Source organism: Salvelinus fontinalis, chromosome 27 (genome assembly GCF_029448725.1).
Source record: "Salvelinus fontinalis isolate EN_2023a chromosome 27, ASM2944872v1, whole genome shotgun sequence".
Classification (NCBI taxonomy): domain Eukaryota; kingdom Metazoa; phylum Chordata; class Actinopteri; order Salmoniformes; family Salmonidae; genus Salvelinus; species Salvelinus fontinalis.
The window spans coordinates 9,520,077-9,664,255 of NC_074691.1; the positions used below are offsets into that span (position 1 = coordinate 9,520,077).

At 42.5% G+C, this 144,179-nt stretch overlaps 1 protein-coding gene across 12 annotated transcripts; it reads right to left on the reverse strand.

Moving 5' to 3' along the window:
• Positions 1–19,820: 19,820 nt before the first annotated feature.
• Positions 19,821–95,345, reverse strand: LOC129824989 (ephrin type-A receptor 7). 12 transcript variants are annotated; one of them, XM_055884613.1, is made up of 17 exons: positions 95,156–95,345; positions 93,390–93,454; positions 89,531–90,200; positions 74,111–74,266; positions 68,109–68,444; positions 39,834–39,958; positions 35,956–36,124; positions 35,130–35,238; positions 34,086–34,141; positions 32,010–32,123; positions 31,383–31,568; positions 29,589–29,650; positions 29,027–29,236; positions 28,556–28,705; positions 26,798–26,991; positions 25,909–26,064; positions 19,821–25,670 (listed from the first exon to the last, which is right to left on the reverse strand). In XM_055884613.1, exons 1-17 carry the CDS (start codon positions 95,247–95,249, stop codon positions 25,556–25,558), a joined length of 2,967 nt encoding a protein of 988 aa, XP_055740588.1. In that variant the 5' UTR covers positions 95,250–95,345; the 3' UTR covers positions 19,821–25,555. The 12 variants fall into 12 exon arrangements, with proteins under 12 accessions (XP_055740588.1, XP_055740586.1, XP_055740581.1 ...); XM_055884611.1 differs by having other exon boundaries at positions 32,010–32,135; XM_055884606.1 differs by having other exon boundaries at positions 28,556–28,771; positions 32,010–32,135.
• Positions 95,346–144,179: the final 48,834 nt, after the last annotated feature.

The window sequence follows — 144,179 nt, forward strand, 5'->3', positions numbered from 1 at the left end:
TGCTTGGCAGAGCGTAACTTAGGAAGGAGAATGAAATGGGCGGCTTTGGAAAACCTATCCACCACTGTGAGGATAACGGTGTTGCCATCTGACAGAGGGAGACCAGTGATGAAGTCCAGGGATATGTGGGACCAGGGGCGGTGAGGAACATGGAGTGGTTGAAGGAGGCCAGCCAGAGCTTTCCGTGGAGTCTTATTCTGTGTGCAGTTCAGGCGGCAACGAATGCGGAGATGTGAGGAACCATGGTGGGCCACCAAAAACGATGTCGGGTGAAAGCCAGGGTCCGACGGGAGCCAGGATGGCAGGTCAGTCTAGAGGAATGTGTCCATTCCAGTACCGCGGAATGGGCAGAGTCCTGGACAAACATACAGTTAGCTGGGCCCCCCACCCCCCCACCCATGGGCTCTATATACCCCAGATGACTGCATCCGATAGACAGGAGATAGGGAGGATGGTCTCAGGGTCAGATAGTGTAGCAACGGGGCTATACAGGCATGAGAGCGTGTCAGACTTCACATTCTTGAACCCAGGGCGGTAGGATATAGTAAATTTGACCGAGTGAATAATAGGTCCCATCGAGCCTGCCTTGAGTTGAGGCGCTTAGTGGTGCAGAGATATTATGGTCAGTCCACACTAAGAACGTGCTCTTGAGATGAACGGGAAAAAACAAGTATGTCGCCAAGGTAGACAAACACAAACTGGTTCAACATGTCACAGAGCACATCGTTGACCAGGGCCTGGAACACTGCGGGAGCAGTCCGAATGGCAGAACAAGGTACTCGTGGTGCCCGCTATCCGTGTTAAAGGCTGTCTTCCAATCGTCTCCTTACCGTATCCAGGAACAGATGGTAGGTGTTCTGAAGGTCCAACTTTGAGAAGATCGTCGCCCCCTGGAGAGGTTTGAAAGCCGAGGAGATGAGTGGTAGAGGGTAACAGTTTTTAACCGTGATGTCATTAAGGCCCAGGTAGTTGATACACGGGTGCAGGGTTTTGTACTTCTTCTCCACAGAGATGAACCCTGCGCCAGCGGGGGAGCAATGGAGAGGGAGAGATGTAGCGAGGCCTTGTTGAAAACCTCCCAGAGTTTCTGGTACTCCGTGGGAATGGTGGAGAGATCTGAGGCTTCTCCCAAGCTGGCAGGAAGACGTCCCGCTCAGGTTGTGCCGACTTCACCCATGGCAGAACGGGCTCCAACCCATGATAGAACCAGTAGCCCAGTCGATCAGGGGATTGTGCCTCTGGAGCCATGAAAACCCCAAAACCACGGGTACATGAGGAGATTCAATGAGCAGGAACTGAATAGACTCACTGTGATTACCTGACACTTGCAGGTTAATAGGAACCATATTGTGGGTGACTCTGCCAATAGAGCACCCATCCAGCGCTCTGACGTCCATGGGAATGGAGAGGGGTTGTGTGGAGATTCCCAGCTCCGACACCAGGGTAGCGTCCATAATGCTCTTGTCGGCCCCAGAGCCAATAAGCACCTGGAGAGATTTGGACTGGTCACCCCACAACAGGAATGGACAGGTAGATAGATATGTAATGTCCTGTTGTTCCACAATACAGACAGCTCTTGGTGCTCAGTCTGTATAAGTGTTCAGTAGGAGACAATCCAACCCTGCCCAGTTGCATGGGCTACGGAGGAGGTGTCGACAGCCCTCAGTGATTCCCGATGGAACTCAGGTGACATCGGATTCTCCCAATGTTGTAGATGCTGGAGACTTCCGTGATTCCTCGGAGGCGAGGTGGGAGCCGTGGACGAGTGAGTGTGACTGAGAACATAACTCCTCTCCCTCCTACATTCCCGTAACCGCCCATCGATGTGTATGGTCAAGGCTATGAGAGAGTTGAGGTCCATGGGAAGCTCCCGGGCTGCGAGCTCAACTTTAACCACCGCCGATAAGGAATGTGTCGAATAGAGATTCCGGTTGCGTGGTTCTCGGGAAGCCAGGGCAGGCTGGAGAGAAGTGTCACTGGTAGCGGGATTACTGAGAGTCTGGGGGGTTTCTATTAAGGCTTGCTGCCTAGTAGATAATCTGTGGAATTGCTCCAGCGATGCAGTGAAAGCGTAGTCATGGTGTCCCGCCAAGGTCTGGAGTCTATCTATAAGGGTTTAAAGTAACTCCTTGTGTCTTCCAATGGCGGCTCCTTTGAAGGAGACAGCGTTGCGGAGCTGGTCCAAGTCTGCTGGGTCAGTCGTGGCCAGTTCGTACTATCTGGACTCAGGATATGACCCAGATGCAGACACAGGAGGAGGATAGTACGATTCTCTGATTATTTATTCGAACAAAGGGGGCAGGCAGTGGTTCGTAAACCAGGTCAGAGTCAGGCAGGTACAGAACGGAAGGAAGGCAGACTCAGGGTCTGGACAGGCAGAAAGGTCAGAAGCAGGAAGATTAGAAAACAAAAACTTGATAACAGGAAAAGCGGGAAACACGATGGTACGACCGGACAAGACAAGACGAACTGGCAATAGAAAATGCAGGTATAAATACACAGGGGATAATGGGGAAAATGAGGGACACCTTGTGGAGGATGGAGACAAGCACAAAACAGGTGAACCAGATCAGGGTGTGACACAGATGTATCAAGTTTTGAGGGAGTGAGCAATTGGCATGCTGACTGCAGGAAAGTCCGTCAGAGATGCTGCCAGAGAATTGAATGTTAATTTCTCAACCATAAGCCTCCTCCAATGTCGTTTTAGAGAACTTGGCAGTACGTCCAACTGACCTAAAAACCGCAGACCACGTTTAACCACGCCAGCCCAGGACCTCAACATCCCACTTCTTCACCTGCAGGATCGGCTGAGACCAGCCACAAAGACAGTGGATGAAACTGTGGGTTTGCACAACTGAAGAATTTCTGCACAAACCGTCAGAAACCATCTCAGGGAAGCTAATCTGTGTGCTCGTTGTCCTCACCAAGGTCTTGACCTGACTGCAGTTTGGCGTCGTAACCGACCCCAGTGGGCAAATGCTCACCATCAATGGCCACTGACATGCTGGAGAAGTGTGCTCTTCATCGGTGAATCCCGGTTTCAACTGAACATGGCAGATGGCAGACAGCGTGTATGACGCCATGTGTGCAAGTAGTTTGCTGATGTCAACATTGTAAACAGAGTGCCCCATGGTGGCGTTGGGGTTATGGTATGGGCAGGCATAAGCTACGGACAACGAACACAACTGCATTTTATTGACGGAGATTTGAGTCCACAGAGATGAGATCCTGAGGTCCATTGTTGTGCCTTAAATCCGACGCCATCACTTCATGTTTCAGCATTATAATGCACAGTCCCATGACACAAGGATCTGTACACAATTCCTGGAAGCTGAAAATGTCCCAGTTCTTCCATGGCCTACATACTCACCAGAAATGTCACCCATTGAGCATGTTTGGGATGCTCTGGATCGACGTGTACGACAGCATGTTCCAGTTCCCGCCACTATCCAGCAACTTCACACAGCCATTGAAGAGGAGTGGGACAACATTCCACATACCACAACCAACAGCCTGATCAACTCTATGCAAAGGAGATGTGTCAGGCTGCATGAGACAAATGGTGGTCACACCAGATACTGACTGGTTTTCTGATTCACGCCCCTACCTTTTTTTAAAGGTATCTGTGACCGAACGATGCATATCTGTATTCCCAGTCATGTGAAATCCATAGATTAGGGCCTAATAAATGTATATAAATTGACTGGTTTCCTTATATGAACTGTAACTCATATATAGAAATCAACTGCCTACAAACTGGTTGAGGAAGACGAGGAAGTAGACGAGAAACACGACTCCACAACCGACATCTTTGAGCACAGCCCAAAATCTATACGGAAACATTCTCAGTGCTAGGGAGAAAATAACTTCCTGTAGAAATTCTCCATATAGGTCAGGGTGAATTGCCATAAGTTGATTTAGATCATTTTCCAGACAGTTCCCTAACTGAAGTATGATTTACACTCATCTAAGTCATATCAGAAATATCAGTGGCACCCCTCATCTCTCCCATTAACCCTGGAGGGCTGATCAAGCTGGAATCAGGCCATGATGGATGTTGGTAGGATTTCAACTTCCCATGACCCTTTGCACCACATACCAAACTTCACTGGCAAAGGTGACTGGGAGCTAACCTAGTTTACATTGTAATAACACCCCACCAAGGTTATTAGGGGACATGTACTCCATACATCATCGAGGCTACAGCTGTAAGCAGATTTTCAAACGGGGGCTATACACCATAGAGAGCAGTTTACCTCATGTATCATAAGTTCCTTCAACATAAATTCTCAATATTCGTAAAAGTCCGACAAGAGTTCTGTTGCAAGGTGCCATTTTAAATACTCTCTACATTGTTGGTTAATCAACCGGGAATCGATCTGTGAGATGGAAAATACAATGTGTCTGGGGCACAGCAACTACTCGGTACACTTTCCAGGGACAAAATAGAACCATGTGGCCCTGTCTTTCTTTCCCCCCAATTCTAAGTTCAGCACAGTCTTTCCCATTAACCCATGGTGAGAGTACTGCGCCTCGATCAATAGTGGCCCCATTAGGGACACCCGTGGAGGGTGGACTCATGGCATTGACTGGTCTTTAGCCATCATAATAAGAGTCCGGTAGAAGCAGTTGCGATGCTTGTGTAGCGCGTGTGTGTGTGTGTGTGTGTGTGTGTGTGTGTGTGTGTGTGTGTGTGTGTGTGTGTGTGCGTGCGTGCGTGCGTGCGTGCGTGCGTGCGTGCGTGCGTGCGTGCGTGCGTGTGTGTGTGTGTGTGAGAGAGTTAGTACATGTGTGCTAAGGTGTAGAGAATAAGAGTAGTTGGTCAGTCCAGTTCAAGTGTTCAGCAGTCTGATGGCTTTGTAGATACTGTAGAAACAGTCGCTGAGCCTGTTGGTATCAGACCTCATGCCCCGATACTGTCTACCCGACGGTAAGGGAGAGAACAACTCGTGGTTGCCTTGTGTGGGGTCCTTGATGAGGCTGCGGGCCTTCCTCAGGCACTGTTCAAGTAGATGTCCTTGATTGGGGGGAGCACGTTCCCAGTGATGTGCTGGGCCATCTTCACCACCTGCTGGAAGGCCTTGAGGTCGTGGACAGAGCAATTCCCGTTCCAGGCCGTGATGCAACTGGTCAGGAAGCTCTATTTTGAGAGGAACAGGGCGGCATGCCGAATTTCTTCAGCCGCCTTAGGAAGTAGAGATGCTGTTTTGCCCTCTTGACAAGAGTGGTGGTGTTGGTCCATGACAAGTCCTCAGTGATGTGAACGTTGAGGAACGGGGCATGTTCCCTCCTCGGCTTCCTGATGTCAACAATCAATTCCTTTGTTTTGCTGATATTGAGGGAGAGTTTGTTGTTCTGGCAACACAATGCCAGTTCACTTACCTCTTCCCTATAGCCTGACACGTCATTGTTGGTTATCAGGCCTACAACTGTGGTGTCGTGAGCAAACTTGATGATGGAGTTGGTGTCGTGCAAAGCCACGCAGTCAGGGAGGCCCTCTGTTAAGAGTCAGTGTGAAGCAGGTGTTGTTGCCAATCAGGAAGTCCAGAAAAAAATGATGAAACAATAAAACATTTTCCTTTTTAGATAAAACTATACTAAATATGTTCACGTCACCAAATACCTGATTAAAACACACTGTTTTGCTATGAAGGTCTACGGTAGTCTCAACAGCACACTCTAGTCTAGCACCATTGTGTAGCTGGAGGACAACTATTCCCCCTCTTCCTCTGGCTACATTGACTTCAATACAAAACCTAGGAGGCTCATATGCCTTACCCCCTTTCATAGATCTACAAGGCAATTATGACCACTTCCCGGAGGACGTCCTCCAACCAATCAAAGCTTTTGTAATATGAACTAACATGTCCATCCAATCATAGGATTAGGAACAGAGAACTAACTTAGCGTGGTGTATTGTGGTTGTGCCACAGAGCATTATGGAGGTTCTATGTGTTGAGAAGCTTGGTGAGTTGGTGACATATTGGATTGAGAGTGAAGAATGATAGTTGAGCATTTTTGGGATATTATTCAATTCAAACTAGTTTCTTCAAACTACAGGAGACGGAGGAGGGCGATTCTATAATGTTTTCTTGGTTTTAGGACTTTATTTTTAGTGCAATTAGTGCAATTAACTTTAGTAGCAAGTGCTAATGTTAGCTAGCTACCAGAGTGCAGTTTTCTCCTCCAGAATGGCTAGCTAATGCAAACAACAATGAGGTGGATTTTTTGTTGAAGAATCCCTTACATTGCCCACATCAGATTCAAGCTTCTTGGAAAAAGCCTCATCGAATGGACGAACGTCTGCATATTCAAATAGCATCTGCTATTTGTATTTACACCTAAGTCCCATCCTGTTCCCTTATTAGAGGTCATGACCTCTCCACTCCACTACCATTGCATGACCTGCAGCCATGTCTCATGTGCCCGCTCATCCACTAGCACATTGAATGTTTCCTCTCCAAGCACTGTGAGTAGACCTGTCAATTTTCTCTCATTACTGTATGTTGAGTCAATCTCATACACAAACACAATCACATAATCAAACATCAATGATTTACTCCTTGCTTGGACAACACTGTGTAAGTAGCCCTCTCATTCCCAATCCCCCTAATATTGTACTATAAATGTCTTTATTAAATGCTTTAGGTTAAAATAATTCATGTTTGATAATTTTTTAAACACGCTTTGTCGTGTCCGCGCCTATACCGTAGGTTTCCCATCCTCCTCAATTTTTCAATTCACCAGTCTCCTCTGAACTGTACTCATCCATCAGGCCCTAGTTCATCTCTCCAGCCACAGCCACCACAGCTCCCTCTCCCAGGTACACAGCACTAATGGCAGCCTCTCATCTATTCTAGTGGGTTTCAGTGTTATTATGAGCTGTGATTATTGGCTACTTAGGCAGCGCATTTATCAGCTGTGTTTATCCAAATCAAGCATCCTGCGAGAGGACAGCCAAACAGCTGTTGACCACTTTTGCTGCTGGACTACTATGCATTCACAGTGTATTATTTCAGGTCTCAATGAATTGTTGCTCATTTTATTTTAGTCCTTTGGAGATTTTCTCGTGTTTTTTTTCACATTCATAAGGGCTCATGTACAATACGACTACAAAGGGATAGAGAGGGGAATTGCCGTTAATTTACATATCAGAAAAAAAATATGAGTGTAATCGTTTTTATAGGGATGGGGTATCATGCATGTATCGGTTCATAAACAATCACAAAGCAAGATTTCTTCTATATCACAAACCCGGGTCTATCACATTTACCCAGTTACCCCTCTGCTGCCTGAGCCCTTGGCATCTCCTATAGTATCTATTCATTTTACCATGAATAATGTGGCACATCTTGTGTGAGATGGAAAGATAATGGTGTCACAAAGCTGGCACACATCTCTCTATTGACAATGGGCTACTCTGTGATTTCACTGCCTCTATATTCCTCGCAATGCTGGCCAATGAGAGGGCTATTTGCAGAGAAGATGCATGATTGACCCTTCGGCTGACCCTCAGTAGGGTAGCACCCACGCAGCTCACAATACTTGACCTCTTGGTGCAGTGGATGGTAAAGATCAGGTCTGATTTCACTGATTTCTTCCCCACTTGCCCCCCCCCCCCCCCCCATGATTCCCTTGAGGCGTAAAAACAGAATTGCTTTGTTATTTTCCCAGGTTTGATTTATTTCTATCCTCCCTCCTTAGAACCCAGCTGAGCAAGTGGTACCCATGCTCCAAGTCTTGAACCAATAGAACCCTGAACAGCTTTTACCCTCAAGCCATAAGACTACAAAATAGTTAACCAAATAGCTACCCGGTCGATCTGCATTGACCCACTTTGTAGTAACTCTTTTGACTCATCACATACGCTGCTGCTACTGTTTATTATCTATCCTGTTGCCTAGTCACTTTATCCCTACCTATATGTACATACTGTATCTACCTCAAATACCTCGTACCCCTGCACATCGACTCGGTACTGGTACCCATGTAAGTAGCAAAGTTATCGTTACTCATTGTGTATTTATTCCTAGTGTTATAAAAAAAAATCTATATTTTTTGTCTGCATTGTTAGGTTGTTGATTTAATCAATGATCTTTGTTCTTTGGCTGACTGACCCTTCCATAATGTTATGGAATAGTCATCATCATGCTCTCATTACACTGCAGTGAACAGCAAAATGCAAGGAGACAGATAGGGAATATCTATGATGGTGAGTAAACACCATTGACCTCTCTGAACCCAAGAATTCTGATTCTTTAGGTTTCATAAGAAGGGCAGCTGGACATAAATGGCATTTCAAATCCTCCCTCAGCCCAAAAATGTTATCATGAATATATTCCACCATACTATGTGCAGCTACATGGCTTTGTGAGGCTCGTCTTCACAGTCGGCCATTACTGGGCCAGAAATAGAGCCTTGACTAGCTCATGCCATATGAGCTGTCTTCGCTACTGACCAGCTAATGGCAGCGATGCCGTAAATCATTTCTCTCCACTGTGTCTTTGAAGAAGCCATCAGATCTGCCAAATCCATCAGCCTTCTCCTCAGAGGCATTTGCCAGCCTGTGAAATTGATCATCTTCCCAGGGGAAGGCAGTCCATAGAGGGGGGGCCATATCTTACTAGCCCCTAAATACTTAATGCTGCAAGGTGCCATGGGCCAGGCCGTAAAAAGGAAGCCGTGTGAATCCATGGTGTCCAGGCTATACCCAATCAAATAGCCCGCGGTAGACTGATATGGTAAAAGCTTCTGAAAGGCTTTTCATACTCAAGTCATGCAGCAATCTTCATTTAAAAAAAGAAGAGATATTTTGAAAGATATTAAAATAAAAAGGATTATGATTTAGTATTCTTTGGGGTAAGACGAATGTCAACTTTGCATCAAAAACGCAAGTGACAATTATCCATTTATCTGCCTTGAGCAAACCAGGCTTCAATCAACTTAGCGTGAGTTTGCGGAGTTTATGTGTTTATTTCACCCTAATAAGGACTGGTGATTCTTATCTTTAAGCGTTTGAATGTCAAGCAAAGAAACGACTCTGCTGTCATTATCTTAGGTGAGCAGACAGAGACTGTGGTTATTATCCGGAAACCTTTCCCTGCACTTTGTTAATTATTTCTCTGCGTTTCCAGGAAATATTATATAAGCAGAGAAATTATAACGTTTCTGTTTGTCTTCTGAAGGGAAGTCGTGTCTGAGGTAGATCAGTTAAATTGATGGCAGATTGTCTCTTCAATTCATACAATCGTTATGTGAATTACATTTTCTCATTAATTCACCTCGTATTTCTTAAAGCCAAATGTGTGTTTTAAAAAGTCCTTGTATTGGATGTTCATGCTTTTAATTTGCATACAATCCTGTTCACTTGTCTTTATATGTCAAATAAATCGAGCTCCAGAGGACACATTTCTTCCTTCGAATATAAATATACTTCCTGATGTAATGATCAAACCCGACTGATGATTAAGCCTAAATGGAGACGTTTGAGTTTTGGCTCATTCTTCTTACCTGACAGAGTTGGTGCAACATCACGTCCAACTGTAGTTTCAATGACATACCTTACAAAACAGAATAGTCTTCAATTACAAAGTCTTCAATCACACATATTCACATGTTTTGTGGAATGACTAAAGACAGACTCTCAAACAATGCTATTAACAATCTCAAACAATGGTATTAAACATCTGCAGGTTTTGCTTAACAGATATCCTCAAATTATAGTGTGTTTTTGAATGTTTAATCAGATCCTTAATTGCTTTTTAAAAAATGTATATTTTAAGAAAATATGATCAGTCTTTACCTGGCTAAAAGAATGTATATAATATATTTTGTTTACAGGAACTCATTCTACATCGTTAGAGGAAGTTCTATGTAAAAAAGGATGGGGGGCTAAGAAACTCAAAAGGTGTGATGATAATTAACAATCATTTTGATCTGAATGTGCAAACAGATCTGCAAGGAAGGTGGATCCTTTTAGATATGCTATTGGGCCATAAACATACAGTTGAAGTCGGAAGTTTATATACACTTAGGTTGGAGTCATTAAAACTCGTTTTTCAACCACTCCACAAATGTCTTGTTAACAAACTATAGATTTGGGAAGTCGGTTTGGAAATCTACTTTGTGCGTGACACATACTTTTTCCAACAATTGTTTACAGACAGATTATTTCACTTATAATTTACTGTATCACAATTCCAGTGGGTCAGAAGTTTAAATACACTAAGGTTAACGTGCCTTTAACCAACTTGGAAAATTCCAGAAAATTATGTTATGGCTTTAGGAGCTTCTGATAGGCTAATTGACATCATTTGAGTCATTTGGAGGTGTACCTGTGGATGTATTTCAAGGCCTACCTTCAAACTCAGTGCCTCTTTGCTTGACATCATGGGAAAATCAAAAGAAATCCGCCAAGACCTCCACAAGTCTGGTTCATCCTTGGGAGTAATTTCCAAATGCCTGAAGGTACCACGTTCATCTGTACAAACAATAGTACGCAAGTATAAACACCATGGGACCACGCAGCCATCATACCGCTCAGGAAGGAGATGCGTTCTGTCTCCTAGAGATGAACGTACTTTGGTGCGAAAAGTGCAAATCAATCCCAGAACAACAGCAAAGGAACTTGTGAAGTTGGAGGAAACAGGTACAAAAGTATCTATATCCACAGTAAAACGAGTCCTATATCGACATTACCTGAAAGGCCGCTCAGCAAGGAAGAAGCCGCTGATCCAAATCCACCATTAAAAAAGCCAGACTACGGTTTGCAACTGCACATGTAGACAAAGATCGCACTTTTTGGAGAAATGTCCTCTAGTCTTATGAAACAAAAATAGAACTGTTTGGCCATAATGTCCATCGATATGTTTGGAGGAAAAAGGGGGAGGCTTGCAAGCCAAAGAACACCATCCCAACCGTGAAGCACGGGGGTGGCAGCATCATGTTGTGGGAGTGCTTTGCTGCAGGAGGGAACATTTGGTGGATATATTGAAGCAACATCTCAAGACATCAGTCAGGAAGTTAAAGCTTGGTCGCAAATGGGTCTTCCAAGTGGACAATGACCCAAGCATACTTCTAAAGTTGTGGCAAAATGGCTTTAGGACAACAAAGTCAAGGTATTGGAGTGGCCATTACAAAGCCCTGACCTTCATCCTATAGAACATTTGTGGGCAGAACTGAAAAAGCGTGTGTGAGCAAGGATGCCTACAAACCTGATTCAGTTACACCAGCTCTGTCAGGAGGAATGGGCCAAAATTCACCCAACTTATTGTGGGAAGCTTGTGGAAGGCTACCTGAAACATTTGACCCAAGTTCAACAATTTTAAAGGCAATGCTACCGAATACTAATTGAGTATATGTAAAGTTAAAGACCCACTGTGAATGTGATGAAAGAAATAAAAGCTGAAATAAATCATTCTCTCTACTATTATTCTGCCATTTCACATTCTTAAAATAAAGTGGTGATCCTAACTGACCTAAGACAGGGAATTTTTACTAGGATTAAATGTCAGGAATTGTGAAAAACTGAGTTTAAATGTATTTGGCTAAGGTGTATGTGAACTTCCGACTTCAACTGTAAATTATTTGGCTCATTAATCTATATGGTCCTAATAATGAAGATCCACACTTCTTCGAAAATATATATCATAATTTATTATGTTTACAGGCAATACATGAGGCAATTACTATGGTGGGAGATTATAATACGGTTTTAGGTACCTCAATGGACCGTAAAGGAAATCACACTACAAACTATCACCCTCATGCACTTAAGGATATTAAGAATATTATGGATATTGGAACTAGTGGATATATGGAGGCTTAAATATCCTGACCTAGTGAGATATACAGTACATGGCAGAGGCTCAGTCAAGCTGGTTGTCTTGACTACTTTCTTATGTCATTTTCGCTGGCTCCAAAAGTTAAAAGATAGGAGACAGAATGTGGTCGGACCATCAAATTATTTGTATACACGTTACTCTTACAGAATTTCCGCGAGGTCGAGGATATAGGAAATTTAATCAAAGCCTACTGGAAGACAACTTGTTTTTACCCAAGACAGAAGAATTTAAAACAGACTTTTCCCCTACATAACATGGGTACAGCATATCCCCTTATTTGTTCATAACTGATTTGCCTAGTTAAATAAAGGTTAAATTAAAATAAAAAATAAAATATTTGTATGGGACACTTTTAAATGTGCCTTTAGAGGCTGTGCAATTCAATACTCACCTTTAAAACTATTTAGGTTATAATAGTTTCATCTTAACAAAGGAAATAGAGGAACAAACAGTACAGATAGCAATAAAAGCTGTAACATAGAGACATAAAACAAGTTAGAGGAAAAACAAAAAGAAATAGAAAAAAGAAATGGAAGAACTTATTCAAGAAAGATCATATTATAAAAAATAAAGCCAATTTGATGGAATATGGGGGGAAATGAACCAAATATTTTTTTTATGTTCAACATAGAAATGCTACCAAAAATAATTTACAGAAACTTGTTACAAATGACAGAGTCATCCATGATTCACTAAACAATATTTAAAAAGAGGAAGCAAAGTACTTTAAGCATATGTTTTCATTTCAGTCTCCTCCATCTCTACTAACTGAAGTTAATTGTAAGGATTTTTTTCTAATAATAGTGTAAAATTAACAGCTATACAGAAAGAGTCATGTGAAGACCTAATTACAGAGGAGGAACTTCTAGATGCAATTAAAGCCTTCATAGGGCCTCGCACAATTGGCCCTGCGTCGTCTGGGTTAAGGTTTGGCCGGGGTAGGCCGTCATTGTAAATAAGAATTTGTTTTTAACTGCCTAGTTAAATAACGGCTCAATAAAACATTTAAAAATGAAAAAAAAAAGAAAGTCAGGGAAAACTCCAGGGCTGGATGGCATACCAGTTGAGGTATATGAAATATTTTTCAATGTACTCAAAGGTCCGTTAACATGTTTTAACCGCTCCTATAGAAATGGTAGACTGTCAAACTCAGCAAGAAGATGATATTTCACTATTACTGAAACAGGACCCAGGTGGTAAAGATCCAGTCCACCTAAAACACTGGAGACCCCTTACACTTCAGTGTTGTGATGCCAAAATCCTAACAAAATGCATAGAGTATAGAATTCAAAAGGTATTGTGAGATGTTAGTCATTCTAATCAGACAGGTTTTTTACATGGACCATACATAGGAGATAATATAACTATTGGAAACAATAGAATATTATGATATCTGGGAAGCCACGCCTGGTATTCATAACTGACTTTAAAAGTACGACTGGAATTTATATATAAATGCCTGGACTATTTTTTATTTTGGAGAATCTCTTATAAAATGGGTTAATGTTATGTATACTCACCCCAGGTGTAAAATAGTGAATAATGGCTACTTCTCAGAAAGTATTATATTGTCAAGAGGAGTAAAAGAAGTTTGTCCACTATTGGCATATCTATTTATTATGGCCATCGAAATGTTAGCTATTAAAATCAGATCCAACAATAATATCAAGGGGCTAGACATCCAGGGCTTAAAAACTGGTTTCATTGTACACTGACGATTCATATTTTCTTTTAAATCCGCAATTTAAACATTTTTACTTTTACATTACAGTGTAGTTTACTAATAAAATGGTTTGACAGTGAAGTGGACATACACTGTATGTAAATCCTGAAATAAATGATCTCACTGCACTGTCGATTTGTGGAACAATCCTTTAGTCTTATCCCAATTTACCTATTTACTTATGGGCCTGGCTACACCTAACGATTTGTTTTTTAATTATATGAGCCAAAAAATATTGCACTTTACTTGAAATGACATGCAAGACAAAACTAAACGGGTCTATTTATATAATGAGTATGAATTCAAAGGGCAGAAATGATAAATATTAAAGCATTGGACCTCTCACTAAATGCTTCAGTCATACAAAAACTATACTTAAATCCGAACGGGTTTTCTAGCAGACTAGTAAGAATGGCTCACACCGTGTTCAAGAACGGCCCTTTCCCCTTTATTCAGGTTACAACCTCTCCCTTTCGGTTATTTTAAAAAGAAATCATCTCCAAAATATTGCTATTTTTAAAACAAGAAAGCTGGTTGCAATTTATGTTTAATCCACCAGAAAAGACAGAACAAATATTACAAAACATATTATGTTTAAACTCAAATATACTAATTGGTTAAAAAAAATATATATACTGGATATTAAAAAAAAGTTTAAAAACAGTATAATCTTTTAAAATCATAAATAAGACTGGTGGAGTTATGTCACACATGCAGCAAAACAAAATACATGCATATGTCTGCTCTATCCAAAATTACAACCAACTGATTGCAGCATTACAACAAAAATGGAGGAGGTAAGTGGAAAGGGGAGGAGGTAAGGAACTTGCCTGTTGGCCCTGCAATAAAGACCAATCTTGGCTAAGGAAAATTGTGATGAATACAAAAGTTTACCAGTTTCATTTAAAACTTGACAGCTGCGCCATACAGGTTGCTAAATAGCACAGTAGAAAAATATATGGCAGCTATAAATCAACTGGACGGTCTTCAGAGATAGATGGGAGGGGTTGAGGGAAGCTGAAGGCAAAAAAGAAGAGAAAAAGATAACTAATGTAAAATATAATGTGTCCGTAAGCTATAATTAGAAGCATAAGTGTTGTTGTCCATTATTTTACTCAAATTAGGTGAGGGGCGGTAGGGTTGGGAGAAAATAATGAAGGAAAATATATTTTTAAAATATATATTAAAAATAATATATACATGTTTACAAAAATATATATATTGGGATTGGAAATGATGTAGACAACTAAGTTGATAGAAGACACAATCTATCAGCAATATTACATCTGATCTACTCCCTAATTTGTATTTATTTATAAATAAATCCATTTACATTTTGGCTGCATTAAAACCCCCACAAACAAATACATTTGCATGCTCAACGTCATCATTATTTAGTATTAACACACTCATCAATGTCGTCACCTTGGGATCAGACATTATAAATAGTCCCGTGCTCAGTCAATTACATGCCCAGATTACCTTTGATGTCGTGTCCCCCAGCAACATGTACCTTTTCTTTGTTTGGTGCAAATCACATGTGTGCAAATCACATATCTGCCCTTGTCTTTTTCCTTCTTACAAGTCCACTAGCTCCAGTATTCATATTTCAACCAGAAGTGGGTTATATGAGGCGTTAAGCAGCAAGGAAGGCACGTTTTCTAGTTAGGCACCTACTACACACCTGACTTACATCGTATACTACATAGAAGAAAACATCAGAATATTGGATGGTGAGCACTTCCGTTATAGACTTTATTGTATCAGAATGGAGTGTAGTTTTAGACTTTATTGTATCAGGATGGAGTGTAATTTTAGACTTGATCGTACTAGGATGTGGTGTAGTTTTAGACTTTATTGTACTAGGATGGGGTGTAGTTTTAGACTTTATTGTACTAGGATGGAGTGTAGTTTTAGACTTTATTGTACCAGGATGAAGTGTAGTTTTAGACTTTATTGTACTATGATGGAGTGTAGTTTTAGACTTGATCGTACTAGGATGGAGTGTAGTTTTAGACTTTATTGTATCAGGATGGAGTGTAATTTTAGGATGGAGTGTAGTTTGTTTCTTGAGTGTACAAGGATGGAGTTGTATGCATTCAGTCTGGAATATCAGAGCAAGGAGGGCTGCAGTAAATGAATGATGAGCAGGTGAATGTGTATTTGCATTGTGTCCGAGAGCCCAGGATGACCATACCCTGTCATCTCTGTCCTCTCTACAGTTGATGGGAACAAGAAGTCGGTGACCCACACTGCAGGTGCCAGCCCACACAGGCCTGTGGCCCAGCCAGAGGAGACTGAGGACCACTCCATGGCCCAGGGTCAACCCAAGAAGACCATGGAGGAGGCCAGACTACCTCCACCACAAGCTTCTCAAGCTCTTCAAGCTCTGCAAGCCCCACAAGATCCTTATACTCCACAAGCTCCACAGAGCCCACAGTCTCGTGACAGGAGCAAGGCAGTGCCCCCAGTCCTGCCACAGCCACAGTGAACAGGAGAGCCCTGTCAGTCATTGTGTAAATATTACTTAGCTGTGTACATCCTAGCTGTAACTCTGGGCTCCCGAGTGGGGCAGCGGTCTAAGACACTGCATCTCAGTGCAAGAGGCATCACTGCAGTCCCTGGTTTGAAACCAGGCTGTATCACATACAGCCGTGATTGGGAGCCCATAGGGCGGCGCACAATTGGCCAAGCGTCGTCCGGGTTTGGCCGGGGTAGGGGAGGGTTTGGCCGTGGTAGGGGAGGGTTTGGCCGTGGTAGGGGAAGGTTTGGCCGGGGTAGAGGGTTTGGCCAGGGTAGGGGAGGGTTTGGCCGGGGTAGGGGAGGGTTTGGCCGGGGTAGGGGAGGGTTTGGCCGGGGTAGGGGAGGGTTTGGCCGGGGCAGGGGAGGGTTTGGCCGTGGCAGGGGAGGGTTTGGCCGGGGCAGGGGAGGGTTTGGCCGGGGCAGGGGAGGGTTTGGCCGGGGCAGGGGAGGGTTTGGCCGGGGTAGGCCGTCATTGTAAATAAGAATTTGCTCTTAACTGACTTACCTAGTTTTAAAAAATGAACCTTTATTTAACTAGGCAAGTCAGTTAAGAACAAATTCTTATTTACAATGATGGCCTAGGAACAGTGGGTTAACTGCCTTGTTCAGGGGTAGAACAACAGATTTTTACCTTGTCAGCTCAGGAATTCGATCCACCAACCTTTCAGTTACTGGCTCAACGCTCTAACCACTAGGCTATCTGCTGCCAGGTAGCCTAAATGAAGGATATATATATGTAGATAATTTAAACCCAGTAGGCAATTTCATGCACAGGAATCATAGCACCATATTAACAGCTTTGGACAAAAACCTAAAAGAGTTCAACTCCCTGTTCACCCATGACTGCGTGGCCATGCACGCCTCCAACTCAATCATCAAGTTTGCAGATGACACAACAGTAGTAGGCTTGATTACCAACAACCACGAGACAGCCTACAGGGAGGAGGTGCGGGCACTCAGAGTGTGGTGTCTGGAAAATAACTTCTCACTCAACGTCAGCAAAACAAAAGAGATGACCGTGGACTTCAGGAAACAGCAAAGGGAGCACCCCCCCATCCACATTGATGGGACAGCAGTGGAGAAGGCGGAAAGTTTTTTAAGTTCCTCGGCGTACACATCACGGACAAACTGAAATGGTCCACCCACAAAGACAGTGTGGTGAATAAGGTGCAACAGCGCCTCTTCAACCTAAGGAGGCTGAAGAAATGTAGCTTGTCACCTAAAACCCTCACAAACTTTTACTGATGCACAATTGAGAGTATCCTGTTGGACTGTATCACCGCCTGGTACGGCAACTGCACCGCCCACAACCACAAGGCTCTCCAGAGGGTGGTGCGGTCTGCACAATGCATCACCGGGGGCAAACTACCTGCCCTCCAGGACACCTACAGCACCCGATGTCACAGGAAGGCCAAAAAGATCATCAAGGACAACAACCATCCGAGCCACTGCCTGTTCACACCGCTACCATCCAGAAGGCGAGGCCAGTACAGGTGCATCAAAGCTGGGACCGAGAGGCTTCTATCTAAAGGCCATCAGACTGTTAAACAGCCATCACTAACAGAGAGATGCTGCTGCCTACATACAGACTCAAATCATTGGTCACTTTAATAAATGGATCACTAGTCACTTTAAATAATGCCACTTTAATAATGTTTACATATCTGACATTACTCATCTCATATGTATATACTGTATATTATACCATCTATTGCATCTTGCCTATGCCGCTCTGTCATTGCTCATCCATATATTTATATATATATATTCTTATTCCATTCCTTTAATTAGATTTGTGTGTATTAAGTAGTTGTTGTGGAATTGTTCGATTACATGTTAGATATTGCTGCACTAGATATTGAAGCACAAGCATTTCGCTACACTCGGAATAACATCTGCTAACCATGTGTATGTGACCAATACAATTTGATTTGATTTGATTATAGATTAAAGGTTTTGGTCAGCTGTGAAGAAATGTAATCCATTTGATATGACTGCATATTATTCTGGTGGCCAGGATTTTGTCTGTGCTAGCAGAGAGCAGAAAGCCTTTGTGTGTTAGCTAGTCAGCGCAGAGAGAGACAGATTGAGCCACAGAGGAGTCTGATTATCTCATCAACGGCATATACCTGTAGCAGCATAGCAGGCACATGCACAGATCGGGCTCTACCTGTGCAGAGCCCAGTTATCTAAAAGGGTCATGATCTTTTAACCTGTGACGGCATACTAGTATTTATCTAAGCCAAGTATATTCCAATACATTTGAAAGGCCTCTTAAACATTCATCTCAATATCAATGTTGACCTCAGTATTTGATGTGAATTGTATGAATAGTAGGGAACTAGTGCTTCAGATTATTCAAGAAATAAAGACATTTCTCCCCTTTAATCCTCTACTGGCACTCTTTCAGTTTTCCTCCCTCCTTGTCTGACAGTTGGGTTTAGTGCAGGATATCTGGGAGATATAAGCTTTTCCTATTCAGACATGGAGAGAAGGCTTTCATCAAGAAGGTCACTATTGTAACACCTCAAGCAACTGACTGGAAATAAAACCTCCCCTTTTCCAGCGAGTTTGCACTTTGCAGAGCTCCTTTTCTTTACTTGTTCTGTTGGAGTTTGCATGTTCTCAGCATTAATACTATGTCCAATCAGCCTGCAACCACTCAAAGTGTCCCCATAGTCGTGAGAAAAAAACACCCTCTACCAAAATACCTTTAACATAAATCTGACAAACTAGGAGCCATGAGGCTGGAAGAACACTCTGTGTTCCTATTAAATCAGTCCAACTTTACTGTGTATATCAAAATACCTAAACATTTCCCTGTCCCTGTTAGATGGCAAGGTGATAAGCAGGCTGCAGTGTACTGTAGGGATTAGTGGTGACAGAGGAGTAACCATGGATCCTCTCTTCCTCTCCCAAAAATGCATGGATGAGGTCCAAACTCCCCTGGAAACATATATTATGGATGTGTCTTAAATGGCCCCCTATTTGCTATATAGTGCACTAGTGTGACCAGAGACCTATGGGCACTGGTGAAAAGTAGTGCACTATGAAGGGAATAAGGTGCCATTTGGAACGGATATTATATGTTTTATGATTGAATTCCATCAGCCTCTGGGACGAGATGTTAAGATTCCACCAACTTAATAAAATAAATATTACAATAATGGGAGATATAATCTTTATAAATCCTTTAAGGTTCCTTTGTTTAGCCTAAGTCCCTCAGGATGGAGCTTAATTAGATTTTTTTGTGCAAGGTTGGAGGGCTGGTAATGTCTTTTTAATGACACCATCCCTTGCTGTCTTTCTTCATATATACTTTACCCACCCATGTCATTCACACACACACACACACATCACGCAAACACACACGCAAACACACACACACAATCACACACACACACACCATCACACACACACACACCATCACACACACACACACACACACACACACACACACACACACACACACACACACACACACACACACACACACACACACACACACACACACACACACACACACACACACCATCACGCAAACACGAAAAAGTCATGCATTCCATTTGTTTACATTCAATCAAAACAAGTTTGATCATATTCTTACTTTAACATTCAAAGAACACTGATTAATGATTTACAAAATGGTGCATGCTGATGGATATATAAAACGAGATCCTATGTAAAGACATGACACTAATTACGATGGAAAAGACTCCAATGAGAGAGGATTTCTATAGAGATTGTATTATATTTCCAAAAATATATGTACAGTCTATTACAAAGGTTACGAAGCAAAAAAGAAACGTCTATTTAACAAGAAATCGTCTAAGTAATGATTTTACACTTCTGCTGTTTGGGGAAAATACTCTTGACCAATGAATACTCTCAATACTCTCATCACAGAAAAATAAATAATAAATTGACAATTCGTATTACTGTACATTAAACTAAAAGGCAAAAATAAAAACAAAATACAATTCTAAATGGAAAACCTATCAGCTGTCTTTGGTCCTAAATGAGAAAGTATGTACAACTAAAATATTCTGCGTGACAGTAATCATCTGCAAGTGAGATAGAAAAATATAGTGCATTTTCAATGTATTCAGAGCTCACTACAGAGTAATGTGTGTAAAAAAACAACAACAATATAAATAAAATGTACAAGTTTTACAGTTAGAACATATACAAAGTCTCCTCGGATCTCTGATCTTTCTGACACCATCAACAGTGCTGAACTCTTTGGAATTATCCACCATCTATGCAAAGGCGCATTCACAATTTCCAACAGTTTGTCCAAAGGGTTTGCAAAATATTAACCAGTCTACTTCATATTTTAAATGACTTCTCATTCTTGAATCCAATAAACCCGCCACACAAACTGCCTTAAACTTAATTGAAACACAATAACACCCCCATATATTGAGTTAAACATCCTCAACTACAAAATGGGTAAGAAACAATGTAAAAGCGAACAGTAAAAGGTGACATTGCCTGTGAAGGTTACAGATGATTTATATGGCGGATCGATTGTATCCACGTCTTAATCTCAATTTGGCTCAAATTGCTGTCTCTACAGGACCCCTGACTCACAGGGAGAGAGGGAAGCGGGAGCGGGGGCCTCCAGCACCGAGGTGTGAAGGCCCCCAGGGGCCCGCTGCTTGAGATCAGAGCAGGGGAGAGTAGACAGAGAGAGAACGGGAGAGGGGGAGAGAACGAGGACTTGACTGCTGCCTGCCTGTGAACTGGGGAGTTTTGTGCTGACTGAAAGCCTTTGCGCCGCTGGTATTCAATTCAAAGGGCTGGCATAGACCCAATTGCTGAGCTTTGCTGTATGGATAAAGAGTGGCTCTGTCTGTCTGTGACACAGGGCCCAGAGTAGGCTGGGCAAGGTCTGATTCCCAGGTATCCCCCTACCACAGGGGTGAGTCCCTTTGGACTGAGCACAATGGAAATGTATCTAGGAAAGAATAGACAAAATCGCTAATGGCTTTACAAATGCTAAGCTTGCAGCCAAAGTCCATGATGGTGTTTCAGGGTTGGCTTTCCGAAGACCCTTTCATTCTCTACAGGCAAATGGAAGGGCATCTTAAATAATCACTGGAAAAACTGCAGCTTTAAAAATATGTATCTATGATGAGTCCACAGGAACAAAGACAGCATCAGCTACAGCCAAATACTCTAAAATTGGGTAAATATACAGTACCAGTCAAAAGTTTGGACACACCTACTCATTCCAGGGTTTTTCTTTATTTTTCACTATTTTCTACACTAGGTAATAATAGTGAAGACATCAAAACTATGAAATAACATACATGGAATCATGTAGTAACCAAAAAAGTTAAACAATCAAAATATATTTGAGATTCTTCAAAGTAGCCACCCTTTGCCTTGATGACAGCTTTGCACATTCTTGGCATTCTCACAATCAGCTTCATGAAGTAGTCACCTGGAATGCATTTCAATTAACAGGTGTGCCTTGTTAAAGTTCATTTGTGGAATTTATTTCCTTTGTAATTTGTTTGAGCCAATCAGTTGTGTTGTGACAAGGTAGGGGTGGTGTACAGAAGATAGCCTCATTTGGTAAAAGACCAAGTCCTTATTATGGCAAGAACAGCTCAAATAAGCAAAGAGAAACGACAATCCATCATTACTTTAAGACATGAAGGTCAGTCAATACGGGACATTTCAAGAACTTTGAAAGTTTCTTCAAGTGCAGTTGCAAAAACCATCAATCGCTTTGATGAAACTGGCTCTCATGAGGACCACCACAGGAAAGGAAGACCCAGAGTTACCTCTGCTGCAGAGGATATGTTCATTAGAGTTACCAGCCTCAGAAATTGCAGCCCAAATAAATGCTGCTCAAGTAACAGACACATCTCAACATCAACTTTTCAGAGAAGACTGCGTTAATCAGGCCTTCATGGTTGAATTGCTGCAAAGAAACCACTACTAAAGGACACCAATAAGAAGAAAATACTTGTTTGGGCCAATAAACACGAGCAATGGACATTCAACCAGAGGACATGTGTTCTTTGGTCTGATGAGTCCACATTTGCGATTTTTGGTTCCAATCGCTGTGTCTTTGTGAGACGCAGAGTAGGTGAATGGATGATCTCCGCATGTGTGGTATCCACCGTGAAGCATGGAGGGGGAGGTGTGATGGTGTGGGGGTGCTTTGCTGGGGACACTGTGTGTGATTTATTTTGAATTCAAGGCACACTTAACCAGCATGGCTACCACAGCCTTCTGCAGCGATACGCCATCCCATCTGGTTTGGGCTTAGTGGGACTATCATTTGTTTTTCAACAGGACAATGACCCAACACAAATCCAGGCTGTGTAACGTCTATTTGACCAAGAAAGAGAGTGATGGAGTGCTGCATCAGATGACCTGGCCTCCACAATCACTCGACCTCAACCCAATTGAGATGGTTTGGGATGAGTTGGACCGCAGAGGGAAGGAAAAGCAGCCAAGTGCTCAGCATATGTGGGAAATCCTTCAAGACTGTTAGAAAAGCATTCCAGGTGAAGCTGGTTGAGAGAATGCCTAGAGTCTGCAAAGCTGTCATCAAGGCAAAGGGTGGCTACTTTGAAGAATCTAACATCTAAAATGTTGTTTAACACTTCTTCGGTTACTACATGATTCCATATGTGTTTTTCCATAGTTTTGATGTCTTCACTATTATTCTACAATGTAGAAAATAGTAAAAATAAAGAAAAACCCTTGAATGACTAGGTGTGTCCAAACTTTTGACTGGTACTGTATGTTTATCCACCTCTTCTGAAAATACTGTGAAACCCCCCCCCCCCCCCCTATTTTTTACACAACTGCAGTTGGAAATACCTATATTTTCCCTACTTTTAATGAGAAAGAAATGAGTGAACCAAGCATTCGTCAGAGAATAATACAATGCTAAAGACATATATGATAACATTCATTTTGTTGTAAAAGGTGAAGACTGATGGCACCATTAGGTTGGCTTTTTAGCACATCTTTGCAGAGCCCATTCCTAATCTCTGTGCCCTGATTAGCATACAAAGGGAAGGGAAGTAAAAAAAAAAGGATGGATGGATGGATGGAAACACTTTTATGCATGTTACATCACCCATACTGTTTGCCTGGCTCTCCTGAATGGCTAGGGCTGGGACGGTAAGTGATTTTCACAGTATGATCATCGTAATAAGGAGTATCAGGATTTTCTATATATCATGATATTGGGTTATTAGATACTGTAAGTACCTCATACCAAACTGAAGGCCTTCAAATTAAGTGTGGTGCAATGGAAAGGATGATGTCATGACTAATGCGTGTGCCTCTCTGCTGCTTGAATGTCATTTCACCCCACTGTTACAGCCATATATTCCAAATATAGTCATACACTGTGACTTCGTTATTAAGTCATTAGCATATTCCGGGATACCATTTCGTAAGTGGCATTACTATTTAATGATTTGATAACTTAGTATACCGGTATATTATCCCAGCACAACAGACATTTCTGTAAAACCTAGCACCTTCACATCTCAGAGGAGGACCATTTCTACCTGGACTAATTATTGCTCTGTTTGGTCAATCTTCTACCCTACACTGACTGTGTCAATCATCAATCGTGAAATTCAGCATACGCAGGTGTGCATGATTTTCAAGTTCAGGATTAATGGAGCAGGTTGGCATTTACTTTCATGAGTCTTGCCCTGGAGGCAGCTCTGCAGGGTGGTCACTAGCTGGCACAGCCACAAAGTCATCAAATCTGATTTTAAACCTAACTCTAACCTTAACCCTAACCTTGAGGGGTTGGGTTAAATGCAGAAGACACATTCCAGTTGAAGGCATTCAGTTGTACAACTGACTAGGTATCCCCCTTTCCCTTTGCTTTAACCACACTGCTAACCCTAATGTCTAACCCGTACCTTAAATTAAGACCAAAAAGCGAATGTTTGTTTTCATGAATTTTTACATAGCCAATTTGGATTTTGCAGCTGGCCCATCTAGCGGAAACTGCTCAGTTCTGCCTCCAGGGAAAGATTCGTAACAATAAACGTCAACCTGCATGAAAGGATACCACAAAGAAAATGGGGAACCTTTCCATTCAACCCTACACAAGACCTGCCTCACTGAACTGCAAAAAACATTGCCATTGAATAGCCTAAAAATAATGTCAATACATTAGTCCAACACGTTTTAAGGCATTATTACTTCTAGAAAGAATGTACACAGCATTTCCTAGATTCACCCTCAACTACTGTATTCACTAAAATACGAAACAAATACCGTTTGCTGCAACATTTTGGGGTGGGGGGGGGGGCATTTCAATGGCAACACCATTTGCGGTGGATCAAGTCATCTCATTAAGTTTCAATACAATCTTTCTGTAGAGCTATCTGTGGAAACGTTCATTAATGATTTAAACAACGGAAATCAAAGTTCAGATTGAAAGCATATTGGACAATATGATCAAATGATTAATGTGGTAAACATGAACATGTAAAGAATGTTGCCACTTTGATGCTGGATATTAGATATAAAAGTTGTGATCCATCTTAAATCAATTTGAATGATTGGTGTCATACTGTTTCAAAACGTCTACATACAAATTTGAAATATGATTTTCCATCATAAATTGGGAGCATCTGTGTTCAGAAAAATGCATACAGCAAAGCACTCCTGTAAGCTTCAAACGACCAAGAGAATACTACTATCTCTGAAGTCACTTATCTGAGGTGCAGGATACCATTTTTCACTTCAAAAACATCAGGAAGAAAAAACACAAGTCACTGCAAACAGTTAAAACAGCCAGTAGTGTCTCAAGACAAACTGGTCAAAGTACCTCTAAATCATTTTCACCAAAATGTTCAGACACCATATTCATCCTTTTGGATGGGAACGTTTACCCTGTTGTCAAGTCCAAAATAGAAAAAAGGAAGAAAACAATTGTAAGGGGAAAATAAAAATGAAAGATTACTGTACGTACCACACCATATCACTGTGGCTCCTGACACTAACAAAATGAACAAACTAGTAAAGAAAATACTGAAAAACCACCGCAAGGGGAATAAACAAATTGTTTGAAATCTTTTTTCTTTTTCCTTTTTTTAAGTGAAATCCATTTTCATGGTGCACAAATAAAATCATTCACGAGGTTAAAAGAACAAGGTAATACGTATCAAACTCATTCTCCAAAGCTCCATCTCTATTTGATATGTTGTTGAGAGTTCCTCAGAGCGGTTTAAGTTCGGTATCATGTTCAGGTAGTATTCTGTCATTCTCTCCTTAATACCCGTTCTAAAGAGGGGTTAAATCCTTCGCCAAGGATCACAGGAATTATTTCATTCCGAAACATCCGGAAAACAATAGTCAGATAGGAGACGACATCACGTCACATGATTTTCAATGATTATCCTGGGAGGTTTTGCCTTAGTGCTGCTCTAGATAGCCCGTCCACAGGGGGCACTGTAGTCTGTCATCACACCTGGATTCCTGTGCCATGGAGATGCAGCATCTGGGCTCTCATAGTCTGTATGCTGCTCATGATCTTCTTCTGATGGCCCACTAAACTGATCCCCAAGCTCATCACATCCCTGCAAGATAAGACGGCCAATCATAAATCACAGCAGTGGACAACAGAGAGGCTCAAAACATCCCACGACGTATAGCAGCACCAGGTATTTAATTAATGGAGAAATAGATCTGAAAACAGGACAGGCAGTACTGCCATGTCCAATGATATTGAATGAGAAAATAATTATATGACAACTCTCCAGAACTGGCTATATTGGATTTGACCTCCACAATTGTTGTAAAGTTCAGGCTCCTTACTCAATTGACATCCTGGCCACAGAGTCCAGTGAGCTGTAGCCAGCAGCGGTGAAGTTGTCTCTGTATCTCTCCATCTTGATGGCCTCCAGCCACTCCCCAACCGAGCGGAAAGTAGTGAAGTCTGGTGTGCTCTGATCTAACAGGGGACTAATAGGTCTGTTGGATGAGCAAGAGGAAGCCATTAACGTCTCATGCGAAAACTGAAACATTCCCATAACAAACACAAATTGAGCCGGGAGCAAAACACAAAGACATCCCGGGGTAACAATAAATTGCATGTGAAAAAGAAATGAACACATTTTGAAAATTTCAATCGATGTCAAATTCAAAAGTGCCGATGCCATCTGATCCTCTTTTTCAAAAAAAAGCGTGTGCTAAGTAACTATCAAAAACCCTCAACATCATATGGATGGTAATTCTACTTCAAACCTCCACAAAATGGCCTTCAAAAATGCACTTTCTAACAGTTATTTTTTGAGGGGTTATGCTGTCAATCTCACCCAGATTGTGTTCTGAATGTAAATAGAATTAATTTGACAAATGTCCCAGAGGGGTCCAGAGTTCCCACAGCACTTAAAAACCCCAGGAACTCATTACAGGGATTGATTTAAAAGCCCTGCTATTGACCATAAAGCCATGGAAGCTGTTTTGGCTTATTGATTCTCCGGGATTTATCTTTCATCTGTGAACTCCTGTGGATAAATCAACCCCTGGATGCTTTGGATTGTCCACTAATGTAGCTCCATAGGAAAGAAATATGAAGAAGCAATACATACTTCCATAGTCTTACAGCTACTTTGGTCAAATCTTATAACTGAATCTGCTAATTTATTCCATTGGAGGTTTGTAGTGCTCAGTTACAGGGTTTAATGAGACAGGCTTTCCTTACCTCGTGCAGGTTCCCACCGGGGTTTTCAAGGTATTGGGATTGCGAATCATCTTATCAAGGATGCCAACTATTTGATCAAATTTGGGTCGATCGGCCCTGTCTTTCTGCCAGCAGTCCAGCATTAGCTGGTGCAGGCCTGGAGGGCAGTCCATGGGAGCAGGGAGGCGGTACCCCTCTTCTATGGCCTTTATCACCTGGGAAAACCAAAACACAGGCAAGTCTTTAACGGCTATTACCACTACCATTACCACCACATTAACACAAGTCACCATGTACTACAGTTAATTTCCATTTCATTCTCTAATCAAGATGTTTGTAAACAGGAAGTGTCAGTACAAGTCTTGTGTGGTTCCCTATTTACAGAAGTGGCGCTTTGAGGAGAAACAGGCCTAACCAGATGTGATCACTCAATCTCAGCTTGTTAAGATGATGGTGAGACCCAAGGACCCAGAGTAGCAGGACCCAAATTAGGAGATATTGAGAGTAGCATCTAGTGTCCCTGTATGGTACAGAGGTGGGTCTCTAGAACACCTGCCCATGCCTGTCATACTATACAAATAGACCTGATTGTAATTAATTAAGCAAACAGTGGCTCTGTTTTCCCTTAGATGCATCCGTCATATTGTTTGTACTCTTTGTCTCATCAATAGACTGCATTTACACAGATCTAATGAATAATGAAAATACGCAAAGTTGCATATCTTCCAGCTACATCTATTCTCACTCTGTCAATAGTTAAAAACAAAGTCCATTGAAAGTCAACGGCGTGAGAACTTTAAACATTAGGGGCAATGGGCACCTTTGACTTGAGACTCAACCGTCTCTTCCTCTATTTCGGGGAATGTGAGTTTGTTTATTTTCTGCACATATTCATCTGTTATTCCTGTCAGGGCTATTCAAACAAGACTGAGCTACGGAAGAAAAAGTGTCAAAGGAGCTGTTTGCCAACATCTTGACAGAGGAACCGTAATCTCTGACATTGACGCCTGTCAAGCACGCTACTTCCATCACCAATCATGTTTAGCATTTCTAACAGCTGATTGTTCAATCAGCAGGCTTCTCATTAGGAGGAGCTGAGAGTAATATAATCCTATTTAGTCGTTCTGCTGAGGAGAAGACTGTTTGTCCTACTGGATTATGGCATCTTTAACTTCGCCACGGGAGAAAACTAGCACTGGAGCATCTTTCAGACAAGTACTTGCAAACGGCGGCAAATTAAAACATTTTACCGTTTAAGTATCATCGTTACTGACTTTCAAATCGGCGACCAAACCCCTCTAAAGCCCCTGTTGCGATCAGCACGGTGAACAGATTTGCAATGTTCATCTGTTCCAATTTTCAGTTTCAGCAACGACCGTAGCTGAAACTGAAAGTTCTATATGACTAACTAGATAGCTACGGCATTATTGAACTCTGACAAATAAGGTTAAATTATCATAACTCATTATAAAGGTTAAAAGCAGTTTTGAAGTCCAAAAAGTATTTTGTATGCCAAGTATCCAGTCTCGTTCTTTATATTATCATATAAAAGCATTTTATGAATATCAATCTCTGATTAAAACAGAATGAATTAATACCTAACAATCCTCCTCATTCACCTCTAAATAGTAATTGTGGCCCACGTTTAAATCAGTCCTAAGAATTCAGCTCATTCTGTTATTCTGTTCATTCTGTAATATGATAGCCAGTCTCTGAGTAACATGTGAAACCTGACATGTATTTGGTGAATGATTGACTTCCTGTAAGAGAGCAACTCACATCTTGATTGGACATGTCCCAGTAAGGCCGTTCCCCATAGGACATGACCTCCCACATGACAATGCCATAACTCCACACATCACTAGCGGAAGTGAATTTACGGTACTGGATGGCTTCCATTGCTGTCCATCGAACAGGTATTTTTCCACCCTGTTCAGTAAAATGCAGGTCAGTGGCTGGAGTAAAGATCAAATTCATTATATCCTGCATCTTCCCCTAAAACATCAATTAGAATAGAGTTACAACTTTGCACACAGGGTCAGCAAAACTTCCAAACGTTCAAAGCTAAAACTTCACCAAAGAGACTGCAGGCCTTGCATATTGAATAACTAGGCCCAGACATGCATGGGCATGCATGCGTAGTTTATACTCCATTCCCATGCATTGGCTGTTGGCTTGATTTGAGTGTTCAGAGAGAGCTCAGGGAGTCTAGGCAGGGAAAGCAATACGGGGCTGGTTTAATTGACTCACCGTTGTTGTGTAGACAGCCTCGGGATCGTCATCGATCACTCTTGACAGGCCGAAGTCAGACACTTTACATACGAGATTGCTGTTGACAAGTACATTTCGTGCAGCCAGATCTCGATGGACATACCCCATGTCGGAGAGATATCTCATCCCTGCTGCTATGCCCCGCAGCATTCCCACTAACTGGATCACTGTGAACTGACCATCATGTTTCTGTACACAACAGAGGAAAACAGTCAGCTAAGCAAAATCCACTCAGTTCACAAAGATATTGCAGTGGTATTATTTATAGAATAAGGAACTCTTAATGCGAACATACTGTATTACACATGTATAACTGGTAAGGGAGTTGCGGTTTACATTTAAAAAAATATTTAACCTTTATTTAACTAGGCAAGTCAGTGAAGAACAATGACAGGCTACGACGCTGGGACTCCCAATCACGGCCGGATGTGATACAGCCTGGATTCAAACCAGGGACAATAGTGACGCCTCTTGCACTGAGACGCAGTGCCTTAGACCGCTGCTCCACTCGGGAGCATTGAACGCGTTGAAAGGTACTCACCCTGAGAAAAGCATCTAACGAGCCGTTTTCCATATATTCAATCACAATCATCACCGGTTTGCCTGAAATCAAGGGTGACACATCCATTATTTGCCAACAACAAAAAAATGTCTTGCAATTGTTTATTAACGGCTGGCTAAAATACATTTCCGCCTTCAGTGTTATATTGAACCTGTTGTTTCATTGGTTTGTAATTAAGTGTTAACATCTGTTCCTTATATTAGGCTGTCTAAATGAGACAATATAAAACTGGGAGCAAGGCTAATTTGATCAGAAACACTATATGTACAAACGTTTGCGGACACCCCTTCAAATGTGTGAATTTGGCTGTTTCAGCCACACCCGTTGCCGACAGCTGTAGAAAACTGAGCACACCGCCATGCAATCTCCATAGACAAACATTGGCAGCAGAATGGGCTTACTGAAGAGCTCGGGACTTTCAACGTGGCACCGTCATAGGATGCCACCTTTCCAACAAGTCAGTTCGTCTAGCAGGGCAGATTTCTGAGCTGCACACAAGCTCACAGAACGGAACCGCCGAGTGCTGAATCACGTAGCGCGTAAAATTCTTCCTTTGGAAGCAACGTCAGCACAATAACTTTTTGTTGGGAGCTTCATGAAATGGGTTTCCATGGCCGAGCACCCGCACACAAGCCTAAGTTCACCATGCGCAATGCCTAGAGTCTGCTGGCGGGGTGTAAAGGTCGCCGCTATTGGACTCTGGAGCAGTGGAAACATCTGAAGTGATGTATCAAGCTTCACCATCTGGCAGTCCAACGGACAAATCTAGGTTTGGTGGATGCCAGGAGAACACTACCTTCCTCTATGCGTAGTGCCAACTGTAAAGTATGGTGGAGGAGGAATAATGGTCTGGGGTTGTTTTTCATGTTTTGGGCTAAGTCCCTTAGCTCAGGTGAAGGGACTTTTTAATGCTACAGAATACAATGACATTCTAGACGATTCTGTGCTTCCAACTTTGTGGCAACAGTTTGGCAAAGGCCCTTTCCTGTTTCAGCATGACAATGCCCCCATGCACAAAGCGAGGTCCATACAGAAATGGTTTATCGGCATTGGTGTGGAAGAACTTGACTGGCATGCACAGAGCCCTGACCTCAACCTCATCGAACACCTTTAGGATGAATTGAAACGCAGACCGTGAGCCGGGCCTAATCGGCCAACATCAGTGCCCGACCTCACTAATGCGCTTATGGATGAATGTAAGCAAGTCCATTACTAATACTTTTGGTCAAGAACAAAAAAAGTATGTGCACACCTGCTCATTGAACATCTCATTCCAAGATCATGGGCATTAATATGGAGTAGGTCCCCCTTTGCTGCTATAACAGCCTCCAGTCTTCTGGGAAGGCTTTCCACTAGATATTGGAACATTGCTGCGGGGACTTGCTTCCATTCAGCCACAAGAGCATTAGCATTAGTGACGTTGGGCACTGATGTTGGGCATTTAGGCCTCGCTCAAATTGACAAACTGACTTGTTGGAAAGGTGGCATCCTATGATGGGTGCCACGTTGAAAGTCACTGAGCTCTTCAATAAGGCCATTCTACTGCCAATATTTGTCTATGGAGATTGCATGGCCGTGTGGTCAATTTTATACACCTGTCAGCAATGGATGTGGCTGAAATAGCCCAATCCACTAATTTGAAGGGGAGTCCACATACTTTTGTATATATAGTGTATGTACATATTAAGAATGGTCTTCGAGTGCACTTGCATTACTTTCTTGTTGTAGTTGTAGGCGTGTGTGTGTGTGTTTGAGAGAGAATGCAGTCCTTACCTCTGGTCACCACTCCCTCCAGATGGACAACATTGGGATGGTCAAACTGGCCCATAATGCTGGACTCACACAGGAAGTCCCTCCTCTGTTTCTCTGAGTAGCCCACCTTCAGGGTTTTAATGGCCACTGACATGTCCCGTTTCCCTGGGAGTTTCATCCGTCCACTACACACCTCCCCAAACTCTCCTGTGAGACAGACAAAGAGACAAAACCACTCATGAGTCATGAACCTTCAGAAAAACTAGCAATCCTGTTTTTTTACAAAGTGCTTAGTGTATGTTCAGAGAAAACAGCCGTGCTGCAGGAGATAATAAATTGGAGTAGGACATCTTGTTATGCTCAAGCTGTGGATATATAGATACTCTCATTGACTGCATCTCTAAAACTGATGTGGCAGCAATTCATCAGCCGTGAAGCATCTTTGCTATTGTCGTACCTTTAAAAAAGATGCAGGCCCACACATTAACTGCAATGAACTTTACCCCCCCTTTTTGCAATTGCCCTATCAATATACAGCGAGGATAAACCGTGTCCCCATTCAAAGTGTAAATATGTTGCTGTCATTGTGATGTATGAGTGTATGGTATGACTAAACAGAGAGAGCTGGGAGACACCAGCCAGACTCACCTGCTCCAATAACTCGCTCAATCTTAATGCAGGACGCGTCCAGCTCCTTGGCAAATTGATGGACAGCCCTGTTCGGGTCCTCGTAGGTTTCAGGGTCAATGTATGTTTTGGTGCCTGGAAATTTAACTGTAGAAAGGTAAGGGGATTACTGTTACGATTAAATATGCATACAGCATGCCGGGCCGACCGGGCGCTTGTCAGACACACCATTACCAACGGCAACCATTCAGAAGGAATTGCTAAACAGCCAGCTGATGGAAAGCACCTGTGTCAAAAGCTCTTTCTACAAACACCCTTATACCAGACATTTATTCTTTTTTCCTTTTTTATTTTTCCTCCAATAGAAATGAAAACGTTATTATATTTTCTTCTTAACCTCCTCACAAAAGGACGAACAAAGATTTGAGCAGCCTATGAGATTTACTGCCAAGGTTGTCTGCTATACTGAGCAGGTTTTGGAGCTAGCTCAGTCTATCAAGCTCTGCCAGTGAATGAAAAGTCTGTTAGACAGACCCTGATATACAGTAATGCTAGTCATAAATGCAAGTTATTTTCTTATGGTCGTTTCTGTGGCTTGCTAACCTCCTGAATCACGCTGCCCAGGTAATGGTGACTGCAGTTATATCACAGTTAGACCAGTACAATGAGTGCATGTTTTGAATCATGTATCACCATAAAATATGAAGTAACACAATGATACTGGAATGACTCATACATATTCATGCACACATAGGGGAAATGCGTAGTACAAAGAAAAAGAAGCATTTAGCTGACCGTGGTTTGAGAAAAAAAATTATATAACGCCACACTAATAAATTACACTGTTATGGTACATGAGTGTGTTCCGCTGACCTAATTTGTTCATATCAAATTCCCCCTAATTACAACATAACCTGCCAACTTCCATACCACAAGCTATTTAATGAGATGCATATAGTTGAAGACAATAACATACAAGAAAAACAGACACACCAAAACACCATAATTAAATTACTAATCAGCTCCAGGCTCAATAACGACAAGCAGAAGAAAAAAAATTCTGCAATATCCTCTGTTTGCGTCCTGGAAAGCCATATTGGCCTATCCACTAACAAACACTATGCATTGTTTTCCAGCTAGGAGCTCCAGCGATGGCAGCTGATATTTCCCTCCACTCGCTCCTATAATTGCTTCGTCCATCCAAGCTGTCACTGGATCTGATAGGGAGACGTCTTATCACGACTTCTCGCGCTACACAGCGGACAAATTAAGCCTACATGTTGAATTCACGCACTATCTGGCTTCTGTCGCCCTGGCAGCGTTTCCTCATTTAATATTGTAGAGCAAGTCCCTCTATTAGGCCCAACAACAGCAGAGAGCTCATGTTTGTGTTTTCATCACCCAGTGTTTTTAGCAAGAGGACCTGTGCCTTCCTACAGCTTGATCTGTCAGATACTTAGCAGCCGAGGACCGTGGAACGCCAACACAGCCCTCTTTCTACCGCTGTGGCCGACACCCTCAACCTTTGTTTCCAAATCGTCAGTTTGCCTCCAGCAACAGATCATTACGGCTTCGCTTGGGAAGATGTCTGCGGCTGCATCTCCAGGGGCATCGTTAGGACAGGGTGGTGTGGTGTGTGTGTGTGTTGGTTAAAGGAGCGTGGAAGGAGAACCTTAGGATAGAGTGAATGTATCTCTATCTCTACTCCGAGGAACACCAGGAGACGAACAGTATACGCCGAGCATACCAAAGAGCCTGAAAAGTTAGGGTTTTTCATTTTTAATGAAGACTTATCACTTTGAGCTCAGCTCAGCCCTGGCTCACGGCTCTCTCGCAAATCTCATACGCACGTATTTGCAGATTGGAACTAGGCCTAATGTCCTCATCTCAACAGATTTGTCCATTAAATCCCAAACAGATGCTAGTGTGAGGGTTCCTGTCTTTCGTTAGAATAAAAACCTATCAAATGAAAGGGATCAAACATTACGGCGTGGGGGCCTTGTTGTTGGACCCATTTCCCGTGTCACGGCGAGGCCGGGCTGTAATTGAGGTGTTTCAATGTGTGCGTGTGAGCTGACGGGGAAAGAAGGGACTCACATTGGAAATACAGCTCCTCGTCTCCTTCCTGGTCCGCCTTGCTGTAGCCACAGTGTCTGACAGGGAGAGAGGTAGAGGGACACACAATCAACTGATTGGGCAGAGGCAGAAGGTAGAATGGTCTGTTTTGCTAGAATCTTAATGCAGCGAAGCCATAATGCTGCCTATACATATACAGTACCAGCGGAGAGGTATGGGAACAATGTCTGGCTGCTGATGTTGAACTAAAGTACCCTCGTGTGGTACTACTACATGCTGCTCTCTGTAAAAGACTGATCAGCATTCCTTGTAATATTAATTTGCAACACTGATGTATTGAATGCACCCTCAAGCAGGTAATTAATTGCACTAGACAATAGTGTTTGCTGGCAAACTGAAAAATGGATGGATGGGAAACATCAAGTAACACATGGTTGACATGCAGGTTAATATGTCAAATGTATATAGAAATTCCATGTGTACAAGGCTCTACCCCCATGTAAGGCATGCTGTGATGAAATGCTATCCATATAGTAACGAAGCATCATTGGAGCGGCGCACCAGGAAATGGCGGTAATGGTGACTGACACACAGGAGGGTTGCTCTGGTAGGAGATGGCTAGAAGCACTGCCAGACAGTACTTCATCCTACCTGAGTGTATTACTGTATAACGCCACAGATGTAACACACGCACACACGTATGTACACAAACACACAGCTAACGGACACGCGCACGGACACACACTCACCAGCACCCTCTCACTCGCACGCACACAGAAATATGAGCAAAAAGCTCTCATTTTAGAGTACACTTGTCTCTATAATGGATCCATTACAACAACAACAAAAAGACATGCAAAAAAATACGGTCCGTTTTCCTTCACAGCGTGAGGACTGGAAAATGATGCTTCACAAACCATTAGCACAGCATGCCACAGATGATGGGTGCGTGTGGTGTGTGGTGGCCTGACTCCACGGCTATGGAGGCCAGTGAGTGACAGAAAGGCTAATTGACAAGCAGAGACTCACAGCAGCGGAGAGTCAATGGGGCCCGCGAGAGCGTACCTTCTCCCAATGATGAAGCCGAACACCATGAAGACCAGGATGATGGTCCCCGCCACGGCCACCACCGCGATGATGATGACGGGATTCTGCTCGCTGGAGACAATGGTGGCTGCTTGGAGAGGGACACACACACGCAAGCAGACACACACACACACACACACAAACACACACACACAAAGGGCACACAGTGTGAACTTTCAGCACATCAGACGTTGGAATCTACAGGGCATAATAGAACCAATGAGGAGTGAGCGGGGAGACTGATAACCCCCTTCTCGCCCTTTACCACAGAGACAAGGGTGTCTAGTTCTATTTCTAGCCTCCGCATGCACGGCTCCACTGTTTCAGAAAGTGGGCTTAATAGTCCCAGATGGTAATGCTGGTGCCCTTCTCCTGAAACAACGACACATTCAGGTTGGATTGTCTCCCATTCAGAGACACATTACACCGCTATACTATTTGCATTGACAAACCACCAATTGCTCAAAAGAATGGGTGCAGTGGCACTTTCTGCTGTCAGTGCAAACGGTGCATTACTGGGAGAATTCGAGCATTTTAAATCAAGTGAGTTCAGTTGCTATATAAACACCAGCGACAGAGGACAGCAATGATTTCTGAGCCCTGCCACTTTAGTTGAGACCTACTGCTCCTTGTGGACGATCCTCAAGCATATTTCTAAAAGGGAAAATTGGAGCTATGAGATCAGCAGTAACTCGACGAAGGCCTGAACACACTAATCATCTCTATAGAGTGTGTGTGTGTGCTCATGCGTGTGTCCGTGCGTGCCTTTCGTGTGTGCACGCCCGTGCATGTGTTCTGCTGGTACCTGAGGCCTCCTCCTTGGTGGTGACCTCCAGCCGGGGTCCGTAGGTGCCGTAGCCGGCCGCGGTGAAGGCTCGGATCTGGAACACGTAGGCAGTGCTGGGTTTCAGGTTGTTCACTGTGGCTGACGTGGACCTGGACTTCACTGTGGAGTAGATGCGATCCTTCTGGTCCTTTAGAGAGGAACAGACATTGGCTTTGTGTTATGTTAAATTAGTCCTGTCAATCATAGACACCAAGATACAGCCATTTTTTTTAACATAAATGTTTGGACAATGATAATTGAATCGCGACCCAACATTTATTGTGTGTGTGTGTTTGTGTGTGTGGCCTATCAGTGGGAAAGCTGGAATGTTTCTTCAGTTTGATACGTTTCTTGAAACTGGGGTGATGGGGTGAGGGTTGACAGGTCAACTCGGAGGACATGCTGGCTGTCCAGTCTGTTTCTGCTTTTAGTTTTCAGCACGGCCCTAGCAGAGAAGCCACTTTCACACAGATAGGTAGTGCTGAACGGTAGCATGATTCTGATTGCATGACAGGCGAAAGCAGGATACTCATTTCCCGGGAAGCGCATGCTCAGTCCGCAAACAAATGACAGCTCCACCAGCTGCTCCTCTGCGTTGCCTGGCAACGTGACGCTTCCCATCTCCACTCGAAAGGGCTCCCGTATCCAGTCGTCTCGTCTCCTGTTCTCCTCCGGGAATCAGTAGCAAAACTTTCCCTTCAGCTTGAGAAGATGATGTTCAATGTTTTTTTTTTCAGTGTGTCGCCGTGCGCTTTGTTGACCAGATTCGGAATCTCTACATCAGCATTTTGGAAACGTGTCAATCCTTCCGTTAGAAACACGACCAAACGCTGAGCTTCATCTTGAAGGCATCTACTTTGTCCCTCTGTTCACATCGATTGTGCCCCCTCCCTAGCATTGACACATTGAGCGAATTCAGATGATCAAAAATATCTGGCAGGTAGGCTACCTGCACTAGCCATTCCTCACAATCGAAATGTTCTGCCAGAGGTGACTGGTTTTCCGAAAGAAACTCAGTAATCTCCGCCCGAAGCTCATAAAAATGACCCAACACTTTTAGCCCTGGAAAGCCAGTGGACCTCTGCATGATAAAGCACCTGCTGGTGCTGCCCCATCAGTGGTCACACCGACGCACCAATCCCAGGCCAGTCCCACGGAGCCCAGGAGCATATCCATTGTGTTAAAGATATCCTCTGCAGTGGTGGTGGTGGTGGGCAAATCAGCACTAAAAAGGAACTGCTCCTCGAAGTTATTATCCCACACGTGTCTGACATAGACCATTAGAATTGCATGGTTGGCCACATCTGTGGATTCATCAAGCTGCAGTGGATAATGACTATTTGCACTGGTGCGCTGTGATGTCTGGTGCATTATGTCCTCAGACATGTCCTGGATTCTCTCCCTCATGGTGTCATTGGATAGGGGTGTGGTTTTAAGTTTGTTGGCGGCTGACTCTCCCACGATTTCAGTGCACATATCAACCACAGCAGGGAGTATGAGATCCTCTGTGCTGGCGTGGGCTTTTTTGCACTCAGCAATGCGCTGGGCCACAAGGTATGATGCGTGAAGTGCTTTTTCTTGTACCTTCCATACGTTCTTCAATGAATCTTGTGAGGCCTCCAGATACTGACATTTTCCTTTTTTTTTTTTAAAGGCAGCTGTCTTATCTTTGTGGCTTGGATGCTTGGTGTCCAGATGCTTTTTCATTTTGGAGGGTTTCATGCTATCATTAGCTAACAGCTCATTGCATAGGACGCACTGCGGTCTACATTCACCCTGTCTGTCTTCTATACACAGCACCAGTCAAAAGCTGTCATCAAGGCAAAGGGTGGCTACTTTGAAGAATCTCAAATATAAAATATATTTTGATTTGTTTAACACTTTTTTTGGTTACTACATGATTCCATATTATTCTACAAAATATTATTCTAGAAAATAGTAAAACTAAAGAAAAACCATGGAATGAGTAGGTGTGTCCAAACTTTTGACTGGTACTGTATGTAAAACCATATATGATGAAGTCGGGGTTGTATTTTCTCTTCTTGACAGGGACCGGGTTGTCTGCCTTGTTGTTGACATTAGAAGCAGCAGTAGATGAAGTGGGAGCTGCATGTTTTAAAAACGTGTCCATGATTTTACTCTGACAGCTAGCCTACATAAGTTAAATGACAGCTAACTATCCACATGTGCAATGACTGCAGAACACATCTGCATAGTTCGCTGTCAATCAAGCTAGCTGTCAGAAGAAAATCTGTATTATCTGATTGGACGTGTCACATTTACAACAAAACAATGTTGCAGAATGACATTTTTATTGGATCAGTGTGTGTGTGTGTGTGTGTGTGTGTGTGTGTGTGTGTGTGTGTGTGTGTGTGTGTGTGTGTGTGTCTGTGTGTCTGTGTGTCTGTGTGTCTGTGTGTGTGTGTGTGTGTGTGTGTGTGTGTGTGTGTGTGTGTGTGTGTGTGTGTGTGTGTGTGTGTGTGTGTGTGTGTGTGTGTGTGTGTGTGTGTGTGTGTGTGTATGTGTGTGTGTGTCGGGAAATCTGTCATTTCATTGGATCAGTGTGTGTGTGTTGAGCGAGGACGTTATTGTATTGGTCAGTGAGTGTGTGCACCGCGAAACCCTGCGAGTCAGAGGGTAGCTAGCCTTTTCACCACTTCGGACGCGCTGCACGTGTACAGTCTGCACCAATAAGCGGTGCGGCGGTATCCTTTCAAAATAAATGTTTTGGTGCGGTGTTTACCTTGCAAAGTAATGTTATTTTGTGTTTTATTATTCTATCTTTTATATATATATGTATATATATATTCTTGCCCAAGTCCCGCAACCCCTTAAAACCCTCCTGTGACCACCAGTTGAGAGTCACTGCTGTAAACGCTTTCTATTAAAGCCAATAGTCAGAAAAGAAGCTCTGCGATGCCAGGCTCGGAATCCGTTTGGATTCTACAGACTGCGTGTACTGTGTATTTTGTTGTTGATCTGTACATTTTTTTGTAGGCAAAAACACCAAATGGAATGCCAAAGACTATTAGGAGAGAAGTCATGCTTGTTTCCAATTTTACAGCTGGGCAGACTACAGCCACAGTACGTGACCCAGGAGACTGATTCCTGGCAGCCTGAGAGGTCGTGCTCAAAAGGGCCTGGAACCTCAGGAGCCATGGAATCTAGCCCTTTGATTTGTTGTGTTAAACCCACTCTCCTCAACCTCATCAACCTCCTCACTACCTTGCTCATCTGTTCAGAGTTAAGGCACACGGGAGCTCTATTATATATGAGGGGGCGAGGGAAGATACAGTAAGAGATTGTTAATGCTGGCAAGGTAGTGCAATGAAGTGTGTGCTGCCTGGCATGCGTGTGTGGGTGGCTGTGAAGGACCAGGGACTGATTAAAATCTTATGAGTGTCTCATTCAATTTTGAGACAAAGGACGCACTCGCAGAATCCTACTGATTCCACTCGCAGTGTCTTGCAGATATAATGCAAAATGAAGAGTAGGCTAAATGAAACTAAGATGAACAGGAGAGATAGAGGGAGAGGGTTGAGGAGAGCCAGAGTTGTCTGTGTTCAAAGCTGCCACACACAATCACAGACAGACAGACAATCACAGACAGACAGACAATCACAGACAGACAGACAATCACAGACAGACAGAGACAGACAGACAGACAGACAGACAGACAGACAGACAGACAGACAGACATTCAGACAGACATACAGACAGACAGACAGTCTCGCTCTCTATCTCTCTCTCTCTCTCTGTCTCTCTCTCTCTCTGTCTCTCTCTCTCTGTCTCTCTCTGTCTCTCTCTGTCTCTCTGTCTCAAACATTAATGGATTCAGCGGGGCATCACACACTCACTTTTTCGTAGTACTTGATCTCATATTCGGTGATGACTCCGTTGGGCTGCTCAGGCTCCTGCCAGGAGAGCTGGATGCTGCGCTGCTGCACTCTCTCCTTGATGACTTCACTGACTTGGGAGGGAGCTGTTGGAAAAAGACGTGTGTCAATACGTGATGGGCAAACATACTCACAACTCACATCGTGGCACCTGTGTGCTGGAGTCTTTCTCTACTAAGTATACTTCTTTTACTTTCTCAAACTCACATCGTCTCAAACACACACACACACACCACACTCACGCACGCACACACACGCGCGCGCACACACGCGCGTGCACACACACACACACGCGCACACGCACACACACACACACACACACACACACACACACACACACACACACACACACACACACACACACACACACACACACACACACACACACACAAACACACACAGTCTTGCAAACTAACCTTGTGGGGGGACACAATTCAGTCCCATTCAAAATCCTATTTTCCCTAACCCCTAAACCTAAATCTAAACTTTACCCTAACCTTAACCCTAAACCTAGAAATAGCATTTGCCCTTGTGGGGACTAACAAAATGTCCCCATTTGGTCAAATTTTTGTTTGTTTACTATTCTTGTGGGGACTTCTGGCCCCCATAAGTACAGTGAAACATGTCCACACACACACACACATACACACTCCTCCACTAGCTGCTAAACAACAGTCTTTCTGTGGCCGCCGTGGCTTTGCTACCACTCTGATGAATATTCACATGGCCACTCTTAAATGTTTACACCTCATAATGGAAATTTCAATTACAGTAGAAACAGTGGAAGATAGCGTTATCTCAACCAGTGTAAAACTGCAACGTGGGTTATGAATGACAATTAAGTTCAATTAATTCCAGTGAGACCCCGGGTGGAACAGGCAGCACTTATTCTCCCCCATGGCAGAGGCATTCAAAAAGCATTTTAGAGAAATGTACCTGTTACCTTGTGACACCTATTTTACAGCTGAGTAATTATCTGTTGCACTGGGCATGAACTCTGACAGTTTGTCTATTTTTATCTACTTCTACTGCACAGATAGTGTATTGTTGCTGCACCTGGTGTGACGAGCAGTGAAGTTACGATTGTAATTGTACATTGTAGCAGTTCTGAATATTGAAATTCTCACACACTTTTTAAATGTCCACAGGTAAGCAAGAGGAAGTAAACACAGAGACGCGTTTCTTAAGCAAAGATAATAAACTCAAGACATTGAATTCCAATATTGGTGCAGATGGGGAATGCATTGCTCATTGCTGGTGTGAGCTTGAAGACGGACAGGTTGATGACTGATACCCTTACTTCCATCTACAGTATCAACCACACAGTCATGCCTCAAGGCTAGTTGGCTTCTGAATGAAATGTCACTTTTATTTTCACAGAACCACAAATTATGACCGATACAGTTCAACTCCAAAACTTCAACAGAAAATGGAAAATAGTCCTCGTTGAACTTCAAGTTATTGATATTTGTAAGAATACGTTGAAAATACACAACGCAGAGAGAGAGGAAAAGAGGTCAAGAAGATGAGAAGTCGATCGAATTAACAATCAATGGAAATAGTGTTTTTTCTGTAATGGGGAGTTATTTATCAATGGGTCAGAGTCATGGGAGGAATTTGTCTATACAGTGAGCCTGAAACAGGATACTTGTTATTTGGCCATTGGCCCAGTTGTACTGCAAGGACTTCTAATTGGTCAACCACAGGCTAGGGCTGGGTAATAAAACAAAATCCTGTCCCTTTGTTCTGGGGAGATAATCACAGGAGAGAATCACAGGAGAGAATCACTGGAGAGAACCACAGGAGAGAATCACTGGAGAGAACCACTGGAGAGAATCACTGAGAGCATCACTAAGGACAGGGGAGCATGACCATCTACTTCCAAGCATGATTTGTCCTTTTGAATTAAACTATTTTCCTCCCCCTGATTTGCTTTGGGGTCTGTGTTGTTAAAGAATAACATAAATTGCTAACAATATTGAGCAGCCATGCTCAACTGGCGGACCGCAGTTCGAATTCGGACCAGAACGGGTTCAATATGAACCGAGGGTCCCGACAACACAAAAATCAAATTTTTAGGAACTCAGTTGGGCTTTAAACTTTCTGAACAAGGTTCAAATTCGAAAAGAATTTGCAGTTATCGTCTGGTTATGTTATTCACTGACATACCAAAGAGCTATTTTTAACCTGTCACAAATGTCCAGATGATTAACTACTGGCCATGTTAGCGAGATGGGTAAGTTAGGCTAACCAGCTACAGTTGAAGTCGGAAGTTTACATACACCTTAGTCAAATACATTTAAACTCAGTATTTCACAATTCCTGACATTTAATCCTAGTAAAAATTCCCTGTCTTAGATCAGTTAGGATAACCACTTTATTTGAAGAATGTGAAATGGCAGAATAATAGGAGACAATTTTTTATTTCAGCTTTTATTTCTTTCATCACATTCCCAGTGGGTCAAAAGTTTACATGCACTCAATTAGTATTTGGTAGCATTGCCTTTAAATTGTTTATCTTGGATCAACGTTTTGGGTAGCCTTCCACAAGCTTCCCACAATAAGTTGGGTGAATTTTGGCCCATTCCTCCTGACAGAGCTGGTGTAACTGAGGCAGGTTTGTAGGCCTCCTTGCTCGCACACGTTTTTTTCAGTTCTGCCCATACATTTTCTATGGGATTGAGGTCAAGGCTTTGTGATGGCCACTCTAATTCCTTGACTTTGTTGTCCTTAAGCCATTTTGCCACAACTTTGGAAGTATGTTTGGGGTCACTGTCCATTTGGAAGACCCATTTGCAACCAAGCTGTAACTTCCTGACTGATGTCTTGAGATGTTGCTTCAATATATCCACCAAATGTTCCTTCCTCATGACGCCATCTATTTTGTGAAGTGCACCAGTCCCTCCTGCGCAAAGCACCCCAAAACATGATGATGCCACTCCCGTGCTTCACGGTTGGGATGGTGTTCTTCGGCTTGCAAGCCTCCCCCTTTTTCCTCCAAACATAATGATGGTCATTATGGCCAAACAGTTCTATTTTTGTTTCATCAGACCAGAGAACATTTCTACAAAAAGTGCAATCTTTGTCCCCATGTGCAGTTGCAAACCGTAGTCTGGCTTTTTTATGGCGGTTTTGGAGCAGTGGCTTCTTCCTTGCTGAGCGGCCTTTCAGGTAATGTCCATATAGGACTCGTTTTACTCTGGATATAAATAATTTTGCACCTGTTTCCTCCAGAATCTTCACAAGGTCCTTTGCTGTTGTTCTGGGATTGATTTGCACTTTTTGCACCAAAGTACGTTCATCTCTAGGAGACAGAACGCGTCTCCTTCCTGAGCGGTATGACGGCTGCGTGGTCCCATGGTGTTTATACTTGCGTACTACTGTTTGTACAGATGAACGTGGTATCTTCAGGCATTTGGGAATTGCTTCCAAGGATGAACCAGACTTGTGGAGGTCTACAATTCTTTTTCTGAGTTCTTGGCTGATTTCTTTTGATTTTCCCATGATGTCAAGCAACGAGCCACTGAGTTTGAAAGTAGGCCTTGAAATACATCCACAGGTACACCTCCAATTGACTCAAATGATGTCAATTAGCCTATCAGAAGCTTCTAAAGCCATGACATCATTTTTGGGAATTTTCCAAGCTGTTTAAAGGCACAGTCATTTAGTGTATGTAAACTTCTGACCCACTGGAATGGTGATACAGTGAATTATAAGTGAAATAATCTGTCTGTAAACAATTTTTGGTAAAATTAATTGTGTCATGCACAAAGTAGATATCCTGACCGACTTGCCAAAACTATAGTTTGTTCACAAGAAATTAGTGGAGTGGTTGAAAAACGAGTTTTAATGACTCCAACCTAAGTGTACGTAAACTTCACAGCCAGATTATTTACCCAGTGACCTCGACCCCCGGGGGTCGCCATTGATTTCGTTGAGTCACTCAGGAATCAAAACACACAAGACATGGCAAAATGTGTAGAACAGACAAAAATTGGCTTTAAAACTACAAAATGTTCTATCTGCCCCATGGCATGGTGTTGAATTGCCGGGAATGAGCTTAAAAAATGCAAAATCTTCTCCATGCCAACAAGAGGGGTGGGAACAGTTTGGGGTCACATGGGTCACGAGGTTGGGGTTTATATCAATCCGAACCTTTGACATCTAAGAAAAATGTGTGAACGGACCTTCTCAAATAGTAGTTGAGTACCCCTGATATAAAGTATATCCTATATCCTATAAGATGAGATGGCAAAGGAATTCCCCATAGGGAGGAGGGGAGTAAAGAGCCCTGATTGTGTGGGAAGGAAGGTTGGTGTTGTAGCTAAAATCGGATAAAGTGCTGAGGTTTCTGTGTCATGCTGCTCAGTGACCCGGTGGGAGAGGAGCTCTCGGCGCTCTCTTGCCCTAACACGGCCTGACCCCAGATTTGTTTTAAGATGCCCTCCCTGCTAATGACTGCTGCTGGATTAAAACCTTGTTAGGGCTCATCTGCATTCCTGACAATAATGCACACAGTGGACAGTGGACACCAAAGACCATGTCACTACCCCCTGTTTTGACATGTCACGTATAATCCCATCAATCCAACCAAAATACGTGAACGATATATCCTTCTCACGATGGCCGGGCAGTTACAGGGACAATTAAGTTTTCCTTTCCGGAGTCACAACATGCGGTTAGGTCAGCTTAACTTGGACCAGCTTTGATGCTTGTTCTCTGCACCCTGTCATGTGACTAGCCCTTTAATTAGTGCAGACAGCCTCCCTTCTCCTGATTGATGTAAGTCCTGGTTTGAGTTTAGAACTGCCTCCAGACACCTCTAGTGTGTGTTCCTCTCTGAGGTTCTGCTCTGGCATTTTGTTTTCATATAAACGTGTCAATTACCCTGGGAGGATTTCAGCAGCCATTGATGTGGGTAGATAGATAGATAGATGCAAGCTAAAGTGACATTTGTACAGCTGAAAGCACTTGTAGCTCAGTAATTGGATCTTTTTACACTTTACTGTCGGTTACTTGGCTCCATCGACTATTTGTTTGGAGGTTGAACGAAGACGCTGGCTATTGTGTGAGTCTCTCTCGCTCGCTCTCTCTCTCTTTTCAGCTAAACTAGGACAGCAGCAGCAGCTTGCGTGAGCCACCGCTCCTCAAAGAAAACATGACAAAGCCAATAAAATAGATTGAGACGTTCAGTCTCTTGCCTGAGATCTGTAATTATACTGATGTGTTTCTATGATGAGTTGTAACACTGTGACACACACAACCAGACCTCATCATCAGCTCCACCTCATTTAGCCCCCTCTGGCCTTAGGCATTCTGCTGCTATGATTCAGTCAATCACCCAGCAGCCCAAAAAATGTAACTCCTCCATCTCACCGCTCCCTCCCCTCCCTCCCTCCCTCCCTCCCTCCCTCCCTCCCTCCCTCCCTCCCTCCCTCCCTCCCTCACTCAGCCATGGGTGACATAGAGACAAACAATTTGCAGATCAGTTCCACAGGAGAGAAAACCCTAATTCCAGGATAGTAATTCCAAAAAGTAAAGGGTAGCATTGGCCTTTAAGAACCTGCTTCTCCCCTGTGGATTACTACTCAGGCAGCACCCTGTGACAGCCATTAACGACATACTTCAAATTATGGAGGCCAGAACCCAGTCAGCCACTCTGAGACTTTTAACATACCTGAGGGGCTTAGTGTACCAGAAAATGGTATAATTGTTATGCCTGTCTCAAAGTGACTGTTTGGGGGAAAGCATTTGTGCAGTCGCTCACTCTGCAATATTAGAGATCTTATTAGTGACCCAGCAACACCTCCCCCTGTAAAGCTAACTGATCCAGAAACCCACTCTCTCTCTCTCTCCCACGTGCCGCACTTGAAAACCTTCATGAATACATTATGCAGGAACATTTTAATATCCGCTTCTTTCACTCAGCCGGTTGGCTCTGAGTAAGTCTACAGTGGCGGAAGCAGTGTCAGAGGCAGAAGAAAATGGCAGCTCGTTCTAGAAGCTTCTTTCTTTCTGCTCCTCTGCTTGGCTTGTGAACCAAACCAAAGGCTATAAACTACTCGTCTTTTAATTACCAAACTACTAAAGTCACGCTTGAGTATCTTACGCCCATACTATTGATTGAGTATACAAGATGACTTACCGTATACCATCTTAAAAGCCACAGCTACTTGACAGCATTTAAATCCAATACAAGGGGCCCGATTGCTGCGTCTATTCTTCAACAGGCTCTGCACAACAGACAGGAAATCTTCCGACAACAGGGCCATTTTGAAATCAAATGTTTTTGGTTCACGTGCTGAATACAACCGGTGTAGACTCCGCGGTGAAATGCTTACTTACGAGCCCCTTCCCAGCAGTGCAGAGTTAAAAAGTAAGCCACATATATGATGAATAAAAAAAAAGAAAGAGCAACACAACAAATACAAGAAATAACGAGGCCATATACAAGGAGTGTCAGTACCGAGTCAATGTGCAGGGGTATGAGGTCGTTGAGGTCACTGAGGTAATAAAATATGTACAAGTTGGCAGGGGTGAAAGTGACTAGGCAACATCAGGACATAATAAACTGAGTAGCAGCAGCTTATGTAAAGTGTGTCTATGTGTGAGTGTGGCGTCAACATGCATGTGTTTGTGTGTGTGAGCGTATGTAGTGTGTGCGTGTGTTAGAGCGTCAGTGTAGTATGCGTGAGTGTGCGGGTTGAGTCTAGTGAGAGTGCATAGAGCCAGCGCAAGAGAGTCAGTGCAAAACAATTAAGATAAATAAAGAAGTAATACAGTGGTCAATGTAAATAGTCTGAGTAGCCATTTGATTAACTGTTCAGCAGTCTTATGGCTCGGGGGTAGAAGTTGTTCAGGAGCCTTTTGGTCACAGACTTGGCGCTCCGGTACTGCTTGCCGTGCCGTAGCAGAGATAACAGTCTATGACTTGGGTGGCTGGAGTTTTTGACCCTTTTTAGGGCCTTCCTTTGACACCGCCTGGTATAAAGCTCGTGGATGGCAGGGAGTTCTGCACAAGTGACGTACTGGCCGCATACACTACCCTCCGTAGCCCCTTGCGGTCGGCTGCCGATCATCTGCCATACCAAGTCAAGTTGCTATCAAGGGTGCAGCTGTAGAACTTTTTGAGGATCTGAGAGCCCGTGCTAAACTGTTCAGCCTCCTGAAGGGGAAAAGGCATTGTTGTGCGCTGTTCACGACTGTGTTGGTGTGTTCGGACCATGATAGGTTCTTGATGTGGACACCGAGGAACTTGAAGGTCTCGACCCACAATACTACAGCACCGTTGATGTGAACGGGGGTATATTTTGCCCTCCTTTTCTTGTAGTCCATGATCATCTCCTTTGTCTTGCTCACATTGAGGTTGTTGTACTGGCACCACACTGCCAGGTCTCTGACCTCCTCCCTATAGGCCAATTCTATGACCTCCACCCTATAAACCAGGTTTTTGACCTGTCTCCTCGTCATCGTGTCTTCGGCAAACTTAACGATGGTGTTGGAGTCGTGTGCGGCCATGCAGTCGTGGGTGAACAGGGAGTACAGGAGGGGACTGAGCACAAAACCTTTAGGGGCCCCAATGTTGAGGGTCAGCATGGCGGATGTGTTGATGCCTACCCTCACCAGGACTCCTCGGCTGTCAGGAAGTCCAGGATCCGGTTGCAGAGGGAGGTGTTCAGTCCCAGGGTCCTTAGCTTAGTGATGAGCTTGGAGGGCACTATGGTGTTGAACGCTGAGCTGTTGTCAGTGAGCAGCATTCTTACGTAGGTGTTCCTTTTGTCCAGGAGGGAAAGGGCAGTGTGGAGTGCAATAGAGATTGCATCATCTATGGATCTGTTGGGGCGATATGCTAATTGGAGTGGGTCCAGGGTTTCTGGGATGATGGTGTAGATGTGAGCCATGCCAGCCTTTCAAAGCATTTCATGGCTACAGATGTGAGTGCTACGGTGTGTTAGTCATTTAGACAGGTTACCTTGGTGTTCTTGGTTACAGGGACAATGCCACTTAATATAATGTTTACATACCCTACATTACTCATCTCATATGTATATACTGTACTCTATACCATCTACTGCATCTTGCCTATGCCGTTCTGTACCGTCACTAATTCATATATTTTTATGTACATATTCTTCATCCCGTTACACTTGTGTGTATAAGGTAGTTGTTGTGAAATTGTTAGGTTAGATTACTTGTTGGTTATTACTCCATTGTCGGAACTAGAAGCACAAGCATTTCGCTACACTCGCATTAACATCTGCTAACCATGTGTATGTGACAAATACAATTTGATTTGATTTCCTTGAAATCTGGCCTCCACAATCACCGGACCTCAACCCAATTGAGATGGTTCGGGATGAGTTGGACTTCAGAGTGAAGGAAAAGCAGCCAACAAGTGCTCAGCATATGTGGGAACTCCTTCAAGACTGTTGGAAAAGCATTCCAGGTGAAGCTGGCTGACAGAATGCCAAGAGTGTGCAAAGCTGTCATCAAGGCAAAGGGTGGCTACTTTGAAGAATCTCAAATATATTTTGATTTGTTTAACACTTTTTTGGTACCTACATGATTTCATATGTGTTATTTCATAGTTTTGATGTCTTCACTATTATTCTACAATGTAGAATTTAAAAAATAAAGAAAAACCCTTGAATGAGTAGGTGTGTCCAAACTTTTGACTGGTACTGTACGTACGGTCACTGTGGGGACAACGTCTTCGATTCACTTTATAATGAATTCGGTTTACTGTTTCGCTAGTTTAGCATCCGCTTCATTGTACCACTTCCATATTGAGTGCGTCACTGGTTCTTCCTGTTTGAGTTTTTGCTTGTAAGCAGGAATCAGGAGGATAGAATTATGGTCCGATTTGTCAAATGGAGAGCTTTGTATGTGTCTCTGTGTGTGGAGTAAAGGTGATCTATAGTTTTTATCCCTTTAGTTGCACAGGTGGTAGAAATGTGGTTAAACCGATTTCAGTTTTCCTGCATTAAAGTCACCGGCCACTAGGAGCGCCACCTCTGGATGAGCATTTTCTTGTTTGCTTATGGCCATATACAGCTCGTGGAGTGCGGTCTTACTGCCAGCATCGGTTTGTGGTGGTAAATAGACAGCAACGAAACATACAGATGAAAACTCTCTTGGTAAATAGTATGGTCTACAGCTTATCATGAGGTATTCATACTCAGGTGAGCAAAACCTTGAGACTTTCCTAATATTAGAGATCTGTTGTTAATAAAGAGACAAACACCACCACCCTTGGTCTTTCCAGACTCTGCGGTTCTGTCCAGCTGATGCATAAAACCAACTTGATTTATATTATCCATGTCCTTGTTCAGCCATTACTCCGAGAAGCATAGCATTTTACAGTTCTTAATGTCCCGCTGATAGGATAGACTCGAACGGAGCTCAACCAGTTTATTCTCCAGCGATTGCACATTCGCCAATAGAACATTTGGTAGAGGCGATGTATTCATGAATACATCGCCTCTGTAGTCTCACCGCGCCAGCCTCTATAGGGCCTTGTCCGGGTTAATCAATATGTCATTCGCCTCATCCTCCTCCTAATCGAGGTTAGTGATAGCTGTTCTGATGTACAATAGCTATTTTCAGTCATAGGAGAACGATGGCGGAAACCGGTGGAGGATGCTGAGGGGAGGACGGCTCATAATAATGGCTGGAACGGAGCGAATGGAATGACATCAACCCATGTGTTTGATATATTTGATACCATTCCACCTACTCCGCTCCAGCCGTTTCCACGAGCCCGTCCTCCCCAATTAAGTTGCCACCAACCTCCTGTGGCGGAATCATTATGCACCAAAAACGTTAAGCTCAGCATCAAAAAATACACAAAGTAGCAATTGGTCAGGAGCCCGTAAAACGGCCGCCATTCCCTCCCTCGCCATTCTTTTTCCAACACCATAACCACCTACAAACAAAATAGACCTACATTGGCTTATGATATAAATATTAGACTACGGAAACGGGTGTGATATCACACAGACAGGAACCACCTCGGATCCTGTATTACACAGAGCAAGTTGTTTTTCGTCTGTCCAGCGTCCTCTAGATTTCATCCTGTAGAGACCATCATTTTGATATTTATGACCCACTTTGTTAAGGCACTCAACTTTAATAGACTGGGAGCTTTTTTTAGACCTCTTTTCCAGAAGTCTATGAAAACATCAAGATCGGCGACAGAATGGTCCCAGGGTTGACGCTAACGAGCTATGACATAATTCTGATGACTTCCCATTTGACATTGTGACTCCCATAAGAGAGAAAAACTCCCTGGTATTAATTGTTGGCGGCGCCCAGGAGAGAGAGGGACGTTGAAGCAGTGGGCCAGGGGAAGTAGAACTGGTGTGTGTGTGTGTGTATGTGTGCGTGCGTGCGTGTGTTTGTGTGTGTATGTGTGTAGGTAGTGGTTGAACTCCCTCATTGTTACACCTAGGTTCCCAAAGCTATATAGCTTGATTGGCTGTGAGGCAGTGTAGTGCTGCCTGGGCTGAAACCAGCCGGGGCCTAGTAGCCTAGTAGTGAAAGGTATTCAAATCACTCAGTAGGCTGCACACTGGGAGCAGACATGAAAATGAATAGCGAGGGAAAATTCCCTTTTTGTGTTCAGCGCAGTCAGTAAAGGCTCAGTGAGTTCGAAAATAAAAACCTCAGACAATGATAGCCTCGGCCTTTGATGAATGTGAGTGGAACTATCGGAATTGGCGTGACAAGGTTCTGGCTAGTGGGCCTCCACCCGTGAGTGTCCTCCGCCCGCCCTCTCTCCTGCCTGCCCGCCAAGACGAGCCACACACGGAAATGTGCTTCCCCATCTGCCGCTCACAGCTTTGTCGCCTCCATTTAGAGCCGGGGAGGGAGACAGAGAGAGCGACCACTGCCGATGTAAATCGTTCAGCCAGTTAAGTAACGCTTTCATTTTTTTGAGGGCTTCAGCTTTCATGTGGATGACATCGCTGAGTGGAGTTCTTTGTAACTGAGAAATGCCCAAGCTCTGCTCTGCACCTTCAGCTAAACGAGGCCTGTCTCCTATCACTGCCATCCCTTGGCAATCTCATTCTCTTTTCAAACCAGACATTACGAACAGATAATAAGGATCTATAAATTGTAGCTAAAGCTATAATGTCATATTATTCATCGGTAGGTTACACTTCATTGATCATCTCTATAGTTTATCTGATTCTAATTCAGTGTGAGTGCTATGTATAAATGAGGATGTGTGAAAATACCCATGTATAAGTACACTTGATGGGGTGTGCTTCAAAATAGAGTTAGAAACAGCTCGAGGACAGACCACTATCTGCATAATGACAATGCTGGAATATAGGACACCTTTGCAAGGGAGGTCATGGGGGCATCTGTTTCAAAGCAATTAGCAAATACTGATTTGGGGAGGCTGGCTCTTTCATGTTCCATTGGAGAACTGACAGTTCCACAACTGAGGGGCCAATGATGAATACATATCTAACACTTCAGTACTGACAGCTAGACGGGGCCTTCAAAATGACATTTCCACATCATTATTTTCCCGCTCAAAGACCTTTTTAGGAAACCTAGTCTCCCTATTGTATATTAATTTGTATTCTCCTGGATCAGTGAGATTTCAAATCCAATTGTCTTGGCTTCAGAACTTTTCTGAAAGTGTCACCGTCTATCATGTACTGTATGTTACTACTGTTTTTAAATACCATGTGACAATGATATACTATATCTTTTTAAAAAATCGAAGAAAAGCTTTCGGACCGGAATTTGAATCACCAATGAATAATTTCACGATCGCCCAATTTTATGTCTGCAAAGAAATGAGATTGAATGCGTTTCAGTAGGTCTCCTGTGTGTCACCCTCCATAACAACATGAGTAGACCCGTGTGCCGAGCTGTGAAGCTGTGTGTGTGACTCGTAGCAGAGGGTCAGCGGGGAAAAAATTGCTCCAGACCCCTTTAATGTTCATGCTACACTGACGTGCACACATTATGCGCCATGCGCATCATTCCCCCTCCATCGCGTGCTGACAGGGAGTCCGTTCGTTCGTTCGACCCTGCCCCTCGATGGCCGGCCCATGCTGTGTGAACACTGTCCTAATCTCTAAATAGCATTCGGTTGTGTAACAGACGCATAAATCACTGGTTAACTTTGTTACATAATTGTTTAGCCAGCAGGGACCCCACTTATTGAAAATCCACTCCGCTGCTCTGTGTCAGTGGCCAAATTAGGGAACAGGGCTAACCGGGCTGGCAGCCTATCATCAGCCTCTCTGAGACACACCCCGATTCCTCCAAGAGAACAGGAAAGTTGAGGTTTTGTTTTCAAGGCCGGGGGCCAAAAGAATTCTGTCTTCATTAGGACATTTCCCTGCCTATAATAGTCAACTGGGCTAATGTACTATAATGATGGCACAGACAATAATACATGTCTGAACCCAGAAAAAGAGGGTAAACAAAGGGTAAACAAAGGTTTGTGTACTACAGTACAAACCTCAACACTACACCGAGACCATGCATTCACCCCTGAAGTCAAATTTGGCCTCTTTACATGCAATAACTTCATCATAAAATGTCCACTTCAACTACGCATTTCTGTCAAATCCTCTGCTGCTCACATTGAGGAGTATACGAGAGCTCAATTTAATGCAATACATTTTACTAGCTGCCAAACGAGGGCTTTTGTTGACTTCCGTTGGCAATCAAAATTTCACTGACTATAAACAGAAGGCCTGGATGTGAGAGGAGAAGAATGTAAACGGCGCTAAACGCAAACGTGTTTCACGGCGGTCGTCAGAAATGAATGACACGGTCAAAAACAGAGTGAGAGCTCTGCAGCTTTGTAAATAAATCTTGGTTTTGTTTGAGTCCATCTGAACTCACTTAATTAGATTAAATCCCAGTTGGAGAACAGAACAGAGCAGCCTTCCTGGAAGATGTACAGTGCCACATCCCGGATCCCGGCTCCTAATTGCAGCATTTCCCCGAGATCAACGGAATTCACCGCCCAATAATGAAGTCATAAAAATATGTCATGCCCATGCTCCTCCAAATCCTTTTTTTCTTGGGAGTCGTATTCTAATGATGATATCTAAGTCCTGCTCAGCACACTGAATGTCACAGGGAATCGTCTGTGAAACAACAGATGCGGCCCAGATGAGAAATGAAAGTAGCGGGACAGGCGGTAATGTACTAACGTAGACGCGTGGTTCTGCTTATCGCCCGCCTCAATGACCTTTCTACTGCAGGCAGCTGCCGGGCATGTCTTTTCAAATATACTAACAGACCTAAGCAGAGATATGCGTTCGCATACACAGTGGCTTCATTATTTATCTTAATAAAACAAAGGCTCTGGCGTGAAAAGGCGCAGAGGCAGATTACAGCAGTGGCGCACACGGACAAACGTTCCTAAGAGTAGTGACTGTGGATATTTACAGGATCCGCTGCTAACCAGCCACAAGGCCCTCCACCTCCTCCTCGCTTCTATCAAAGGTCAAAGCACAGCCCCAGGCCCCCGGCGCATGCATCTAAATCCTTGATTGGATATCCAAGCCATACAGGGATTGAAACGCAAGATAATTCATAAAATGCAGTGTGCTGGTGACTGATGGGGCCCTGCTTGGGTCAGAATCCAGGCAGGGCTATTATATAGGGGTTTGGAGTATTATGGCTACTTATCTATGCCTTCCCACAGAGGCAGCTCTGCCTGCCTTAAACTGCCTTAACCCCGCATGCTCATTTCCTTATCAGCTGCGAATAAATCTTGTGTTTGGCAATGCCAAATATGAACATTTCAAATTAGACCTCCACACAACCATTTCGCAGGAATGGGGGGAAAATGTGATCACCGAGGGTTGGCATCATAAACATTCATTCTAGAAATACCTCTGTCATCACCTAGATGATCATATTAATCAGAGTTCTTATGCCCTTAATCACAGTCTTGGACAGCATCCATCGCAGGGAAATCATATCCAGAGCCCCTCCAGCCAAGTCTGTAATTTTGCACTGAGCACTGGTTGGACGTATTGTGTTGATTGCCAACAGATCCAGGCCAAGCCGACAGGCCTCTCCCTGTCTGCCTCTACCTATTTGAAAACACTGAGTCAGGCCCATACCTGTGGATTCCAGGCCAAAGGCAGACTATCTCTTCCCCCAGTGTGGAAAATAACCCTGCCTACTTGAAACAATTTGGACAGATGCGGGGGTGCAGTATGTTGGGAAAGAAAGACATCATCATCACCCCTGGTACTGCTGTGGCCAGCGTGCCAGAGTCTGTCAAAAGATAAAGCAGGGGCAGCACAATCATCAAGGCTGTGTTTTCAAACACCACGTATTTGCGGTAAAAGTGTATTTTGTTCTGTTTGGCAAGCAGACAGGAAATGATCAGTGGAAAGAGGGACACATCTGTGTGAGTGGGGACAGGGTACCAAAATTGGCATCACGGAATCACAGCAGTGAGATGAGAGGCGAGCTGTGTTCTATTCAACAAACACTTGAATGGCGACTAAACAAAAGAAACAGAAAAACAGCTCAGATTATTATCCCCCCCCCCCCCCCAAAAAAAACGACAACAACTACAAATATTTTAGCCAACCCCAGTAGTTTTCACCACAGCTCTGACACCCTCCGATTACTTTCAGCTCTTGATTCAGGTGAACTGGGTTTCCAAAGCCACAGGTCACGCTCTCAGAGGGGAGGTATGCTGCCTCACAGCTCTCTCATGTCGGCCCGTAAATCCCCCCCCGCAAATCCAATAAATGCCTCAGCCACAACCCCGCCTAGCAACACCTCATTCTACCTCCTATTTCACCACGCGATCAATGAAACCTCCGTCGCTACTGCCGCAAACCACAACCCGGCTTGCGCTGAGGTGATAATGACCGTACATGGAAGTCGGAGGAATAGACCAAGTGGGTGTAGGACGGAGCATAACTCATTCCGCCCGTGACAGGCGAGCGTGCCTGTCCATGTAAAAAACAACATCAGCTTCAGCTGTGCCCCATCCGGGAAACGAAGAGAGAAGAGAAGTGCATTTCTGGAGTTAGTGTGCCTAGCGATGAGGGACAGAGCTGGCACGCCCACCCAACTCCAAGCAGCCAGTAATGACGGGGAAGGCCCACATACTAGCAGCAGCGGCCGAGATGACTAAACCCTGCCTCAGACACCCAGACAAACCTAGCCCTCAGCCCGCCCTCCACTGAGCCATATAGACAGCTCAGACATAGATTGCGCAAAACAGTCTGCTTAGTCACGGTATAGTTTTGGGGGTCGGCTTTTTCAGTCTGTCATCGACGGTGAGCTGCACTATCATTCATCTGTCTGATGTGAAGCAAGCTTGATGTCTTCTTTATGTTCAGACAAAAACAAAATGACAGGGCATGACGAAAAACAGACATAGGCACACACACATACATTGACAGGGTGTGGCCCCCTTAGCTCACTTTACACTTCAACATCATGCTACAGACATAGTTCTTTCAGAGAATACAGTAGAAATACACTGTATTGACGGTTCATCCATCTACAGTATGTAGATGCGTTGATGATTTGAAATGTGCCGGTCCAACCAGCCATATCTAGCTATTACTTCTGTCATATTAGCTAAACGGAAACACAAACTGATTGTGATTCATGTGTGCTTAAAATACACAGAGAAACCCAATGACTGTGTCTATGGGGCTTTCCCATATAACACCGCAAAACATTACAACTCCTGCCTTTTGACAGTCAGTTTGCCACATCTCCCCAACTTGTAACAATCTGTTTTGATCACAACTGTATCCATGATTAATAATACAGTGTCAGGTAAAAGCTGTTTTTTGACATGCTAAAACGTACGTTGTTTCCACCCCAAAGTTGGGAATTAGTTGAACAGCATCAGAAAGGGCCGGCCTTCCCTCCCCCTGGGATTTCAAATGGCTGTGATGTGCTACCTGCTAAAACAATAACCTCACTCAGGTTGCTTAGCCGAACCCAGAGCTGACTAGAGAGGATCTCTCTCTCTCTCTCTCTCTCTGCCCTACAAAGACCAGTCAGACAGTGTCCTTTGTCCCTCCTCCGCCCTACACAGCCAGCTTCCAGGGCATGTGATTGGCCACAATTCGCTAGGCACAAATCGGCTTCAGTTTGCCGTGAGAAGCGCAACACCACAGTAACACCCAGCAGATAACCAGGTTAGCTCCATTTCCCTAGAAAGCAGCCCCTTAATCCTCTTCAACACCGGGCTGTGTGGGATCAGAATAACAATCAAAACGAGAGTTTTGAAGGTAGCCGTCCCACATCTCAGCTGGTGGGATATTGGCTAAGCTGTACTGTCCACAACAGCATGACCCTTAACCCAGGAAATAGAGCCACAGGAGGTTCTGTCTGCTGATGTAGAAGGATGTGGTCTGTTTGCTGTTGTTTTGTATTCAGTACCTGAACTGCCTGTGGTTAAACTAATTCCCCCAGACCGCAGCTCTCAGGAAAATAACGGATCTCTCAACACAATAGCTGAAATGATTCTACTGCTACACAAGCCAGGGAAATAATTAATGGGGTATTATAAATGTAGTATTTTTTGGTATTCTAACAATACTAGTAAGTGCATGTGTGAGTGTGTGAATCTGTTCTCATATTTTGACATAGTGCCAGAGCCCAGGGTCCCTATCATAATGAGTTACATTGGCATCATTATTTCATGGTAATTATCCCTCAGAACGTTATTCAGTCACCTGATGAGAGGATATATTTGGTTACTAACTCTTGGACTTTGTAATGACTCTTTCTTCTCCCCTCAATCTCTGACATAAAGCAATATATCGACACTATCCGTGTGGTAGCCTATGGCACTTTGAATAGAATACAAGGAAGTCTCTAGTATTGAATGACAAACGCTATAAAAGCTACAATTCAACGTTTTACTCAAGGTTGAGAAACGTTTTTGTAGCGGACAGACCAGCTATATTTATGGAGTCGGATTTTAAAGTAAGCACAGAAAAGCAGGACAACTTTTTTGTAAATGTTCCATTAGCTGCATAGTGTTTTCTGATTTGGGGACCAAAGCGAGACATTTTAATGGCTTTATGATGAAGTTATTGATAGTTGCTTCAAATGACACACCCAAGGAATGGTCCAATAAAACTCAGCAGATGAATCCGTTTCTCTGGTTGTATGAAAGGAGGAACAGGGCCAGAGGAAAGTATTGAAATGTAAGAGGGGAATAGAAAGGCTGGCAAAGGTCTTTGAAGTCTGATTAAAGTTTGGAGCTTGGCTAGATACAAAAAAAAAAACAATCTTACTCCAAATTTTCTCTCGGGAATTGTATTTTATTTCTCTCAAAGAGAAGGCAGGTGCAGTATGAACACAAGTTTCTTTCATGGGGGTGTGGGGGGGGGGGACATTCCCTAATCTAGTACAAATGAAATCGCACTCTGGTCAAATAAAATTCTCAGTCCTCCAACTGGAACTAATCAGTAGTCAATGCCTTGAATCACAATCTCATTGTGTTGCTTCTTAGGGCGTTTTCACACATAATTATGAGCTATAGTTCAAATCAGAGTTTGATTATTTGCTACATTGTATTGTTGGTTGGTTTCACATTGCCACAGTTTAAACAAACTAAGCTGCCTAGACAAAACTTTGTGTCCATGCAAGTCCATTTGTTTATTGGAGAAAAATGCTCACGTTAAATCCATCTATTATCGTCATGTAGCATCACTTACGTGTCCTAATCGTCATATTACTTTCGCTTTGGTCTTCCAACAACACGCGGGAGGAAAACAGCGCAATAGACGCTCTAACTGCGTCACGCAGTCAACAAGGTATATTCAGTTGCCTTGTATAGCTGTATAAGTTTCCTCTAATCTGCAAATGGATGTTTCAGAGATATCAAGTTATGATAAGGTGTGCATTTTATCAAACGCTCGCAGTCAAACAACAAACAATACTGTTCGAATCAAGTTATTTTCCGTGTGTTTGGTCCGCACCAAGGTAGGAATGGAAAAGGTCCCGAGACCATCTTTTTTGAGCGAACCCCAGTGCGTTGTTTGATGCACTCCTGATTCTGGACAGAGTGTTCGCACCAGTCCGAACGAACCGAACTAAGGGGGCAAACGCATTCGTATCCATATCCCACGCACTCTCCATTTTGCTTCGATGTGGATTTAGGACAGGCGATGAGGGGTAAGGGGTGTTTGTAATGCAGATAGATATTCTACACCGAGTAGGACCACCAGCAATGCAGAAATCACAAACAAACCACTTTTACACAGATAGTAGATTTTTTCCTAACAATGGGCCCAAGGGATAACAAAATTATCTGAAATTGGACTAAGGCGACTAAATGCTGTGCATATAGGGGGAGTTAGTGACCGAGGATCCCTCAATTGAGAGATCAAGTAAACCTTGTTGATGAAGATGAGCCAGGTGTCACTTCTATCAGCCATTGTGTATTAGAGGGAAGGATTTGCCATTACAGTAATTGGTCATTTCTGTGCGTTGTGAGACAGTAAGGAATAGGCTTAGGCCTAAGTGGGAGGGCTGGACAATCGTTTGCTTTCAGGCCGTTGAGCTTGTCTCGAACCCCGTTCCCAATTACCCCCACAGCACAGTGACAGACAGAGGCTTTCACCTCTCTTTGTGTCACACCATATGTTTTACTTTAGCAAATCCAAATCCACTTTGTCACCAGTTAATTGGAGGATGTTGTCGTGTCATTATGTAAATATCAGGAATGTTCACACAATTTAACATGAGCTACCTTTCAGTTATCTGGAGGTAACAAACGAACACAACTACCAGTCTGGGAGATCAGCCTCCTCTCACCTGCAAGCAGCATGCTTAGTAAAGCCATCGTGGAGCAGTATACCTTTACAGTATCAGCCCATGTGCCAGTTACCTGTAATGTCGTATCCACAGTGAAACAAGAAGGTCTTGCCAAAGTGTATTAGTCTAGCCACTATGCGACAGTATTTATTTTTTGGCCACGGCTACTCAGTGGTGCGACAGCGAGGCAATTTAAGAGGAATTCAACACATTTCATTTTGTCGGTCTCTGAGGACATCAGCTCCTCCAAGTTTCATTTAAATTGAATTTTTCCTCCGAGAATACTTTTCAGAAAACAATCCCAAAAAACACAATCCTGGCTCTCTTCAAAGAAAAAGATATTGACAACTCCAGTAAGAAATATGGTCATTTTATATGCATGAGGAACTGTGTGACCTAGAAAGCACTTTTTTTTGGCTAAGCTTTAGGCACATCCACACAATCACAACAAACAACAAACACAAAGAATATCAAAAAGACTGAATCTGGTCATGCAAGAATAATGCATCCCCAACACAGACTATTGTCTAATGTACTACCTGAAGAAATATCCTGAGACACCATAGAGGGTAATTAAGCCATTTATCAAGCAGTGTTAAGTTGTGAAACCATGTTTTTGGCACCTGAGTATAAAATTATTACATTTCACTGATGCTCAAGGTTAACTAGGCAATTAAATTCCCTACTACATGACTCCCTAGTTAATATAGGACACTGAAGGAACCGTTCGAAAAAGGCTTTCTCTAGATCGTCTTACAGAACTGTCGAAGGATTTCGTTTAAGACAACCAAAGATGACCACAGAGATGACTCCACTCTCTCCTCTGGGCATGAATACTGAGGAAAGGAGGCAGGGAGGAACGTTGGTTTCAAAGCCCACAGAAGGTCACTTCTCGACAGTTAGTCTCTCCAGCCCAGATGTGTCCCATCTGCTCCACAACCAGTAACCAACTCTGCGAACTCTGCGGACGCTATAATCTTTTTACTGTTGTTTTTATATCAAATCATCCAAAGCAGCCTAGCAGATGGCTGTCATATATTCCCCGTGCTTTGATAAAAGACAATGTGTTGTTGGTACGGAGCTGCTGGTGTAGCTACGTTGGGGAGGTGAGGGGCTCAGTTAGCACAGCTGAGGAGACTAGCAGCTAGTGAGATGAAACCGAGTCATAGTCGCTGTAAGGCTTTTGAGGCGACAGCTTTGGGGTCAAGAGGTCGACCATAATTACCAGCGGGCCTTTCGCGAGGTGGCAACCGCTGTTTGAAGGTTTTCTGGATTTTTGTTCTTTTTAATTTTCCTCCCGTTTTGAGCCAAAGTATTCTTCTGACTCAAACTCATTATTATTTCCAAGTGTGATGATCTGAATAAAGGGGAAAGGGTGAAGCATGGGGTTGAAGACATAATTAGTTCCTCTCACTGCAGGAGACAGTATGCTGATGAGACAATGAAAGAGTGAAACAACAGACCTGTCAATCTGCCTCTATTCCTTTCGTGAGTAATGCTCACAGACACAGAGAAAAATCTCTCTCTCTCACTGCTATCAAACTACATTGTTGTGTTATGCAACATGCAAGTTCTGCCAAATCCCTTCCCGTAAGACAATCTGTGGTTCTCCCGAAGCTGAACAGAAAAGAAGAAGAAAGGTAAGTAGGTAGCTGTTTGCTTGTTGCAGACATGTGGCAGCTCCTGTTCTGCCGCACAGAGTTGTTTGAATAGAACGGTTCCCTCTGTATAAAAGTCATGGTGACAAGTTGAAATAGACTGCAAATGGATATCAAATGTCCTTTAACCTCAGGCTGACCGAGCTGTTTTCCAGTGTGTGTCAGACTAGCAGACAGAGTTAAACCTGTCACCTTGAGTTAAACTGTCTGGGTCGTATGAAAGGTATCCCCCTAGTCTACACCCACAGCAGAGCTGGGAAAATGCCCTCTGTAAAAGGAACAAACCATCAAGGTCTTGAGATTGGGGAATGGCTTCGTGGGAGTGTGTATTTTTTCTCTCAAGTCTATGGGGATTTGGCAACTGTCAGGCACCTATGACATGCATCACTATTTAGGTTTTATTACCAAACTCCTTTAAGTTCTTCGGCAGGAAATGAAACACTTGAATGCCTATTCTGCAAAGTGCTGGAGCCCTTTCCAGCCAGGGTATCTAGCATGGATGAGCATGTGTTCCATATAAACACAGTGCCTGGGAGTCACAGGTGCATGCTGGGTTTGTGTGTGTATGTGTGTGCGTGTGTGTGCGTGTCAGAGAAAGAGAGAGAGTATATGAGTGTTTACTGGGGCCTCCCAGTCACCCCCATGGGCAGTAAAGGGAGTAGAGCCTTTGCATAGCATCACAGGCCAGCCCCAGCTTGCTCTACAAATACAAACTTCTATTATTTGATCCATTTGTCGCCATGAATGTGTACTGTATGTATACTTGTATATTGTATATATACTGTATGTATACTTGTATGTAAATTTGTATTTGTATTTATTAGGGATCCCCATTAGCTCTTGCCAAGGGAGCAGCTACACTTCCTGGGGTCCAAACACATCAAGACAGTTACATTACACATAAAACAAAACATAAAACAGTACATCATATAATATCGCTAAACCAACACATATCCACAACAGAAAATGCACAATACCACCATAAAATAAAACCACAATGTACGTGTGTGTAGCGTGTGTGTGTGAATGCCTGTGTCGGTACCTGTACATGTGTCTCTTCACAGTCCCCGCTGTTCCATAAGGTGTATTTTGATCTGTTTTTAAAAATCTGATTCTACTGCTTGCATCAGTTACCTGATGTGGAATAGAGTTCCATGTAGTCATGGCTCTATGTATTACTGTTAGCCTCCCATAGTATGTTGTGAAGAGACCTCTGGTGGCATGAAGAGACCTCTGGTGGCATGTCTTGTGGGGTATGCATGGGTGTCCGAGCTGTGTGCTAGCAGTTTACAGACAGACAGCTCGGTGCATTCAGCGTGTCAACACTTCTTACATCTTGAAGGCACCGGCGGTAATTATGCACAAGAGTTTCATACTAATGCTGAATACATTGAACCTATGTTATGAGTAATGTTATCGGTGCTAAATACATTTTCATTATTTTCCATTCGCGTTTCATTGTTCGCAGGTCATGCTATTATTTATCCCAGCCCTCATCCGCTATTTCCACCCAGCCATGGACTGCTTCATTTAGGATTTGTCAGTCAATGAAAGTCGTTAATAATAAGAGCAATCAAATTTTAAATTAACTATATTAGAGTTACATTTTTGTGCTAAATGATATTTCTCAAGTAGACATTTACTTTGTAAGGGCATTCATTTCACTGAGCTCATAATCTGTACTACATGGAATTTTCCTATATGCCAGTATCTTCTATATGCCAGTGGACTTAAACTAATGAGCCATAGAGGAAAATTTGAGATTCCTTGTCCTAGACATAAAAAGTGAAAATTTGAATTGTTGGAACAGTTGAAAACTAGCTAGCTGGCTTAATCGGGCATATTTACAGAAACGTTGATTGATGTGCATTGTCCCTGTCAGAGGGTGTAAATGTTCTGGGACAGTGAAAAGTTCAGTTGCTGTTCCTAAGGTAAACAATAGGTAGCCTGGGGAAAACTTTGTAGCCTCAAACTTGTTTGCAGTTTCACAGGCTTCTAAATAATGAAACTGGTTGCAATCCTGAATTCTGTGGGAAACACCGGCTAGAAGATAAAACTGAATAAGAATCAGCGCCGTAGCCTTTTAACTTTGACAAGATTCCCAGCTGGGCAAAACAACATCATAATCACAAAAGAATTGCAGTTCCCGGCAGTGTTTTCAATCCAGATATCAAGTAACATTCTTTTCTACAAATGTTCAAGCATCACTGCAAACGCAACACGCTTAGACACACACACAAACACAAAGAAAGTATAGAATGAGAGATTGATAGATATTGCTTTCATCAACATTATCCTAGCTACGAACGGGTAAGGAACAAAAAGTCATTTTTTCAAATGCTATTTAGTGGGCGGTAACAAATGTGTTTTTCACAGCTCCTCAACACAGTCTGCCTGTAACCGTGTCTGTAAATGTATCCTTTCCGAGGCAGAGAGAGAGAGAGAGAGAAACGGGGCTGTAATTCTGACAGAGTGCATGGAACGCTTAAACTCGGTGTGTTCTCAGAGAAAGGCCCTTCTGCCACTGGGATGTCCACTGGTGGTGATAGACACCAAGTCAAGGGGAAAGAGGGAACACTGTGGGGCTACTGTGAGAGAGAGCTCAGTCATGCACGCCAGATTCAGAGGGATTTAGGTAGCTCGTCTGCCAGCAATAAAAGACTGAAACAGGATACTTGGGGAGATTAATTACCTAGATAGGCCACGATAATGCCATTTAAATAGGAAAGTAATTAAAGTGCACCTTCCATGAAAATTATTCATTGCTGACGGATTGGGTGACAGGCAAATCAGGAGGCATTTACAGAAAGCTACAGGTTAAGTGCCGGAGCGCTTGTGCTTCGGGGAGACCACCGCTGTTTTATTGCAGCTGTTGAATCGGACTGCTTTGCCCAGCTCTCATCAAATTACTGCATGTGGAAGGACAGAGAAAAAAGAGAGGGGGGGGGGGCTCCCAGGTAACATAAAACCACTGACAAATGCAACAAAGGAGAATCCGCTTAACTTTAAAATGACACCGGCCACGATGGCGGTGGTCAGTGGGGAATCCTCCGAATCAATCCACTCTGTCTAAGGCCACCATGACAGATTAGGACATTAAAAAGAATCAATCAATGGGCCTTTGTTTCCATAAGTGTTACTCTCACCAATACATTGAGAAATATCAATTTTGCAGTGAAAAAGTGTAGATAAAGTGACCATATATATTACTGTTCGAGAACCACAGAGTATCAGCTTGCATGGTTGCCTGTTTAAACACTGCTCACTCCCAACATTTACCTAACTAATTTCACTGTGTTAAAGGGGCAATCAGCAGTTGCTACATCCCTTTTTGGACTTGTATTTAATGATATGTACCCATTGATTCTTGAAGAATATAACTTAGAAATGCCTCACGATCAACTGTCGTACCCCATCAGAACCCCAGATAAAAGCTTGTTTTACTCCAATGTTTGTAAACAAAGAACATGTAAACAAACACTATATAGCCTCAAAACACATTTAAAACTATCATTTCGATATCATGGGTGGTCAATCCTTGCATCTATAGCTCGGTCAATTCATTTTTGAGAGTGATTACATTCCCTCAGCTTCGTTAATGTTTCTCCTGCTGTTTGCCGCTTTGAGGGAGATGAATCCTCCAATGATAGCACTAATACTTGTTGCGGTAGACCTTCATACAAATGACTGACATCAAACAATAAAGTAGTCCTGACAATACCAGTAGCCCAACAACTTGTGTTGAAAGGGGGATATTTGCTTCTCACGCAAGGCTAGAGCATAGAGGCTTTTCAGATCAAAGTGAAATGCTTAGCTGACACTCATGCGTGCCACAATGCATTTTCTCACTGAGTAAAATGGTGGCAAAGGGAATAGTCTGTTGTTCCCTTTGAATGTTTAAATAGGTTTGCACTTGAGGACACTCTGATCTCATTTGAAGTAGATATGAAGTTACACAACAATAGTCCTGAAGGAGATGATCTAAAAATAAACCAGGAAAGCAACATTGTTTTATCTGAATCCATTCATCTGCAAAAATGTAAAAAAAAAATTTAAAAGGCTATCAACGTGCGACCTGTTACAGTTCCACCGTGAAGGAGGATGAAATGAAGAATAAAAGACGACCCCAATCTTCGTCGAGGTGTAAATAAAACATATCGCTAAGTTATATCCCAATCCCACGCTGACTCATACTAGAGGGCTCGGAACACAAATAGCGACAGTAGAAGTTTCTATCGGTATGTAACCTGTTCGCTGCTCCTGGCTAATATGAGCTGTCAGCATTAAAATCAATTTCCACAGCTTCCCCCTTTCCCTCTTCAAAGGTGCAATGTGCAGAAATCGCTTCGCCATTTCCTGGTTGCTAAAATTCTAACAGTTTGCCTATTTTCTGTTCATATGACAAAAAAGCAATGTATTGTGTAGAGCAGTGTTTCCCAAACTCGGTCCTGGGGACCCCAAGGGGTGCAGGTTTTGTTTTTTGGACCTAGCACTACACAATTGATTCAAATAATAAACTCATCGTTAAGCTTTGATTATTTGAATCAGCTGTGTAGTGCTATGGCAAAAAACAAAACGTGCACCCCATTGGGTCCCCAGGACTGAGTTTAAGAAACACTGGTGTAGAGAATCATTATACCATATAAACCGCTGTGAAATACATTTTCAATAACCAAAAATATAGCATTTTCAGCTGTTTGAAGCTGTTATACAAAACCAAAAGTTAAATACTCAAAAACTAAACTTGACAACGGGAAGCATAGAAATAGAGCACATAGAACAGATCTACCGCTTCTTAGACTTCAATTAGATTAATCTATAACTCACATTTCTATGTGAATTTGGTTGGTCGCCAAAAAAGTTACATATTGCAGCTGTAATAGATTGCTTACGCCACTTTATGCTCACACCTTAACAGCATCATCCACTGGTCTGTGGCTGAGTGTCCCGTCACACATAGTGCTCCTATAGCCATCCCCCTTAACCAATTCCAATCATATTTCTACCGTGGTTCTCCACAGGGAATTTTCGGGTTGAGATGTGCACACACACTCTCTTGAATAAATACGAATGGTTATTCCATCAGCAGTTCTCACTCACAGGCTTCTGAAAGAACAAAAGTCCTTCTCTACAAGTGTAGCGGCATGAAAGCATCCGGAGTATGGAGGATCTTCGAGGGCAGCTCTCTAGAGTTATCAAGCGACAATAGTGCCCTGATTGAAATGCACTCTCCGTCTAGCTAGCCTAACTTTTTCCGGAAAAACTCCACCTCATCAAGATGTGATGACAAATTCATATTAATTCACCTGCGTAGGAGGACGTGGTGAGGATGCGAGGGGGAGAGTCGAAGACAAAACAAGATGATGAACTTGCATGCGCCGCATCTCCAACAGTAGTTATTTAAACACACTTATAGACAGAGCTGGGAGGTAATTTGGTTTCCCTGGGAACAATAAGCAATCGGCACCTTGTGCAGATCCTCAACTCATCCACGGCTGCAGACTGCCTCACAGCCTTACTCCTCACACGTCCTTTGGTATAATTAGGGGAGGTGTGAATTCCTAATCAGATGAATCACCATCTGCATTTTCGCAGTCGCCCTGCTCCTCTACTTCTCTCCTCCTCTCCCTCTGTTCCGCTCCTCCTCTCCTCTTCACAAGTTGATTATCCTTCAGCAGGAGAGAGAGGCACTACCTGCTACATGGTCTCTCCTCTCCTCTCTTCAAGGCTTGTTCAGGACCACGGCTCACTCTCTCGCTACCTCCAACCTGAGGAAAGGTTCATCAATTCTGGATGGTGAGGCGTAAAAGGGTTTATTATTGCAGTCATTCATTAACAACGTGGCCCGAGTGTACATGCTCGCTCGGGAAGGGGGCCATTGTTTTAGGAAGCGCCGACGTTCCAATTAAAAAGCGCTGGAGCGTTCCCTGAAAAGCACCGCAGGACAGGGTTAACGTCTAGGCTGCAACCTGCGCAGCAACACTGATTCTGCTTGCTCTCTCACATGAGGATCTCACTAACAATACGTGTTGGCACATCATCAAACTGAAGCCAAGCAGTCTGCTACATTCCCAATTGTTGAAATTTGTCATAGTGTATCTAGGCTATAGGGTAACAAAACATCTATAAACACATCTAATTACACTAAATAGTAGTGAACATCTCAAACTATGTAATTCTTGCTTCAAATAGTAGCCTAATGCTAGCTTTAAGACGTAAACACAATTTCTTCCTCATCAAATGCTTCCCTCTATTTCCCACTATTTCTGATGGCTAAATATACCGCAGGGTTAACAGAGTAATTGTCTGTTGTCAACATGCCACGTGTAATTATAAGAGGCTCTGAGGGAGCCATGTGTTAATTGTTTTCCCCCCATCTTTTCCTGCAGGTCTCCCTCCTTGCAGTGTCCTTGTGTCCTTGGCAAGGCAACCCCTAGAACCATCCAGCGTGTGTCTCTGTCACGAACCGTGTCACGGAACATACATCATTCCCTTCAGTTGAACCCACATTCATTCTGCTGCCTGGCCACAGTTATCCATTCTGTTTCTCTCTCTCCTCTCTCCCCATTTGACAGTGTTAGAATGGGGGTTGTTGCGATATTTCTTATTCTATTTTGTCTATTTGATATATATATATTTCTCAGTACATGCAAACAAATAACACAGTACAGTATTCTAAACGAGTGCACTCAAAAATTGTCTGAAATAAAACAGGTACTGTATGCAGATTCATCTTACTGGGAGTACATCGCAGGACATGGCTGCATGTTCAGGATTGCCCCAATTCGTTCAAGAAAAAAACTCGAAAGAGTTGCAGCTCTTCTGCATTCATGTATAGGGCTGGGTTGGGGTGAAGTACAGCCCAAGTCTAATTTCAGGTCATCTGACAGGTGGTTCAAAGTCAAACCTAAACATATACCACAAGAGCCTCGGTGTGCGCCACACAAGTCCCAGAATTCTCGTAGCTACTGGTTAGCTACATGGTTACGATGATAATATTCCCCAAACACTCTTTACAAGCTACAATGGCTGTGCAGCCCTCTTTTAATGGCCCTAGTTAGTATTCCCCTTTGACTCCAACTGCGCTTCATGGATGCTTGAGCATGAAAGATAAATCTTGTTTGGTGGATCCATAGAAATAATGAATTAAAAAAAGGTGTAGTGCTGCCTTCAGGAGTGTGTCACCAAGAAAATACAGCATTTTAATTATGCTAGGTTCCCAGGGGAGTTAGCGGCACGCACCGTTTCCTATGGTACAACTCGCAGCAAGCCTTGCTATGCTACTAATGCTTTCCACCATAGCTCTGACACACATATTAAATTAATCTGGGTAATATGCCAACTGTAAATGCTGTGTATCAGCCTATGATCATTAATGCCAATGAGGTATGATTAAGGTACTCAGTTGAACGGCAGACCTCAGCGCAAAATAACCATTTGTTTGTATGTAAAATATGCCGAACGTTTGTATAGTGCATGGCCTAAGTGCAAACGTTTACCATTATTCTGTATCCTAAAAGGGCCATATCTGCCTCGCTTATCCTGAACATCTAGGAGACCATGAAGTGCTGCATATGAAAACGTGTGTTTCTTTGTAACTTAATCATGAAGGCAATTCGAGTTCACACCAGCGGAATATGAAAGTGCAAGGAATTTAGCAATAGTTATTAATTAAAGCGTACACGGAAGGGTGGATGTTAGGATGTATGACCTTGTTCTGGAATCGAGCCAAACCCCAGAATTGATTTGATCTCTATGAGCCAATCAGACTCCTTACTTGCTTGACTGGTGGCGATGCTGACTGCGGCGAACAGCCTCTGGGTGCGGCTGAGGTCAGATACCCCGTTGACTGCCTCAACCTCGAAGGTGTAGTTGGCGTGGGCCAGCAGGTCCACCACGCTCACGTAGGTGTCCACTAATCCCGCCTGTTGGGGGGAGTATCCCACGTTACCCCCGCACGGCACGCACTCCTCGGGCTCCCAGCTGCAGCGACGGCACATAATCCTATAGGTGACGTCGTTGCGGCCGCCCGTGTCGGCCGGCGGGCTCCACTCCAGGCTGACCGTGGTCTGGTTGATGTTGTAGACCAGGTTCTGTGGCGCCGAGGGAGGTCCTGTCAGGGCGGGAGGCAGACAAAGAGGGAGAGGAGGGAAGGAAGGAAGGAGGAAGAGGAGGGAGAGTTAAATAACAGAGTGCCAGGGAGGGAAAGTGACAGCAGACTGGGTGTGTGCACTGACTGGATATGCGGTTCACTGTTCTGCTCTGTTCTCTCAGACTGACTGGCACGGGACATGCCAGCTCTGACCCTTTGAGCCACACTGACACACAATTATAATAGAGCTCAAATCTAAAAAGAAAAACTAGTGCAGGTAGGAAGAGAGGAAGTCAAACACCAGCAAAGCCAAGGTCAGTGAGGAGTAGGCTGCGAAACTGAGACAACTCATGGGAACTATTATAATGCATAATGACTGCCTTCCTACCACTCTGATTTGATGCGGTACATGCTAAATATGAATGTGAACGTGTTAAGTATCGGTCATTTGTCATGTCAATTGTGTGATAGTATTGCCTTTCGAGTGTGATTTGCACTGTTAAAGAACAGGTACCTGTTTAAAGGAGTGAATGGTTCATGCAAGGTGAAGGTAGGTCCTTTTTGGATGCCCGTTCTGTTCATTCAATAACCATGCATTCACAAGTCACGAATTGTCGTTAACATTCAAACATGGAATATATCAGAAATGTAAGATTGGCAGGAATATCCAGTTGAAATGATTGAGATGTCACTCCATTGTAGAACTATTTATCCTGAACAGGGGATCAGAGGGAAGCAGATACGAGGCATTATTAGCTCTCCCTCAGTCCTCCCCAATATACAATTATCCCAGTGTGAGACAAAGGGTTTCCTTTCCAATGAATCGCAGAGACAAGACACTTAAAGTTGATGTTTTTGAAAAATAGCCACCGGAATCTACAAGTGAGATTACATCTGAGTTATCGCCCCACAAAAGCCTCTATATAGAATATCACTGGAAGCACACTAACCACGAGTTCAATAAATTATCCATACTTCACTAGAACATAAACCATTGTCCTCTGAACAATAGCAAAGAATTACACTCTTCTCATAAAAACAATGATTTACAAATTGTTGCTTTTATCACTCAAATTCAAGCCCTCGTTTTTATGACCCAGATGTTTATATACTGTAGGCCTGCAATTAAGTGATCGTTTTATGTCCCTTTTAATGCACTATAGATTATGACTTGTATTCTTTGTTCATGGGCGTTTTCAAAAGCATCTTTCATTTTCTCGGTGAAATACTAAACGACTCCATTTTCATCCAAATCCAAAAAGCTTCTCACCACATTTATTTAGACAAAAGTCTTTACAAATTGGTAATACTTATGCATAGAGCGAAAACTATAAACGTCTGAGTCATTATTTATTTTATTTATTTAACCTTTATTTAACTAGGCAAGTCAGTTAAGAAAAAAATCTTATTTTATAATGTCGGTCTACCCCGGCCAAACCATCCCCTAACCCGGATGATGCTGGGCCAATTGTGCACCGCCCTATGGGACTCCGGATCACACCAGTTGTGATAGAGCCCGGGATCGAACAAGGGTCTGTAGTGACGCCTCTAGCAGTGAGATGCAGTGCCTTAGTGCCACTCAGGAGCCCAATATTGCAAATTGGGTTATTTTCCTAATTCCTCCCATTAAGAAGAATGAGGCAGGCATAACAGAGCCATCCATATTCACGGCTACAGAGGGAAATGATGAGACGGAGCCAGTGATACTCTGGGCTCTGGAGATGAAAGAGACACATGTGGCAGCTGAAGAGGAGAGGCGGCACGACTCTCTTGCTAGAGCCAAGGTACGACTTCAGCACTGTCACCTACACTGGACCTGGGCTCATAAAGGACTAGTTCGCTATTTTACAACTTGATGTTAGACAGTTCCTCACCCTGGAAGTAGTCTATGGGCCAGGAGTCATGTAATCCAGGGTTCAGTCTTCTTTAAACAGCCATTACAAATTTCCGCTAACCTTAGCCACCACAAGCTAACAATCAATGGAAGCGATGGGGGCATGTGTTACTTAAAGGTGATTTGGCAACAACAACAAAAATGTACATGCTCACATGCCACCATCACTCCCACTCGTTATTAGCTTGTGGTGGCTAAAGTTAGTAGTGGCTGTTTAAAGAGAACAGAACCATGGATTACAGTTTCTCCTGGCCCATAGACTACTTCCAGGGTGAGGAACCAGCTAACATCAAGTTGTAAAATAGGGAACTAGTTCTTTAATCCCCTTCAGGGACAAAGAGCGAGAGTCACACACATACACACACGTGCACGCACAAACACACACATCCACACACACACACACTCATCTCTCAGGCATTTGTTTGTACTGCACTACCATGGTCACGGTTACCAACAGACAATAGCTTCTTTTATTTACTCAGCTACTCTCATTGAGTCTCAGGTGGCAAAGGTCAGGGCAGTGATTTCAGAGATAACATCTGGAGGACGATATTGAATTAGAATGAATTTGAGTGGCCTGTGTTTTGTTCTTGTTTTGCGGACATGGAATACAGTGAGTGCAAGCTTCCCTTCGCTGTCCTAGACTAGACATAGTGCTTCCTGTTCCCTGGGTTGGCTTTGTTCCCCCGCCACCACACAGTTCTCTCTGTAAGGTGAGGTGACACTGTCCTCCCCGTCTTACCTGCAGCTAGGAGAGGCGACATCCTGAGCCTCTGCCGTCTGTCTGCTGATCCTCGTAGCTCAAGGGCTTGCCGCCCTCGCTCCCTCTCTATCTTTCTCCTTTTCTGTCTCTCACTCCTCTCCTCTCTCTGTCTTATCTCTTTACGTTTTTCCCCTCTCACCCCCTCCTCCCGGTGAAGTTTCATTTCACGGATTAGCCTTCCATAGCCCTCACAGTCTGAGACGTCTCAATCACATGCTAGCTTCTTCCTTCCAACGCCGCATTGTGTGTGTGTGCGTGTGTGTGGGTGGGTGGGTGAATGTGTCCTGTCACCTCCTTCTTATAGCGTAATACAGCTGATTCTCCAGACACTGGGTGAACCTGTGATATTGCTGATGAATAACCGCCTCTAACAGCACATTCACTCGTCAACCAAATCGAATGGACCTTTTTAACTGAATGATATTGCATAAACCAAGATGGCTGACTCTTTTTGGATAATAGCAATAGTTACTAGATAATTAGGTCATCTTGCTGAGCCTGTCTCTCTGTGTAGAGCTGAGAGACCTGAGTTAGTCAGAGGGCTTAGGAGAAAAGACTAATGTCCTGATCTGCTGTGAGAGAGAGCAGAGCTAAAAGAGAGAGGTGCTCTTGGCCGTCTCAGCCCTCCACTGCCCTATTAGGGGGCTACACACTAATTGGAGGGATGGAGGGAAAGAGGGGAGGCTGGGGGTGAATGGTATTCAAATCAGCCTAGCACTCATCCTTCATCTGCAAACATGTGTCGTGACCTTTGACCTGGGTGGTTTAAAACCTGGCTGAGTGAAGCCATGTGGAAGAGAGGGAGGCCGTGATAGGAGGAAGAAAGGAGGAAAGGGACTCCTACGTTCCACTGGCCCTCATCCGTCCCCTAGCAACTACAGGCTCCAATCAGGATGGAATCTCTCTCTCTCTCTCTCTCTCTCTCTCTCTCTCTCTCTCTCTCCCTCTCCCTCTCCCTCTCCCTCTCCCTCTCCCTCTCCCTCTCCCTCTCCCTCTCCGTGAGATGTCAACTTGTTGAGGTTGCAAATTTGAGTGGGACGACGGGGGCGAGATGGGGGAGAGGGGAGGAAGGGGGAGATGGCTGCTCACAACTGCCCTTTTCAGACCCTGCTAGCGCCAGCACTGCTCACAGCTGTCACATGATTGATGCCCACTCCCCAACCTGTCAGCAGCTTCAAGGCTTTGCTCCGCTTCTGGAAAAATGCTCCCAGCCTTCCTGCAGTGCCATCCCCATACATTTCTCATTATCTCCTGGCTTTGCATAAGAATGGAGTGAGCAAATATTGGAAAAACAATATCATACAATGTGTTTTCCCTTCTCTCTCAACACGCAATTTTTGCAACAATGATAACGGTAAATATATTGTCCGACGGACCTTTCAAAACTAGTGTCTTCATTTCCGTTTTTGCCTGTTGCAGTGAATTACCTCTCCCAATATATCCACGTTTCATCTTTATCTTCCTCTTCGTCCAATCTTAGTCTCATAAAGACATTCCTAATCCATGTGCTGCAGAGATCTGTCTCTCTGTTTGTACAGAGCCTAAGATAAGGGAGGTTTACAAGCGCCCATTTAAAAATCTGTCAATCAAGCTGTTTGCTCAAGAAATGTAAAATCACTTTCAATTACTATTGAATTCTACCCCAGACCAGACCAGACCCCACAAAGGCTGGCCCACGTCGGGGAAAATGTAGGTAAAATGGCGCAGCACACCTACAAAAAAGATTTGCATTCAAACTAGGGATTTCGTGGCTAATTGAGGTAAGCAGGTAATTCTGTTAATAGATTATGCATGTATGAACTACACATTGACACATCCAGCTCAAAGCGGGAGGGTTAAAAAAAAATGTAGTCGTCAAAGTTCCAGAGCGCGTCTTCATGTAGATAAACAGTGGAATCTATTAAAAAGACAACTTGGCCATTGCCATTTCACATGTCTGTTTCCACCAAAGTGATTCTTCAACAGCAGAACAGGCAGAGGGCATCGGGAAATAACAAAATAATATAAAACGTCTTCATGGTCAATTGCGTAGCAGTAAAGTTCTTGTTTTCATCTTCCGACAGTAAACCCACAAGACGGGCTTGGTGGAGAAAGAAATGGATCAGGCTTTCATAAAAATCATATGAGTGGTTACCGTGGAAATGTGGGCTTTTTGTTTACTACCGGTTTCTGATTGGAGAAGGTAGGGGGTGGGAAGGGGGAGGGGTAGGTAGAGTCGGTCCTGTCCTTGTTTCAAGTCAAGGACTGAATTAAGACTGGCCAGAACAAATAAGGACAGAGAGAGAGAGATGCTGGGATAAATCAGACTTACAGAGGGAGTCCACTTTTCCACCTCTCCTTATTAGCCCAGTCCTTGCACAACCCTGCCCGCTCTACTGTTCCTTTAAATTAGGCCTAGTTTCATTGTCCCTGTGTCCTCCCTCCCTCCCCCCTTCCCTCCATCTCTGTGGAGTCAGTCATTGGTTTGAGGTGGTGGTGGTGCGGAGGGGGGGTGGGGGGGGTAGCCCTGTAAAAGCCCCCCATGAATCTACCTGTTTGGGAGTAAACAGATGTGGATTTGGGAGCAAATGAGCCCCACCCTCTAAAATGAATCCCCTGGCCTGTGTAAACAGGTCATCAATGCCTGTCACATAATTGCAACATTGACCAGAACAAATGGAGACACAGGGTGCTGCTGTTGACTGTAATTGCAATCTTTTAGACGGGAAATGGCAAATTGCTCCTCTGATCATTAACTACCAGCCGGGAGGGGGGGGGGGTACAGAAAAAAAACACTCAGGCCCATGAACATAATTATAAAGACATATTGGGAAGCAGAGGCAGGGGACTGGTATGGGCTCTGGAGTAGATTAGATGGTGAACAGATCTGGGCTTTTCACAATCCTCCAGATTGAACATTCTCAGTGTGGCCAGTGGGGGTCTGGAAGAGAGACGTGCATGTGCACGTGCAAGCATGTGTTCATGAGTGCATAAATGCAGACTCTAAGACAGGTCCTTCCTGTATTTACCTAGCAACGCTCCAGTACTTACTTGTGCAGGCCACAGAGGGTGGGTCCGAGAGTCCCCGGTAGTAGCCGTCCTCACAGTCGCAGCGCCACGAGCCCTCTCGATCATTGTAGCTGTGTGCTGGGCAGCGCGAACACTGCAGGTCCTGGGACGAGGACTTGTAGAACCCACGGCCACATGCTATAATCAGAGGAAGAAGGGAAGGGAAGGGGGGGGTTAGTTCACACTTGAATTCCCAGAAAAGAGAAAGGGCATGATGGAACAGAGCATTACACTTTTGTTCACATCACAGAACAGCTGGTGTTCGGATCAACCTGCCCCTCTGGCTTCATCAACCAGCTTAACAAACCCCACTTAAAAACAAATCACAAATATCACCATGTCAAAGCCTGCACTGAATGAGGAAAAACGACTGCTTATTAACCTGAGGGGGAAAATAGAGCTATTTCTGTTTTGTTTTTTATCCCCTGGCCAGTAAATAAATACTTGTTTTGTTTATCAAAGCCCAGTCTGAGCGGGTGTGTTGTCCTAGTCAGGCATACAGTGTTAAGTGAGGTGTGACTAGAGAAAACAGACCAGGTTGTAGAAACCCTGAATGGATGATTTGAGCGTTTCAGCTTCGTGAATATGCTCGTATGCCAGGGATAAGAGACAGTGTATGATTTATTCCCTACTGGTCACATGGCTGTTTGTGTGATGGGTAGAGCCCTGTTTTTTGGTTGATCATGTCACATGACCTGGATTTGAAACTTTAAGCCTTTTCCAGAAATGAGAATTCCACCACAAAATGAAAGCGTTTGTCTGAGGATGGCGCTGGACCATCTGACATGAAAAGAAAAGAAGAAAGTTTGATGAAAGTAAAGTTTCAAATCCAGGTCACGCGACATGATCAACCAAACAACGGGCCCTAGCGATGAGTTAACTCAGCCACTTGCGAGTTATTAGGGATCATTGTGTCATGCAACAAGCCAAACACTAAATCTGGAGGGGGCAAAAACAGGGACAGTAACTGACAAAATCCAGCAATAATGCAACAACAACAAAAACAGAACAATTCCTGTATAACAAATGAAACGATTCATAGAGGGCTTTGTGAATCACATGCATGATCCAAATTCACATTTAAGCATGAGTGAATAGGGAAATGTCTATTTTGGGTTTGGCTTTTTTAGTCTCAACACTTCAAGACAAGTAAGCCACAGTGACCCGCTGTTAGTGGAAAATCCAACGCTAAGCCTTATGGAGAAAAAAACCCTCAATCTAGGCCACATGATTTCTGTTCCAATCTGCAAAGGAATCTATATGCCTGTAAATAGCTCTGCATACAAACTATCAAATTATACAAAACATTTATTTTACATGAGCCGCTGGGGAAATGGGCAAAGGTTTTTTATACCGAGGTCCCCCGTTTCACATCTCCGTTACACTCTTTTTTTCAGAGGTTCAAAATCGTTGGCCGTACTTCTGTGACAGGTCTAAAATAGAGAGGATAAAGGAACCTGGTTGCCCCTCCTTCTAACACCTCCACAGCGCAAGGAGGAGACCGAGGGACGGGGTATCCCCATTTCAGCAACATGAAAGCCCTGTCACTCTCTATTTATCTCACCGCACCAGCCTCGTGAAACAAGACCTTTTTCGGAGAGGGGAAAAAATAGATGATTTTATCTCTAATACTTCCTTACCTGAGAACGGCGGTAATTGAAAACAGGGTTTTAAAGCTGTGAGAGAGGTGCCTTGTGATGGGAGCTGTGTGCTGCCTACCGAAACCTATTAATCACACACATTCTCATGTACCAATCCACCATAACGTTAGACATTAAGTGCAAACAATGTACCTACACATAATCCCACACCTAATGCACCACACAATTCTCTGATAAGACTACGTAAATATTCACCTATGTTCGCTTGGGCCTGTGATAACACGGAGCAGTCCATTTGCAGAATGTTCAAGATTGGTCAGTGGTGCTGTTTGAAAGGCTGCTCTCTCTCCTCTCCCACCACGCATGGCTGTTTAAACACTCTGATAAGCCAGCGTGTCTGTTTGCCTTTGGGTTTGGGTAGTGGTGCTCCGCTGGGTGGCCAGCAGTGTTGAGGGGAGGCCCAGCTCTCTCCCATTGCTACTGCCACTCTGCCTGCCTGGCTCTCAGGCATCCAGACGGAGTCTCCAGATTAGTGCTCTCTCAGCCACTGGAACAACAGGGCATTCAAAAGTAAACAGTACTCCAAGTTAAAGTTCCCATGTAAAAATATGGTTTATTTCCCATTTATTTATTTTTTCTTCATGATGGCCCCTGTGTTTTTGAATGTGTCTGACCGGCTGTTTACAGAAGCAACGAGGCGGCAAAGTAGGGCATCAAATCAAACAGCTGTGTGACATGGGTATTCATTTTTCGGGGCTCGCCTTGGCTCTCCCTCTCCCGTGCTCTCTCACAGCGCACTGAGTGACAAGGGCAAACACAGCCATCCCAGAGCCTGCATTCCTGTCCAAGCAGCACAGACGCTCTTGGCCAGTTCCTGGCCCTGGTATCATCAGCTGAAAACACACTCTTTAACAGAGATGTTGAAGCATTAAATGAAAGCGGGTGATAGTGAGTGATTTTTCCCCTTGTCTTTCCTTTGCAGCAACGTATTTCTTCAGAGGGGGAAAGAAAACTCAGCTGTATAATTACCCTGGGTTCAGTCTCTAGTGCTTGTCTGTAATATCAGGGCAAACCGTGCGCGCCTCTCGTACAGTACTTGAGAACTTCGCTAACAAAGTGTTACACTGACAGTGAAACACATTAGAACACTGTACGCGTCTCCCGACTCACGATAATCCGTAGCACACCCTAGATTGATCACATCCAACAGACAAACGTATAATTACACGCATGTGAGGGGGGTAAAGTACATAGTTACAACTTAAAAAGGCCCTTCAACACCACTCAGATGAAGTCTAATAGGCTGTGCTTGTTGACACAGGCGAGGGGGAGAAAAACACAGAAAACACCAGCCTCATTTACACTACACTGCGAATATAGCCAGTCCTTAGAGAACAGGGCTGAGGTTGAGCAGAGAGAGCGAGGGAGGGAGGGCGGGAGAAAATACAAATCTGACATTCCACCCCGCTCCTTAGCGAGGAGTAACAGAGCCAGCATCTGTAATTTTCCTTCCAGTGGTCAAACGCTCTCATTCAGCGATGGGGGAAAACAGTGTGCAGTCAGCGTTTTTATGCACCGCACTGATAGAACAGAAAAGGCCTCAGTTAGGAATGACTATGCCCCGACTCACTCTATCTCTTCTGAGGACGTTTAAATCACTCTCCACATTGTGTGGGACAACGAGAGGATAAAACAAGAAGCCGTTATCTGGAACAGACACACACTAAGAGACCAAATTCTCAATATTTATTTTTCCTCCCGAGTCTGGCTTCTTAACATTTTTGAATTGCATCCAGACAGCGGCTCTCACTGTTTGGCGATTAAATGACAATCTGGATAAAGGACACGGAGACGGAAAAAAGGGAAGAGGATGGATGAGATTCCTGCGTTGACATTTTGTGACAGGCTGACATATCGCTTCCTGTGGCCTTACCAGATGATAATTATTTCTAATGTCCCGGCGCAATGGCTCTTGAACTGTATTTCCTGCGTTTAATCTTCCACTTAGATTGACAGTTTGCATTTCATTTCGACTTCTAGCTAGCGTTACCATTACGGAAAAGCAAAGGTTTTACCTTTGTTTTAGAGAGTCGGTGAAATATGTAAACAACTCTCTTCCACTTCCCAATTAACCCTCACAACTAATCAGGTTCTCCTTATCAACTATTGAGGACAGAGGGGTCTTCAGGGTCTTAACAGGCTAGAAGTAATATAGAGTTTCACCACATCTGTCTCATTGTACTATGGTAGGGCTTCAGAGGGACAGGCGTAGCCCCTAGCAGTAGTACCAGTAATCCTGCCTCGGTTGAGAGTGGGGGGAATGGTGGTGGTGGTGAGTGTTGTGCTCCAGCTCTCCTGGCCAACATTGCGATGAGATGGAATAGTGTGTGCCAGTCTGTCTCCATGGCCTGCCGTGATGACCCCTGTCAGAGCCGGGCCTCCCCCTGGCCACCCTCCCATCTAGCTTGATTATGTGTTAAATCCGCATGCGTGTCCCATCTAGCTTGATTATGTGTTAAATCCGCCTGCGTGTCTTTCAGGATGGATGTGGAAAGAATGCAAGAGTCGGCCGGCCGACAAGCGGAGAGGAGCGGAGGCTAAAGAGACCTGGCGAGAGAAAGAGCAGCGTGGAGAGATGGCACGCCATTAGAGTGATAAAGGAGGCCGGGGGAGAGAACTGCAGTGGACAGGACCAACAGGCAGGCCAGGCTCTGCTCGCTGATGAATACCAGGTGGAGCGGGTCAAACGCGATAAAGGAAACAGTTTATTTTCTTATTGCAAAACGCCATTGCCTTTCCTTAAACAGTCTCCGTCGCCGCCGCCGCCGCCACGATAGGGAAATGTCCTTATAAATATCAACTATAAACACAGGCCCCGCGAAGGATGGGATTCTGGTCTTCGCTGCTTTTTATGAATCCATTTCCTCCGGGTGTCTTTCTCTCCTTCCTTGTTTCGCTTGTTCTGACCTCGGCGGTCCGTCGTCTGGCTAGACCGCATAAACACATCTACCTCCTATTCTCTCTGCTAGACATTGTTTCATCAACTCCATTATACTGCAAACTCAATGTTAATATTACCAGGGACATTCTTTCCCAGTCATTCTTTTTTTGAAACGCCCTGTTTCTAAATGTTCACAGAGCCATGACGTTCTATTTCAGAAACATTGCTTTAGATCCGTTTTTCGGGTTTTATTTCTAAAGCACAATTAAGCATTAAGGCACGTGGGGGGTGTTGTATATGGCCAATAAACCATGGCTACGGGCTGTTCTTCGGCGCGATTCAACCCCGAGGTTGTTGCTATTATAAACTGGTAACCAACATAATTAAATGTTTTGTCAAACCCGTAGTATACGGTCTGACATACCATGGCTGTCAGTCAATCAGCATTCAGGACTCGAACAACCCAGTTTATAATGTACAATTATGACCGTGACACTGTGTTGTAGCTGGAAAGGGATGCCAATAGCTCTGGAGAAGCTGATTTCTTATGCATTACTAAACATTGGCTACGGGGTGTATACTGTGTGGCTTCGATGTAACTCGTGTGCTTGCCTCAGTAAATAGTACGTGTGCACATCCATCAAGCTCTGTTTACTGACACGTTACGTACGCTACACTCTCTTTTATATGCTAATGACATTTTGTTTCCGCCTAGCAACAGGTGTTTTTACACTTTTCCACCTCTATGAGGAAAACAATATTCAGGTAGCCTACTGCACTTTTTATTAAATCTCCCTTTTTTTATCTATAAAGAAAGAAAAGAAAGAGAAACTAAGCTGAACAACTGGGCTTTTTCCCTGAGACATGTTAATCTTTCACCTTTGAAAGGCGAGGCGCCTAACCAGCTCCTGGAAACAGTGGCACAACACATACAGACAGAACTGGAACCCTCCTCGCAGGGGACGCAAATTTAGTTTGAATGTCTAACCCCTTCCAAACAAGCTACTTTCAAACACCTACACCTCCTGTGGGCTTTAGATGGGGGGGGGGGGGGGGGGGGAGAGAGGGAACAAGGCTACTACAGTGAGCGAAAAACTACAAAATGTTCAGATTAAGAGTCTTAGCTAGAAATAACCAGATTAAATGGTTAAAACACCTAAAAACTATCATATTGTCGATAATTCTTCCCACATAGGCCCACCACGCACAGCTGGATTGGCTGACTTGGCACATCCAGACAACTGCTCCATTCATCGGTGCTAACTGTGCTTAGGGGGAGATAAGTAGCTTTACCATGAGAAACAAAGAGAAGATTAGCATTCCCTTACACTGTGTTAGAGGGCGCACTCCCTGAGGAAGTGTCTGGTTAGATGTACCGAGCTAAGATCAAAACTAGCCTACCGATTTAAAAAAAAAAATCTATTCTGTTCTGGCTAACCAAACATTCCATATAATTTAAGTCTTAAAGTATTTGGGTTGTAGAATTAGAAATATACACATCATTGGGAATGAAATCTAACAGGGAAAAATGGTTTCAATTTCACAGCAAAATGGAACTGATTTAAATGATTTAGGCCGCTGATTTAGGCCCAGTGCAGTAAAAAAAATATATATATCATGGGTTTTATATATATTTCCACATTTTGGAATAATACTGTGAAATTGTGAAAATTCTGATAATGCACTTTTAAAGTAAGAACTGTTTGAAAAGACCGCCTGAAATTTCCACCTGTTTTGGTGGGAGGGAGTTTTGGCCTTCCATGATGACATCACCATGCAGTACATTAGACCAATAAGAGAGTTCTAAACCTCTCTGCCAATAACAGCTAGTTTTCAGTTTTCCCCTCCCCACTCAGACCACTCCTAGACAGTCCTAGCAAAGTTCTTGCTTGAGAAATTGCTCTTTGCTAAGAAGCTATTTGTCACGTTCCTGACAATGTTTTCCTTTTGTATAGTTGTGTTTAGTGGGTCAGGACGTGAGCTGGGTGGGCAGTCTGTGTTGTTTGTTCTATGTTAAGTGTCAGTGTTAATTGACCTTGTATGGCTCTCAATCAGAGGCAGGTGGTTTACGTTTTCCTCTGATTGAGAACCATATATAGGTAGGTTGTTTCACATTGTTTGTTGTGGGTGGTTGTCTTCCGTGTCTGTATGTCTACCACACGGGACTGTTTCGTTTGTCGTTCATGTATGTAGTCTGTTCCTGTTCGTGCGTTCTTCGTCTATTGTAAGTTCTCAAGTCAGGTCTGTCTACATCGTTTATTTGTTTTGTAGTTTATTCATGTGTTTTTCGTGTTTCGTCTTCGTCTGTAAATAAATCTATATGGATTCAACATACGCTGCGCTTTGGTCCAATCCCTACTCCTCCTCTTCGTCTGAAGAGGAGAATGACCGTTACACTATTTTTGTTTCTTTTTGATGCTTTTAATTGAAAACAATCACTGCAAGGTGCTTAATTGTTACCCAGAAATGATTTGATATTGAGATAAAAACTACTGCATTGGACCTTTAGGTAAAATAGCAGGGCAATCAAATTACTACTGAATTCATTATATCTCTGACAGTCCCATTTGTGTTGGCTCCAATTTGTCGTCCGTAGTACCAAAGGAAGTATCTTTAGCCTCACTTGTAATTGTTCATGTGTTAAACCTAAAGCCAAGACATCTATGTTAAAAATTAAGTCTTAGAAGAGAACATATTGTATCGGGTGTGGTGATAATCATGCCAGTACATCCGATTCAATAATCAATATGTACCGTAGTTTTGGTAAATATCGCAGCAGTTACAAAAGTCACATGATAAGTGTGAAGAAAACATAACATAATTTATTTATAACCAGTTCATAACTAGTTTCCAAACTTTTCAAAAGACATCTGCTCCTAATGCATTACAGCCTGTGCTGCTGCATGTTGTCAGAAATACAAATAAGCAACAATAAACTCCAGCACCTGTTTCCTCCCTCAGCTTTCATATTGATTTACTGCATGGATCTGCAGATGGAAAATGAAGGATGTTATCACATTAAATCAATTATATTACAGAATTTATAGCTCTGGTCCCGCCTGAGCAGAAACTGAACATTGCGTCCGTACAAAACTACAGCCTCTTCCAGAGAAAGAGAGAGGTCTTCACTTCTTTAATTCATCATGCAGGGTAAAGGCTTTCCAAATGACTTTCCAGTGACATGGAAAATGTCCCTGCCTAATCGTCTTATATTTAGTTCATTTAACTCGCATGGCGACGGGAGAGAAAAGTCTTAAGGGCAGCCAGGCCGGGCAGCTACATTTTAATGGAGGATGTGGTCAGCTCTGAGAGGACCTCTGCTGAAAGACTTCTAAGGAAAGGAGAAGAGACTGTGCTGCTCTGGAGATAAAAGCAGTGGGCCAAAGGTTTACCCAACCCAAAGCCCCCTGCAGCCACAACGAATCAGCACTCAAAATGTCCCCAGTCAGCAACTAAGCATTATGTCCAGATTGTGCCAATGCCCCCCACTCTCCCCACTCCCTTCCACCCCACTCCAATCCCCATGGTCCCACTACTGTGACAGAAAGGACTGAAACACAGGGACAATGTCAAACCAGCCGCTAGTTTCCCCACCGCGGTCCAGCCCCCTTGGCCTCCAGTGACACAAAGGTGTCCGTTTGCCCTCAGATGGCCGTGCTGCCGTGGACGCTGCTCCAGAGACAGCCAGAGCCCCTCAGGAGGCCAAGAGAACCATCGATCAAGATTTGACAACCAACCACACTAAATCTAAACCCAGTTCCTGTCCTGACAACCAACCACACTAAATATATACCCAGTTCCTGTCCTGACAACCAACCACACCAAATATATACCCAGTTCCTGTCGTGACAACCAACCACAATAAATATATACCCAGTTCCTGTCCTGACAACCAACCACACTAAATATATACCCAGTTCCTCTCCGTGGCCGCTCCAGTTCAATCAAATGCTAATCACAAGTTTATGGATTATAATTATCATGATAATTAGAACAAACTTGCTTTTTTGCATCTGAACAAGCAGTATCACTGAGATGCTTTGCTTACGTGAGCAGATCAAATGATTTGGAGTGGGGAAAAACAGACGGCTTGAGTCAAAAGAACATGATCTGTTTTATAATTTTTTATAACTTGCTTAAATGTTTTATTTGGTAATAACCTAGTACAGAAACACACTCATTGCCTGCCTCACAAAGTAGCTTGTATTCCTCTGTGCAGTGCTTTTGCTCTTTGTAACCCCTAGTTATGAGAAAAGGGCAGTTTCTTCTGCTTCTCATTAGTATAAAGTAGCAGAGTTCCTTCCTCTGAGAAATGTAAAGAGCACAAAAGGGTTTAAATTGTGAATTTGGAGAGCTATTGAATTGTACATGTGGACAGTTAACAAGGTATTCATTTTAATGTTGGATTCAATGTCTCTCCCTTTTAAATATATACTACCACTTCCGAATGAGAAATAAAATAATACAAAATAAAACTTTTCCCTGGATATCAAGTCTCCTAGCTGCACAATGCTGCCAGGCCTGACATTCTGCAGGAACGTCCACGTGTCAAATGAAATACAAATGCCTCGTTTTCCTAACAAAAAGGTTTTACTGGGCTCACTCTTTTCCATTCATTTTGGTTTGGTAAATATTTGTTTCAAAGTCATATGCAAAACTAGAATAGCCGATATGCATCGATTCACATGATTATAGGCCTTAATCTAACATTAATGCATATTGAGTTAGGGCAATATCAAACAAAAAGAACACTCTATTATATTTCATGTTTGCTCCTACTGTTTGTCATTCTTGCAGATATTAAAGCTATAGATAAAAGTGGATATAATGAGGGTATAAAATCCACACCTAAAAGTACCCGGTATAAGTCTCCCCGCAGACAACACGTTGTTGCTCGCTTGCTGCCTGGTCATCGGTAAAAGATTTTTCTTTCACCTCGCTTGATAAGCTGCCGGAACTAACTCATGTACATATGAATATAAATCAGATAGTAAAACATAAACCACTTAAAACTTGTCGGGACGCACCAACGTGTCCAGAAGACACCAATAGATTACATTTATTTAACCCCTTCGCTGAATAACTGTTAATCAAATGGGGCAAAATCAAATATATTATCCCTCTAGTAAGCACTCATTGAGTCATGCTGGTTCAAAATGGAGGCTAACCAACTGACACACATTAATCATCTATAGATGTGTCACTAAATAAGACCTGTCAGGCCAAATTAGAGACCCAAGTTGAATTTCATCAATAGACAGAATCCTAGTAAACGTTCTCTGTTTTGAAGCAAACAAAGACAACGAGGAGAGATATGTGGGTAGACATTGTTGAACCTAAAATGGAGACCTTTGCTATTTTGTGTCAGATTGTGTTATTTCCAATGTGACACCGGGGTCTCTCATTGGCTGTGCATAAGGTCAGGGAATATTAACTTCCTTTACACATGGCTTCAAACAAGGACGGGCTGGACAATGGAGGCCTGCCTCTTGCGCTTAGTAACGTGAGCGCCCTGGATGACAGGACACTGCCAAGATGGAAGATGGATGATCGCAGCAGATGACCCTTGGTCATCAGAAGAGTCACCTCTCCGGCTCCCTCTCTCTCCGCACAACAATAGCCCCTTCCCCGTGCCTCAGCAGTCCTCATCTCCACTTGCACTAACAGGTTCAGACACCTCCATCGATCCCCAGTTCCATACCTCTTGAGATTGCGGGCTTTACTTCTCTTTGGCTATCTAAACTGTGGCACATATGTCTTTTTTTGTAATTGCTCAGCCGCTGACTCTTGGGAGGCATGCGATCGGACAGGCGAACACGATGTCAGAAGACAACGTCTTGCCATTTAGTGGTACTGTCCCTGTGGGTGAAAGTGATATGTGACTGGGCCCGGGGTCTTAGCACCTAGCCGTGTGTCAGGGAGGGCCTTGTCTGTTGTCAGCGAGGCTCTCTCCTCTGGGAGCTCTGCAGACTGGTGGCTCTGCACTTCAATCTTCCTTTAAGAGGAAAATCAATAACTTATTACATAAGCTCACACTTTTTCCCACTTACACCCAGAGCAGGCAGAGGGGGGACTTAAAAATGTGCTTGGAAGTGCTCTGTAGCATGAAAGCCTAGTGTTTTTTTCCCCAAGTGACTTGTTCTCCTTGTACAAAACAGGCACATCTATTACACAGTAACTATACATTTGGGGTGTGTAAATAGGTGAGGGTGTTTACAATCTACGTGTCGCTCCAGATATTAACAAAACAAGCATTACAATCTCCATCAAAATGAACAATAATATCCCAAGCTTGGTAAACATGTATAAGCCTACATACTATTTAGATGAATCCGCCGTAAAATACAAAACAAATTCATTTTCAGATTCGATGTAAGCTGTCGACCATGTTTGTGTTCAAAAGCAATAGAGACAATGGCACATCTGTGCCTATATCACGGTGCTACCTGCCAGGTCAAACAAAAAAAAACATGAACAACCCTGAAGCTGTGGAAGAATGCAGCTATTTACAGGAAGTTAGCCAACACTGGCGGTGACAAGACTAGCCACCATCTATCACCAAATTATTTCAATCTTGAGTGATTTAAATCCAGTGATTTAAATCCTCCTGGTGATTCCGTGTGTACCGTTATTTGCATAATTAAGCTTGGTAGCGGTTACAAAGGACGGCCATTTGGAGCATTAAATTCACACCTTATCAATCAGGAGGAGTGTCAAGATGCATGAGGTCCCCTGACTCCTGGCTTCCTTTGAAATGCTAAGTAGTTGCCTGGGCCTGGAGCTGGGCTGGGGCCTCTCTCCCCTCCAGACAGACACACCTTGGCTTCTGTGGTCAACCCCAACACAGCTAGGTCCTTCCCTTAGGGGCCTCGGCCCATCCATCAGCCTCAGACTAACTCCTGTCCGACTTCCTGACACCCCAAGATGGATGGCATCAGTGTATGCAGGATGCTATGTCCTTTCATTAATTCTCTTGTTAGCATGTAGCGATAGCGCTGGGATAAGGTTGTGTTTTCATCTGTTTACTTGAGGTACCAGGCCTTTCACACTGGAGAAATAGTTGAGCAGGTCAATAGTTAATCAGTTTTCAGGATAGGCTGCTAAAAAGGGCAACTCCGACACATTTAACATTTGGGTTGCTATAATGAAGTATTTAGCAATCTCCTACACAGTTTTAGTGTATGTATATTGATTCTTTAGTGATGAGGATACCTGAGATGACGAATAAAATCTGTAGTTTTTTGATCATAGCGGAACTCCCTGCTATATGTTGCTCTGGTTGTCTAATAACATCTGGAAATATTTCAAACAGATGCTCAAAAACCTAATGACATTTACAGCCAGCTTACTCCAATATAGTTCTGTTGTTCAGGGCTCAAAGTCCCATGATTCCATTCTGCAAAACCACTCCCACCATCACCGATGAAGTTGCGTGGACATATATTTTTATGGTTACTGCTATCCGGGATCCTTGAGACGTCACTACCCTGAACCCTAACCTTAACCCCTATCCTTACCCTAACCTTAACCCTTAACTTAACCATTTTAAATGTCAACTTCAATGGGGTAGGCACGTCCCAAGGATCACTATTGCAAGGAACATATTTTCGTAGCGAATTACTTGTTAACTTTTTTTATTAGTTCCAATAGGTCTTCAGTGTTGTTGGATGGTTGCTTGGACAGTTCTTAAGGTTGTATTTGGCTTCTTTTTGAAACACTTTATTTCAGATGCAGCAGGGTTAGCTATGTAGCTAGCTAGCATTGCTAATATTAGCACCAAAGATACAGGCTTCAAGCATCAGAGACTAGGATTCCGTAGTGATGTGCCTGTACATTTCATAACACGCCTGCATGTTTTTTGACTGTTGTTTAAGACAGTCACTAAGATTAAACTTGGCTGTAATTGTTGCAAACACTATTATTCTGATATAGCAGTCAGGCTAGCTAACTATCAGATACAGTAACTTAGTGTAATGCAATTGATTGGTGACAATGACATGAACATATATTCAGCATGATATTCATGCAAACATTATAATATATTTACAACCCAAAAGTAAAGTGAAATGGACTCATAACTTATGACATAAGCTTCATCTGAGCTTGCTAGCCAACTAAACCACCTGAAGATTGGGCAGAGCATTGCATCTTGGGAGGTGAAATGCACTCTGGGAATTGTAGTATACCGTATATGAGGGCAATGCCGATGATAAAAAAAATTACAAAAACAAGGAATTGTGCAGTATGACTAACAAACATGATAGAAAATGTATATAAAATCTTACAGTTGTGCATTTATACTAACATCATAATAACTGGTTATAAAGTGGTGGAAGTGTCCTTTAACAACATAATTATGTGATTATGTGTTAAAATTGGACAACATACAGGTCAATAGTTATTCAGCTCTCAGGAGTTGGTTGCTTAGGAACAATTATGTGATGTGTTAAAATTGGAAAACATACATTCCAGGGGTTCGAGAACAACTCAGGAAAAAAACACAAGGGCCCTCTCTTTCTCAAAATGACTCAGTAGCTCCATTTCAGTGAGTGGGCCGCCGCTGAACAGAACCCGAAAATGAATGCCCACTATTTTAACACCACACACTTCTATGCAAATAAACCCTGCACACGCTGCAGGACACTTCAAATGGGCCTTTTTCAAAACCCACAACACTGAATCTCCTAACACTGGGAGAGAGAGAAAGACAGGCATTTATAGTGCTGCAGATTGCCACACAAAGAGTTAAACAGAGACAGAGACAGGGAGGGAGAGGACTGAAAGACATGCAGCCCTTCTCCAGTGACGGTGATGAATGAGTGGATCACAACACGTTTTGGAGGAGGCCTCTGCATCCACAGAGGGGGGCTGCTAGTCCTCGAATGACATGACTGACAGCTCAACTCACTTGCTCCTCCTTCAACCTTCTCCTCGATATATCACAGACGGCCATTTTATAGTTGGGGGATACTGTAGATATTGAAAATGGGACAGTGAGGGAATGTGTATCTATGATCTATATAGCAAGGCGCAGTATACCGATCCGGAAGCTTAAAGAGAGGCCTGGGTAAAGACTGTATGAAATCCGACGCAAGTACTTAAGCTGTACTGATGTAGGGCACTGGCCTGCATGACAAGCTAGTCGTGCTTACAAAGGACAAAAACATCTTCCATTCTAGGCCCCATTGCAGTGGTGTTCAACCGATGGAAAACTTTAGTATTTTCCCCTTTGATTTGCTCCAGAGGAAACCCCTGAATGGGCAGTTTAATATCACCACATATCTGAGAAGCTGCTGATGCTGCAGTATGATGTTCATTTTATTTAGATTAACTACCCCATAATACAATAGCCAACCATGCCCCAATCGAAATAAATCTCTTGTAAAGTTAAGGACAATTTTTGTTTTTTGTTGGATCAGTTCATTGCCTGGAATGGGCAACAGTTCAGTCCAAGCAGGCCTTGTGCACAATGCTTTACAAGCATAAACAGGCATTTTTTAGACAAAGCTTTTATACTATATGTTACATTGTTTGCTCCTTTGGAAGTGAATCAGAAGATGGCCCAAATTGCTTTTTAATGTAGCTTTTGTCCCTGGGGCAGAATTGCACAGCTACTTACCAAAATAACATAAACAACACCAGAAAAAAAAGACTCCTGGGTGTTGAACGAGCTCTACCACATTTGAGGGAACATAACTCAAGAGGCAATTTTTGTTTCTGATAATATCACCTAAGTACACTTCACAGGGTAGAGGGTATATGCCGAACACGCTGGTGAAGGACCATGTTTGGCAGTAGTGGCCTGAAAGTGGCTAGCCTACTTGGACTTCTAATTTGTGCTGAGACACATTCTTTTTAATTATTACTTGTCAGTACCCCTCATAAGCTGATTTGATGGACATTGTGGGGGGGGGGGGGGGTTAGCTGACAAGACAGGGCGCTTAAGCTACGTGACCTAAGTAGTTCTCCTTTTATCCAACCTGATTTTTATCTTACAAGTTAGGTGGCCACTGAAAATAATCCTTTGTGCAATTATAGTGACATAAAGCATTTTAATGCTAATTGCAGAGGCTTGGTGCTAGGACCAAACAACACAGCCAAGCTTGACTGTAATTGCGTTTCCTGTTAGGGCCCTTCATAAATATCCTGAGGCCTACATGCCACAGTATGGCGGCTATTTGTTTCCCTTTCTGTCAGGGTCATTTGGATTGGGCAGAGGGATACTGAAATATTGGATGGACTTCCTTCAGACCTGTGTATTCTGCAAGTGATTGCCTTGGCCAGTAGCCATCCATAGAGGTAAGTGCTCTTGCAGAGGAGTATTGAGCTAAACTGAAGTGCAAGTTATCATTTAATCCCAGTGTCAACAGAACCACGGATATAAATTAAGAGCCCGCTAATCAAACAATTAACATGGATTCCAATTATAACACTGAGGATTTCTGGGCCTCCATACTTTATCCATCATTATTATTGCCTTCAAATCAGCTGCTTTAATTTTATTTGCCACCACAACAATTCAATGTGGCCTAACTTGTAATTTGCATGCTTTGCATAATTAAAAACTAAAATGCTCAAAAGATTTTTTTCTGGTGTTTAGGCATGGCATGGGTGATTCTGTGCGATAATGATTCAAAGGGAAAAAAACTATTCTGAACATGTACATTTGAACGAGGCACATTTTCTGCTTACCAATAAGTTTAATATTTCCCTAATTAAAACAATGTTTGGAGTTCAGTAATATTTCTCTATATTGCAAACTGACGTTTTTTCAGAGGATGGAAAAAGTTATGCCACTAATGAAAACTGAGTATGGATAGAATATATACAGCGAGGTTACTATACTGTAACTGTACTCACGTTCACATGCATCGCCCTTCTGATGAAATCCCGCTTTGCATATACATTTCCCTATAGGCACCAGCCATTCCCCCTCTGCGCTGCAGTGCATCTTGGGAGAGTTGTCGGCCTCCTCCTCGGCGTCACTGACACACATGCCCTCGACCTCGACCAGAGAGGAGAACTCTGACCCCGTCACTGTGTCTGGGAAAGTGGCCAGGTTCTCAATGATGGACCAGCACTTCTTGTAATAAACTTTGACAGAGACCAGAGCGATGCATGCCCCTACATCCTGGAAGGCCAGGTAAAACCCTCGTCTGGACAGCGGCCCAATGATGCGCACTTCTGTATTCAGCTTCATCTTCCTCTCTCCCAGGTCCCCCTGGGTGAAGCTCTCGTCTGCTGCGATTGTGTCAATTTTCACATACTGGTTCTCTCGTATATTCCTGCCGACCTCCGAATCGGTTTCCTGGTAATACAAGTTGAATGTCTCCTTGCACGTGCCCACCACACCGGGTAGACTGTTACAATCCCTCAAGGTGAACTTCAGTTCCACAAAAATCCTTTGGGCATCGCCCTTCTCTATCCAGCTAGTCCGAAGCCAGTTGTTCTGATTGGGCTCCATGACCTGACAAACCTGGTATGTGCGAATGGGGGTGTAGTTTTCATCCAACCCGCTGATCTCTTCCCACTAAAAAAAGAACAGAGCACAAGTTTGGTAAATATATATTGATTGGCTCTCATCAGCGATATATTTTTGCAACGAAATCAAAACCCAACGATGTAAATGACGGACGGTTTTTAGGTCCTACTGTGGTATTGTTTCAACGCAGTGTCTTTGTGTGTAATACATAGTAATGAAGTAGTGTAAAAGCTGCACAAATGAATAATAAAGGTGCATAAAGTTGGTCCAGCAAAATGTTATTCCAAGTACATAGGGAAAGAAAAGACCTCAGTTATTGGAGCACTTTCTGAAAAATGTGTCATCCATTATGCTTTTAATCTATTTGGAAATGAGTTTGCAACTATTATACATAACCCATAAACGTATCACTGTTATTCTGAAATCAGGCCCAAAGAAATATTAGGAAATACTAACAGAAACTAACAGAGTAAATAAGTGCCTTCAGAAAGTATTCATACCCCTTGACACATTCCACATTTTGTTGTGTTACAAAATAAATCTACACACAATTCCCATAATGACAAAGTAAAAACATGTTTGTAGAAATGTTTACAAATTTATTGAAAATGAAATACAGAAATAACTCATTTACATAAGTATTCACAGTCACATACATGTTAGAATCACCTTTGGCAGTGATTACATCTGTTAGTCTTTCTGGGTAAGTCTCTAAGAGCTTTCCACACCTGGATTGTACAATATATATTTTTTTATTATTCAAGCTCTGTCAAGTTGGTTGTTGATCACTGCTAGACAGCCATTTTAAAGTCTTGCCATATATTTTCAAGCTGATTCAAGTCAATGTCATCTTGGTAAGCAACTCCAGTGTATATTTGGCCTTGGGTTTTAGGATGTTGTCCCACTGAAAACTGAATTTTGTCTCCCAGTGTCTCTAGGATTTTGCGTGTGCTTAGTTCTATTCCATTTATTTTTATCCTAAAAAAACTCAGTAGTCTTTGCCGATGATAAGCATACCCATAACATGATGAAGCTCCCACATGCTTGAAAGTATGAATAGTGATACTCAGTGATGTGTTGCGTTGGATTTGCACCAAACATAAAGATTTGTATTCAGGACAAACATTTAATTTCTTTGCCACATTGTTTGTAGTTTTATTTTAGTGCCTTATTGCAAAAAAATATGCATGTTTCCTTCCTCTCCGGCAACTGAGTTAGGAAGAGCACCTGTATCTTTGTAGTGACTTGGTGTATTGATACACCATCCAAAGCGTAATTAATATCTTCACCAAGCTCAATATGCTCGACTGAGGGACCTTACAGATAATTGTAAGTCTTGGGTACAGAGATAATGTAGTCATTCACAAATCATGTTAAACACTTTTATTGAGTGAGTCCAAGCAACTTATTATGTGACTTATTAAGCAATATTTTTACTCATGAACTTATTTAGGCTTGCCATAACAAAGAGGTTGAATACTTATTGACTGAAGACATTTCAGCTTTCCATTTGTAATTCATTTGTAAAAATGTCTAAAAACATCACTTTATGAGGTATTTTGTGTAGGCCAGTGAATCAATTGAATCAATTTCAAATTCAGGCTATAAGACAACATCATGTGGAAAAAGTCAAGAGGTGTGAATACTTTCTGAAGGCACTGTGAGTATACCTGATAAGCATAAAAACAAATAATGGCTCAATTGAGATTACTTCCATACCTGACTTTCCAATCACATTACTTGATTTTGTTTTTATTTTTTAAAGGTTTTAATTTATGAAAATGTAAAAATATTTAGGGCCAAGCTATTATGGAATATTGACTCGAGGCCTAGCCTACATCAAAAACAAAATGAACATCTCTTCACTTAAATGCCACCCATCCAATAGATTTTCAGGACTGCTACTACTGACATCAATTAACATAAACAAACATCCCACCCAAATGGTCTTTGTCGAACTCAGTCCGACACTGTGGAAATTTTAAAAAGCTTGCCTCTGGATAGCGTGGCTGTCAATTACCGAGAGGCACATATGAATGGTAATGAGTCAGCCAGATATAATTATACTGGACTGTGTTGAAATTTCCCATTCCAATTAGCCCTAGATTTTCCTCGTTAGTAGGCCTACAAAAGCCCATTCCCGACACCAATAAAGAAAATCTGACTACGAGTTATGAGATAGTATGTCATAACTATTAGATAGTAAGTCATTATTATGAGATATATAAATCATAATTCTGAGATATGTAAGTCATAATTATGAGATATGTAAGTCATAATTATGAGATAGTAAGTCTGGATTTTAAAGGGGCAATCTGGGATTCAAACAAAAACAAAAACAAAACTTACTCCCTGCCACTTTTTTTGGTAAACAGCTGAGGAATGGTGCAGGAGAAATGAAACCACTCTCATACATAGACGCAAGGACTCTCACATATGGAAGCAAGGACTGAGCATCCATGATAGTATAACCATGTTTTGAAGCTGTACCATTTTTGTTTACAATTACATTGTTTACAAACAATGGAGTAAAATAAGCATATATTTGGGGTTCTGATGGGGTAAGAACATTGCTCATGCATTTCTAAGTTACATTCCTCAATATTAAATGGCTATACAGTATATTAATAATTTAAAAGTAAAAAAATGGATGTACCAATCCCAGATTGCCTCTTTAATTGAGGCACCAACTCACATAAAAAAAACTTTTTAAGACATTAATATGGAACAATATCACCACAAACTCTCTCTCTCTCTCTCACACACACACACACACACACACACACACACACATAAACACACACACACACACACACACACACACACACACACACACACACACACACACATACACAACGTGTGATTGACTTTAGGACATACGTAAGGTTGTCCTTGAAAGTTGCGGAGGGCCTGATGCAAAGTGCACATTGGTTTCATGTAATACAGATCGCCTAAATGCATATCATTATAATGATTTACATATCTCACAATTATGACATACTATCTCATAATGACTTGCTATCTCATAATTATGACTTACTATCTCATAATAATAACATACTATCTCATAATAATGACTTACTTTCTCATGACTCGTAGTCAGATGTATTTATTATTTGTGGTGGGAAAGGACTTCCACATGGAGCGTGATAACGGTGAAAATAATAGGGTTGATTTAAGTATTTTATGTTAATGTTCTCAGAAGTGTGTAGGCTAGTTAGTGTCCGTCCCACTTACCCCACTAGGAGGATAGGATATCCACTCCAGCTCTGTCTGCTGCGCCTTGGAATCCAACAGAATCACTAGCGACAGGAAATAAAATGGTAGAGCAGGCGATTAAATCTCTGAATGTTTTCACTGTCTGTTCGCTGAATATTACTAATAATCTATAAAAGTCTACTTTGCGGCTAGATGAGTAGACGTATGACCCACTTTCTGCAGCCAGATATTAAAATGAACAATTACAGGCTGAGCAGACGGGCATTGATGGCAATACCTTTCACCTAAATGACACTGCATGAGAATACTGCTATATAGTCAAGACATTGCAGCACCAAACACTGGATAAACACATTTTCCTTCCTATAAAGACTTTGGACAACTTGTAACGTTATCTTCATTTGTCTGAAAAGTAAGTGTTGTGTGTGACAACTTTGTGTTCCATGTAGCCTGCAAACCACATAACATGAGGTAAAATAGCATCATTTTTCAAATCGATCTGTGTGTCTTTTAATAAGTATGCATGCATGCTGGTGCTGCAATAAGGTTAGACGAGAACACCTGCCTCTATACGTAAATCTAGCACATTAAAAAGCAACGCATGAGTCCTTGCTGTGCCCGGGCGACAGGCGTACTAACAACAGGAAAATTATCCCAAAACAGTTCAGATGTAGTCAACCAACGGCGACATGAATTTGGTGTAAAGTGTCACTTGTAAAATATATCGGGTATAGGCATTCAATAGATTATTAGCGGGTAGTCACGGCCGAACCATTCACTGAATACAGCCTGAGAGCGCACTGCCGATTTGTCTCCCTAGAACGCAGGGCCGTGAGAGAGTATGTTTGATAACGGCGTTATTATATGCTTAAGTATCTGTTAAATATATTGATCAGACATACGACCATATATATAGCCCTATATGCTTTTATTTTTTTTTATTTTTACAATTTACACATCCACTTTCAAACTTCAGACGGACACTTCAGTAGACTATGTCAGAATCAATACAGTGTGTTTACGAACACAATAATCCCGGTATAAGTGAAGGTCAACGGCTTGGTGCCATTTTAATCTTATTTCTCTCCTTCCAATTGTATTTATTTAGTAATACGCGTATTTCTTTAGCAAGATGAACATAACAGCCTTTGGTTTATTTCAACAGTTCATAGTGATCTTCCTTTCTTTCGCTCTATGTATGTGATATAGATAGACTTTCCTTGCGCGCTCAGAGCATGCCAGTTTGTAGAAAAACGGATTTATTTAAGGTATTTCAAACATGAACTCCTGTAATGACAAGGTTTACTGTGTACCATATTTATGGTGTCTAATGCGGTAGTAATTAGCCTATCCAACGATCATAGGAGTTAAGTCCTAGTCATAATGTATGTATGATCTGACACCGAGTGGCATGACAGTCTTCCTAAATGTAGACTTGTAGCCTTGAAAACTAAAATGTAACCATCGTCCGTGCGGAGCCTTTTTTTGATTGGGTGCCATGCGTAAAAGCCTGCTAAAATAGCCTACAACGGACCGTTTGTCACACAAACGCTGTGTGAATGCGCACAGAGACTGCGATCTACTGAGTAACAACACTGTAAGGCACTGAACTAATGGCATGACATATGCATTTTACAGATTTCACAAATTCAGGAATGATCGTTCGTGCGCAAGCAACAGAATGTCAGGATGTGCGCTGTCTTTGGATATCACTTCGCGCCATTGCCGATCAGTTTTCGGGATGTAGCCTGGATGATGAGAGGGTATCAAACTTTATTACATACCTTCTTTCGCATTCTGTGCTTTTCCAGTGTCCATAAAACAACATAAATGAATGCAAAATGTAATCCACAAACACGGAATCGACGTGGAACCCATGTTGTAAATGGAAGTTAGCTAGACAGTATTCGCTTTTCCACCGTGGCGTGTGCTTCCCATTGACGACGCTAAACCCCCTGCTACTTTAGGTTAATGTACAAGAAACTGCCGTCTCTCACTCAAATAGCATCAGCAGCTGCTGGGCGGGGACTGTAACACAACCGATGTCACTAAACTAAACTGATAGAGGAATTATCCACTCACGGCTCGTAGAAAAAGATCATGTGCAAGCTTTGTGACCAATACATTCTTTGCAGATTCTGTTCTTAGACATAAGGCATAAAGTATGATTTTAGGAAATGTTACAGTCTAGTCCTCTTTGGCCAAGTTGGACCGCTTTTGGGTAATATGATGGTAAAAAGCTTTTATTTCTGTACAAGACAACACATATTTTTATCAGCATACATTTCCTTAGCCTAGACCAAAAATATCAATAGGCCTATTGGACCCCGTCTCTCTCTCGCTCGCTCGCTCTCTCTCTCTCCCTCAATTCAATTTCAATATAAGGGCTTTATTGGCATGGGAAACATATGTTAACATTGCCAAAGCAAGTGAAGTAGATAATAAACAAAAGTTAAATAAACAATAAAAAGTAACAGTAAACATTACACTCACAGACGTTCCAAAAGAATAAAGACATTTCAAATGTAATATTATGTCTTGTAACGTATTGCAAATAGTTAAAGTACAAAAGGTAAAATAAATAAACATAAATATGGGTTGTATTTACAATGCTGTTTGTTCTTCACTGGTTGCTCTTTTCTTGTGGCAACAGGTCACAATTCGTGCTGCTGTGATAGCACACGGTGGTATTTCACCCAGTATATATTGGAGTTTATCAAAATTGGGTTTGTTTTCGAATTCTTTGTGGATCTGTGTAATCTGAGGGAAATCGTTCTCTCTCTTTGTCTCTCATCTCTCGAAGTAAGGGTTTGAGGATGAGGGTTGGAAAAGGTAACATACTCAATGGTGGAAAAAGTACACAATTATCATGACTTAATAGAAAATGACTCAAGTAAAAGTGAAAGTCACCTAGTAAAGTACTACTTGAGTAAAATGATAAAAGTATTTGGTTTTAAATATACTTAAGTATAAAAAGTAAATGTAATTGCTCAAATATACTTAAGTATCGAAAGTAAAAGTATAAATCATTTCAAATTCCTTACATTAAGCAAACCAGACGTCGCCATAAAAAAAAGATAAGAAGTACGGATAGCCAGGGGCACGCTCCAACACTAAGACATCTTTTACAAACGAAGCATGTGTTTAGTGAGTCCGCCAGATCAGAGGCAGTAGATGACCAGCGATGTTCTCTTGATAAGTGAGTGAATTAGACCATTTTCCTGTCATGCTAACCATTTAAAGTGTAACAAGTACTTTTGGGTGCAAGGGGAAATGTATGGAGTAAAAAGTACATCATTTTCTTTAGGAATGTAGTGAAGTAAAAGTAAAAATTGTCAAAAATATAGTCAAGTAAATTACAGATACCCTAATAAACGACTTATGTAGCACTTTCAAGTATTTGTACTTACATACTTTACACCACTCTATATCAAAGCATGTGGTGCATTAACTTGAAATAACAACATATATACACTAAACTTAAGGGGCATCTGGGCAAATAATGTTGTGTTCATAACTTGTTACCATTGTTTACCATGTTACCACTTGATTCTGTGCTGTAATGTATTGAATTGAAATTAATTTATTTGTGTTAACAGACATATACAATAAAATGTACAATGTGGACCCAGAGGATATCACTTTGAAATCATTCATTGAAACGCTTGTTTCCAAAGTGGTCCTCGATTGTAAAAACAATAGCACATATAATGCAGTATGGAGTAACATGCTAGTAAGGAGCCTCCATTTTAAACTCCACAGCACCATGTATTTTTGTATTTGCTGAGAAGAGTGAGTAGAGACAGTGAGACACAGTTGTGTGCATCGTCTTCAGAAGGTCACCTTAAAGATAGGAGGAGTCCCACTGAGTCTGGTCATTGGGAGGAGGAGAGTTTGACTCATTATGTTGTGTGTTGTGTTTCTGCATGAAAGACTGCTACCATACAGATTGAACTAACTGCATCCTGGGGTTCTAAGTAGCGCTCTAGAATCAAGATAAACACAAAACACAATTAAAAAGAGTAAAGTTCATCTCCAGTCGCTCAGATGACTTGGCAAATCACTGATAAATTGCAGCATAAAAGAGAAACTCATTAGCCCTTTACATATACAGCATGTGTTTCAGGTCACTAATTAATCTCCATTTACCTCATACCAAGTTAAAAACTGCTATAATTATGACTCACAAATATTGATTAATAAACGATGTACATCATGAATGGATGGTAGGAGACAAGGACTAACTTCAAGGTTTATTTACATCAATTTTTTGTTTGGCCTGTTTATTATGCAAATTACTGTTAATCCTCTTTACCCTTGATACATGTTCCACCATGGCATTATTCTGTATGCCGCATAATTAGAGAATTAAAATGTATTAAAGTTAACTTCATTACACAGCATTTTGTATTATTTATAGCTTAACTTAACAATATAAATTGTGCCTTTCATTTTTTTGATTCGAAGAAGAAGAAAAAAAAATGAAGGAAATATTAGGAGAAAATATCATGTTCAGGGGGCCATCGTTTCAGACCTGTTGCTTGTGTTGTTTTACTGCACCACTGACTGTCAAAGGTAGATAGTACTCTGCCACTTGGATTTGTATCAAAGACATTTGAATATTCTCGGTTATTGGTAATTCACTCTCCATCTTTTGCTTGATTCCCATGTGACAAACTAAGGCATTACAAGGCTTCCTCTTCCATTTCTCTAGACTGAATCACTGGATAATAGACTCATGAGGATATATACAAAGAGTAAGCAATCCATATATGGTTGCACATTTTCATTGCACAATAGTTATATGTAATGCGCGATGCAGTCTTTTTTACAATATTATTAACATTTGGGCATTGCTACATCATAGAAGATCTATATTCTGTATCATGCCAAGTAATCGTCAAGCTAGGTCAGATCTGAGATGAATTAGCTATATTTGCTTTGAGATGAATTAGCTATATTTGCTTTTATTATCTGTTGCTTGCTGCTTTTATTATCTGTTGCTTGCTGTTACCATGGCACTCTCTAATTGGGTTCTTGTTATTATACCATGCTGTGGTCAGGTGGAAGTGACACTCTGGACAAGGGAATAAGACTTTATTATTCGTGGGTTCAGTGTTTTCTAGTAAAGCTATCAACAGCAACTAGACTATCCTTTGGTCTGGGGTGTGGATTGGTTATTACACAGGAACCCATATAACCCATACAACATGGGACAGATGAAATCTTTGTTTTTCAAAGGTTTCATATTTAAATTATAGTGGGTGAGAGTTGCACTTGAAGCTAATTCAGATTGAAACGGCTGTCCAACTGCCCATCATATGGGGAAACAATGATGAGGGAGTGTCCGGAGGGAGAGATGCAGCTGTTGCTGCAAAAACCAAGTGTTATTGCAAGCTGTGAACTGACAGACACTTACCGCACCCATTCAGTCTGTTTGAAGACCCCCCTGGTTGTCGAGATATCAATGGAAATGAATGTGAAATCATTAGGCAAGCGAACGTAGCTAGACCCACTCCCCAAAACCAAAATAAATAATAGAGCCTGAGAAAAAATGACCACCTGTGACCAATAATTCACAAGAGTAACTACAGGTTTAATGACACAGACACAATAGTTTATTATACCGTATTAAACATTCATTACTTTTCTGGTTCCCTTCCAGTGAAAGCCAAACCTCCACCAACCAGACTGTCCTCATCAGCAGGAAGTGACACGCCACTTCTTTTAAAGCTTCTTTCCCTGCAGGACTGAATGATGTGGTTCTCACCCAGAGCAACCTGAAGACTGCTGAGATGTAAAGAGGGCGAAGGACTACTTCTGTATACAGCTCTGTCTTGTTCCCATGTACCTCTGGCTGTGTTAGTAAGTAGTGGGAAACACCTTCACAGCAGCATGCTACAGGCTGATCCTGGCATCCTGCGTGGCTGGGAGGGGGCAGTCGGAACGTCTGTGAGGCCCTGGAGGAACACACCACCCAGAGGTTTAATAGCGACAATGAGGAAAAAGCCATGAGGCCCTGTCAAATGGTGGTTGGATTGGTCTAGCAGGTAATTCAGTTCTTTTTATAGTTCCCTAATATGGAATTGTGGTCCCATAGGAAATCTCAAGTGTTGAAAATTCACTGGGGCTGTGGGGCAGCTCACACCCATTTGCACCTGACACCAGTTTGTTGATATAATCACATTCCTGTCGGAGTCTGTCTCTGTTAAAAAAAAATGCAAAGCACTGAAGAAACAGTAATCATGCCACCCAATTTCCCCAGTGTTAAAACAGATAGAAGCCTCATATTCATGCCTTGGGTCACAATTAAGTTAATATGAAAAAGTTAGGTTTTTTTTTAAATAGGGAAGTATGCTGGAAATCCTTAATATGCAGTGATCCAATTAAACAGTTCAAATAGAGCGATATGCAAACGTATCTTTATTAAGCATGTTCCTATCTGGCATATATGTCTATTCCGAGATAACAGGAAGGATATAGCGGGAAGGTTCCATTCGAGGCATATGTTTAAAAGAGAGAACATAGACTGTGTTCTAGGCTACTTTGTATAGGCCATTGGACCCACCAGTACGATGATCTGTCAGTGTATAAAGGCAGGCTGGTTAGTGTGACTAATTGTAATAGCAACATTAAAAAAATATATTATCTTTAATTTAATTACATGAAGAGCATAAGTCAGAATGGAAAATGACAGACACAGCCGAAGACTAATGGAGCCTCAAACAACATAACAGTGTCACCAGAGGACGAAAAAACATGCATTGACCGATGTGCTCAGATGAAAGTTAAGCAGCAACAACACGTGTGCTTTCATTTCGAGCATGTTATTTCATCGCGAGTGGAACTAAATTCAAACTCTCGAACACTATCTGTACTGTGTATGCAAAAGCACTGCCTTTACGCAACGATTTCAAATGAATCTGACATTTTACCAACTGCAAATGGGGATAGAGCCAGTTGGTTTTCTGAAAATGTATACGCTGCTTCCCATCAACATTTATAATTCAAGTTTCAGTAGTTTTGAGGGGAGCCCTTGAGTTCTGCTTGTGTCCTGTGAGTTCTGCCTCTTCGTGTCGGTTCCTTAGATGTCTTCCTTACCAATGACTGGGTCAGTGCCTGCACCATGGGTCTTTGGGCTAGCCCAGACATGGAAGGATTCTTCTAGTGACAGCTGAAGACATCCAGACATCAATATGTATGGAAATCATGTGGTTGGTACGTTCCTCCTTCATGTTTCAGGAGAAGCAATTTGATTGGCTCAGCCAGGATCATTAATGTCTCCCTGTGTATTTTGGCATTGTGAAAAAGACCCGCCTACACAGCCTCAGATGTTTACTTTACACGGCTGCCACTTTGTAGCTGGAAAAATTAGGAACAATAAGGTTCCTTTGAGCCAAGAATAAATTCTCAAATCAACCGTTTGCATAAACTGTAGAAGGAAGGGTGGGGCATTGTTGTGATCAATGATTGAGTCGTTTTTAAGTGTGAGAACATTGTGCTGTAGCAATGATATACATTACAATTTGTCTCCCTATACCTGACAATAAATGGGATCGTTACATCCTCTGAAACACAGATGAAAGCATAAGGTGAGAACTGATAAGGTTAGAACTGGATCAGAACATAAGGCCGCTATATCCTCTTATGATATAGTAAACCCTGAGGAGTTTAAAAGTTAAGACTGAAACGATGTAGAAGGATGAGGAGTCACAATGTCACTAAGAACCTATAATCCTCCAATTACTGTCCATGTTGCATGCAGATCACTGTTCCACGAACTGTACGCGTGTACACTATTCTTCTCTAATAATTCATGCAAACATAGCGTCTATGTATGTATTGTGTAATATAAAGTGTTACCATACATGTATTAATAACCTGCTGAAGTACTTAAGCACGGGGTATGTGCTGCAAGGTTTATGTGGTGGAGACAAAGTCACAACTGAACTCATAATTTAAAGTTATCATTATTCAGCTGTTCGTGCAATGATAAATCTAATTTTACCGACAAAAATAGGTACGGATTACTGGGCTCAAATAAAGGGACGCATCCCAAATGGCACCCTATTTCCTAGATAGTGCACTACTTTTGACTAGGCCCCAAAGTCTCTCTCTTTCAGGTATTGCAGCTCTGTCAGACTGTTACTGTACGTGTCACCAAGATCCAAATGTGATAACAGTATAGCATTACTCAACTGTCTCTTATAAATCAACTACCTCAGAGAGAAAAAAACAGCCAGGGAGTTGGTAAGGATTTCCATAGCGTGAAATAGTAGTCGGTGGCCCCTGTGAATCTGAAGGATGCCCAGTAGAAAGGTGTTTTATTTCACTGTTTCTCCAGCTGCCTGCTCCAAAATGCTGACGGCATCCACTTTGGTGATGGTTGGCTTGCGTCTCCCTGGCCTGTTCAGTCAGTCAGCCAGGCCAAAGGGGGCCCACAGCCCAGACAGAAGCCAAGCTCGGCTAGCTGCTGTCTGGCAGCCATGGCTCCTGAGAAATATTACCGGTCCTGTCCTCCAATTATGGTTTAATCAGTTCCCTGAACAACATATTGACCAATTCTAATTCCTTCAGGCCTTTTTCTTTTGGATATTGCAACAGTATCCTCTTGTGCCATTGTCTCACTCTTTGGGGAATGTTATTAGATGGCAAGGCTATTTTTGGATAATTTTCTTAGGGGCTTAGTCTGCAACAAACTTGCACAAACCGCAAACTTGTCCGAAATAAGTGATTGTGGAACTTGCTCAGTGCAAAAATAGTGTATTGACAGGAAAATCATAGGGGTTCAGCATAAACAACAAAATAATGATTCAATAATCAACAACAAATTAATTTAAAACTTTAGTCCTACCAGAACCTCTGGTTGGGTCTGAGTCTTGAACGGAAATCCAAGTCCAGGTCCAAATAACTATTTGTAATCCAATGGAAAACCCCTAAAAAATAAAAAATAAACGAATCCCAACAAAATCCCGGATATTATAGTTTTTCCGGTCGGCACAACTATAGCATGGGATTGGTTGAAGCTCAATGTTAAATTCAAATATCCCTACCATTATATTTAAGCCAATATGACTTGTCGAGGAAAATTCGCAAATCAACTTGATTGTAGGTACACAAAACTCTCCTCGCCTTTCATCATGATCAAATAACCACTATACCAGATTTTTGACAGTGTCATTAGCATTAGGGTCGCAAGACAATTTTTTGCCCAAACCTAGCTCAAATTCTAGACGTTGGGTTAAAACGAGGTTGCAGCATCCATAAATTGACCAATAGACTTAGATACATTTGGACTGAATACGTTTGTAGGTGCAACACATTTCTGCCCAATAAAAAACAACGATATGCTAACTTTTTGTAGCATGTATGACAATGCTAACATCTTTCTCAGTGTTCTAAAACTGGGTTGAGCAACTTGGTTGCTGTGCAAGAGTAGCAGCTAGCTAGTAGAAGGCTAGCAGCTGTAGCTAGCTAGCTAACACCAGTTGGATGAGAAGCAAAAGAAAGGTATATTCTACTATGGAAGGTGTTTCATAGTCATCGGTGTAAACTGTTGAGCTGTGGACAATTGCGTGTAATCAGAACACAAACAAATAAGCAAGTGAATGTCCTTGACTGCTATTATATCTGACCAGTTAGGTGCACAAAACTTTGGGAAAACTGCCATGCTGCTAACTTCTGTCAATACAATTTTCTTGATGTCATTAGAATCCAAATTTGCGCTGACTTTTCAATGTGCTCCCGGAAACCTGAAGTCGCCATCCGCAAGTAAAAAATAGCAGGGTTGCAGGTTGCACACGAAGCATCCAGGTAAAACAACAACAGCATCCTAATGATCAGTGCTTGCGTGCGCAACCTACGCGCAGTCAAAAGAAAACGCCATGCTTGCTAACTTGGTTGGCTACGTGATCAAATGAAACTGTTTTCAACACGTCAACTCTTTTACACAACAACAAAAAATGACCAAGGAAGATAAATAAACATTCAATCAGTACTGGGTGAATTAAAAAATATATATAACTGGAATGAACACGTGCTGACATCACCAGACTGTACATTTAAATAGTGTCAAGTTGACAGGGGTTTGTAGTGTAATGGTTAGTGTCACTGCCCTGGGATTTGGTTCTGGATTTGCCTACCAGAGGAGATATTTTGACCGTTCTCTTTCGTGTATAGTTTTTGACACCCACTTCCTTTCGCGACACACACACCGGCATCCACACATATGCACGGCGAATGCTTATTTTCATTTATTAGGTGCCTATTAAAAGAGCCATTGGGTTGGTTAGGCATCATTGAATTGGCAAGGGACAGGGAGTGTGACGTGTACTAGTAATAGTGCATGAGGAGAGAACGGTGGAGAGACCAACTCTCAAACTATCAAGGAAGACTTCATTGCCCTCATCCGTCAGATGCACGCCATCCCTACAGTACATCTTAGAGACAGTTGATTATCCCCCTTTACCGACATGCAGGGAAAGCCCCAGTCTGCTTAATGGCCAGGATAGATGCCATTTATAAAAGTGTGAATGTGTACTCTATGACTGGAGTTGGACAGCTGTGTACAGCATTACTAAGAACATTTGTAGCTAAAGGATTTAGAGCACCTATCCAAGGCCATATTTGTAAATATGTATTCCTAAGTGTTTTGTACTTGTTTAATGACTTTGTATTTTACAGGTGTTTCTTTGCAGTTTGTCATTTGTCACAGTGTTTGAATCAGGAGTTACCAAAATTGCTATTGACGAGCCACAAGGTTATGCATGTTTTTTTTGTTCAAGCCCAGTGCTACCACACCTGATTCTACTACTCAGCTGTTCATCAAGACCTTGAATAGTAGAATCAGGTGTGGCAGAAATGGGCTTGAACAATAAAGCCTGCATAACCCTATATATGTTTAAGTGCAATTGTGGCCATTCCTGAATTGTATGACTATATATTATATTTTGTAATAACTCACCATTGTTTACAGGTAATGAAGTACTAGGCTTTTCTTCAGTAAACTTTATAGTACATTTCATGTTAATAGTTTATAGTTTATAGATTATTTGTGTATTTTCCAGGAGCTTTCTCGATTGTCTTGTTAAAAGAGATCATGGACATTTTTTCCAGGTTATGACATATTGGCTTAAATGGGTTTCTGTTTTTTCGCATCCCTCCGGTAAATCAGCTGTTAATATTAAATAAATAATAATAACTACATTATTTCTGTTGCAATTTGTCATTATTGTGTACTCTTACTTTACTTTTATTACTGTATTATAATTTAATTTTTTCACCTTTATTTAACCAGGTAGGCTAGTTGAGAACAAGTTCTCATTTGCAACTGCAACCTGGCCAAGATAAAGCATAGCAATTTGACACATACAACAACACAGAGTTACACATGGAATAACCGAAACCTACAGCCAATAATACAGTAGAAAAAAAAGTCTATATACAGTGAGTGCAAATGAGGTAAGATAAGAGAGTTAAGGCAATAAATAGGCCATGGAGGTGAAGTAATTACAATATAGCAATTACACCCTGGAATGGTAGATGTACAGAAGATGAATGTGCAAGTAGATATACTGGGGTGCAAAGGAGCAAGAGAAATAAATAAATACACTTTTCACGATCGTTATAATGAGTGGACCAAGATTCTGCGTGGTATGGTTCCATCCTCTTTGTTTGGAATTGAAACTCAAAGAAAACAAACAATTGCAAAACGAAACGTGAAGCTCATGTAGTGCTCGCAGGCAACTATACATAGACAAGATCCCACAAGGCACAAAGGGGAAATGGCTGCCTAAATATGATCCCCAATCAGAGACAACGATAAACAGCTGCCTCTGATTGGGAACCATACCAGGCCAACATAGACATATAATTACCTAGATGACCCACCCTAATCACACCCCGACCTAACCAACAGAGAATAAAAAGCTCTCTATGGTCAGGGCGTGACAACAGTATGGGGATGAGGTAGATAGATGGGCTGTTTACAGACGGGCTATATACAGGTGCAGTGATCTGTGAGCTGCTCTGACAGCTGGTGCTTAAAGCTAGTGAGGGAGATATGAGTCTACAGCTTCAGTGATTTTTGCAGTTTGTTCCAGTTATTGGCAGCAGAGAACTGGAAGGAAAGGCGACCAAAGGAGAAATTGGCTTTGGGGGTGACCAGTGCGATATACCTGCTGGAGCGCGTGCTACGAGTGGGGGCTGCTATGGTGACCAGTGAGCTGAGATAATGCGGGGCTTTACCTAGCAGAGACTTATAGATAACCTGTAGCCAGTGGGTTTGGCGACGAGTATGAAGCGAGAGCCAACCAACGAGAGCGTACAGGTCGCAGTGGTGGGTAGTGTATGGGGCTTTGGTGACAGAACAGATGGCACTGTGATAGACTGCATCCAATTTGCTGAGTAGAGTGTTGGAGGCTATTTTATAGATGACATTGCCGAAGTCGAGGATCGGTAGGATGGTCAGTTTTACGAGGGTGTGTTTGGCAGCATGAGTGAAGGATGCTTTGTTGCGATATAGGAAGCCAATTCTAGATTTAATTTTGGATTGGAGATGCTTAATAATGTGAGTGTGGAAGGAGAGTTTACAGTCTAACCAGACACCTAGGTATTTGTAGATGTCCACGTATTCTAAGTCAGAGCCGTCCAGAGTAGTGATGCTGGACGGGCGGGCAGGTGCGGACAGTGGTCGATTGAATAGCTTGCATTTAGTTTTACTTGCATTTAAGAGAAGTTGGAGGCCATGGAATGAGAGTTGTATGGCATTGAAGCTTGTGTTGTATTATTATAATGTTGTATAATAATGTTGTATAATCACCTAAAACCCCGAAAAATAAACAAAAATAAACAACGTTTTAAGTGAAAAATAGGTATTGGTCTGAAGCCGAAAAATAAAGGAAATTCTTATGATCACCACAATGGGTACTTCACCCATGCTCTACCAAGGTTTTCCAGCACAAAGATTTAACCTACTACAGTAGCTATGTTAGTCTATTGTACTTCCAACAATGTGTAGGCAGATTGCTTAGGATACTAACCTTCTCAAAAAGCCCAATTCATACTCTTCAGAGGGACAATGGATTTTACAGTATCCTACTATTCAAATAAAGTATAGACATATATACAGTATATACTATACAGTTGAAGTCGGAAGTTTACATACACTTAGGTTGGAGTCATTAAAACTCGTTTTTCAACCACTCCACAAATTTCTTGTTAACAAACTATAGCTTTGGCAAGTCGGTTAGGACATCTACTTTGTGCATGACACAAGTAATTTTACCAACAATTGTTTACAGACAGTTTATTTCACTTATATTTCACTGTATCACCATTCCAGTGGGTCAGATGTTCACATTCAATAAGTTGACTGTGCCTTTAAACAGCTTGGAAAATTCCGTAAAATGATTTCATGGCTTTAGAAGCTTCTGATAGGCTAATTGACATCATTTGAGTCAATTAGAGGTGTACCTGTGGATGTATTTCAAGGCCTACCTTCAAACTCAGTGCCTCTTTGCTTGACATCATGGGAAAATCAAAAGAATCAGCCAAGACCTCAGAAAAAAAGTGTAGACCTCCACAAGTCTGGTTCATCCTTGGGAGCAGTTTCCAAACGCCTGAAGGTACCACGTTCATCTGTACAAACAATAGTGCGCGTATAAACAACATGGGTGTCACGTTCCTGACCTGTTTTCTGTTAGTTTTTGTATGTGTTAGTTGGTCAGGACGTGAGTTTGGGTGGGCAGTCTATGTTTTCTGTTTCTATGTTGGTTTAAAGGGTGACCTGATATGGCTCTCAATTAGAGGCAGGTGGTTTTCATTTCCTCTGATTGAGAGTCATATTAAGGTAGGTGTTTTCACACTGTTTGTTGTGGGTGGTTGTCTTCCGTGTCTGTGTATGTTGCGCCACACGGGACTGTTTCGGTATGTTTGTTCGTTCGGTTTTTGTGTAGTCTGTTTTTCCCTGTTCGTGCGTTCGTCGTGTTACATGTAAGTTCTTACGTTCAGGTCAGTCTACGTTGTTTTGTTATTTTGTAAATCCTTCCAAGTGTTTGTTTTTTCGTGTTTCGTCGTTTGCTTTATTAAATCATTATGTATTCACAACCCGCTGCACTTTGGTCAAATCCTTGCTACTCCTCTTCGGATGAGAAGGAGGAAGCCCGTTACAATGGGACCACACAGCCGTCATACTGCTCAGGAAGGAGACACGTTCTGTCTCCTAGAGATGAATGTACTTTGGTGTGAAAAGTGCAAATAAATTCCAGAACAACAGCAAAGGACCTTGTGAAGATGCTGGAGGAAACAGGTACAAAAGTATCTATATCCACAGTAAAACGAGTCCTATATCGACATAACCTGAAAGGCCGCACAGCAAGGAAGAAGCCACTGCTCCAAAACCGTCATTAAAAAATCCAGACTACGGTTTGCAACTGCACATGGGGACAAAGATCGTACTTTTTGGAGAAATGTCTTGTGGTCTGATGAAACAAAAATAGAACTGTTTGGCCATAATGACCATCGTTATGTTTGGAGGAAAAAGGGGGAGGCTTGCAAGCCGAAGAACACCATCACAACCGTGAAGCACAGTGTTGGCAGCATCATGTTGTGGGGGTGCTTTGCTGCATGAGGGACTGGTGCACTTCACAAAATGGATGGCATCATGAGGTAGGAAAATGATGTGGATATTTTGAAACAACATCTCAAGACATCAGTCAGGAAGTTAAAGCTTGGTCGCAAATGGGTCTTCCAAATGGACAATGACCCCAAGTATACTTCCAAAGTTGTGGCAAAATGGCTTAAGGACCACAAAGTCAAGGTATTGGAGTGGCCATCACAAAGCCCTGACCTCAATCCAATAGAAAATTTGTGGTCAGAACTGAAAAAGTGTGTGCGAGCAAGGAGGCCTACAATTCTGACTCAGTGACACCAGCTATGTCAGGAGGAATTGGCCAAAATTCACCCAACTTATTGTGGGAAGCTTGTGGATGGCTACACAAAACGTTTGACCCAAGTTAAACAATTTGAAAGCAATGCTACCAAATACTAATTGAGTGTATGTAAACTTCTGACCCACTGGGAATGTGATGAAAGTAATAAAAGCTGAAATAAATCATTCTCTCTACTATTATTCTGACATTTCACGTTCTTCAAATAAAGTGGTGATCCTAACTGACCTAAGACAGGGATTTTTACTAGGATTAAATGTCAGGAATTGTGAAAAACTGAGTTTAAATGTATTTGGCAAAGGTGTATGTAAACTTCTGACTTCAATTGTATATGTTCTATAACAGTACTAGTTAAATGTTTGGACACATCTACTCATACCAGGGTTTTTATTTATTTTCACTGTTTTCTACATTGTAGAATAATAATGAAGACATCGAAACTATGAAATAAAACATATGGACTCAAGTAGTAACCAAAAAAGTGTTAAACAATAATATATTTCATATTTGAGATTCTTCAAAGTAGCCATCCTTTGCCTTGATAACAGCTTTGCACATTCTTGGTATTCTCTCAACCGCTTCATGAGGTCAAAGTTATTTATTTCCTTCTTAATGTGTTTGAGACAATCAGTTGTGTTGTGAAAAGGTAGGGTGGTATACAGAAGATAGCCCTATTTGGTAAAAGACCATGTCCATATTATGGCACGAACAGTTCAAATAAGCAAAGAGAAACGACAGTCCATCATTACTTTAAGACATGAAGGTCAGTCAATATGGATAATTTCAGGAACTTTGAAAGTTTCTTCAAGTGCAGTCGTAAAAACCATCAAGCTCTATGATGAAACTGGCTCTCACGAGGACCACCACAGGAAAGCAAGACCCAAAGTTACCTCTGCTGCAGAGGATATGTTCATTAGAGTTAACTGTACCTCAGAAATTGCAGCCAAATAAATGCTTCACAGAGTTCAAGTAACAAACACATCTCAACATCAACTGTTCAGAGGAGACTATGTGAATCAGGCCTTTATGGTTGAATTACTGCAAAGAGACCACTACTAAAGGACACCAGTAAGAAAAAGAGATTTGCTTTGGCCAAGAAACACGAGCAATGGACATTCGACCAGTGGAAATCTGTTCTTTGGTCTGATGACTCCAAATTTGAGATGTTTGGTTCCAACCACCATGTCCTTGTGAGACGCGGTGTGGGTGAACGGATGATCTCCGCATGTGTAGTTCCCACCGTGAAGCATGGAGGAGAAGGTGTTATGGTGTGGGGGTGCTTTGCTGGTGACACAGTCTGTGATTTATTTAGAATTCAAGGCACACTTAACCAGCATGGCTACCAAAGCATTCTGTAGCGATACGCCATCCCATCTGGTTTGGTCTTTGTGGGACTATCATTTGTTTTTCTTCAGGACAATGACCCAACACACCTCCAGCTGTGTAAGGGCTATTTGACCAAGAAGGAGAGCGATGGAGTGCTGCATCAGATATGCATTGATATGCATTGCTATGGTGTGGAATGAGTTGGCCCACAGAGGGAAGGAAAGCAGCCAACAAGTGCTCAGCATATGTGGGAACTCCTTCAAGACTGTTGGAAAAGCATTCCAGGTGAAGCTGGTTGAGAGAATGAAAAGAGAGAATGGTTGAGAGAATGTGCAAAGCTGTCATCAAGGCAAAGGGTGGCTATTTGAGAATCTGAAATATAAAGCATATTTTGATTTGTTTAACACTTTTTCGGTTACTACATGATTCCATACGTGATATTTCATAGTTTTGATGTCTTCACTGTTATTCTAATAGTAAAAATAAAGAAAAGGCCTTGAATGAGTCGGTGTTCTAAAACTTTTGACCGGTAGTGTGTATATACAGTATATATCTCATTAGGCTGTATGTATTGTTAGATATAGGCCTATTGTAAATGTGTATTATTGTAACATTGTCATCTTTATTGCAAAAATAAATACAAATGCACACAACGTTAAGCTCCATATTCATTTGACAGAGGTAATGAACTGCCCATTGATCAGCACAGCAATTGATAAAAGAGAACCGTGTTTGAAAAACAAGTGGTTCTGAGCTCATGTCAATCACAGGTAAGCTTACGGTTACAGAAATTATGAATGAAGGCATACACGCTCTGCAGACCTCTGTATCTCTATGAGTGACTGTGCCAACACACCACCGCCTGTTGTTATGTTGGGTACCTACTGAACAAAAATTATGTCATGAAATATAGTACAATAGACCAACATAGCTACTTTAGTAGGTCAAAGCGTTGTGCTGGAAAACCTTGGTAAGAGCATGGGTGAAGTACGCATTGTGATGCTCATGTGAAGTTCTTTCTTGTTTGGCTTCAGACCAATAATAAAGTAAACAATACAAAAGAAATGGAAGGTGGTGACTATTCAATGTATACCAAAACAGTGGAATATGGGAGGAAAGAGGCCTGAAATCCATTTGAGCAAACAATGCTAACTCTCAATGGGTCTTAATTTTCATTGTATGCTTTCATGGTAACACATTTTACAACTCTACTATACTTCATTGCAATTTACCCCAAAAGTAACATTCACCAATTCGACAGATGGACACACACTGTAATTTTCACTGCGTTAAGCTGTGAGATGGTAAGTGTAATTTCAGAAGTTTTGTCCTAAAAGGCCAATTAGTACTTACAGTGCTCCCTATCCATCTCTATTATTAATTTAGTATGTCTTTACCCATGGAGAAAAATGGCCAAGGTCCTTAATCTGGTGAGTCAAAGTAAAAGAATTCTATCCTCTCTAGATTTTGCAGAAGCCCTGAGCTTTCATATAATGAACGAGTGTCCTTGGGAAGAACCTGCTATCATAAAAAAATGTTTTTGTCAGTCTGCTTTTCTTTCAGACCTTTCTTTTTACTCAGAAAACCCATTTTCGAACCTGTATGCCTTAGCTCAGAAGGGAGACAAAATAAGGGACCGGGAAGAAATCCTTTAACACCGCCTCTAACCTGTGAGACACGTTAATGAGATACCACTGGCTCGCTACAAAGTTTCTGCTCATCTCTGTCATTAAGGCACCCGAGTTGACTTTTGACTTCAGATTTAGTTCATTTTTCCTGCAGGGAAACAAAAGGGATCATGTAAGCTTTAAAGAGATTGGCCCGCATCTAGCCCAGCTCCTCTGTTCCGTTTCATCTCCTGATTGGGTCAATTTTTGGTTGGGGAAAAGGAGGAGAGAGAAGTGCTGAGTGATAGAGAGAATGACTTTAAAGCAGGGCCAGACATGCCATGCTGCAACCATACATACACTGTTCTACCAGAGCACTCTCTCTGCTCAGAGTACACAGGCTGAGGAGCCACTCTCCTTCTCTTCTCTCTCTCTCTCTCTCGCTCTTCTCTCTGTCCGCCTCTCGTTTCTTTCTACACATCACCATGTGTCTACTGTCTCTACCTATGTTTCCATATCTCTCTCTCTCTCTCTCTCTCTCTCAATTCAATTTAAGGACTTTATTGGCATGGGAAACATTTGTTTACATTGCCAAAGCAAGTGAAATAAACAATAAAACTCTCTTTGCGTGCGTGTATTTTGCGCCAGTTCTCCCTCTCTTTGCACTGCCCCACTCCCCCTCTATCTATATGTATGTACAGCATTATGTGAAACTTCCTCCTTTCCTCTACTACTCCCTCTGTGAAGCCACACTCCTTCATTTCTTCCTGTGTACATCAGTTAGAGAGAGAGAGAGAGTCTGACTATGCTTGAGCTGACAGCCATGCAAACCCCAAAGTCACACGCAAGTTAACAAGTGGCATATTTTCATATGCTAATTCAGGCGCCCTGGGTAGTGTGGGTATGCAACGGTGATCTCTCTCCGAGTCAATGTACGCCAATAGCATATTAATGCCAACATAAACATACTCCAGGGGTAAATTACACTAGTAGGGCAATACCACCTACATTTTAATCAATATGATGTATTATTTCACATTTAGGGTGTTTAAAATGTCCACTTACTGTAACATGAAAGGGCAAGAAAATAAATGCAAGATAAATTACGCCAAGCAAGCCCCTAAGGGTAGTACCATATTTGCATTTTTGTCCCCACCCCAGAAAATACAGCAATCATCACAAAGTGACCACAAGAACCGCCAGACTCACCTACACTCTGAGAATAAAAATGCCTCTATCGAGAACCTAAAAGAGTTCTCCGGCTGTCCTCATATTAGAACCCTTTGAAGTACAACCGTTTTGTGTTCCATGTAAAACTCTTTCCAGGGTTCTCCCATGGGGACAGCCTAAGAACCCTTTTGGAACCCTTTTTTCTAAGCGTAGACAAGGCATCCTGAGGGAGTGTGTAAGGTGGTAAATATAATAAGGTAAAGAATGAAACGCATGCTAGACCTAGCAAGCCAACATTGTCACAAGATTGGATAGATAACAGCTACAAGACAGATGAGGCACCTGGGTCATGGGGCCTGCTTTCTCCGACACACATTTGACCTTTGTCTCAAATTACAAACACGGTGGCACAATACACATTGCAATATTTTTTATCAATGAGATACCCATAGAAAGACCTAATACAACATTTTCAATGTGTAGCCAGAGGTTGACATACAGCCAAAACGGACATTGTCAAAACGAATATTATCATATGTGACCAAAAGGAAAAAGCAGATAAAGCATCAAACGATTTGATTTGAAGATAGACAAAATACACCATTAACTTTATGACCCTAAGGACTGTTGGGAAAAGGGGAACAAAGTGTTCGGGCTCTTGTGAGGATTGACAAGACAGATCCAGATACCTGGGATTTAATTGGAAAAGTATACCTCTTACAATGTTATCAGATAATTAAATCATAGAACAATTGTGTTTCACATGTCCTTAAATGTCTGATTCAACATGTGAAACCTAAACCGGCACTCAGAGACACAAAGCACAAAAAAGAACAGACACTTTTAATTCCCAGCGATAGCTCAACATCAGAGGATTAGAAAGCTCAACGTTATGAAGAATTACATTACCAATCGTTCCCCGTTCCAAGAGCTTTCGCTTAATAATAGCCACTGTATAATAAAGGGAGCACTAAAGTGCACTTTATGGGTTTAAATGGATATAGTTATATTTGCTGTTAAAAAATAAATTCCTGTTCCCTTGACATAACAGATATGGCATTGAAAATAATAATAAGTCATTTTAACAGCTCATCAACATTGCCCCGCTAGCTTGGGCTCTGCTCAATGGACATTTATGTCTCTTTGGCTTGAGGGGATAATGTACTTCCTGTCAAGTTGGTGGTAGAGTGATATTCTAAGACAGCTATTAGACATTCCCTCCTAAGCATGTCTTTTATTAATGTCCTCAGAGTATGAAGATGCAGGGTGAGGCAGACATTGTTGAGTGAAATGATCCTTGCTCCATGCTGCTTTCGCTAAATAAATGTGTTCTACTCCCCTGGGCTAGTCATCAGTGTTAGCGTCGTATCGCTACATGACACTCATATTAGTTCCCTCAGTTACATAGCAGTGCACTACTAGACTTTATAAGACTGTAAACGTTTCTCTCTAGGCCCATGCATCTACAGCATGTGATTGTCAGGTCCGAAATGATTGGCACTTGATAAAGATGACCAAAAAAATACTATTAAAACAATTTGTCAAATACTGAGCTGTATTATATGCTAACAAAAATGGTACATTACATTATTTTATATTCATACAATTGCTCAGAGAAATATATTTTATTATTGTATTTTATATCATATTTAAAATTTCTCACAAAGAGCCTTTTTCTAAAATGTTTAATGAGATGGAGAACACGTTGGTAGGGATCTTAGATCATTCCTTCATACATAATCTTTCCAGATCCTTGATATCCTTCATCTGCGCTTATGGACTCCACTCTTCAATTCAAACCACAGGTTTTCAACGGGGTTCAAGTCCAGAGAATGGCCATTGCAAAATGTTGATTCTGGGGCCAATTGATCCTCTAAAAAAATCTGCTTTTCATTTATCTGCATGACCAGCCCTTATATTTAGCCTCACATTGAAGTGTTTTTACCATTTTCTTTTCAGGACAACCAGGGCTACAAGTAGAACACAAAACGATTTGACATAAATAGTTGCATTCATGAGTTTTATTGACAAATGTCCGCCAAAACAAAAACCTGATAAAAATGAATTTATATGAATGCTGTAAGTACAGAAACCGAATATCCAACTGAATATGAATATCAGTGACAACTGTGTGGAGGTTGGAGTTTGTGACGGCAACTATGTGAGCTTATTACAGTATGTAGACACTTATCTCCTGGGCTTTCCTATGACCTTCTATGAAGAAAAACCCCTTACCTTCCAACGACTCTTGCGTAGCTTGATGTTATGGTGCTATTTTGCCTTCCACTGGTCCTGGAGCCCTTGTTTAGGTCAACAACATCATGAAACTTACCCACTATCACAACATTTTAGCCAAAACCCTGGTTGCCTCTGCCGGGAGGCTGAAACTTGGCCGCAAGTTGATCTTCCAGCAGGACAATAGCCCCAAGCACACATCAAAATCCACACAGAACTTGTTAATTGACCACAAAATCAACATTTTGCAGTCTCCGGACTTGAACCCCATTGAAAACCTGTTGTTTGAATTGGAGAGGCCAGTCCATAAGCGCATATGAAGGATATCAAGGATCTGGAAAGATACTTTATGAAGGAACGGTCTAATATCCCTCCCAATAAGTTCTCCAATCTCATAAAACATAGAAAAGGGCTCAGTGCCATTATCCTCGCAAGGTGAGGCATTGAAAGCTATTGAAAACAGGGGTCCCAATCATTTTGAACCCCATCTTTTTTTTTGTGAAAAAAAGTTATTGTTAAACATGTCTGCTTGGTATGGCAACATCACCACCCTCGATGGCATGGTGCTACAGAGAGTGGTGCGGACAGCCCAGTACATCACTGGGGCCGAGCTCCCTGCTATCCAGGACCTCTATATCAGGTGGTGTGAAAGGAGGGCCCCGGAAAATTGTTACTGATTCCAGCCACCCAAGACACATAGAGCACGTGCCCTCATTGATTTTGTTAGTTACTGTCACTCGGAAATCATTAACATGGCTTAAGACATGGCAAAATGTGCTTTAAAACTGCAAACATTTCCCTCCTCCCCATGGCAAAATGTGCAGAATTACATGAAATGTGTTATACAATTTGCAAAATGTTCTCTCTAACTTCAAAAATGTTGCCCGCTTGGTGGGCGTTCCACCCAACCAAATCTCACTTAGGGCCTCCAAAAAGCTAGAGTTGGCCCAGTACAACATGAGGAGCTCTCCTAAATTCAACGTGTTTTTGTCTTCAATATTTAATGACTCTAGGCAAAACGGTGAAGTTGAACATGCAGAAGTTTAGTCCTGCACAGGCATGTCGTCGATCACAGCGTTGTGCTTTTCCCCTCTGTGTTGAAATACTGTTTAGGTACAAAGGTCACATCCATTCACATCTCTCTCACTGATCAGACAGAGCTGACCATTGTGGCTCACTACACACATAATGACATTTACCCTCTGGCATTCACAAACATAGTCATCAGCTGGTAATTGCTTAATGGTGCCGGGGTGCTAGGTCAAAATGAATGTGTTGCTGTTAATAGCTGAGCCTCATGCTGTCTGTATGCACCAATGTAATCTACATGATTACCTTGACTCTGTAATAATACAGTGCCTTCAGAAAGTATTCATACCCCTTGACCTATTCCACATTTTGTTGTGCTACAGCCAAAATTCAAAATATATTTAAAAAATATATAAAATCTAACCCATCTACACACAATACCACACAATGACAATGTGAAAACATGATTTTAGAATATTTTGCCAATCTATTGAAAATGGAATACATAAATATCTCATTTACATAAGTATTCACACCCCTGACTCAATACTTTGTAGAAACACCTTTGGCAGCAATTACAGCTGTGAGTCTTTCTGGGTAAGTCTCTAAGAGCTTTCAACAACCTGGATTGTGCAACATTTGCCCATTCTTTTTCCAAAATTCTTCAAGCACTTTCAAATTGGTTTTTATTGTTAAACATGACTGCTTGGTATGGCAACATCACCACCCTCGATGGCATGATGCCAAACTGGTGCAGTTTTATCATTGCTAGACAACCATTTTTAGGTATTGCCATAGATTTTCAAGTAGATTTAAGTCAAAACTGTAACTAGGCCACTCAGGAACATTCACTGTCTTCTTGGTAAGGAACTCCAGTGTAGATTTGACCTTGTGTTTTAGGTTATTGTCCTGCTGAAAGATGAATTCATCTCCCAGTGTCTGGTAGAAATCAGACTGAACCAGGTTTTCCTCTAGGATTTTGCCTTTGCTTAGCTCCATTCCATTTATTTTATATCATGAAAAACTCCCCAGTCCTTAATGATTATATGCATCCCCAGAACATGATGCAGTCACCACAATGCTTGGAAATATGGAGAGTGGTACTCAGTAATGTGTTGTATTGGATTTGCCCCAAACATAACACTTTGATTTCAGGACAAAAAGTGAATTGCTTTGTCACATTTTTGCAGTATTACTTTAGTGCCTTGTTGCAAAGAGGATGCATGATATGGAATATATTTTTATTCTGTACAAGCTTCCTTCTTTTCACTATGTCAATTAGGTTAGTATTGTGGAGTAACTACAATGTTGTTGATCCATCCTCAGTTCTCTCCAATCAAATCAAATCAAATGTTATTTGTCACATGCTCCGAATACAACCGGTGTAGACGTTACAGTGAAATGCTTACTGAAAAGCCCTTAACCAACAATGCAGTTTTAAGAAAAATACCAAAAAAAATAAGGGCAAAATCATTAAAGAGCTGCAGTAAAATAACAATAGTGAGGCTATATACAGGGGGTACCGGTACAGAGTGAATGTGAGGGGGAACCGGTTAGACGAGGTACAGATGAAGTTGGAAGTTTACATACACTTAGGTTGGAGACATTAAAACTCGTTTTTCAACCACTCCAGAAATTTCTTGTTAACAAACTATAGTTTTGGCAAGTCGGTTAGAACATCTACTTTGTGTATGACACAAGTAATTCTTCCAACAATTGTTTACAGACAGTTTATTTCACTTATAATTCACTGTATCACAATTCCTGTGGGTCAGATGTTTACATACACCAAGTTGACTGTGACTTTAACTTCTTGCCACAAGGGGGGTGCCATTTCGACATAGTACAAATTCGTTTCCAAATTAAACTGCCTCGTACTCAATTCTTGCTCGTACAATATGCATATTATTATTACTATTGGATAGAAAACACTCTCTAGTTTCTAAAACCGTTTGAATTATGTCTGTAAGTGAAACAGAACTGGACTTAGAGCAATTCTCCTATGAGGATTTGAAAATGCTGAAATCTGCTTGCTGTTCCCAGACCTGTGGATAACTCTGACTGTCTTCTATTGGTTGAGATGCACTGCATACGCCTTCCCCTGGTTGTTAGCGAATAGGGAGACTTGAAATGGAGTCTCTACGTAGATCCCAAAGTTTATAAATTGATTGGGAACGAGGTGGCTCATTCCTTTCACCTTTACTCGGGCGCATTGAGGACCTTGGGACGTTCTTTTGGAAACATCGGTTATAGATCTCAGACATTTCCGGCTGTGTTTTTATTCGATATAGGCTTTAAAGACATCATAATCTTGTTATTTTGAACCAAATTATATCAGTTTATGTCAGTATTTTGCGATTTTCGGGTATTTATTTCCTTGGCGCTGTAGGAATTTGGGTATCTCTCTCTTTCGTGCTAATGTTTACTGCTAATTGCAACTCTGAAGACGACGTTCTCCAACCTATCAACGATTCTTTTTGACAAAGGACACCTATCCCAAGATTCTGATGAGAGTTCATCGAAATGTAAGAACTATTTATGCTGATAATTCATTGTTCTGTTGAAAAAAGTAAAATGCATGAGACGCCATTTCTTGCAGTGTAGCCTTGCGTTATCGCAGCCTGTATTGCGCAGTAAGGTTCATTTTAAAAATGTAATTCAGCGATTGCATTAAGAACTAATTTGTCTTTCAATTGCTGTCCAACCTGTATTTTTTTAGTCAAGTTTATGAATAGTTTTCGATAAGAATAGGTGGCTTTCCAAGATGGCGCCGGACAGATTGCTTGAGCTTTTGGCTACTTTTCTCATTGTATAAGCACAATTTGTGCCGCTAAATATGCACATTTTCGAACAAACTCTATATGCATTGTGTAATATGATGTTACAGGACTGTCATCGGAAGAATTCTGAGAAGGTTAGTGAAAAAATTCATATATTTTGGTGGTTTACACGTTATCGCTCTTTTTGCCTTGAATTCAATGCTGGGGTGATGTTTGCACATGTGGTAAACTAATATAACGCTATATTGTGTTTTCGCTGTAAGACACTTAGAAAATCTGAAATATTGTTTGGATTCACACGATCTGTGTCTTTCATCTGCTGTACGCTGTGTATTTTTAAGAAATGTTTTATGATGAGTAATTAGCTAATACACGATGGTCTCTGTAGTTATTCTAGTCGTTTTAGTGAAAGTTGTGATGGGGGCTGCAATGGTAAACTATGATTTATACCTGAAATATGCAAATTTTTCTATCAAAACCTATGCTATACAATAAATATGTTATCAGACTGTCATCTGATGAGGTTGTTTCTTGGTTAGTGGCTATTTATATATTTATTTGGTCGAATTTGTGATAGCTGCTGATGGAGTAAAAAATGGTGGAGTATGGAAGTGGTGTCTTTTACTAACGTGGTTAGCTAATAGATTTACATATTTTGTCTTCCCTGTAAAACATTTTAAAAATCAGAAATGATGGCTTTATTCACAAGATGTGTATCTTTCATTTGGTGTCTTGGACTTGTGATTTCATGAACATTTTATTATATGATATCCCTGTGGCTTTAGGCTAGGCTATGCTAGTCAGCTTTGTGATGGGGGTGCTCCCGGATCCGGGTTTGGTAGGCGTTGTACAGCTTGGAAAATTCCGTAAAATGATGTCATGGCTTTAGAAGCTTCTGATAGGCTAATTGACATCATTTGAGTCAGTTGGAGGTGTACCTGTGGATGTACTTCAAGACCTACCTTCAAACACAGTGCCTCTTTGCTTGACATCATGGGAAACTCAAAAGAAATCAGCCAAGACCTCAGAAAATAATTGTAGACCGCCACAAGTCTGGTTCATCCTTGGGAGCAATTTCCAAACGCCTGAAGGTACCACGTTCATCTGTACAAACAATAGTACGCAAGTATAAACAGCCGTCATACCGCTCAGGAAGGAGACGCTTTCTGTCTCCTAGAGATGAATGTACTTTGGTACGAAAAGTGCAAATAAATTCCAGAACAACAGCAAAGGACCTTGTGAAGATGCTGGAGGAAACAGGTGCAAAAGTATCTACACTGCTCAAAAAAATAAAGGGAACACTTAAACAACACAATGTAACTCCAAGTCAATCACACTTCTGTGAAATCAAACTGTCCACTTAGGAAGCAACACTGATTGATAATAAATTTCACATGCTGTTGTGCAAATGGAATAGACAAAAGGTGGAAATTATAGGCAATTAGCAAGACACCCCCAATAAAGGAGTGGTTCTGCAGGTGGTGACCACAGACCACATCTCAGTTCCTATGCTTCCTGGCTGATGCTTTGGTCACTTTTGAATGCTGGCGGTGCTTTCACTCTAGTGGTAGCATGAGACGGAGTCTACAACCCACACAAGTGGCTCAGGTAGTGCAGCTCATCCAGGATGGCACATCAATGCGAGCTGTGGCAAAAAGGTTTGCTGTGTCTGTCAGCGTAGTGTCCAGAGTATGGAGGCGCTACCAGGAGACAGGCCAGTACATCAGGAGACGTGGAGGAGGCCGTAGGAGGGCAACAACCCAGCAGCAGGACCGCTACCTCCGCCTTAGTGCAAGGAGGAGCACTGCCAGAGCCCTGCAAAATGACCTCCAGCAGGCCACAAATGTGCATGTGTCTGCTCAAACGGTCAGAAACAGACTCCATGAGGGTGGTATGAGGGCCCGACGTCCACAGGTGGGGGTTGTGCTTACAGCCCAACACTGTGCAGGACGTTTGGCATTTGCCAGAGAACACCAAGATTGGCAAATTCGCCACTGGCGCCCTGTGCTCTTCACAGATGAAAGCAGGTTCACACTGAGCACATGAGCACGTGACAGACGTGACAGAGTCTGGAGACGCCATGGAGAACGTTCTGCTGCCTGCAACATCCTCCAGCATGACCGGTTTGGCGGTGGGTCAGTCATGGTGTGGGGTGGCATTTCTTTGTGGGGCGGCACAGCCCTCCATGTGCTCGCCAGAGGTAGCCTGACTGCCATTAGGTACCGAGATGTGATCCTCAGACCCCTTGTGAGACCATATGCTGACACATGCACATTTGTGGCCTGCTGCCCCCTTCACGACTGTCTTGCTGCGCTTGGACCATGTTAGTTTGTTGGTGATGTGGACACCAAGGAACTTAAGCTCTCAACCTTGCTCCACTACAGCCCCGCCAATGAGAATGGAGGGCATGCTCGTTCCTCCTTTTCCTGTATTCCACAATCGTCTCCTTTGTCTTGCTCACATTGAGGGAGAGGCTGTTGTCCTTGCACCACACAGTCAGGTCTCTGACCTCCTCCCTATAGGCTGTCTCGTCGTTGTCGGTGTTCAAGCCTACCACTGTTGTGTCATCGGCAAACTTAATGATGGTGTTAAGAGTCGTGTCTGGCCCTGCAGTCATGAGTGAACAGGGAGTACAGGGGGGACTGAGTATGCACCCCTGAGGAGCCCCCGTGTTGAGGATGACTGTGGCGGATGTGTTGTTACCTACCTTTACCACCAGCGGGCGGCCCGTCAAGAAGTCCAGGATGGGGTTGCAGAGGGAGGTGTTTAGTCCCAGGTTCCTTAGCTTAGTGATGACTTTTGAGGGCACTATGGTGTTAAACGCTGAGCTGTAGTCAATTAATACCATTCTCACATAGGTGTTCCTTTTGTCCAGGTGTGAAAGGGCAGTGTGGAGTGCAATAGATTGCATCATCTTTGGATCTGTTGGGAAGGTATGCAAATTGAAGTGGGTCTCGGGTTTCTGGGATAATGGTGTTGATGTGAGCCATGACCAGCCTTTCAAAGCACTACATGGCTACAGACGTGAGTGCTATGGGTTGGTAATCATTTAGGCAGGTAACCTTAGTGTTCTTGGGCACAGGGACTATGGTGGTCTGCTTGAAACATGTTGGTATTACAGACTCAGACAGGGAGAGGTTGAAAATGTCAGTGAAGACACTTGTCAGTTGGTCAGCGCATGCTTGGAGTACACGTCCTGGTAATCCGTCTCGCCTTGTGGTCTTGTAAATGTTGACCTGTTTAAAGGTCTTACATCGGCTGCGGAGAGCGTGATCACACAGTCATCCGGAACAGCTGATGCTCTCATGCATGTTTCGGTGTTACTTGCCTCCAAGTGAGCATAGAAGTAATTTAGCTCGTCTGGTAGGCTCGTGTCACTGGGCAGCTCTCGGCTGTGCTTCCCTTTGTTGCCTGTAATAGTTTGCAAGCCCTGCCACATCCGACGAGCGTCGGAGCCGGTGTAGTATGATTTAATCTTAGTCCTGTATTGACGCTTTGCCTGTTTGATGGTTCGTCGGAGGACATAGCAGGATTTCTTATAAGCTTCCGGGTTAGAGTCCCGCTCCTTGAAAGTGGCAGCTCTACCCTTTAGCTCAGTGCGGATGTTGCCTGTAATCCATGGCTTATGGTTGGGGTATGTACGTACATTCACTGTGGGGATGACGTCATCGATGCACTTATTGATGATGCCAGTGACTGATGTGGTGTAATCCTCAAGGCCATCGGAAGAGTCCAGTCTGTGCTAGCAAAACAGTCCTGTAGCTTAGCATCTGCTTCATCTGATCACTTTTTTATTGACCGAGTCACTGGTGCTTCCTGCTTACATTTTTGCTTATCAGTGGGAATCAGGAGGATAGAATTATGGTCAGATTTGCCAAATGGAGGGCAAGGGTGAGCTTTGTATGGGTCTCTGTGTGTGGAGTTAAGGTGGTCAAGATTTGTATCCCTCTGGTTGCACTTCACAGCCATTTCTCTCCAGCAACTGGTTTAGGAAGGACTCCTGTATCTTTGTATTGACTGGGTGTATTGATACACCATCCAATGTATAATTAATTTATTCTTTTATTCTTTTTACCCATCTGCCAATAGGTGCCCTTCTTTGCGAGGCATTGTAAAATCTCCTTGGTCTTTGTGGTTGAATCTGTGTTTGATTCACTGCTCAACTGAGGGATCTTACAGATAATTGTATGTGTGGTACAGAGATGAGGTAGTCATTAAAAAAATTATGTTAAACATTATTATTGCACACAGAGTGAGTCCATGCAACTTCTTATGTGACTTGTTAGGCACATTTTTACTACTGAAGTTATTTAGGCTTGTCATAGCGAAGGGGTTGAATACATTTCAGCATTTCATGTTTAATTAATTTGTAAACATTTTGAGAAACATAATTCCACTTTGACATTATGGGGTATTGCGTGTAGGCCAGTGACAATACATCTCAATTGATTCCACTTGAAATTCAGGCCGTAACACAACAAAAGTTGGGAAAAGTAAAGGGTGTGAATACTTTCTGAAGGCACTGTAGATCTCATTAATGCTGGACTGGAAGCTTTAGTTTCATGAGTTCATTGGTTTTACCTTTTACCTTTAAGCTTTTCCTCTGCGTGTTATTTGTTATCTTTTCTCATCTTTCAGATCCTCCTGATATCTCTCCCTTTCAACATTCTGCCCTTTCTTTACCTGTCAGATGAGGAAGTGCAAGCTGTCAAAGTGATGCATCCAGTTTTTGTCTTTCTTACCCAGGACACACTGCAATCACACACTCAGATAGGTTTTCCATTCCCTGCTTTTCTTTCACTTCTTCTGGAAATAGCAACTGTAGACTTCAGGTCAGGATACCGCCTATCCCATTTTGACAACGGACACGCACAATAATTTATCTTCTTAATGTCTCGGAAAACAAAACAATTTAGACATTCCATTAGAACCCTGCCCATATCATTTCAAATGTAGTTTTCTTTCGTAGAACCAGAACATAAGAACTAAGCTAGGAAAAGCCTGAGTGTAGACGTCAAGTTATTTGACACCGACGACAGCCCAGATGACTAGTTCTCCCATGGGAATGCTACTGTACAGTATGCATAGGTGGTAGACTATATAACATGCTTTTGATGCAGTGTCCTCTGCATTTTGCAACTCGGCAACATTTTTATACAGGCTAGTCTAAAGGGATACTTCGGGATTTTGGCAGTGAAGTCCTTTATCTACTTCCCCAGAGTCAGATTAACTCATGGACAGCATTGTTATGTCTATGCATACATTATGAACGAAGTTAGAGTTATTTTTGCGAGCCAATGCAAACTAGCGCAATGGCTGGAAGTCTATGATAACAGCTAGCATGCTAACTGATTGCGCAAACGCTATTAGCAGTTGAGCTAACACTAGTTAGCAACTTCCTTCAAACTGCACGCAGAGATATAAAAATGGTATTCATGAGTCCATCTGACAGTGGGGGAGTAGATAAAGGGCTTCTTTGCCAAAATCCCAAAGTATCCCATATATCCAGCAAGTTCAAATATTTTATTATTACCAAACATTTACAAACAATTATATCTCATTACAAAAATCTAGCTTTTAAACACCAGCAATAACAAATCTGTACATAACCATAGTTTCAGTTTAACCTAAATATTACATTTTGTTCATGTCACATTCATTTGACACAGAAACCTATTTCAGGCGCTCTAAATAATTACAAGAGGGCGTACAATATTATCAAATTCAGACCTGAGACATGACATGAGCACCATCTGTGGTCATGTGATATCCTTATGAAAGGTTAAAAATGGTTTTGGTGAGGAAATGTATATGGTCATTGCACCTGGTAATATGGGGTTAAACCACAATACTTTTTATGGACTATCAGTGGCTTCAAACATAATTGAATGACCTTTATAATCAAGATGTATCTCCTACAGAGTAGATTGCTGTAGGCTACGACATTGCAAACATTTGATCACAATTCTATCGTTGCAATTGGCAAAAGACAATGACCAGTCAATGCAGTTTGTTTTCAAATGCATTGGTCCTCATAGGATTTACTGTCATTCAAATACATACAGCCTTCCACTTATAAGCCTAAACCCCCACCTCCCATTCTCATCCCCATCCCAAAACCTAACCATGATCTGCCTGAACATTGATACACACAATACTGCACAAATCTAATTAAAAGTCACATGAGATCATTGCATTCCCTATCATTGTATTTTAGTCATCTGGCACAAATAATAATTTGACTCACGTTTGGATGATTCAACAGATGTGCCCCAAATAAATACAGTAAATGGGTATATTTTGGGAATCAAAATAGTTTAATTGTGATTTCCTGTATTCACTCACTCGTGAAAACACTACTCATTGTCTATCCCCCTTTAGATTGAAATCAGATGAGTCTAACATGAAAATATGAATTACAGTACTGCGTCATGAGCAATGGTGGGGGAATTTATGTTGTCTTTGAAGAGTGCCCTCTATCTTTGGAGCGTGGCCACCGGCTTTGGAATAAGGTGGTCACCCCCCCCCCCCCCCCCTCCCCCATGCTGCTGGGAGCCTATTAGGAAGTCCTACAATAAGCAAAGCCTTATGTCTCTGTGTGTAACGACCCCAGCACCTCCCCTTTTTGTTTTGGGCATGATACACCCACCAATGAAAGCTCGTAACCTGAAGGGAAAGGGCTACAATCGGCTGTCTGTTTTGTGCAGGTCTGCAAAGCTTATATCAGAGGAGGGTGGAGGAAAAACAGCAGATTCACAGGATCACTTCTGTTACCAGATTTCCCAGCAGGTAACAGGCCCAGATTGCTTATCTCCCCACCTGGGTGTTATTTTCTTCCCATTCACCTCTGCATTCCCAGCGGCTCCTGAGCTATGACGCTGTGTGGACGTTTTGTTCACGTTCTTGGGTTTGTGTGTTGTTTTAATGTACTGTACATACTGCCAGGGCTTCATACAACCTGTCATTCGCACTGGCCTAACAGAAAGCATGAAAGACATAAGTGGTGTTCTTTTTCTCAGGGCTTGAGAATAATGTGGGTTCACTTATTCCCCATAGTGAACCTGCATTGCAGTCCTGTTTCCTATGCCAGGGATACATTTCTGTGTTGTATTGTGTTTTGGACGATGTTAATATAATACAAGCCATTTCTCATTTATCTTCTCTAATTCAGATCCGTCTGTCGGTGGCAAGTAGTGCAGGGTCTTGCAGCGCTCCCAGTGATTATTTCAGACACAGACCTGGCTTTGACTCACATCTGTCACTTGTATTTTCAGAGCTCCTTCACAGACTATTACCATAGCAGTACATGCAGGCTAAGAAATGAAATGGGAACAGTGAATGTATGTTATCCAACCACACAATATTTGTCCCACTTTACGGTGCCTGTTCTCACTGAGTCCGTATTTTGTATTCTGTTCTCACTCTACACCATGCCTTTAGTGATCAGGGAAATCAACTCTGCAGAGCATATAGTTCAGTAACACAGTAACTGCATTTTTTTTGTTTAAAAAAATCGCTACTTATGAGGTCCAAATAAGTCTGACTGAATAAATTGTGGAGGTACTGTGCAGTAGTCTGGATTTGACGTTCTATTAAATGGCTCTGTCTGGGCCCTTGCATTTGCAGTGAAGCATTTAAGGCACTGTGCACTGCTAATAGATCCACAGCTAGGGCTGGGAGACCAGAGCACGACGACGACAATGTCTGTGGGTCTGGGATCAGACGATACGCTGAAGTCTTAACTCCCTCTGGTCACATGGCACTTATCTCAAAGAGGATTATCATTAACCTCTGCATACTGGACAACTTCCCTGCCCACTTCTCTCATTGTCTCCACCTAATTATCCCAAAGTTTAATTGGCTAAATAAATCACAGCCAAGCCTTAACAACTTCAGTGTCGGGGACTAGTCTGGAACCCAATGGGCAGTGTGAATCAAATCACCCAGGTGATTTAAACATAATTGAGAAACATAGGTCACTTCTGGGCTTTTGTCTTAGCGTACTATGGTGTTGATTGTGGTAGAATGCTAACTTGAACAGATATTGTATAGATGTTTCTTTTTTTTTAATAGATAGCCAGCATTCATATTCGTATAAGAGAGTTGTAAGGGTGTATCAAGAATGGTTTCTAAAAGGGTGCCATGTACTCCCTTTATACACACCATGCAAACTCAAAGGGCTACCTGCAAGCGGTTTGATTAAACCATGGCTGGGCTCAGAACAAGGTACAAAAGGTTTTTTGGAATTGCAGGTGTAATGGTAGTCCGCTATTGAAGTCCCCCTATCAGCTGGTAAACATGTTGTCAAGCAGAACCTGGAATATCTGTGGTGGATTGAAGGCATAGCACCCTTCCCATTTCATGCTGCAACGGTTTAAAGAATTCTAAGCAGTCAATTCATGGCTCAGGTTAGACACGATCTGAGGTGCACCTCAGAAATACCCGGTGAGATCGGTCACAGATGAAAACCATGTTTAATAAAGCCACTGTGTTGTCAGCTCATAACCAGAAAGCTTTTTTTCACACCATGCCATTTGATCTTGGGGGATTTTCTGTGCTCTCGCTTTTTTTGTTGTTGTTGCAACTGCTTAACGCTGTGAGACCCAACATTGCAAAAACTTTTCCTAAATTGCATCCTGTACAGGGCCTAAACCAAAAAGTAATGTCAAACACTACGTAGTGGATCTTAGACCCAGAATCTCTTAGTAGTATGTGTTGTGTGTCTGTGTGATTATAGTGGCTTCTGAAACATTAGAAACTGTCCTGGGCTTAAGGACTGTTTGAAAAGACGGCCTGAAATTTCAGCGTGTTTTGGTGAGAGGAGGTGTTGGCCTTCCATGGTGACAACACCATGGGGTTTATTAGACCAATAAGACAGAGAGTTCCAAACCTCTCTGTCAATAACAGCACATTTTCAGTTTTCCCCTCCCCACTCAAACCACTCCATATTGAGAAATGTTTATTTTGCTTAAAAAGCATTTTTTATTAAAAAAAATTCAAATACTTTTAATTGAAAACAATCACAGACAGGTTCTTAATTGTTACGCAGAAACGATTTGATATTGCGATAAAAACCGCTGCATTGGACCTTTAAGATTTCTCTCTCTTTGTGAGGTAGAAAGTCCAATGCAGTGGGTCAGCATGGGTCTCTTGTTCTGTGGGGAGGGAATGTCTGATACTAGATTGACTCTGACACATTCTTTACCAACTATCTCTTTGTGATAGAAACCAATGAATAAAAATCATAAGCCATTTGTTGTCCAGTAGAGAACACTGAGGTACGGAGGAGGCTTTTTTAATCCATGTAATAGGTTATTGACTTTGACCCCTTGGGAGCTCAGTTTGAGGACATTGGTGTTCCTATTTTACTTACATTACAGTTCTGCAATGAGACAGTCAGAATACACCTATTTACTTTCATCTGTTTAAGAATTTGAAATGCGTTTGAAGCATTTATTTTCCAAGGGTGAAACAAATTGCTTTCAGAGCCTATATAGGTGTATTTACTGCTTTGATTTATCCACTAGTTTTCTCTGTGTCTCAGGCAGATCAGGAAGATAAAACACAAACACATATACTTCTACAATTATTGTTCAAATACAAATACCATTTAAATTTGTTGTGACAGCTTTATACTTTTCTCAATGTCATCCGTTAATTTTACTACAATGGCATTTTTATAAATGACAGTGAAATCAAACGTCAAGAGATCTCTAATTGATCTACCTCAATTTTCTAAAATAACATTTACAGCAGCCTACATTTTCTATGTAACACTGCCATGTTAACTATATAGTATACACATTTTGGATGGACTAGCTACAACAAGGCAAAACGATACTATAGGTTTGCTATATCTTTTTATTAGTTGGAGAATGCGCATATGGAATATCACCTGTGGAAAGCCATTACCTAGCAGCGTAGAAAGGCATTTGTGATTATGTTGATTGCCACTGTCAAAATCTCATGTCAAAGTTTGTTTTAATTATACTAAACAGGTGTTGCTAAGCAAGAGACAGATAACGGAATCATGAACCACATTTGCAAAACAATGAACATAATGCAACAGATTTGGCTGTCATTTTAAAGACTTTGCATAATTACGCTCCCATTGAATAACTCTCCATAATTGCCCATGCACTAATGTTCACCAAGAATAACACACTATTCAGTAAACCAGAAACCAGAAGTGTGTTTGTCTTTAATTGCTGTCCATTCTTTCTAACCTCATCTTCAAAGGTCAAGTGTATTTAAATCTATTATATTGTGTTTTCATATATTTTACATGTCACATTGTCTAATAAAATGCATTAAATAATATTTAATGAAGCTAAGAGTAAAGAACGAATTCAAGGTGGACAAAGGTGCCAAATCAGCTATTCTCCCATAAGCACTGTTCATTAATATTTTCAAAGGTGATTAATGTGTCCTTTCTCCCCATCCCTTCTCAGTAACACTGAGTGTGTGTGTGTGTGTGTGTGTGTGTGTGTGTGTGTGTGTGTGTGTGTGTGTGTGTGTGTGTGTGTGTGTGTGTGTGTTGAGTTGGCCTGAAGAATATGCTAAAATCCAGGGTCCATACAGCCCATCTCCAGTCAGACTCTGGCAGCCCCACTGGGCCCTAAAGCTTCAGATGAGGTGATTTCAAACCCACTATTGTCAATTTCACATTTCTGTCTTGAAAAGGTAGAAGAAAGCAGACGTGAGTGTTTTTTTATTTCTTCTTGGAAGTGTGGAAAGCTGAAGGTAAACAACCTACAGGACGGCACGGGGGTCAGCAGCGTGTCTGGACCGAGCCTCTCCCCATAGACTGAGGCTGTCAGAGGCCTGGCTCGGCCCTGTTTGGCTGAGCCACCTGGGCTGACTGTCTGACACGCCGTCAAGCTCCGGGGCAGGGATTGTCATGGAGCAGAGCTGCCTCGTGAGTCCCCCGCCCCTTTTAGCATGCAGGGTTCGTACGGCATGGCTCATGTTCTGGGAGATCCCTCTTGTCAAAGGCCGGGGGTGGCTTTGGAGGGCTAAATGGCTGGCCAAATGAACCCATAATCCCTTGCAACCGTTCAAAATGTATGGGCAGAGAGAGAAGACAGGGGGCTCAAAGGGGGGTGCCCAGGTCTATCAGAGTTGGGGACTTCTGGAACAGCACATCAGCAATCTCATCTGACGCCCTGCAGGTAGCCTCCCACCCAGCCTCAGCACTGGAGACACGCAGAGCTGAAATAGCATAGAATGTGTTCCTTCTCTGTGCCCCTGAGGAAACAAAGTACAATGTCACCAAGTTAGTTTCAGGATCCGAGTTATGGAGATCTGTTCAAAGAGTGAACTGAGGGAATTATGTGTGGGGGTTGTTAAATAGTCATATCAACAATATCAAGGTTCACATCGGGAGATGTTAAATTCATAGAAAATATTGTATAACTTTTCTCTTTTGTTAGTCACATTAAACTACTTGAAATGAGATTTTTCAAACTTTTCAACCATCTACTCAGTCTTTCACATATAGTATAACGAAGAGGACTAAGTAAGTAAGTGCAATGCCATCCTCACACTGTCTGGCCTGGTTGAGCTGGAGGTTATTCAATATGGTCAGGTCTTAATTAAACAGGCTCCCTTTTAAAAGTCACAGTGAATCACGACTGGTTTGAGTGTCTTTCACGTCAGTCTTCTATGTGTATGTAGCATCAGATTCAGTTAATTGACCCAGAGCGTTCTCAAGTATTATGTTGACGGAATCTTCATTTGATTTTGCCCTTGAGACAAGTAGAGGCTATGAATCTGGTAATTATAATCTTCATGATGGATTTCTTCTCTTTGTGAACAAAGAGTCCAAAAGCATTTATGTAACTCACTTGTTGTGAAGTTCCCACCTCTATCCACTGAATCAAAACCCAGACAGTTTAGCTTGTTTAAATATCTTCGTTGGGAGAAAATGAAGCAGTGAAACTTTCTCAGACCCAGCTGACTGGGAGCCCCCCGTTTCAGGGAGATTAGTTTGCTTGTGTATCAGCTTAAAACAGGGGACAAGACAAGCACCCTGACCTGACCTTTTCACATCTGTAGTGGGCCTGAATGTCCTGCAAATCACCGACATGGGCGGGAGCATGTATGTCCAAGAGCTTAGAGCTCAGTAAGACCTGCAGGACCTAGGCACTTGACGACTTATTAAAAGCAGAAGGCATAGAAGAGGGAGAATGTCTGCCTCATCACCCCCTCAATAAGGCACCAGATGTCACCCAGGCCAGCCCTGTTCCTATGGCATTTGATTAAACCATCATGTCAAAATGATGACTTGTGGGGAGAATATTGGGTAACACTTTACTTGACACCTACCGTCATAACACGTAACTTGGTCCTAATCAAATCAAATTTTATTTGTCACATACACATGGTTAGCAGATGTTAATGCGAGTGTAGCGAAATGCTTGTGCTTCTAGTTCTGACAATGCAGTAATAACCAACGAGTAATCTAACCTAACAATTCCACAACTACTACCTTATACACACAAGTGTAAAGGGATAAAGAATATGTACATAAAGACATATGAATGAGTGATGGTACAGAACGGCATAAGCAAGATGAAGTAGATGGTATAGAGTACAGTATATACATATGAGATATGTAGGGTATGTAAACATAAAAGTGCATAGTTTAAAGTGGCTAGTGATACATGTATTACATAAAGATGGCAAGATGCAGTAGATGATATAGAGTACAGTATATACTGTACATATACATTATATTAAGTGGCATTGTTTAAACTGGCTAGTGATACATTTTTGATCAATTTCCATTATTAAAGTGAGCTGGAGTTGAGTCAGTATGTTGGCAGCAGCCACTCGATGTTAGTGGTGGCTGTTTAACAGTCTGATGGCCTTGAGATAGAAGCTGTTTTTCAGTCTCTCGGTCCTAGCTTTGATGCACCTGTACTGACCTCGCCTTCTGGATGATAGCGGGGTGAACAGGCAGTGGCTCGGGTGGTTGTCGTCCTTGATGATCTTTATGGCCTTCCTGTCATAACCCATCATAATATGGCCATAACACTGTCATGACCCAAATATTTACACCTGTTGTGACATACATTACACTATTGTACAGCTGGTTATGACACCAACATAAGAGTGTCAAAACCCACATTTATTCAAATGTGTTTTTTCCCTGCCAAGAACTTCCCTTTCATTTGAAAGTTTGTTTCTTAAATCCGGTGTTGTTGTTGTAATTAATCCTATAAAGTCATGTTCATACACTTTATGACACTGTCAAGAAGCATTATGACCCTCCTGTGTCACTTTACTTGGACAAAGAACATACACTTTATGACACTGTCGGAAAGCATTAGAATCATCAGAATCTTACAAGCCAGATAGGCCTATCATGTACATGCACCTTATATCAATCGTGTTAGGACGCTAGGTGTCAAGTAAACTGTTACCGAATATTGTAAGTTAAATCGTTTCTGATATACAATCATCCACTGTAAGATTTAGTGTATGCTATTATGCATAAAAGCTCAACAGTACAGAGGCAAGAAAAAGTATGTGAACCCTTTGGAAATACCTGGATTTCTTTCATAAATTGGTCATAAAATTTGATCTGATCTTCATCTAGGTCACAGCAATAGACACAGTCTGGTTAAACTAATAACACACAAACAATTATACGTTTTCATGTCTTTGTTGAACACACCGTGTAAACATTCACAGCGCAGGGTGGAAAAAGTATGTGAACCCTTGGATGTAATAACTGGTTGACCCTCCTTTGGCAGCAATAACCTCAACCAAAGTGTTCTGTAGTTGCAGATCAGACCTGCACAACAGTCAGGAGAAATTTTGGACCATTCCTCTTTACAAAACTGTTTCAGTCCAGCAATATTCTTGGGATGTCTGGTGTGAACTGCTCTCTTGAGGTCGTGCCACAGTATCTCAAAATCGGGTTGAGGTCAGGACTCTGATTGGGCCACTCCAGAAGGTGTATTTTCTTCTGTTGTTGATTTACTTCTGTGTTTTGGGTCATTGTCCTGTTGCATCACCCAACTTCTGTTGAGCTTCAATTGGCAGACAGATAGCCTAACATTCTCCTGCAAGATGTCTTGATAAATTCATTTTTCCATCGATGATGGAAGTTGTCCAGGCCCTGAAGCACCAAAGCAGCCCCAAACCATGATGCTCCCTCCACCATATTTTATAGTTGGGATGAGGTTTTGATGTTGGTGTGCTGCGAATTTTTTTCTCCACACATAATGTTGTGTGTTCCTTCCAAACAACTCAACTGTAGTTTCATCTGTCCACAGAATATTTTGCCAGTAGCGCTGTGGAACATCCAGGTGCACTTTTGCAAACTTCAGACGTGAAGCAATGTTTTTTTTTGGACAGCAGTGATTCTTCCGTGGTGTCCTCCCATGAACACCATTCTTGTTTAGTGTTTAACGTATCGTAGACTCGTCAACAGAGATGTTAGCATGTTCCAGAGATTTTTGTAAGTCTTTAGCTGACACTCTATGATTCTTCTTAACCTCATTGAGCATTCTGCGCTGTGCTCTTGCAGTCATCTTTGCGGGACGGCCACTCCTAGGGAGAGTAGCAACCGTGCTGAACTTTCTCCATTTATAGACAATTTGTCTTACCGTGGACTGATGAACATCAAGGCTTTTAGATATACTCTTGTAACTCTTTCCAACTTTACGCAGGCCAACAATTGGTAATCTTATGTCTTCTGCGATCTCTTTTGTTCGAGGCATGGTTCACATCAGACAATGCGTCTTGTGAATAGCAAACTCAAAGTTTGTGAATGTTTTTTATAGGGCAAGGCAGCTCTAACCAACATCTCCAATCTCATCTTGTTGATTTGACTCCAGGTTAGCTGACTCAGGGTTAGCCTTTGAGGTTCACATACTTTTTCCAACCTACACTGTGAATGTTTAAATTATGTATTCAATATAGACAAAAAAATACAATAATTTGTGTGTTATTAATTTAAGCACACTTTGGTTGTCTATTATTGTGACTTAGATGAAGATCAGATTAAATTTGATGACCAATTGATGCAGAATTCCAGGTAATTCCAAAGGGTTCACATACTTTTTCTTGCCACTGTATAAGATAATGATGTTTATAACATGATCATACATAGACAGAAGTATGCCAAGAAGACAAAAAAACAGATAGATATTTAATGGACCAACAGCACACACCGGCAAGCACTCAACCTTGACTAGTATCAGATCAAAGCCTGTGTGGCTCTTCAGGCCATCCGTCATGCTTTTTCCTGTATACATTGTCTAATGAGAGAGCCCTCAACACACCATTACAAGTCAGCCCACAGTTTTATAGAGCTAAACTGCATGTCACATTTCAAGTACCTGGAATGGCGTGTTAGGTAGCAGAGCTGTACTCATCAGTGAGGAGAGGAAGACCCTCTCCTACTGTAGGTGGTAGACCACTTGGCAGTGGATGAAAAGTCATTTTTATTTCCAGTCGGAGAGTAATTAAAATGCATGCCTGTTTCTCTTCATCATTTATCCCAAAACTCCAGATACTAAATAATAATCCTACTTTAAAGGGATGTTACTTTGAAATATTCATGGTAGATTAATTAAATGCCTGTTTATGTCTTATTTTAAAGCCCATGGCACTGTAATGCACTTTGGCCGAACCCAAAGATACTAGCAGTTTTACTTTGGGTCTGTATCAGCAAGATCAGTTTGTGTGTTTGCGTGTGTGGGGCTGGGTGTGTTTGTGTGTTGTGCTTGTTTGAATTAAAGTTCAACCCCACAATTAAAGTAACAAACAACCTCAGCATAGTGGGGGTGATGTTGATGAAATTAGATCTATGACTAGAGTCAGGCTCTTTGGTGACTAACATCATTGCTTGTTATTTCAACTTACTCTGATCAGTCCTCAAAGCTAAAAGTTCACCACAAAAATTGTCGCAAAAAGATCCAAGAAAAAAAAGCAGAAAAAAGGCTTGTATTCCTTTTGGTAGGTTATAGTAGGTTATACACTTCACAGTGCATACTACATAAATAGCTTATCTTTAATGTTGAAAATATGTTAAATAAGCTTGTAACACATGCCTGTTTGTTGAAAGAAATACATGCTGTTGCCACAATGTCTCCTTTCCTTTCTGTATGCGAACATAAACTAGACACATGAAGAACATATCAAACATCCAACCCTGGCAAGCGAAAGAAGAAAATGGCGCAAGTGACAAACACATCTGAAGTGCTTTCCAAATCACCTGCGAGGATTAGTGAGGGGATTGAGTCTCCCCTGCACCAGCTGCAGGTCTCTGGGCTTCCTGTTCTTGTTTCTGAGGCTCGATGCACTGCAGGAGACTGTGGCCCCACTGTGCTGTTTGTTACTGTAAGGCAAATGTTCTGTGTGTCAGAAATTTGTCCCTGGCACAGGCCCCTTAACCACAACACAGCTATGTGCCATGGCAGCAAGTCACCTCTGCAGGCCCTCCGCTGAACAACAAGAGAGAGAAGGGGGGGGGAAGGAGAGAGGGGGGAAGAGAGAAAACGAGGAGGGAGGAGTGACAGGGAGAATAAGAGCGCACTAAAGAGTTCTATTGATCAGGTGCTGATCGAAATTTGCCAATTTGATTTATTGACCGTGAACATCATCAGGGTGGATATTTATGGGCTGAACTATCATTTTAAGAGGCTGTGTTGTCACGATAACAGCCATAAACTTTGATACTGTATTTAAAATGGGTTTCTGTCAAGTGATCCTAGATTCATAGGACAGATAGAGGCAGGTTGTCTTCTACTCGGGAATCAGGAATGTATGTCCATCCAGCCCAGCAGACTAGGGCTGGATACGCCATCTCATGACCCTTCCCCGCCCAGCTCTCTTCACTGGAGGACTGAATGAACTTGCAGTGTTATTCACGCTCCACAGATTTTCCCTCTGCTTTTTCGCTTTTCAGCTGTGATTGAGCGTGGCTGGACAGGGGGAAAGTGTGTGCAAGTCCGGGCCACAGGAAACATGAAAATCTCAGTTTACACTCCGAGACACGTTTCTGTTTCACACCAGATACTCTTGATCTCCCGTGCAGCCATTTTAGTCTTCCCTCTCACTGTCAAGGGTCCCCCCCAAGACTCTAAGATCCACTCTCCAGCCTCTAGCCTTACTGGCTCTACACGTCTAGTTCAGATTCACAAAGCCTATGTTCACATCTTCAACAGACTAACAATTCCTCCATCTTTAAAGGAAGGACTATGAATCATGGATTTTTCTCTCACTTTATATGGCCTTCTTTACACCATAAAGGCAGTGGTTGTAGAAAAGATACCTCATTAACTTTTAAAACAAAGACCTCCTGCAGTTAAAATTGGTAATCAATGGAAATTGTTTCCTCAAAGACATTTTAAGTTAGTTAACTAAACAATAAGTGGCCATGGTTAGACAGGTATACTCTTGGGAAACATAGATGTCACCTAGATGCATGCATATATGTAGCCTATGTAAGGGATTTACCAAAACGGCAACACAAAAGCCATCCACACCTATTATAAAGGTACAGTATGTGCTTAGAAAGCAGTTTCTGCAAAAGCACATTATAGCTGCTCTGAGAAGTGTCATGTATAATTTCTGGAGCAGTTTACACAGTTCTTCCAATTAGCAGTCCAGTGTACACAGGTCTGGGGTCAGCCGGGAAGCCTTGAGAGTGAAATTGGAGCTGACTGCTTCACATCAGCTCTCAGTGTGAGCCAGATTGATTTACTCACAAGCAAGCCTCCATGTTTTGTCCTATACGTTTTCTCACTGGTATTTCTGCTGCACAGCACTTTTGGAATCGATAACAATCCGCTTTGTCCTGGTATCGGTAGGCGTAAGGTGAGGATACAACATACTGCTTTGTGTATTCCATGACTTAGATGAATGTTGTGGTTAGCAGCTTAAAGAAAAGCAGTGCACAGATGGCGAGGTGTTAGATGTCCCCTCGACGGTGTCTTTTGACACAACAAACATGAAGGATCTGATAGATTGACGGACAGATTCAGCCTTCTGGAGTTCACTTGTCAACTTTGTTTTTTATCAAAGACAATGTATGTGCCGACGTCTCTGTTCTGTCAACCTGAGAATCTTCCCTTCATCCATCCATCCATCTCCTCACCTTACCTCAGATCCTCTGTTACGTCATGTCGTTCATAGGTCTGATGTGGAGGGTAGTTTAGATACGAACTCTTGTCATCCTGTCAACATCAATTGTGTGCAAAGCAGAGGCATGCAGATGCGCTTCAGGGTCAGTCACGGCACTGACAATCAACACGATTAATGACATTGCGAAGAGCAAGGCCCCGAGATGTGATGCGAGTGTCTGCCATCCGGTCTTCTATAGGTTATTGAAATGTGGGCAAACAAAAAAGCCATTCTATATAGTCAAAGATCATCAGATCAACAACAGCATCAGAATGTCAAGGATATCCTGAAAGGCACAGAAAGTTTCATGATTTAAATGTTATTGTTTATGTGTGTATATGTCTGCATGTGTGCTTGCATGTGCTTGAGCATGTGTGTGTGCATGTATTTTCCAAGTCACCCTGAGAAAGGACTGTAATATACACAGAACAAAAATATAAATGCAACACGTAAAGTGTTGGTCCCACGGTTCATGAGCTGAAACAAAAAGCATATTTCTCTGAAATGTTGTGCACAAATTTGTTTACATCCCTGTTAGTGAGCATTTCTCCTTTGCCAAGATAATCCATCCACCTGACAGGTGTGGCATATCAAGAAGTTGATTAAACAGCATCATTACAAAGGTGCACCTCATTACAAAGCCACTCTAAAATGTGTCACACAACACAATGCCACAGATGTCTCAAGTTTAATGTTAATTTCTTTACCACAATCGTTTTAGAGAATTTGGCAGTATGTCCAATGAGCCTCACAACTACAGACCACGTGTAACCACGCCAGCCCAGGACCTCCATCTCCGTCTTCTTCACCTGTGGGATCGTCTGAGACCAGCCACCCGGACAGCTGACAAAACTGTGGGTTTGCATAACCAAAGAATTTCTGCACAAACTGTCAGAAACCATCTCAGGGAAGCTCATCTGCGTGCTCGTCGTCCTCACCAGGGTCTTGACCTGACTGCAGTTCGGCATTGTAACTGACTTCATTGTGCAAATGCTCACCTTCGATCACTGGCATACTGGAGAAGTGTTCTCTTCACTGATGAATCCTGGTTTTACAGTCTCCTAACCAATTGTGCTATTATGTGGGGGGGGGTTTTGTTGATATTTGTAAATTATTTTGTACATAATGTTTCTGCAACCGTATCTTACTGAAGAAAAGAGCTTCTGGATATCAGGACAGCGATCACTCGCCACAGATTAGAGGAAGATTTCTTCAACAAAAACAACAACAAGCAGGACTCTCACGATATTCTCCAAACACTCCACAGGGCAGACGTTTCAATTATTCGCAAAAGGAAGCGACGCAGAGGACGAAGAGCCGGATGCCTTGTCCAGACCCGCAGAAGGCGACTAGGAAAGCTGCCGTTACCGTCAATATTACTCGCCAACGTGCAATCATTGGACAATAAACTAGACGTGGTACGATCACGAATATCCTACCAACGGGACATAAAAAACTGTAATATCCTATGCTTCACGGAATCGTGGCTAAATGACGACATGGATATTCAGCTAGCGGGATACACACTGCACCGGCAGAATAGAACAGCACACTCCGGTAAGACGAGGGGGGGTGGTCTGTGCATATTTGTAAACAACAGCTGGTGCACGAAATCTAAGGAAGTCTCTAGATTTTGCTCGCCTGAAGTAGAGTATATTGTGATAAACTGCAGGCCACACTACTTGCCTAGAGAGTTCTCAGCTATACTTTTTGTGGTTGTTTATTTACCACCACAGACAGATGCTAGCACTAAGACCGCACTCAGTCAGCTGTATAAGGAAATAAGCAAACAGGAAACCACTCACCCAGAGGCGGCTCTCCTAGTGGCCGGAGACTTTAATGCAGGAAAACTTAAATCAGTTCTACCAAATCTCTATCAACATGTTAAAAGTGCAACCAGAGGGAAAAAAATTCTAGATCACCTGTACTCCACACACAGAGACGTGTATAAAGCTGTCCCTCGCCCTCCATTTGGTAAATCCCACCACAACTCTATCCTCCTGATTCCTGCTTACAAGCAAAAATTAAAACAGGAAGCACCAGTGACTCGGTCTATAAAAAAATGGTCAGATGAAGCAGATGCTAAACTACAGGACTGCTTTGCTATCACAGACTGGAACATGTTCCGGGATTCTTCCGATGACATTGAGGAATACACCACATCAGTCACTGGCTTTATCAAAAAGTGCATTGAGGACGTCGTCCCCACAGCGACTGTACGTACATACCCCAACCAGAAGCCATGGATTACAGGCAACATTCACACTGAGCTAAAGGGTAGAGCTGCCACTTTCAAGGTGCTGGACTCTAACCCGGAAGCTTACAAGAAATCCCGCTATGCCCTGCGACGAATCATCAAACAGGCAAAGCGTCAACACAGGGCTAAGATTGAATCGTACTACACCGGCTTCGACCCTCATCGGATGTGGCAGGGCTTGCAAACTACTACAGACTATAAAGGGAAGCACAGCCGCGAGCTGCCAAGTGACACGAGCCTACCAGATGAGCTAAATCACTTCTATGCTCACTTCGAGGCAAGCAACACTGAGGCATGCATGCATGAGAGCATCAGCTGTTCCAGATGATTGTGTGATCACGCTCTCCGTAGCCGATGTGAGTAAGACCTTTAAACAGGTCAACATACACAAGGCTGCGGGGCCAGACGGATTACCAGGACGTGTGCTCCGGGCATAATGCTGACCAACTGGCAGGTGTCTTCACTGACATTTTCAACATGTCCCTGATTGAGTCTGTAATACCAACATGCTTCAAGCAGCCCACCATAGTCCCTGTGCCCAAGAACACAAAGGCAACCTGCCTAAATGACTACAGACCCGTAGCACTCACGTCCGTAGCCATGAAGGGTGGTTGAAGGCTGGTAATCGCCATGAAGGCTGGTAATCGCTCACATCAGCACCATTATCCCAGAAACCCTAGACCCACTCCAATTTGCATACCACCCAAACAGATCCACAGATGATGCAATCTCTATTGCACTCCACACTGCCCTTTCCCACCTGGACAAAAGGAACACCTATGTGAGAATGCTGTTCATTGACTACAGCTCAGCGTTCAACACCATAGTACCCTCAAAGCTCATCACCAAGCTAAGGATCCTGGGACTAAACACCTCCCTTTGCAACTGGATCCTGGACTTCCTGACAGGCCGCCCCCAGGTGGTGAGGGTAGGTAGCAACACATCTGCCACGCTGATCCTCAACACTGGACTCCCCAGGGGTGCGTGCTCAGTCCCCTCCTGTACTCCCTGTTCACCCACGACTGCATGGCCAGGCACGACTCCAACACCATCATTAAGTTTGCTGACGACACAACAGTGGTAGGCCTGATCACCGACAACGACGAGACAGCCTATAGGGAGGAGGTCAGAGACCTGGCCGGGTGGTGCCAAAATAACAACCTATCCCTCAATGTAACCAAGACTAAGGACATGATTGTGGGCTACAGGAAAAGGAGCACCGAGCACGTCCCCATTCTCATTGACGGGGCTGTAGTGGAGCAGGTTGAGAGCTTCAAATTCCTTGGTGTCCACATCAACAACAAACTAGATTGGTCCAAACACACCAAGACAGTTGTGAAGAGGCCACGACAAAGCCTATTCCCCCTCAGGAAACTAAACAGATTTGGCATGAGTCCTGAGATTCTCAAAAGGTTCTACAGCTGCAACACCGAGAGCATCCTGACCGGTTGCATCACTGCCTGGTACGGCAATTGCTCGGCCTCCAACCGCAAGGCACTTCAGAGGGTAGTGTGTGCGGCCCAGTACATCTCTGGGGCAAAGCTGCCTGCCATCCAGGACCTCTACACCAGGCAGTGTCAGAGGAAGGCCCTAAAAATTGTCAAAGACCCCAGCCACCCCAGTCATAGACTGTTCTCTCTACTACCGCATGGCAAGCGGTACCGGAGTGCCAAGTCTAGGACAAAAAGGCTTCTCAACAGTTTTTACCCCCCACGCCATAAGACTCCTGAACAGGTAACCAAATGGTTACCCGGACTATTTGCATTGTGTTCCCCCCCCAACCCCTCTTTTATGCTGCTGCTACTCTATGTTTATCTTATATGCATAGTCACTTTAACTATACATTCATGTACATACTACCTAAATGGTGCGACCAACCAGTGCTCCCGCACATTGGCTAACCGGGCTATCTGCATTGTGTCCCACCACCCGCCAACCCCTCTTTTTACGCTTCTGCTACTCTCTGTTCATCATATATGCATAGTCACTTTAACGATACCTACATGTACATACTACCTCAATAAGCCTGACTAACAGGTGTCTGTATATAGCCTTGCTACTCTTTTTTCAAATGTCTTATTACTGTTGTTTTATTTCTTTACTTACCTACACACACACACCTTTTTTTCCGCACAATTGCTTAGTAAGCATTTCACTGTAAGGTCTACACCTGTTGTATTCGGCGCACGTGACAAATAAACTTTGATTTGATTTGATTTGACAGCGTGTTTGGCATCGTGTGGGCGAGCGGTTTGCTGATGTCAACGTTGTCAACAGAGTGCCCCATGGTGGAGGTGGGGTCATTGTATGCGGAGGCATAAGCTACGGACAATGAACACAATTGTATTTTATCGATTGCAATTTGAATGCACGGAGATACCGTGATGAGACCCTGAGGCCCATTGTCGTGCCGTTCTTCCACTGCTATCCACACATTTTTCAGCATGATAATCCATGGCCCCATGACGCAAGGATCTGTACACAATTCCTGGAAGCTGAAAATAAATGTCTCAGTTCTTCCAAGGCCTGCATACTCACCAGACATTTCACCCATTGAGCATGTTTGGGATGCTCTGGATCGACATGTACGACAGCATGTTCCAGTTCCCGCCAATATCCAGCCATTGAACAGGAGTGGGACAACATTCCACAGGCCACAATTATAACCGGATTAACTCTATGCCAAGGAGATGTGTTGCGCTGCATGAGGCAAATGGTGGTCATACCAGATACTGACTGGTTTTCTAATCCACACCCCTACCTTTTTTAAAGGTATCTGTGACCAACAGATGCATATTCCTAGTCATGTGAAATCCATAGATTAGGGCCTAATTTATTTATTTCAATTGACTGATTTGCTAATATGAACTGAAATTGTTGCATGTTACGTTTATATTTTTGTTCAGTGTAAATTATCACAACACAAAAAATCAGAGAAACATTCCTCCACAGTAATTTTCAGTCTTTTGAGATTGATTGGTTACATAGAGATATCTCTGGGATAAACTGTCTCCTTGACCCCTCAGCAGTCCCCAGTTGGAACCAAAAACCAAGATTTCAAAAGAAGAATTTCAGAGGATATTCCTAGACTACAAAAAGTTGAAGAGAGAAGATTACATGGTCAATTCCATCGAAGTATACTTTTGTATCTATTGATATCCTTTACATAATCCTTTATTTTTTTTTTTAAATCCATTTTGGTGTCATGAAATGCATGCCAGAAACTCTTTCTCCCACATAACAATGTCTGTTTTGGAGATTGTCAGTGCATTTCATTGCAGGCTCATATTGTGCCTGAGGGACAGCGCCTCCTCATTACTTTAACCCACACACCACTCACCCGGCGCTGTTACAATGATTCCAGGAAAACAATGGGCTGCCAAACTTTCTGTTGTCACCAAAGGGAGTGACTGCAGTGTTTGATTTCAGTCTGATAGGCGATCTTCCCGGAGCAGACAATTAATATTTAACTCGATAGGCTAGGAGAGACGGGCTTGAGCAAAGTCAAGACGCACAACAATAGAAGCAATTTAAACGTGCAAAACGAAACCACTCAAAAGCGTTCGGATCATAAGTCATCTCCTGGAAATGGAAGGAGGGCCCGGTTTGCTGGACTCAACATTCAATTAAAAATTGCTTCTTTTTACCTTCTGCTGGCAGGCTACTGTAACGGTTTGGCCTTTGTGAACCTGTCACACTCATCCGTTACTCAAAAGCAGAGAGAAGTAGGCTAGTGTGCTGTTTCCATACTCCCTCAAGGGTATGCCCTAGCTGCCATATTCAATTAAAAAAGTTACATTGTTTGGTAAATATGTGAAACACTTGTAATTCCCATTTAATTGATTATTCATCCTGTGTGTGACCTCTGCCCCGTTCTCTCCTTCCAACTCACTCCTAAGTCAAATCCAACCATCTCCCCAAAATATTCTATGAAGCCCCCCTTGGAGAGGCTGACATTTTGACCTTTCCATATCCAGAGAGCAGCATTCCAATGTTCACGTTACACCACAACACTCCCAATAGCAAACACACTATACACAAGCAATGTGACGGCCAACACATCCACAAATGCAGTATATTCACTGGAGATGGGAAACAAATGATATTTTTTGTATCATTAATTAAACTAAAATAGTACACATCTGAAATAGATACAAAGTTACTGCTTGAACATGAGTTGTTATTTCCCCCTCAAATCTATCTCAACGGGGTTTGCCAGAAAGAGTAGATTAGGGACTGTTGTTCTATCCAAGAATTTAGCAACTCATTTGCAATTGTGGCGCTAGGTCAATATTTGAATCTGCTGATGTATCCCTTTCTCTCCTCTCTCCCTCTTTGTGAAACTGTCAGACATTGATGGCTTTGTTAGTGATTCCATTTTGGAGTCTGGCCTGAGTGTCTGTAGGTTTAAAAGAAGAGGTCTGGTGTATAATTGCAACACAAGGAAACTAACGTCGTTAGCCACTGACTGACAGCTAATTGATATACAGTCCCTTCCTAAGATATATATTCATCTTGTCATATATTTTCATCTTTTACTTGTAGATATTCCTTTTGAAGGATATAATATGGATTTACATGCAAAGTCCATTTCACTTGCTTGCTTATTAATTATTCATTTCCTCTCAGTCCCAAGAGAGCTATATACGCTCACAACATGTAAAAATCTATGTGGCTAATTGAAACACCAGAATTATGCCTTTGTGAGCGATTATTTATTTATTTTAACTTTCGATGTGTTCATATCGTGTAGACTGCTCTAAATTGCACTGGGAGGCCGTAAATATTTTTGAAGCCATTCTGCACATTTTAACTGTCAGCCTGCCAACCATTCCCACTCACATATAGTTATATTCCTGTACAGCTCTAAAAATACAATGGCCATCGAATTCTCAGCCCTTTGAAGACCTGACGGTGGGGCGTGGAGAGGCTGGGAAACACACCATTAGATAGATTTGAGGAAGACAGATGACCAGCGGCGAGCTGCAGGTTGGAGGCAAGGCCCCAGCACTGTGTATTTGGGCACAGATATATCCGACTATCAAGGAGCCATTTGGAAGAGGCTGTCACCGGGAGAGAGTGCAATTCCCCGACAGATAGGCAGAAGGGAAGACATTAGTGTGAGAGTGAGAGCAAGAGAGCAGAGGATGAGAGGGAGAGGGGGCTATGTTTCGAAGGGTTGGGAGTGAGGCTCCTCTCAAATGGAACACTAGGGATGATTATCACATGACCACCGGCAGGGGGGTGAGAGCTCATGGGAGGGTGGCTGAGTGGCCTGGGGCGGTAGGGGGGAGTTAATGACGCTCACCAGGATT

What these genes read in the sequence shown, in the direction of transcription:
- LOC129824989 (XM_055884602.1), bottom strand. Translation starts at nt 95,249, where the DNA reads ATGGGTTCCACGTCGATTCCGTGTTTGTGGATTACATTTTGCATTCAT. An exon ending in TATCCTATCCTCCTAGTGGG is followed by an intron (nt 90,201 to 93,389) that starts GTAAGTGGGACG and finishes TTCTTTTTTTAG; the next exon opens with TGGGAAGAGATCAGCGGGTT. An exon ending in AGATCAAGTACTACGAAAAA is followed by an intron (nt 36,125 to 39,833) that starts GTGAGTGTGTGA and finishes TCCTCTCTAAAG; the next exon opens with GACCAGAAGGATCGCATCTA.